The sequence below is a fragment of the Paramormyrops kingsleyae genome, chromosome 12, assembly GCF_048594095.1.
Source record: "Paramormyrops kingsleyae isolate MSU_618 chromosome 12, PKINGS_0.4, whole genome shotgun sequence".
Lineage (NCBI taxonomy): Eukaryota > Metazoa > Chordata > Actinopteri > Osteoglossiformes > Mormyridae > Paramormyrops > Paramormyrops kingsleyae.
In genome coordinates this window covers 7,408,464-7,540,028 of record NC_132808.1, presented here as the reverse complement: position 1 = coordinate 7,540,028, position 131,565 = coordinate 7,408,464, and the positions used below count along the sequence as shown (strand labels likewise).

General features: G+C 45.0%; 1 protein-coding gene across 6 annotated transcripts; it reads right to left on the bottom strand.

Annotated features, from left to right (window-relative positions):
* Positions 1-38,532: 38,532 nt before the first annotated feature.
* LOC111837709 (C-terminal-binding protein 1) lies at positions 38,533-115,683 on the bottom strand. 6 transcript variants are annotated; one of them, XM_023799998.2, is made up of 9 exons: positions 115,611-115,683; positions 62,189-62,343; positions 55,877-56,021; positions 51,704-51,910; positions 48,614-48,828; positions 45,590-45,720; positions 44,332-44,459; positions 40,137-40,251; positions 38,533-39,709 (listed from the first exon to the last, which is right to left on the bottom strand). In XM_023799998.2, the coding sequence occupies exons 1-9, from the start codon at positions 115,615-115,617 to the stop codon at positions 39,523-39,525; spliced, it is 1,290 nt and encodes a 429-aa protein (XP_023655766.1). In that variant the 5' UTR covers positions 115,618-115,683; the 3' UTR covers positions 38,533-39,522. The 6 variants fall into 6 exon arrangements, with proteins under 6 accessions (XP_023655766.1, XP_023655767.1, XP_023655769.1 ...); XM_023799999.2 differs by lacking the exon at positions 115,611-115,683 and adding an exon at positions 114,510-114,591; XM_023800001.2 differs by lacking the exon at positions 115,611-115,683 and adding an exon at positions 105,565-105,704.
* Between the last annotated feature and the right edge of the window lie 15,882 nt (positions 115,684-131,565).

Here is a 131,565-nt window from a genome sequence, read left to right as displayed (position 1 = left end):
CTGCAGCAGACCTAAAACAGTCTCCAAATGATGCATGTTTGAAATTCCCTCCACGCTACAAACACTTGAAAAATGAATGGGGCATCAAAGAAACCGAATGTCTGAGTAATTATTTGGCATTAACTAAATTAGGGATGCAAATGCCTGGCTACAGATGTGGGGGTAAAGGAAAGCAAGTGAAGTCTGGATGCTTACTTAGGGCTCTAATTTCCCCCACTGGTTCAATTCAGTGACTGTAAAACTGCAATCACAAGGTCCCCCATTCAAAACCTTGGTGGGTTTCAAACATCAAGACTGTTCAGCTTTGCACATTGTGTATTTAGCTACTTTGTACAATTTACATTGAGCTATATTTGATCCAGTACTGCTTTTGGGCAGGTGAAGATTGGAATTAAATTGTCTTTTTAAACTGCATCAATCCTATGCCAGACTTTGCTTGTGACTTTGGTGTTACTGGATGTACTGTAACTGGATTATCTGGCATATGTGCATTAAAATCAATGGAGTTTATTAGGAATCTTAGCTCTTCCTAAACTACATCGACACGTCTGTTCTTGTAATAACTACCAATTTCTGGTCTTGCCACAATGGGTTGAGGTCTGGACTTTGACTCAGCTCTCAGAACACAACATTTCTTCCTGCACAATTCAGTTAAGGTCACGGTGATTTGAAAATGTGTACCATTTCAAACACTTTTAAAACTACAGGAAAGTTCTAAAGACAATGTAAATGACTTGATTACTTGATGGCAGCTGTGATCCTGCACAATGAACAATGCAGCTGCAAGGTTGCCATCATTCTTGTGCACTATATTTTTTGCCAAAGGTAATTTATTTGTTGTGATTAAGAAATGACTTCATTCACTTATATTAACCTCAAACACTAAAAGATGTAACAAAACAAATAGATGTGTGTTTTTTTAATGAGAACAGACAGACTGTTCTCCTCATTATCTGAGAAAGCTAAGCTTTTTACAGAAACACACCATCTACGGAATTCTCTGATCACTCAGAGATCAGATTCTCTTAAGACTAATCCAGGTTAAAGACACACTATAAATACTTTAAAAAGCAGCCCTCCTGCTATACATTAGAAATGGTTTTACAAATGCAAAAAATATCATATACATACAAATAATACATATACATACAGTAACAAAGGGCACCTACTTTTCACATCCCAAAGCTGAATAATTAAAATCTTATTGCTACAATTACAGAGGCATAGCTGCTATAATTACCAAAGTTAAAACAGCTATATTCACATTAACCATGATGCTGTACCTGGTCAGTAGTATAGGAGATGGATGGATGGATGGATCCTCACATGTGTCCTATGGGATTAAAACCAAGTGATTTATACAGTAAACTGTGCTGATAAACTGGTCCCAGATGCTTTAAAGGCTATTTGCAAACACAAGTTATTACATTTATACTCCCCACCTTGGTATTTCTGATTGGGGAATTAAGTGGAACAGTTAGGCAATTCTAGGAAAGTACAAATTAGAGGGTGTCGCTCAGAGGGAGACAATTACAGCTGATTCTCACTATAAACCGGGAGCTACAGAAATGGGGGGGTCACTTTCTATGTGCAGCACCCACATCATAATATTTACGGTTTTAATAAGAGGCCAGGAATTTTTATTTTTTGGATGATTTTTAATAGGGGTCTACTGCTATACATACACACACACGTCGGGTAAACATATCCTTATGGGGACCGCTCATTAATTTCTGTGGGAAAAATGCTAACGCTAACCATGACAACTTTAGCCCCCACCCAGCCATAACCATAACCATAAGTAACCAAACAAAATAAAAAAGAGTTTTTGCATTTTTAGTTTTTTCATTGCAGTCACAGATTTTTATTAAATTGAGTTAAAAATTCATCACTTTGTGGGGACATTGTGTCTCCATACAGTAAGGTATACCCGCTCTCTCTCTCTCTCTCTCACACACACACACACACACAATACAAAGGTGTAATTGACCTAACTGTCTTCCAAATATTAATTACATTAGATTGTCAAAATACAATTTTGAAAACCAATAAGCTGTTTTTTTATGCAATGATTTGCAGTTACATTTTACAGTATTTACAAATTTTTAACTCACCCTTTTTTCTTGTATAGTGTCTTGCTTCCACAAGCTTGATTTCTTTTCTGTTGCTAACTGCTTTTCCCCAGCAGAAGTGCGTCGACCACCCTGCACACCCATGTCACACCCATGTTACACCCATGTGCTTATATTTGTGTTTTGCATATGCCCAGTGCACAAAAGTTTAGCTTACATATATACATGTAAACCATAATAATAATATGTTTATTTCAGACCCAAGTAGCATATGCATGTAGGGGGTCACAGGGGAACCATGCATGTTATCATGGGGGCACTGCACCACCCCCTCCCCAATCCATGGATGAGGATACAGAGCCCCCCTCTATGTGCATGGAGTGCTTACATCCTGTGTAGTGTGTCTTTCCTCCAGGCACCTCTACAGTTAGACTAATTGGCACCTCTAATTGTCTAACAAGGCTGTGTGTGTCCCCTCCAGGGTGCTAAGCTGCAGGCCGCCCATGACTCTGACTAGGATCACTGGCTAGAAGACAGATTCTTGCTATTTTAAATTCGCTATTAAACTTTCAGTGGTGCACCCCCTGCTACGGGAGTAAGCCTGTTACCATTTACATGCTCAGTCAAACCCACGGGGTCTCAGGAGGCAGGTAACACTGCGATTCCAAAAACTGGCAAAATTTATGAAGGAAACTAAAAAAAATGTGACACGTGGGATTCAGAAACCAATGGGGACGTATGAGAGGGTGTAAATACTTTCATTTGAAATCAGTCCAAAGTGACATGAGCTAAACCACAAGGCAGTGAAGGCTGCACAGGGACCCCTCAGCACAGGTGCCCTAAACCACAAGGCAGTGAAGGCTGCACGGGGACCCCTCAGCACAGATGCCCTAAACCACAAGGCAGTGAAGGCTGCACAGGGACCCCTCAGCACAGGTGCCCTAAACCACAAGGCAGTGAAGGCTGCACAGGGACCCCTCAGCACAGGTGCCCTAAACCACAAGGCAGTGAAGGCTGCACGGGGACCCCTCAGCACAGGTGCCCTAAACCACAAGGCAGTGAAGGCTGCACGGGGACCCCTCAGCACAGGTGCCCTAAACCACAAGGCAGTGAAGGCTGCACGGGGACCCCTCAGCACAGGTGCCCTAAACCACAAGGCAGTGAAGGCTGCACGGGGACCCCTCAGCACAGGTGCCCTAAACCACAAGGCAGTGAAGGCTGCACGGGGACCCCTCAGCACAGGTGCCCTAAACCACAAGGCAGTGAAGGCTGCACGGGGACCCCTCAGCACAGGTGCCCTAAACCACAAGGCAGTGAAGGCTGCACGGGGACCCCTCAGCACAGGTGCCCTAAACCACAAGGCAGTGAAGGCTGCACGGGGACCCCTCAGCACAGGTGCCCTAAACCACAAGGCAGTGAAGGCTGCACGGGGACCCCTCAGCACAGGTGCCCTAAACCACAAGGCAGTGAAGGCTGCACGGGGACCCCTCAGCACAGGTGCCCTAAACCACAAGGCAGTGAAGGCTGCACGGGGACCCCTCAGCACAGGTGCCCTAAACCACAAGGCAGTGAAGGCTGCACGGGGACCCCTCAGCACAGGTGCCCTAAACCACAAGGCAGTGAAGGCTGCACGGGGACCCCTCAGCACAGGTGCCCTAAACCACAAGGCAGTGAAGGCTGCACGGGGACCCCTCAGCACAGGTGCCCTAAACCACAAGGCAGTGAAGGCTGCACAGGGACCCCTCAGCACAGATGCCCTAAACCACAAGGCAGTGAAGGCTGCACAGGGACCCCTCAGCACAGGTGCCCTAAACCACAAGGCAGTGAAGGCTGCACGGGGACCCCTCAGCACAGGTGCCCTAAACCACAAGGCAGTGAAGGCTGCACAGGGACCCCTCAGCACAGATGCCCTAAACCACAAGGCAGTGAAGGCTGCACAGGGACCCCTCAGCACAGGTGCCCTAAACCACAAGGCAGTGAAGGCTGCACGGGGACCCCTCAGCACAGGTGCCCTAAACCACAAGGCAGTGAAGGCTGCACGGGGACCCCTCAGCACAGGTGCCCTAAACCACAAGGCAGTGAAGGCTGCACGGGGACCCCTCAGCACAGGTGCCCTAAACAACAAGGCAGTGAAGGCTGCACAGGGACCCCTCAGCACAGGTGCCCTAAACCACAAGGCAGTGAAGGCTGCACAGGGACCCCTCAGCACAGGTGCCCTAAACCACAAGGCAGTGAAGGCTGCACAGGGACCCCTCAGCACAGGTGCCTACCTGAATGCACATGGTCCAGGGCTCATACTGATGCCTGGAGAGTCAGCATACCCTGGAATTCAAACTCTGTGTGCGTCACACTTGGCCGAGGCTCGCACAATGACAAATGGCACTTGTCTTCTTTTCAAGACACATGGATGTGATGGAGACAGACTGTGTTGTGTCTGAAAAGCATCGTGACCACGCAAGAAAACATAAAACAGCAAAGACCCTCCATTATGGGTCTCCAGTGAACCCTGTCTGGCAGAATCAGTTGTTGTGGTTTTATCTGGCCCCTGCAGTGGAAGTCATGAGCAAAGGTCAAGGCCAAAAAATACTTGGATAAAGAACTGGAAAAAGTCAGTCTTTTTATGATGGATTTCAGCCTCATGCCATCTAAATTTATTCTGTTGCGTTTCCTTCTCAACCACTCTATTTTTCAAACAATGCAGCTTTCCAGATGTTACTAAATTCTTGGAATCATGTGTCACATTAAATGGCTACATGGATCATGGCTTCTCCATGTGGCCTTGGAAGTGACACTGAGACACCGATTTTCACTTCAGGAGGCTTTGTGTTTGTGTCCAGAACGAGGTTAAAGTCCTAACAGGCATCATTCCATGTGATGTGATGTTGTGTTTTTCCTTCAGGATCATGTGTCGGCCTTAAAAATGCATTTGCATAATTTATGTCAGTAATAAAATATAGTCTTGGCCAATATAATTTTTTTAAATTTAATGATCAGTATAAGGTCCTCACATCTGGACACATTGAACATTTAGCATCTAATGATTGAAAATGTCATCCTGTATGCTATTGAGTTACTGGAGTTTCCTTCAGTTAGCATAAACATAGCAGACTGATCGAAAATCTGCACATAGCAGACTGATACGAAATCTGGTTCAGATCATTCTAGTTCTCATACAAACTTAGCCATACCAACACACTTGGAAAATAATTGTTATGACTGCTAAGGCCCTTGAAATGAAACACTGAAGGACACAGAGATTATCATTAGCATAATCCATTGCGTAGCAATGAAATGTTCTTTAGCGTTGTGTGCAGCATTTTGATATTATTTCTCCTAAATATCATGAGTATAAATATATAGATTTGAGGCAGATTGCACATGTGCATATATAAGTGTTAAGCTAACATGATAGTGTGTGAAAAATAAGGCTTCCTTTTCTAGTTTCCTGTATAACGCTGTTAACTCTGACAGATATAACAATCTTAAAACGGAAAATCCAAATCAAGCAAATGCTGAACCAAAAACATTCTTCTCTTTCACTCATTTCATGTGATGATGATAGCTTATCGATTTTCAGTCTGTGCAGCTGACATCGGACAAACATTAGTTTGGCATTCAAACGTTCCATGAGTAACACAGCCAAAGACCAGACACTGGATCGCTGTTGATTTAAAGCTGATTCCAAATTTAAGGTTGCCAGCACAACCCAGAATACACAAACGTTTCAGAAAGCCTCGTTTGAGAAAGTTTAAAATGTAGCTTTTTCAAGAAACAGGGAACAGTATATCACTGTTTTGTAAGCGGTGATCGGCAGTGTTATATAAATCTTTTTATTGAGTGAAGTTAATGTACACCATTGTGTTTTGGTGAAATATGTGCAGCAGTTATTTGTTATAAACACCAACATCTATAATGATTGTGTTAGTCTACTGATCAGCAGACCACTGACAACTGATCTGTTCTGGTAGTTAACTTTGACTGAATACATCTTTTATTTACAGCATCTGTCTCACAGTCACAGACGTGTCTCCAGCCTGTAATGTCTCTCCCTCATCTTCCTGCATGTCTCCCAGCCTATACAGCATCTGTCTCACAGTCACAGACGTGTCTCCAGCCTGTAATGTCTCTCCCTCATCTTCCTGCATGTCTCCCAGCCGTTACTCTCTTTGTGTCTCTCAGCCTGTCTTTGTGTGTCTTCCAGCCTCACATCTGTCTCTCAGCCATTTTTGCTATTCTAGACTTACTTTATGTTCTAAGTTTACACTCTGGGTCCTCCGGGCTTATAATTCATTTATATTACCCCCTTCTTACTTTCTGCGCCCTCTGGCTTTACCTTGTGTCTGCTCTAGGCCCACTTCCCCTGGCTTTAACTGACACGGCTCTAGGAAGATTCAAGGCCTACTATAACTTTGAGTTACAATACAAAAATAATGTCCACCTTCTGAACCGTACAAGTCAATTTATGCCAATACGGATGTATAACGTAACTCACGAGAGAGGATCCAGTTGCGGAAGCACAAGGTTTATTTGCAAAGTCGTATTAAGGGCAGTGTGTCGTAGGGCAGAAGAGGATAATGCGGGGAGCAACCAAATGTTACTCTGAAATCCATAGGCAAAGCAGAGGCTGTAAATCGCTGGTCCAGGAAGTGCAACATGGTGAAAACACTCCCATCCAGGACACACGAGAAAGAGTAAGAAAAAGATACACAGAACACCATGCAATGACGTGCCTGGAAACAAGGTCCTACTATGCCCTGGAGTTAAATAAGTCCATGTGCCACAGGTGCACTGATACTTCAGTGAGGTCAGAATGGTGGGACTGAAGGACTTGGCTGGAGGAAAATGTGACTGACCAATTACATAGAAATCAGTTAAAACTCAGACACCTTGAGCAGTGTTTCCAATCCTGGTCCTTGGGGACCCACATCCGGTCCACGTTTTTGTTCCCTCCCAGTCCCCAGCCAGACAGTCCACATTTTGTCTAGGTGACCCTGAGGACTGGGTTGAGAAACACTGCCCTAGAAAATACTGAATTATATGGATTTTAAGTGAGATTATAAAAAAAACACTTAAAAGTATCTTTAGAACAGTTTTTTTTTGAGGAAAGTTTACTGATACATCAAGATATAATTTGTTCGGTAACACTTAAGTAACTTATCAACTCGTTAACTACTTAAGAACAAATCATGGACAAATATAGTTACTGCATGAAATACATGAACCATCATGATTGATTAATGATGAACTAACATAGGATTTGTAGGTACTGTAACTAACACTTAGTTTCTGGTGAAATACAGTAGGACATTAAGTAAGAGTGTGCTACTGCATTATTTTTGCCTCCAAGTGTTACCTTTTGTTCCATAGAAACACCCCCCCCCAAAAGAAAGAGAAAAAAAACCCAAAAGGCAATAGGCTGGAAAAACAATATTTATCTAGTCATAGAAAACATTAAAACACGGGGTTTCAAAGCTGCCCATACAAACAAGGTACACATCAGTGGTCCGCCGCCTCTGTGAACCCCTGCCTCTACTTATCAAACACAGTAGATAGCAGCTGTGAAGCAAAATCTGTCGGCCTGATCATTTAACTTCCTGTAACCTAAGGACGATGTGTGTATTCAGTGATGAAAAGCCTGCCCGCCAAGATGGACAGCACTCTCTGATCTTCACAGCAGCCGGAGACAACACTAGGTTTAATGTATGAGTGAGACGATGCATAAATTGGCCATGTGGAATCAATTCCATTACTCAGAGAGTAAATTCCATTAAGCACTACTGTACTCTAACACTCAGGTATAGCATTAGCCTTGCATTCAAATTCTCACAAAGAGGACAGAAGAGAAGCTCTGATTTCAGGGGTTTAGGCAACAGTTACAAGTGACTGCCCCTGTTTGATTAACTCTGTCCTCATTATTTGCCCAGAGCAACAACTCGGTGAGCCAACATACTGCAGCACTGCAAGCATACATGGCTGTTTTGCAGTGTCTATTTGCAAATGTTTCTGGGACTCATTCTAGCCTACTGGTCACTTTCAGCTCTGTCAAAGCCTGCATTTTTTCAGCCGATTCGCGTGCTTGCAAAAAATTACAGAACACCTACAAGCAAAGCAATGACCTTCCTGTTGACATTTCATGGTTTTCTGTATCTGTTACTATTATCAACAGGCTAGTTCACACTTTCCACAAGTTTAAATGTACAATGACCTTCATGCACCATAAAACAGTAATTCAGAAGTGGCGTTTGTAATGATTGCTTAAATTCATTGGAGTGCCTCCCAAATTTTTCTACCTACTAGCTTCCACCTATTTGCAGCTGTCCATGCGCCAAAGCTTTTGTTGAGGCAGTTATTGCTGCTAACTTATACACAGGTCCATCCATTGTCAATAGTCACTTGTATAACTGGGGCTGCTGTAACCCTGAGCTCATTCCATAAATTACACCCTGAATAAAATGCAAGAAGCCTCACCACTAAATCATCATAATGCCCTTAAACCCATTGAGTCACTATTATGACCAGTTTGACAGTCTTAAAATCATAGAGATACTGTGATTAAACTTGAACTTGCTGAACCGTAATGTCCTTAAACCAGCGGTAGAAGAAAGTAAAAATCCAGGCCAAGATTATATTTCGACTAACCAGTTGTGTATAAAGAGTAACAGTCACAGAGTGCTCAACTGCTTGGGTGAAACAAAATCTTGGTCCAGATTTTTACTTTCTTGGCCTGAATGATCCACCTCTGCCTTAACCCCACTAAATGCACTGTGAATGACATCATATTATGCACATGTATGTCAGTGAAACACAACTGCATGGTCTGTGACTTCTGATGAATACACGTTTTTATGCTAAATGGAAAAATCACATTAAATCTATGACTGGCATCCCAGCCAGGGGGTACCCCAGCCTTGATTTCCATGGATAGATAGATAGCAGCAGATATTACCGCCTTTGTCTGTAGGGAGAGGTCCAGTGGAGCACCAAGCTAACTGTATGACTTTGCAATAGAGAGACTGCTGCCAGTAAAATTGAGGGTTCTGGCCTTTTAGCACCACAGAAAGGCTTCATTTTGCTGACTTGCCCAGACGGCGATTTCTTTCCATAACTGTGACATTTAATCATTTCTATTTTATTGTCATTTTTATAAGCTGTCTGGATAGATGGTTAAATGAAGCAGCGCTTTCTTAGAACTTTTAAATATTTCAATGCTTTTAAGTCTGAAGAATATAATTTGAGCTTTCAACACATCTCTATGAGGAAAACTGCAGATCTTATACTAGCACTGGAATTAGTTAACTAGTTACTATAGAAGGGTAGGGTAGCAAAGAGAATGTGGGCAACTGTTATGGATTCACTTTAGTTATATTGTGATCTATGGAATTTCATGTGCATAGCTAAAGGTTAAAACACCAAGGACACCTACCAAATTCTGAAGAGGGGAAACACAGATTTTGCCTCTGAATCAGAGACTCGAGGCTTGAAGCTAACTCCAAAGTTTAACTTAACACTAAATTGACAAATCACTAAAAATAGCATTAAACATACAGTACCTAGAGAGCTAAAATATAAACCTGTTTAACACTGAAGTCCCATCTGTCAAACTAGAAAATTACCAGGGATATTAAGGACTTACCCAATTGTGCATTGATGGATTCTATTGTGTCTCCGCAATAAATCTTAATTTAAGATTTAATTTAATTGTAATTATGTTTCTATTATGTTTGCAAGATGGTAGTATTTCTTGTCAGCAACTGGCCCATGCTGACATTCTGCCCTCAGTGAAGCCGCTTGGAGACTACAAACATGGCGCTGTTTACCCGTAACTAGGAAGGAGGGTCCCAGGTCTTTATTGGTCTATAGCTCTGTCAACCAGAACCTGGAAAATACAATCAGCAGGATTTTGTGCTGAGCCAGATAACTTAAACTAGGGTAACTCAAATCCGATAAATTATCCGGCTAATCCAGAAATCCAACTTTGTGATACAGGCCCTTATTCTCTGCTTAGTTCAGGGTACCCCAGTTTAAATGGACTTTATCATCACTCACTTACAGTACATTTAGCCCAGACTACCTTAAGTCTGACAAGTTATTGACCAATCACGTCTTGTGTTTACACATATTCAACCAACAGCATTCCAGATAGACTGCAGCAGACACGCTCACAACAGACAGGAATAAATATATATAATTTTAGGGTTTACAAATGTTCTTGATGATTAAACTTTAATCAGTTTACCTGCAACAAATGTTAGTGGATTTATAATTAGCAGAACTAAATTTTGCAGAAGCTAAATGGTCCGCTAACAGTTGTCATAGTTCCGCTAATGCAAAGATTAGCTTCACTAATTAGCAGTTATCAGATTAGCAGAACCCTGCCCACCACTGAAAGTGTCATTACATCATTTGCGTTTCTGTCTGATTTAATGGGTTAGTCATATTCCTTATGAATGAAATACACATCCATTACCAGTCAAAAGTTTTTGCACATGACAGGTTTTTACCGCATCCATTTATTTCCTAATCTGCACATTTTTTACATTTTTTCATACTGGATAAGAATTGGAAAGTTGACTGAGCAATTATAAATGAAAATATAAGTCAAATAAAACAAGTTTCCTTGAAAATATGGAAAGAGTATGCAACAGTTCATGTCAGACATCCCATTAATTGCTTGTGTGGCGATTACATAGTCAAATTCTAGGCTGTCCTAGACTTTAACTTTAATTGCAGTAGTTAACTGTTTCATCCCATGTATTTATTGAACCTTGTATATTTTCTTGAATTTTCTCTGCTATTATAACAGCTAGCGGAGGTTACTTTGATGAATCAAAGATGTGACATTTTCTTACTAATAAAGGTACTCAAATGGTGAACATACTGTAAATATGTTTCTTAGCAAAGAATATTGAGTGTATTTTTAATAAATGTGAGTGACATGCAGATGTAGAAAATGTCAGTGTGTGATGTATATTGAGACCTCAGGAAAACACTGCGCTGCCTAATAGTGAGAAAGAAGAAAAACATACTGACAAACAGAGAAGCTTGTACCCACATATACTTTTCCTCACATATAATAAGGTACAATAACCCACATTTTATTTTATTTTATTTAAATTCTTGTTGTTTTGTGAGTATCAATGTTCACAGTCTATAACAACTTTGCCCTGAAAAACAAATAATATTCAAAAATCGTCCCTTAACTTGTTTCCTGAAGTTGTCTAAGCTCTCCATGGTTTGCAGTACAATAGTGATACTTTATTAATTCACATAGGGAAATTCTCCCTTTCACTTTGCCCCATCTTGCTCTCCATACAGGTGAGAGCAAGCTTGGGGGTCACAGTGAAGGGGCAGCCACCTTCCAGCACCCTGGGGGCTGGGGGTTAAGGGGCTGGGCTCCAACCAGCAGCCATTCAGTCACAAGCCCCGAGGCTTAGCCTGCTGAGTCATGGACCAGTCTCTCGAAAAGCATCCATCAGAGTGACGCTGGCACCTGCCGTGATGAGGAATGCTAAGCCCAACTTGGCGTGTAGCTCACAGAAGATGACGTTCAGTTACTGTGGCATGAGGCTGCTTTCCTGACACATCCTAGGACATCACAGGACAAAACATTTTAGGTATATTGCTTAAACTTTTCTGAGCATCAAAATAAAAATGATACCAAAAAGGAGTCTGTCTTCCTTCCGGGCCCAAAACTCAAATTTTAGGTTATTTAGGTTATTTTTTTGGTGTTGAACATCTTATCATAGCACAAGTTTGAAGAGACAATAAAGTTAACAGAGGTTTTTCTGCCATAGTTCCTAAGCTGGCTTGTCTTGGCTGTTCCTCACGGATCACACATATACACAGTTTTAACTATTTATGATTCTTGAAATGCCTTTGCAAGTTGATCTGATTTAATTACATTTTATTGCATACTTGTATGTACTTTATTGCCATTTTTCAGATTTAGCAGTAAATTTTTAAGGAGAGCAACTCAGATTACAGAATTCTGGTACTGCAGTCCATTTAAATGATTTTACATACACCAGTAAAACAGCAAACAATACCCCTTAATAAAACTGAAAGAATCATTGGTTTGCTTGGGCATAAATAAAGGTGCTTAGGGAGAGTCTGAGGTCTTCTTAGTCATTACGACTGAAACCATGACAAAGCATACAGGCTTATCACGGAGGGCAGCAATTAACTGCAAGGTCACTGGAATGACTTAATGAGAAACCTACTAAACTCTATATCGGCACCTATTAATGATGGATAATTCAGAGAGTATAACTCAGTAATATTGCAGCGCATTGTAAGTGAGATGAAGGCAGGGTGCAGTACAGGCATGGTGTCTAGCTCAGTAGGGTCGTGATCTTCCAGGAACGGCACTGGTTCGTATCCTGTGACCACAAAGTGATCATATCTCCACTGCGCCTTAGAGAAAAGCCCTTCGCCACTTCAAGCATGCTACGAACTGCCAATGTATGACTCCAAACAAATTTCAGTTCAAAGTTCAACTGTGATTGACACTAGGCCAAAGTTGAAAAAGACAATATGCATTTTTTTAATTTTTAAAAGTCAGGATAAGTCATAATACAAAAAAAAATCCATCTTCCCCCACCTCCACACACACACAAGCATCAACCTCCAACTATGATCAGATCTCAGCAGTAACTAATATGTCAATAGTCACAGCCATAGATTTAATTTATAAATAAGTAAACAAATCAATTTCACACAAACTGAAAACATTCTGTTAGAAACCTAGGAGGAGTACAAAAAATGAGTAAAACAGCATAACAGTGTTGCGTCAATTGTGGTAGCTGGCATCGGAATGGAGACAAGGACGACAACCTGGCGCTCAGTAAGCAGAGAAACATAAGATGTTTGGCAGTATTTTGGTTTTAAGTCAAATGAGAAGGGCAGCGCTTGTGAAACACTGAGCTATAATAGTGTTAGTTACGAACTGATCCATGATCATTCATCTTCATTCAATTTCTTCCAATGGCAGTTTCTTCCAGTATTTTAACTCTAAAAGAGCTCTAAAAGCTGAAATTACTAATCTGCAGGATAGTAAGGGTCTTATAATTGAAAACGACATTGACATAGTAAATGAATTCAATGATAGTTTTGCACGGGTATTCACTGTTGAGGACACTAGTACTGTAACTTACCAGTTCTTATTACTAATCCAACATCGTCTATAACTAATATATATATAACTGAAGCTGATGTTTTGCAAAGCCTAGCTAAGCTCAAAATAAATAAATCATAGGGCCCTGATGGCATCTTACCTTTAGTGTTAAAAGCGATGAGGGATATTATTTGCCGACCCTTAACATTACTGTTTCAAAAATCCTTATCTGAAGGTGTGGTACCTTCTGATTGGAAGCATGCCCATTTTCAAAAAAGGGGATAGAAGTAATTTGTCAAACTATAGGCCAATCAGTCTAACTTGTATAACTGGTAAAGTTATGGAGGCTATAATCAAAGAGAAAATGGTAGATTACCTGGACTCAAATAACATTTTGAGGGATAGCCAGCATGGATTTAGGAGAGGTAGATCCTGTTTAACAAATCTGTTGGAGTTTTTTGAGGAAGCTACTCAGGAAGTTGATGATAAGAAGGCCTATGATGTCATCTACTTAGATTTCCAAAAGGCTTTTGGTGTTGTTCCCCACAAGAGGCTCTCACTTAAACTCAAAGCGACAGGTATTTTAGGAACTGTAGCGACCTGGATTGATAACTGGTTAACGGATAGGAAGCAGCGAGTAGTTATAAGAGGCTCAATGTCACAGTGGGCCTGCGTTCATAGTGGGGTACCGCAGGGTTCAATTTTAGGACCCCTTTTGTTCCTAATTTACATAAATGATATAGACACCAATATATACAGTAAACTGGTGAAATTTGCAGATGACACCAAGGTGGGTGGTGTGGCAGATACTGAACTAGCGGCTCAGCAGCTACAGCGGGATCTTAATTTAATTAGTGACTGGGCTGACACCTGGCAGATGAAATTTAACATAGACAAATGTAAGGTACTCCATGTAGGGAGCAGAAATATAAAGTACAGGTATTTTATGGGACCTACTGAAATAAAGGTAGCTGATTATGAGAAAGACCTTGGTGTGTATGTTGATGCTTCCATGTCTCATTCTCGCCAGTGCGGGGAAGCAATAAAAAAGGCCAATAGGATGTTGGGGTATATCTCCAGGTGTGTGGAGTTTAAGTCAAGGGAGGTAATGCTAAGATTATACAATTCCTTGGTGAGACCTCACCTAGAATATTGTGTACAGGTTTGGTCACCATATCTTAAAAAGGACATAGCGGCCTTAGAAAAAGTGCAGCGTAGGGCCACAAGAATGATTCCTGGTCTTAGAGGAATGTCATACGAGGAAAGGTTATTTGAGCTAAATCTGTTCAGCCTCAAGCAAAGGAGACTGAGGGGGGACATGATCCAGGTCTATAAGATTCTAACAGGTTTGGATGCTGTTCAACCGAATAGTTACTTCAGCATTAGTTCAAATACAAGAACTCGTGGCCATAGGTGGAAATTAGCGGGAGAACATTTCAAACTGGATTTAAGGAAGCACTTCTTTACACAGTGTGTAGTCAGAGTATGGAATAGTCTTCCTGATAACGTAGTGCAAGCTGAATCCTTGGGTTCCTTTAAATCAGAGCTAGATAAGATTTTAACAACTCTGAGCTATTAGTTAAGTTCTCCCCAAGCGAGCTCGATGGGCCGAATGGCCTCCTCTCGTTTGTATAGTTCCTATGTTCTTATGTTCTTATGTTCAATCATGGCCGTTCATGTAGTTCATGTGGGAACCATATTAGATCATGATTTGGACGTGAATAATAAATGAGTAACTAAGTTATTTGTGCCCCCTCAAGTATAGTGTTACCCCATGTTTTTAAAAACTGTGTCAGAAATGCAGGCTACAAGGGAGAACTGAAACTACTCACTATCTAATCTATCAACAGATTACACACACTTAATTAACACACATTTTCTCAAGAAAACCTTCTAAAGTTTATTTCTCATGTATAAATATTAACATGACTGTGTAGATCTTTCAAGCTGGTATCAGTATATATAACACAATAAGAGCAATGCATGACATCCATGATTGTCTGAAGATTGGCCAGCAGATGTTTTCTCCATCAAGCACCATAGCTGAGCAGCACGTGGAGCGATGTTGATGCTTAAGTTGTTGACTGAACTTCTCTTTCACTTGGACTTGTTTGCTGCATGGTTGGAGGTAGTTTGCACACTCTCAGGCGAGATGATTTGTAACTCTCAAGTCCACTTCATTTGTAACTCTATCTGCAACAACTTGCAAGTGGCTTGCAACATTGACGACAACCCCTGCCAGATCCAGCCCTCGATTAAACGGTTTTGACCACTAATAAATTTCTGGACTTTGTGCACCCTCAGAAGATTTCTGCCTTGCAAGATAAGTATGTTGCATCATGGGCGATTCTAATATTTGACCCTAAGGGGGCTCAGAAATACAGGACACCACTGAGTTGGGGGTGGGGGAATGATTAATTTGGTCGGGGGGTCCCCAAGATAAAGTTATATCCAAATATATAGCCAAATAATTATTTTAGAATTATTATTTTTCAAGGGGGCTGAAACCCTAAATGAGGTCTTGAAACACCTGTTATAGCATCCAAATCCATGTGGTGATGGTAAGGTGATGTTAAGGTTATGGTGTGTGAGTGTGTGGTATGTGAGTGACCGGTGTATGAGTGAGTGGTGTGTGAGTGGTGTGTGAGTGAGTGGTGTGTGTGTGAGTGGTGTATGAGTGAGTGGTGTGTGTGTGAATGGTGTGTGTGTCAGTGGTGTATGAGTGAGTGGTGTGTGTGTGAATGGTGTGTGAGTGAGTGGTGTATGAGTGAGTGGTGTGTGAGTGAGTGGTGTGTCAGAGAGTGTGCTCTGTGATGGGTTGGCACCCATCCTGGATTGTTCCCTACCTTGTGCCCATAGGCTCCTGTTACCTTTAATAGGACAAGCATGTAACAGTAACCAGGTACAGAAAATGGATGGATGGATAGAACATTAATGTAATGTCACTGTGGTTTTATTCAAAGCTTCCAGTGTGGGCAGTGTGTGACTCAATGGGCGAAGCCTCTGTGCATGTGGTCTGAAGGTCACATTTTCAAGTCTGTTCTCAGTACATCTGGTGGCCCTTGAGCAAGGCCCTTAACCCCCAACTCCCTTGGTGATGCTACAGCGGGCTGCCATTTGCTGCCAAGCTTGCTGTCACCTGCAGAGAGCAAAATGGGGGAGGTGAAAAGGGAGCTTGCCCAGGGGGATCAGTAAAGTATAATCATCTTACTATTTCTAACTTAATATTATATGCAACATTTAACTGTGACTGGAAATGTTTAGCCTGAAAAAGTTTTGCTGCATCCGTGACATAATATTTTAAACACAAAATGTTAGTCTTAAACCTTTTTAATTAAATGTATTAGAAGGTATCTTGCATTTTTTTCTCTCTCCAAAGCACTAATTTCCTGCCCAGTATTTTAATAGGCATCCTCTGACCTAATTAACTGCAGAACTACCAGGGAAAGATCATCCAGCAAGTCTCAACCTGTTTCCGTTTCTAGAGATTTCAAATGCCCACGTAAGCCAATGTAAGCAAACGGAAGGAGAAAAACTATAATTAGCTACTAAGTCTGCAGAAATAAATGCAAATATTCCCGCAATCAACTTCTGTAGTGATAACCAGACACATTAAGAGCCTGGGGCTGAAGAGTCGAATGAATTCGGGTGAACCCTGAACGATTGGTTTAGCTCTGATGTTTTAACAGCCATGCTCTCAGTTTGCAAACCCCCAGACAGATCAGGTCTCTAGAATAAGCCCCAGCTGTCGTAAAATCCCAACAACGATCCTGGTAATGGATTCATCTCTTTGGTGCTATTTTCACATTTTTTTAAATTTAAAAACTTAATACTTCCAAAGCCTCGAAAATGTATCCCTGTGTCCTTAAGGTTTTTCCAGTGAGTGGTTCTGCTCACAAGCCAGGATTTCCCCATGAACTTCTAAGCAACTTGCCTTCCAAGTGAGCTCAACAAAAGAGGCCAGCCACCCAAGGCTGATCTTCACAGAGATATCCAGATTTCATAAATAACGTCATGCTCAGGAATGTGAAACCCTGCCGTAATTACTAAACATTTCCATTTCTGCTGGAGTACCAGGTCATCAGCAGGGTAACAGCGTTACATGGAGGTGCAGAGCAGCGCTTCTTCAGGTCTGGTTTCTCGCCTGCCGTTGACCTGTCACACCTGTGCTTTATCCACTTCATTACCTGGCAGCTCGAGGGGGATTATTACCTCTGTACTGCGGGTTGCCTTTCAGATAGAGAAACTGAACTGTCTGTTTGGTGCAGCAATGAATGTTTATGCAGTTCTGAAGGCTGTAGGGTGATTATATTTCTCCATGGTATTTGATGCTCATTGGCATTGACCCTGCAGGATCTGTGCAAATGAGGTGTGTCCTGTATTTCCTCCTCCACGCTGGCCCACCATCCTTCTGCAGGATCCAGAGATGTTATAATCATCAGTTCAGATGCTGCAGAAATCATTTTAGGTCCTGCCAAAGAGAGGAGGGAGCGGGGCAGAGGTCACGGGGCTCGTTCTCCCTCCGCCCCCGCGATGGCACATCCTAATGAGGGGCACGTGCCTGAGCGTGGGACGACTAACAGGAGGGCTGGAATCTTCAGACATGAAGGGCCAATTGCCACCTGGACAGGAATTCAAAATGCCAACTAGAATGGGACACTTGTTTTCACATGCCAGCACATTTTCATTATTGTGTACCTCAGTAAATAACAATTCCGGTAATTTAATTATTAAAGAAATCCAACTGCTGTTAAATTATTGCCATTTTTGTTGCAGAATAACATTGATTTCAGATTACAATTAAATCTATATATTACACCAATTATGCTAATTGAGGTAATGGCTACCCTGCCTGCATAACTAAATGGTGTGCAGTAAACGGGCAGGCACACTTTCTGTGACTCATACTGCACATCCAGTGATGAGTTTATTAACACAGTACTGTGATTGGGTGTAAAATGTCCTGCTTCAAAGTTCAAATGCAATCAATGTCTTATTTGAAAAACATTTGAGAGAAGCATTTATGTTGAAATTTTAAGAGAAAATGTCCATATTTAAAATTATAGTGTGACACACATTTAGACCATACTGCCTAGGTCCAAGATGGTGCCTATGCTCCATGTTTTTTAGTGTGCTGTGCTGTGTAGACTCAAATATTAGTCTAAATTCTGATCTTGACTTGGTCTCGCCCTGCCCTGGTCTTGGTCTTGCCTTGGTCTCACCCTGCCTTGGTCATGGTCTTGTCTCGGTCTCGATACACTCTGGTCTTGGTAATGACTTGGTCTCCGTTTAAGTGGTCTTGACTACATCACTATTGCTAACTACCCCAATGCTTTTGATGTAGCTAATTTTAGGTTTATAATGAAATGATATAGATTTGCCATAAGATTTCTTGTGTGAGTGTGAGAGTCTGAAAGTGTGAGTGTCACACCACTCACACCTGTGAGTTGGCAGCCCTGCATAAAGAAAATCATGTTACTGCAACTGAATACATACAGCATACAGACAGGGTCAAGATGTCCAGTTATTGTTTGGCTAAGCATTCTGTTCTAGGTAAGATGCGTGATTTAAGTGATTCTGACCATGGTGTGGTCAGGTGTGACGGATCCTCCTGTGATCCTCACATACTGCAGAGTTTACATATACAGTAATGGTGCATTAAGCAGTAACATTCAATTAGTGGCAGTATTAGAGCAAAAACACCTTGGTAATGAAGGAGGACAGAGGAGAATGGCCTGATCTAATGAAAGCTAACAGGAAGGCCACAAGTGCAAAAACAACAGCTACATAACGCTGTGGTGAGGCTTCTCTGAATGCACAACTTGTCTATATTTCAATTGGCTGAATTGGAAGCAGAACCTGCCTGGTATTCCTTAGGTACCTAATAAAATGGCCGCTGAGAGTGTGTAAATGAGTCCCTTAACTCATTAATTAAAATGGTATTTTAAATACATTTATTGGCCTATAAATAAATTCATAAATCTCTTAGCAGAGTATTATAGTCTTTAAAATCCTGTCTTGTTGTGGATGATGAAGATAAACGTTACGATTTTATGACATTATTTGAGCATGTTTCCCAGATGGTCCTGTTTATTTGGATGTCATGAAAAACACACGCAAACTTTTCACCTTCTGGATATATGGTATGAAGTCTGCTTTTTTCATTTCCAATTCATCCTGACTGGAGTGGAATGGTTGTGAGCATTCATGAAATGATCGCAAGTAAGAACTCGAATGACTTACAGTATCTTACAGTTCTCCACCGTACCCTTTCATAATGAGGAACTCATTGGAGCCTCTCATAAAATGTAAAGAATCTGGGCCCAAGGGCAGGATATAGCAACAGAATTGACCCTGAAACCTCCCACTGAAGTCGCCCTAACCTGCTTCATGTGGCCATGCTGTTTCTTCCCTGCTTTGGCTGCCTCCGATGCTCGGAGCTCCGCATCCTGGAGACCGGGACGGTTCATGCGGTCAGTGGGGCCGTTTCTCCAACATCAGGATGTGAGTAATCCAACTCTGCTTTAAATCTGTTAAAGAACTTTAGGGGCCTCCTTTATTCAATTACCTGTGCTTTCTCTGGCATGGATTCCCAGCAGTCTAGGGAAGATTAAGAGCTGAGAGCTTCCCTGTAGCATGGAGGAGGCTCCAGTATACTGATAACCTTTTTCATCACTCCCTCTGCTGATCTTTCTCTTACACCTGTCCAGAAATCCCCAGCCCTCTGTGACGATGGCAAGGCTTCGATTATAGCTTAAATACTCATAGGAACATATGACCCTTTTCAATACTTAGGTAGCTAAGAAATATATTCTCATATTTACACATGCTTGTTCAGATGTTTGCCATTTCCCTGTATTCCCTAACTTGTTGGATGGATGGATCAATAATGAGATGACGTTCTTCATGTTTTTACTTAAGTCTGATTGCAAAAGAGCTTAAAAGATCTGCGGTGAATCCAGTCAGATCCCCAAACAAGGTCGAGCTCGCTCTATTGATGCAGTCCCGCTGATTTGATACATCACGTCATGCTGTAAGAAAGTCACATTCAGTTTCCTCAGTAACATCATGTGATTGTCCTACACAGACTACAGTCTCCACGGCAGCTTCTGCCAGATTGTACCATACAAGGATTCTCTTAAAATCATTATTTTTAACTGATACACACAAGTCTATAGATTACCTAACTGGAGGTGTGGTTCTGGATTTTTGCAGACCGACCACCTGGTGTCTGTTTTCTCCTGTAAAATTTTCTATGAACTGATTGCAAAGAAAGACAATATGTTTTTCTTCAGGACACCAGCATCCGGAATGGGGAAGCAGCCCAGGCATTGTAGCTAATGAGTTTCACACGCTTCCACCCTTCCGACTCCCTTCATGTACGGCTTCACTTTAAGCACAGGTATTCTGTTCTCCCAGCAGGAATCGTCAGGACCTGAGAGCATCAGCATATTCTGAACAACGTTTCCTCTCAAACTCTCGAGACCATTCAGAGTTTGCCGTCAAGCTGTCTGTGGGCACTTTGGCAGTGACATAAGTTTGCTTTCATATGTAATTTAAATAAAACCAAATGAAGGAGTGGTAACACAGTTACATTGCCTAGAGCTAAGGTATTAAGTCATTAAGGACTACAGTAGCTTTCGGACTATTTAGTGTTAATATCAGCCATGCAAAAGAACATCAAAACATGTTATCCTCAGTTTGTAGTTCAACTTTTCATCTGTGGTACCTTATTTTAATACTTCCAAATAAATTTCATTTTAAGAGCAGCATCATTTTTAATAAAAACAAAAAGTGTCAATTTTTGTAAATTTACAACCTCATAGCCTCAGTTATATAAAAGTCTGTTGTATTAAAACAGAATGATGTGGCATTATCTGACTAATCGCGAACCAACGCGAAGCGTAGATTTTTCTTCCATAGCAGAGCGGCAATTGAAACATCGCAAGACGTTTCAAATGTGGAATGTTTATATTTGGTGAGATGGACAGTGTCCCTCACCACAAAGGGACGGGCCAAAATGTGACCCAAAAAAACAGAATTGTTCGGAATATAAGGAGAGACCCAGAGTACATGGACACCACTGTATTGTTAACAGACTAAGTCATTCACTAGCTGGTCTTCATTGACTTTGCTAGACTAAGGACAACGTGTTTTGTATCTATGGAGCTGGAAAACCATGGTGACCTAATTAGGCCAAGAAAACAAAGGATTCATTTCTGCCAGTGGAGCTACTCCTCACTCAGGGGGATCACAGCTCCCTGACCTCCCTCCTGTCAGCAGACCACTCTTTGCGGCAGACATGTTGGCCGAGGCATCCAGAAAATGTTTGCTGATCCGGGGGCTGTGCCATGTTGCGTGGATCTGGATGGAGGAGAGACAGGCCGCTTCGAGAAGTCTGGAAATGTTGACTTGGCTTCCAGAACCTCAATCTCTACATCTGTGCTAAGACCACCCCACTCTGCTGTCTACACGGGGAGAGCAGGTACATCAGCGAAGCGAAGAAGAAAGAGGAAGGAAAGTGATAGAGTGACCCCAAGGCTGCAATCAGAAGGTGGCCCGCAGGCTCCTGTGCCCCTGGTGCAAATCACTGGGCTTTCAGTAGCTGTGAGAATGTAAACGCAGACAGGGCCTGTCGTTTCCATGTCCCACGCCAAAACTCAAGCTGCTTTTCGGAGAATAAGGAGGAAACTGAGTGGAAACCAGAGGATTTTTAATGCCCATTAGTCATAAATCATCTTCGAACATTAAGGTCAAGACTTTATGATTTTAGATTCTGATTAAACACAACAGTAGCTAACAATCAGTCAGTGTTTTCTAAGGAGGCCTTGCTCTTGGTCTTTCAAAACTGCTTTTTTGCTCTAAATATTTTGTGTGGTTGCCATTGTATTTGTGGCATGTTTCTACAATTTTCAACATAAAGCTAATTGTGTCATTTGTTAAATACTGTACCAGTGTGTCTGGTGCCGGCCTATATTTTTGGCTACATGGCCTGAATGTCACAGCGGTTCATCCAGGCTGCCTGCCTGTCTTAGGGGAACCATGGGAAGGAGAGCAGGTGCTCTGAGCTAATCAGCACCACGGGAGGCCTGGATGAGGCTCTCCTACCTGGGTGCCACACTGGCCTGTCAGCACAGTCTCCTCAGATCCATGGGAAGCTGGGGCAGGGCGTCCAGAAAAGAAGCCCCTTAACCTGACAGCGAATATCCGACCCCAGCGTTTCCAAGCTGAGACTGGCCCGCCACACGCAGTGCTGTTAAATTACACCAGATGTAGCCCATCCCGTTCACCACAAGGATGAACATCCGGAATTTCATCGTGGTGTCATGCAGCCCGAGGTAAATACTTTCACCTGTATGGTTCTGCACTTACACCTCAGCCTGCAAAGCCTTGAGACTTTGCTTAATTTCTTGCATCTACAGTACAGTACAGAAGTTTGGACACACCTACCCATAGAAAGGTTTATTTGTACTATTTTCGACATTTTAGAATAATAATAAAAACATATATGGAATTGTGCACTGACTAAAAAAGTATTAAAAATAATCTGTGAGTTGGGACTCGGAGGGTTGTTGGTTCAAATCCCGTGGTCAATGCCACCATTGTGCCCTTGAGCAAGGCCCTTAACCCCAGTTGCTCCAGGGACTGTCTGACCCTACTGTCTCCTCTATGCCACTTTCATGAGGTGGCCTCCTGAGATGCTTTTCCAGCTCTCCTGAAGGAGGTCCCACATATATGCTGAGCACTGATTGGCCGCTTTTCCTTCACTCTCTGGTTAAACTCCTCCAAAACCATTTCTGTTGTGTTTAGGTCAGGTGGCCAGGTCATGTGATACTCTATCACTCTCCTTTGTAGGTGGCTTAGCGTGTCCAAACTATTGACTGGTACTGAATTGTTAACACTGGATTATTGGAAATCACAGCTGATGTGCACTTCCTGCAGTGTGACTGAATTTAACTGTTCTTCCCTTATTGCTGTTGACTATTGATGAATGTCCACTGGAGAGGATTCACTCTATGGCGCTAAATCACATTCCCCCAGCCGATGGAGTCTGCCAGCCGTATATTTCTTGCACAAACAGGACTGAAATCTGCCAGCGGCCTCATCAACATGTGGGCTGTGCTCCTGGAAAAGACATCTACCGTGATGTTGTTAATAGAAACGAATGTTTTTTTTTTTTTTTTTTAAAGGAATAAAGTTGCAAGCTGAAATGTTGAAAATCTGCTCTTGGGTCCTATTAGGGTCTCTACAAAAACAACTAAGCTGTAAACAGCTGTATAAAACACAGACCCCCCCTCCTCCCCATCTGTGTGCAGAAAACATGCTCCAAGTATCTCAACTCTGACCGTGTCAGCAAGTTAAAAACAGAGAAAATATTAAAGAGGAGTCAACATAGGTTCTGCTTCACTTTTTGCCAATGCTTTACTGGAGCCTATTACAATTTACTTCTAACACAGTTCCTATGACCCTAACCAAGGTTAGCAGTTATAAAGTGGGTGGATGGATGGATGGATGGATATAATGCAGTTAAAAATTCAATTAAATTTAATTAAATTTTAAATAGCACCTTTCACAACAGAGTCACCGCAAGGTGCTTTATATGGGTATATTGAAATACATCCCTACATCATTTATACAGAATAATAAATGTAAATGGCAAAAGGGAAGACAGAAAGAAAGAATGAAAGGAAGAAAGCCAGATGACAATGGAGGAGAGGAACCTGAAGTAGGCAGAGAAAAACATCTGGGCGTCCAAGCCCCCCCTGGGCATACTAACATTACTGAAAACAGGAATGAGTGCACTTGCTTACTAAAAGCCAGGTATAAGTCCACCAATGAGTGCGTTATCCACATTGGCCTGTGTAGGGTGACCAAAGTCCATCAATAAGTCTGTCCTCCACACTGGCACTGAAGGCTGCACCCACCATGACACAGTTCGTAGGTCCCATTCGCGATGTCCCCCTCCGTAGGACTGAACCAGGACTCCAGTTCAGATGGTGCCCACTCTGGGCACCATCTGGACATGTGGGAAGGATGGCAGAGAGCATGGATGGTCAGAAAATGCATATACACATTGATGGACAAGCACAGTAGATCAAAATGGCATACAGTATATAGCAGCACCAGCAGCCATAGTGTGTTGTGTGTTAAGGTGCGGGTAAGCTAGACTCAAGTAATAGGTCCAATGACAAAGCACAGCAGCAGATTAAAAGCAGGTCTTAATGTACCTAACCATTATGTATCGTTTTTCAGTGAGTGATACTTTATGTAAATAATAGGAAGGTGGGATAGGCACTACCACGTCTCTGCGGAGGCGTTCAGTCTGGCTCGGGGTGTGAGTGGGTTAGTGTGCTCTGTTTGGATTCCCCTGCAGTAATCAGCAATAGTCTTTTGGCTCCGCTGTTGAAAGTGTGATGTGTTATTTGTGTCTGTTATCCCCCAACTGAGACAGCCATTGTATTTGGGATGTGACTTTTCCCTGCTGAGAGGGGTGACATTATCTTACTGCCACCCCTTCGGTGCTGCCATTCTTTGATCCTCATGAACCGTGGGCCTATTGCCCCCCACCTGAGGAAGCCGCACACATGGTGTGGAAACCTGGGACAGTAAATCAGCAGACGCTGTGATCACTGCTGGACTCCATCGTGGAGCAGATGGTGATACAGGAGTTTCTCTTCTGACTCCTGAAACCTATCATGAGCTGCTTTTGGTACCACCACCCTCACTCCCTCTCGCTGGCGGGGGGGGGTACCTGGCCGTCTGCCTCACATATGGCCGTCATTCCCACCCCAGGTTCCCCCTCCCCGTGTCTCGTTCAAAAGCTCCTTTATGCCCAAACCTCTCCCACTCCCAGCTTCCCGGTCGACCCCCCCGAATGCCTTGCAGTGCTCCACAACATCTGCCACTGATGGGCGCTGAGGTCTCCGGCCTTTCAAGCATTTAAGTAGGGCATCCGATAAATGATCAGTAATTCAAAGTAATTCTAATTGTTTTGCTCTGAGAGGTGATCTATTCTTTTTTTGGAGTAAATAGGGGCATATTATACTGGGCACGCTGGGGCATTTGAACAGGATTAGAAACCACCCAATTTTGGGAACAAAAAAGCTATTGAGAAATACTTTTGCAGATGGTTCACCAGGCAAAAAAACATGGCTGGGCAATTAGGAAAGTCAACAACTGTACTCATGTTAATCGTTCGGATCCACTGCAGTGCCCAGATCATTCCCAAACAGATAGCATAGGTCAGATCGATACAATGTCATGTTCTCGATGTGGTCACAGCACACAGCCCACAATGTCCTAATTTAATCATTTTGGGAAGGACCGACAGGTATTAGACATGAGTAAGCAATAAGTGTAGCCTCAAGTTCCAAAACATAATAAGTCTGTTCAGTACGGTGTGTTGTCTGTAGGTAAACAATGTGTAAAAAACTTGCAGTATGCCATATGTTAAATTGATGCGCTGTTGGATGTGATTGGCATTACCTGGAAAGTGGATAGATAGTTTGTGTATTTACTGAGTTAATTTTTTTTTAGCTGGTAGCATGGTAGCATCACACCTGCAGGGCCGAGGGTTCAATCCACACCCCAGCTCAGCGTTTGTGGAGTTTGCACACTCTCCCTGTGTTTGCACAGGATTGTACCTACAGCCCCAAAAATATGCGAGCGAATGTGAGTGGCCTCCCAGCCTTGGTGTCCACTGCCTCATGCCCTCCCAGCCTTGGTGCCCACTGCCTCATGCCCTCCCAGCCTTAGTGTCCACTGCCTCATGGCCTCCCAGCCTTGGTGTCCTATGCCTCAAGCCATCCCAGCCTTGGTGTCCTCTGCCTCATGACCTCCCAGCCTTGGTGCCCACTGCCTCATGCCCTCCCAGCCTTTGTGTCCACTGCATCATGCCCTCCCAGCCTTGGTGCCCACTGCCTCATGGCCTCCCAGCCTTGGTGTCCTCTGCCTCAAGCCATCCCAGCCTTGGTGTCCTCTGGCTCATGACCTCCCAGCCTTGGTGCCCACTGCCTCATGCCCTCCCAGCCTTTGTGTCCACTGCATCATGCCCTCCCAGCCTTGGTGCCCACTGCCTCATGCCCTCCCAGCCTTGGTGTCCACTGCCTCATGGCCTCCCAGCCTTGGTGACCTCTGCCTCAAGCCCTCCCAGCCTTGGTGCCCACTGCCTCATGTCCTCCCAGCCTTGGTGCCCACTGCCTCATGCCCTCCCAGCCTTGGTGTCCACTGCCTCATGCCCTCCCAGCCTTGGTTCCCACTGCCTCATGCACTCCCAGCCTTGGTGCCCACTGCCTCATGGCCTCCCAGGCTTGGTGCCCACTGCCTCATGCCCTCCCAGCCTTGGTGCCCACTGCCTCATGCCCTCCCAGCCTTGGTGCCCACTGCCTCATGCCCTCCCAGCCTTTGTGTCCACTGCCTCATGCCCTCCCAGCCTTGGTGCCCACTGCCTCATGCCCTCCCAGCCTTTGTGTCCACTGCCTCATGCCCTCCCTGCCTTGGTGCCCACTGCCTCATGGCCTCCCAGCCTTGGTGCCCACTGCCTCATGGCCTCCCAGCCTTGATGCCCACTGCCTCATGCCCTCCCAGCCTTTGTGTCCACTGCCTCATGCCCTCCCAGTCTTGGTGCCCACTGCCTCATGGCCTCCCAGCCTTGGTGCCCACTGCCTCATGGCCTCCCAGCCTTGGTGCCCACTGCCTCATGCCCTCCCAGCCTTTGTGCCCACTGTCTCATGCCCTCCCAGCCTTGGTGCCCACTGCCTCATGCCCTCCCAGCCTTGGTGTCCACTGCCTCATGGTCTCCCAGCCTTGGTGTCCACTGCCTCATGGTCTCCCAGCCTTGGTGTCCACTGCCTCATGGCCTCCCAGCCTTGGTTCCCACTGCCTCATGGCCTCCCAGCCTTGGTGTCCACTGCCTCATGCACTCCCAGCCTTGGTGCCCACTACCTCATGGCCTCCCAGCCTTGGTGTCCTCTGCTTCAAGCCCTCCCAGCCTTGGTGCTCACTGCCTCATGCCCTCCCAGCCTTTGTGTCCACTGCCTCATGCCCTCCCAGCCTTGATGTCCTCTGCCTCAAGCCCTCCCAGCCTTGGTGTCCTCTGCCTCATGGCCTCCCAGCCTTGGTATCCTCTGCCTCTAGACAGCACACCATGACCCTACACCACATAAGAGATTATGGAAAATGAATGGATAATAACTTTACAACAGATAAAATGAACAGATCCATGTCATATTAGCGATACAGGGTCTTTATTTGGGTTATGAGGTTTTAAAAAACAGGGAGAGATGAACAAACCAGAACTCAGTCACTTCAGCTTGGGCAAAAAAAGAATCGGTTCTACAGATGGACCAGTGATTTCTAGGAAGGTGGTCTGGGTAAGAGACCAAGGTTAAGGGTTCAAATCTGGCTAAGAGGCCACACATGAGTAGCTTTTATTTGATCAGCAAGGACCTCGAGGCCCCTCCCAGAGAGGCCCTCCACCACTCACTACCTCAGGTTACACTGGACAATTGTCAAGTCCATCCATTCATTTTCTGAAACCACTTGTCCTACAGTTCCTGTTTAGGGCTCGGGGGGTGGAGGGAGGGGGGGGAGACAGAACCTATACCAAAGCTACAGGCACAAGGCAGGAAACAACCCAGGATGGGACACTCACACACACAAACACACACACACACACACACTCACACACACACATGTAGGGTATACATATCCTTATGGGGACTGCTCATTCATTTCAATGGGAAAAATGCTAACGCTACCTATGACAACCTTAACCCCCACCCTGCCCTAACCATAACCATAAGTAACCTAACAAAATACAAGAGTTTTTGCATTTTTAATTTTTTGATAGCAGTCACTGATTTTTATAAAATAGAGTTTTCCCTTATGGGGACCGGTATCCTGGTCCTCTGACCTCTGCCTCAAGCCCTCCCAGCCTTGGAGCCCACTGCCTCATGTCCTCCCAGCCTTGGTGCCCACTGCCTCATGCATTTATAAAATAGAGTTTTCCCTTATGGGGACCAGGATACCGGTCCACATAAGGGAAAAAAATGGACATTTATCACGTTATGGGGACATTATGTCCCCATAAGGATAGGTAAACCCGCTCACACACTCACACACACACACACACACACTCACACAATGTGGTGCCTCCAAGGAAACTTACCAAGTTTTTGGGCTGGGGGGAGGGGATAAATCTCTTAGTGACACAGGACTAAGAATTAATTCACAAATATCAGTGCAAGAATATAAACATGTTTACTTGAATACATCCAGTCTATATGGCACACACGTACCTTGCTTGTCCGTCTTGAGTATCTCTCTTGCTTGTCGTGGTTAATGGACTCACCGTGGGGCCTGAGAGTAACGTAATTTCAGTCCTTTTGTGTGTCCTGTACATATGACAGAATTGACGATAAAGTCTTTTGGACTTTGAAGAAACAAATAATCTTCTGTAGCTGTTCCATCTTGGGTATTCAAGTCAGTGAGGGGGAGATGTTTTTGTATCAATAGGGCCGGGATAAACTAAAAAATTCCATGTGGAGACTCGTGTTATTTTGCACCCAAGCCAATGCTGTTAGCTGGTGGGAGGTAGAGTAACAGCAGAAGGGTGAGTTGTGTTACCATGGTGACACATCAATAATGAAACCAGGTTTTTACTGACTGGACTGACCACTTGTTAGGGTTTAGGGGTATCTAAGGGTATTTGGGGGTGGCGGGGAGTTGGGGTGTCGCTCACCCGAGGACGATGTTTGTGTATTCAGGTTCTTGTGTACATACTGATTTTTGGGCTTGATTTTGTTCATCTGCGATGGGCTGGCACCCTGTCCTGGGTTGTTCCCTGCCTCGTGCCCATAGGTTCCAGGATAGGCTCCAGAAGGATAAATGGGTTGGAAAATGGATGGATGGATGGATTTTGTTTATTTTTGAACATTTGCTGATGTTTTGGTTGATGAAGGGTTCCTGTGCCTATTTGCTTTGCATTGTCTTATGTTTCTGCATTTCAGTCTTTTATATCCTTCAGTTTATCTAGTCCTGCTGTCCTCCATCTTTGCCCACCCTTGGGAGGTGCCCATCCCACAGTCCTCCCCAGTAATAATAACATTCAGTCAGGGGTGGAGGGCCAGCAAACAACAAACGTTTCATTCAGTATTGCTCGGTCGTTAATATTTCACCTTTTATGGCTTATCAAACAATCGAGAGTAACAACTGGTCATAGTTCCTTTGATTCACTTGTGCAATATTATGATACATCAGTTATGCATCAATACTGTTATAAATATTTATGTGTGGTAGCCTGCGTGATCCTCATAGACAGTTAACTTAGCATCACAATGATGAAATACTTTGACTTTTGAATACTATAAGTACTCTGAAAGGTTGGTGAAATTGTGACAAAACGTGAGCTGAGAATTCTGGGAAGATGAGACTGCTGGGGGGTGGAGGTGTAAATTCAGCACAGATGTACGGAAACTCCTCACCCTGTCATGGTGTCACCAATCTGTTATGTACCACAGCTAAAATACTGTAATACTTACTCTTTCTTCACAGGCCTCTTGTGTCTACAGTAAAAGCAGCCTGGTTTCTGTGGTGCAATGCACTAGCATGCTGGACTTTGAATCCAGAAGTTCCTGTATTCCAGCAGAGGTGAGGTTGGTTGTGTGCTTTGGAAAAAGAAGGATTTCAAAGAGCCTTTGACTGTAGAAGTAGAAGTATGCGGTTCCTAGCTTGGTGCCCCTTAAATGGCTTTGCTCAAGCAGTGGGTGGCTTATTGAGATACTGTAGGTGACCAGATAGTCACCAGTTTGAATCCCGCCACTGGTAGAATTGTCATGTTGCTTTTGAGCCCTTCAGCGAACCTCTTCAAATGCCCCAGAAACGCCGGATAAATGGCTGACCCTGCACCCAGACCCCAAGCATCACTCTCACCTGTGTGTGTGTGTGCATGTGCGCGTGTGTGTGTGTCTCAAAGAAGAGGAAGATAAGATGTGTGAAAAGAAGCGTTCCAATGTACCTGTACTCATACTTGTACAAAAGGTGAATAACGTACCATTTTGTTTTCTTTTTTCAAGAAAAGCCAGGTTCCCTCGTGAAGACTACCATAACTGTTTACATTGACAGCACTATGTTGTTTATGGGTTATGTCTACCACTATATTAACAATGAACACTTAGGTGGCAAATATTGACATAAGTTTTAAAAATACAAACAAAAACAGAAAAAGCAACAGCAGAGGCTTAATGTTATGCGTGACTTGTGTTGTCTGCATGTAGACGCTGATGTGCCGAATTACCACATTTACTAATTAAGGCCAGTTGCAGTCTAAGCTGGTTCTCTACCACACCACTATTTCCAGTCTTGGCCAGAGTAGTTGAGATCACTACAAACAGACACACTGGAAAAAGAATCAAGTGTCTGTTATTCTTTAACAGCATTTCTTTCTCAAACCAGCTTTTTTCAGCTAACCACGCTTAGTCAGGAACATATGCTGATGATGGAAGAGCAAAACACTGGCTGTAACTAATGTGTTTTATGTCCATTTCATATTTTATTCTTATAAACAAAAATGCAAACCGTTTATGCGAATAAAGGTTCTCTCTCCATTTGAACTAAATGGCATTTTTAACAACGCAGCCAAGGCAGGCAAATAACTTGAGAAGATGTAATTCAATTGGTAAGAGCACCATTCCCATCCAGGAAATCAATAGTCTGTACAGCTGTACTACATTAGCTTATTGATTATGTTTAAAAGGAAAAATTTATAAAACACAAGTCACAGAGAACAAGTTCGTTTAAAAACCTTAACTGTTGCTCCTAGTTTTTTACTGCATGTTTTAGTTCAGAACTACTGGGGGTATAAAAAAGTAATAGAAACACCCTTCTGAGGATCTGCACTTTGAAGCTGCAGTGCAACTAAAGTCTGTGTTCCAAAGAGTCATTGCTGATGCATCAGTAATAGAAACTGCAAAATGATCTCATGTGTCAATGAAATATCATGACAGCATATGGCAAATGAGGACAAACTGAACCAGCAGCAACGGACACTAGTCAAAGCTCACCGATAGAGATGGATGGACACTTAGCAGGATAATCATAGAAGTGATTCAGCATCTCTAAGGTCCATCATCCATAAAAACTGTAAGTATAAAACCTTCAGGAAACACTTGATTCCAAAGCCAATGAACAAAGGTGAATAACCTGGTGTGAGTACATGTTGTAAGTGTGATTAGAGTGGAACATGAAGACCACAAGTCTTGGACACTGAATGGAAATGCGTCCCACAGCTTTTGTTCCACTGCCCTAGGTGCTGGATAATACCCATCGTCCACATGGGTTTGTAACATCTCACATTTTGATGATGTAATGATGGAGCTGGAGTTCTGTTAAAGAGAGAGATCATTTCAGGGAAGCCTTTCAGAAGATGGAGCTGATGAAGCGGGCAGCACCTCCTCTGCTCTGCTAGACGTCCGGGGCACCAGGGCTAATGGCATCCTGGGTCGGGACTCCCTTGTATGACCATACTGCTGCTGTAAACAAGGCGCTGAAGTCACCACCTTCTGCCATAAGCTTCAATGAAAGTGCGAAAATTAAGATGATGGTCGTCAATGTTTTTGAAAGTCTGGCTGTTGATGGGAACTGGTGACCATTGTCCCTTCCCTACTTTTCAGTTTGGATATTGCCCATTTAGTGGGGTTTCTGTCTTTAGTACGTTATCGGCAGAATTCGCTCACAAAACTCAAGCCATTTTCAGCTGGCATTGCATATTGCAGACCTTACTCATAGGGTGACCTTTGGGCTAGGACAGGATTTGTAAAGTACCATTTCAATTAAAAGAACCTGGATTTCATCTAAGCACCGAGTTCTACGTGTGTGCTGATTGGTCAGTCTCCTATAATCATGCATTTGTCACTAATGTTATTGTGAAACAGCTGGGTGAGTCTTTTAAGCAGCAAACCAGTCAAAGCACAAGAAGAACTGACCTATTTGTCTAAGCACAGGAGCCTTTCAGTTTTAAAGCAGTTTGTAAACTCAAAGTGTCCACCCTGACATGGATTATCTGGTCATCCTGCTCACAGATGAAATGCAAAGGCAGAAAGAAACAAAAACAATGAAATAACCTTCAATCTATCAATATGTTCTGCAGACACATTTACATATTTCTTCCACAACTTACAGCTTGAAACCATTTAAATGTGACCTGCAAGATGTCAGTTTAGATGTGGTTCAACAGCAGCTCCACTCCTGGGATGGTAACATTCCACTGGGTACTTTCTCTAACTTCCTATGGCCACTATGCCTCACTCGTATGTGATTTTCCTGAATGGAAGGCTGACATTAAACACCAGCACTTACTGAATAAGTAAAACTCTGGGATATTTTCGGAATAGAGTGAGGCACATTGGTTACGAATATGGCTTTAACTACAACGTGGAAAGTTGGCGTTAAAATCCCAGGAAAGGTGCTGTTATAGTGTTCGTAGGCCAGCAGAAATGGGCCAGAAATGGGCCAGAACACACTGAGCTATAGAACTATGTCAAAATTGTAGGCTGTTTTTAATCAAAGTGTCAGGCAATCAAATTTAATGAAAGGGTCAAGCAACCAAACAATAACTTCCAAATTAGGATGCATTTATGACACAAAAAGGCCAAAGAAGATGGACACGCTCCACTTTACTTCTGAATATAGGTCACAATGGCGGATGCATTTGTGGTTCTTTATAGCTCTTGTGGTATCATTTGCCCCTGGGATGGTCCGTTACTTTACAAAGATTTTCCCCAGCAGATCAATTTCCGCCTTTTGGCAGCTCGGAGTGCAGGGTGCTGTTTCCACTACTGACATGGTCCAATGTTTGCGTTTGCTTAAAAAATCAGGAGCTTTTACGGGTTTGATAAAACCAGGCGTGCTGGCCCGGCCAAGGAAGTATAGCCAGCGAGGGCGTGAAAGCTGCGACCGCGGTGAAAAACCCGGATTATTCTCTTTAAGCATGAGGCTTTGCACACTCGCGACCTTCCCGAAACATCACTAGTTAAGCGAGTGTGAGCTTCACAGGCTAGCTGGGAGGGTGACCGCGCGTCTTACAGGTGCCTGTGTAAATCTGTCCACTCGGTGAGACACGTGCTTTGGGCCGTTTGGGACCTATTTGCATGCATTCCTCGAAGTATTGCAGCTGATGTCATCGACACAATGTTGTCCTCGTGGGGCCACAGAGGATCCAAGTATGACACTTGGCAACCTCATTGCACCTGTTTCTCTTTAGCAGGGGAGAGGGGGTGGTGGAGGTCACTGAAGTCTAAATTTCTCCTGCAGCCAATCAGACATTTATTAAAATGAAAACAGGAGGTAAGTCAATAATTGATTTAACATGCAGCCATTGGACAATGATATTTCAATTACTGCGATTAATTTGTCTAATGCTGTTACCTAAAATTACTTAGTGTGCTAACGAGGGAGAGACACAAAAAGGGAAAAGAGAACAATGAAAATAAAAATGAAATTATGGCTACAAGGATTCCAACAAAAAAAGAATTAAAATCAATGAGGAACTGCACACTGCACAGTGTGAGGCAAAGAACGTCAAAGGGTCTGACGGTCCACAGAGAGGCGGCGTGAGGCGGGGAACGTCAAAGGGTCTGACGGTCCACAGAGAGGCGGCGTGAGGCGGGGAACGTCAAAGGGTCTGACGGTCCACAGAGAGGCGGCGTGAGGCGGGGAACGTCAAAGGGTCTGACGGTCCACAGAGAGGCGGCGTGAGGCGGGGAACGTCAAAGGGTCTGACGGTCCACAGAGAGGCGGCGTGAGGCGGGGAACGTCAAAGGGTCTGACGGTCCACAGAGAGGCGGCGTGAGGCGGGGAACGTCAAAGGGTCTGACGGTCCACAGAGAGGCGGCGTGAGGCGGGGAACGTCAAAGTGTCTGACGGTCCACAGAGAGGCGGCGTGAGGCGGGGAACGTCAAAGGGTCTGACGGTCCACAGAGAGGCGGCGTGAGGCGGGGAACGTCAAAGGGTCTGACGGTCCATACAGAGGCAGTGTGAGGTGGGGAACGTCAAAGGGTCTGACGGTCCATACAGAGGCAGTGTGAGGAAGGGACTAAGAGGACGAAAAGTGCCAATTTCAAGCCAACAATAAAATCACAGAACCAAATTGTGGGGTCCTGGAGCCAAATGCTGGCACAGAACAGGGTGCCTGGACTGGCGTCTTGGTGGTAATCTCACTGAAAAGAGATTATCAGTGGTTTGGTTTGGGATGATGTGTGGCTCATTAAGTTAGGCGGCTATGGTTGTGATCAGAAAGTTACTGGTTCAAATCTTAGGATTGCAAGGGGATTTTACTGTTGGGCCCTCAAGCAAGGCCCTTAAACCCCTGATCACTCCAGGAACTGTCTGACTTTGCTTTCTCAAAAAAAAAAAGGTAAGTTCCTTTGGATAAAAGTATCACATCCCCATTATGCAATCTGAGACTAAAGGGTAGGGTTCAGATGTAATGTTTCCTCATGCTTGGAAGCTTGGGGTTGGGGGCAAGAGCAGATTCCTGCCATTTCTGTAATAAGATAAGTAACATGCAATGCCAGCATGCATGCACAGAGTTCATGCCAAAGACCAATTTGCCTGCAAGGCCACTCCCACACTTTAATCATTTCATTAAGCCGATTATGTCCTTAAAGCTCTAGCCTTTCATACTATGCTGTTAAACATGGAGTCATATATGGCTCCCAGATGTTAGTCTGACATTTCATAAACAATGAAGAGTGACAAGCATTTATTAGCATATATAATGTATTATAATGTGTGTTGAATCAGTGCCAGTTCAGTGGGGTAAGATTGCTGCACGAAGATCTCCTTGAGCTATACATTTACCACATTTTTATGCAGTATTAAAAACAATAATAATACATTTGGTTAAGGTGCATACAGCAGACCTGTTGTGTTGTAACTGTGGTTGAACATAATGAACAATATACTAAACAGGAGCAGATCCAAAGGGTGCCCAGGGGTGGCCACCCCCCACCCCCCCCAAGTAAATATGTGGCCACCCCTGTTGCCACCCCACCTCAATGTAATAAAAATGAAATTTTCTAAGCAGAGCCATAGAATAGACACAGTGTGAGCACCCCCCCAAAAACAAAACTGGCCCTTGATGGCCAATCAAAATTTTCTGCTGACGCCACTGACAGATAACTCTGATGTTGATGAGTTTGGTTTGCATGAAGGAAGCCCTGTGAATTCTTCTGGACAATTCCTCATTTTCTGAAGACCACCCAGACTGACAGAACATGGATCCTAATTGGACATCTCAACAGTGAATAATATAATGTTATCTGGGGCTCCTCATGAGCCCCCTGGCTGACCATCATTACCACTTGGGGAATGTAGATGATCAGCACGGAGCAAGAGCAGGGCTCCGTGCAGACTTCTCAGTTCCTGTTTGACCTGGCCGTCCTTCACAGCTCTAACTAAATACACAAAGCAGACTCTGGACAGACACTGGATTTTAGCAACTGAAGAGACCGGCCTGGAATGATTTGCCAGCCTTTCCTTTTCTATAGTACAGTGAGTTGATAACTTCACCTGTACAATTCTTATCGTAAAATTAACTGCTTTTCTTTTGTGAAAGCTCACAATATTTCAAGTAATATTTAAAGGGATTGTGCTGCAGTCTTTTTGAATCTGGCTCTATACTGCCACCCAGTGTTAGCTTATATGGTAACAACCCTACAGGACTTGCAGTATTCAATGGGGACAAAGGGCCTTTGCTTTTCCTGGAGAAAATCTGATAATTTGATAGGGCCAAAGTGATTGATGGGCACATGCTTACACAGACAGGACAGACATCTTCAGATAAGCAACACCACTTGGCAATGTAGTGGAATTTGATATCACCTTCAAAAATCCAAAATTTGCAAACAATAACATCACAGGCATCATAGCTTGAAAAAAGGACACGAGAAAGCTAATGACCCTGAATATTCAGACAACAGAATAAGACACATTTACCTTATTTTCACCATTGTCTTTGGGGTGTAAACGTTCCCTGCTCATATCCCATTTCTCTGAATATCTGTGTTTGTATTTGTAATACATATTCAAAATTTGGTGGTACAGTGGTACCTCAGAACTCGAATTTAATCCGTTCAGAACTCCGGATTGAATCCTAAAAAGTTCGAGTTGTGATCGAATTTTCCCCATAAGAAATAATGGAAAACCAATTAATTAGTTCCCGGCCACAAAAAATTGCATCTAAATATGTTTTTTTTTTTTAGCATTTAAACACAAAATGAACCGGATAAAACAAGAAGAGCATATACTGTACTAAACACATCTAAGCACATTTATCAAAACAGTAATTTGTAAAGTAAGAAAATAAACATATCCAAACAATGTGTAAAGTTAAAAAAAAATGTGTCCTGCCCCATCGTCCGCTCCTCCCGTGTGCCACGCCCCCTGTAATTAAACTCTGTATTCCCCTGACGTCTGCGCCTTTGTCTCCGTTCCGTCCCAGCTCGGCATGACAATATTATTATAATTAAATGTATTAATGGTTTATTATTAATATTAAAATAATTAATACGAAATATTTATTTTTAAATGTATTTTATTATATAATAATAATTACTGTCTATCATTGTCTTAATGTATTTTTACTGTCTAAATATATGTATTCAGCTAGTGTAAACATGCACGATGCTATCACAGCGAATGCGAGGCTGAGACTGAAGCTTTGCCCTTTGTTTCCGCTGAGAGACGTGCCGTGTGACTCATTTCCCCGCGTGTACAAGTTATCTTAGGTCAGCGTTCATGGTTTGACTTCTGAGATTCAGATCGAGTTCTAGGTGATTTTTTTTTTCAAACTGGTTGGTTCGACTTTTAAGAAATTTGAGTTCTAATGAGCTTGAGAACTGAGGTACCACTGTATTTTATATAATCATTATGCTAGCATAAATACAGCCCTGTGGAAACTCCAGCCTCCTTCGGAAGGTAAAAAGTGATGAACAGGGATTTATTACCTACAAGTAAAATGCATTCAGAGGTTTTTAACAACACAGACCAGCAGACCAAGTCTTTTTGACCTAAAAAAACAGGCCAGTTCCGGTACCTAAAAACCTAGTTGAGGCAAGTTGGACAATTCCTACCGTTTTCCCCTAAGGGAAAATGACATCCATTTTCCAAGAATAAACCATTGAGCATTTAACAGGGCAATAGCTTATCCATAATTTTTATAGTATATCTATATCCAGTCTGACTACCTCTGGGCAAATCTATATTAGGTTCAACAATATCTATATTTAATTTAACTTCAGATAATGTTAATCCGCACTATACTGGCACTGTATTAATATCAGTTTACACCCATCCTGAGACTCTCTGATTACATTAATCTCTACTTATAAAGACGTTTGGGCCTCATGAGACTCTGATTATAATCACCTCCACCACTAGGACACTCTGAACTCATGTTAGTCCCTTGGCGCTTTTCCACTTGCACACAGGAACCAGGCCGTACCTGAGTCATACTGTAAAGAGAGACCAGTTACTGCATGGTTCCAGCTGGCTTCACTTTTCCACTGCAGAAGGGTCAGTAAAGGTGTTGCTGGGTTTGAAGAGCAACAGTGATGTAAAACTGTGCACCGTACTAACATACTAACACTCTAGACTCATGTTAGTCTACACCCACCCTGAGACTCTGTCAGGGGTGTCAAACTCCTGTCCTGGGGGGCGGAGCCTTGTGTAGCTTAGTTCTTTCCCTGTTCCACCACAAATGATTCAGCTCAAGAGCTGTGTGGTAATTAGCACAAGGAGGTGCAAGGAGTTGAATCAATGAGGGGAATGAGGGGAACAAAGATGTGCAGGGCTCTGCCCCCCAGGACTGGAGTTTGACTGGAGTTTGACACCCACCTATGTTAATCTGCACCATACTAACACTAAGGATTTGTGTTAGTCCACACCCACCCTGAGACTCTATGTTAATCTGCACCATGCTCACAACTAATACACTGAACTACTATAAGCTTGGGCTACTTTTAATACATTTTTCAGAAATCCCAGCTGTCTTGGCTCACCAAACTTTTTCACCTAACCTCCGCTGAACGAGCACCGATTACGCAGCCACATTTTAAGGCCAGTAACCGATCGGCAGATTGGTCAATACGTGAAAATTCCTGCGAGTTTTGCACACATGTAAGCCAACAACAATCTAATAACATTAAACTGTGAACAATGAACATGAAGTCAGTTGACACGCTCGCTTCCCCCACTGAATAGAGTAAATGTACTGCCATTTACTCTGTTCAGTGTGGAGTAGAGTTTGACAAATTGCAAGCGGCTTGGACACACAAGAACACAGACATGGGCCTTTAACTCAGATTTTTATTTCTTTTTAAAATAATTCATACAAATGGATACAGTCACAAACATTTGTTAATTTTTTTTTCTTTGTAGTTCAACCCAAAATATATTGCTAGCCTACTACTTGACCAGGAAGAACCACTGTAGGCAATGAGATGGTGCTACTGGGCCAGTCAGGCTCTGCTTTGCGGACGTATGATCACCAATGAAGTTACAATGAAACGGGCGAATGCAGGCAGCTGGTCGGGCTTGTGTGGGGAACCTTTTGCCTCTGGGAAAAGTCTTGTGTTTTTGGAACCTTAAAACGTTGCCTCTTAAAATCAACTCTTAAAATAATAGTGATTCTTTTTCTGCAGTTTGGTACTAAATTACTCTAAAAAAAGACAAGCGAGTACAAAACAATGCACTATGTGGCTTATAAAGGAAAAGAAGTGGGAAAAAATAATTTCCTGAGAAGGTTTGCCTCAAAACTGCCTCTTTTTTTCGGGCTTGTTTAAATATATAAGAACAAATATATATTTAGTTGTCTTCAGGTGACTGAATGCTTCCCCTTGTATCTGCGTTTTTGTTGTTTTTTTAACTGCTAAACAAACAGACCCTTTAAATGTTCTAAAAACTGTACACAGACAGGTTACATTCATGATATAATTGACTACTCTTGATTAATGAGAAACCCATAAGGACACAGAAACAGTAAAATCAGCCCACTGTACAGGGACAAACTACAATTTATACTCAGGGATTTTTATCTTCTTTTCTTTTAAAATCCATGTTATTCATCTCCTGCACAAATAGTTTAAAAAGAAAAAAAATTGCCACCAATTGTTACTGGACCAGCTTTAGAACTGCAACAGACTCCTGCAAATCCACACTTTTACTGGTGCTTTTGGTAACCCATGACGTCTCCAGCTATGGGCCACAGAAGGGAAGGGGGAGTGTTCCATGATTGGACAAAGGGCCACAGGGGGCGGGGCAAGGCAGAGAGGGGTGGGGCTACAACTGGTCACTGGGATGCTGCTCTCTTTCCACCTCCGGTTTGCCAGTCTGGCCAGGGGAGGGGGCGTGTGGGGGGTGGGCTACGGTGGGGAGGCCGTGGGAAATGGGCATAGCGCTGGGCACGATTCCTTCCACTGCTGGGGGGAGGCCACCAGCGGCCAGGCTCACCACTCCTGGGGGGTACCTGTGAGCAGACAACAGGAGAAAGCAGAACAGACTTACATCTTTCTTTGAAGCTGCTGCTAGCTTTTCTGCATGAACATCAGTCCTAAGCCTGTATGCTATTGTCACCAGCAGAATGCGAGGTCCTAATCGCACCCAATGACCTGCCTGAACTAGGCCTATGGCATAAGGTCAGTGACGGGCAGAATAAATCATGATAGCCATCAATCTGTCTGAGAAGGAGATCCACTTCTGTGCACAACAGAAAAGACCTACTTCGAGATTATTCCACTTTTCAACTTGAACACTTATCAGAAGAGGAAATCAGGAGGTTGTTCAGTGTAACTGAGCTACAATATTTATCAAATAACATCCCATTGGCCATTACTCAATGGACTGGGGAACTTTTATATACACTCTGCATGGGAATAGAGACATGGTCCTGTTACCTGTACGCCCCGTTGAGCTCTGGATGAATAACAGCAGGATCCATGTTGGCCCAGTGTGTAGCCTGGGTTAGGTAGTCTTTGTTGACGCAGTTTTTCAGACTGTCTGGAATGCGCCCTGGATCGGATTGGGAAAACCCGTGTCAAGCCCAAATGACATACCATGAACGTTAGTCACTGTTATTAAAATGCTTCCTAAGACTGAAACCTATCGGACCAGAAAGCAAAGACATCCCTTTACATTTTTCCTCCAGATTGTCAATTAATCAGTACATTATTAATTGGTAACAAGTAATAAGTGTATTTGAAACCTCACTGTATGAGACCACAGATGGAAAATCCCAGCCACGCCTCAGATCATATGCTATGTGTTGCACGCCGCCCAAATCCCCAAAAAGCGCTAATTTATTTGTTCGGCCTAGTGGAAGCTGTTCCTGTGCTGCACCATCTCTCCTGTTTGTCTTCACGCTTCACATTCGCACGTCTTCCATCATCATCAGCAGAAACCACCATTCAAATTTGGGGTAACAGTCGCTGCTAGGCAGAGTTATTTATTATAACCAGTGGAATGTAATGTCTGTGTGTGTGTGTGAGTGTCTGTGTGTGTGTGTACACTGTGTGTGTGTGTGTACACTGTGTGTGTGTGTGTACACTGTGTGTGTGTGTGCATCTGTCTGTACACTTCTGTGTGTGTGTGTGTCTGTGTGTGTGCGTACACTGTGTGTGTGTGTGTCTGTTTGCGCGCGTCTGTGTGCGCGTGCGTCTGTACACTTCTGTGTGTGTGTGTGTGTGTGTGTGTGTACACTGTGTGTGTGCATCTGTGTGCGCATCTGTGTGTGTGTGTGCGTCTGTACACTTCTGTGTGTGTGTGTCTGTTTGCGCGCGTCTGTGTGCGTGTGTGTGTGCGTCTGTACACTTCTGTGTGTGTGTCTGTGTGCGTCTGTGTGTCTTTCTGAGTGTCTGTGTGTGTGTGCGTCTGTACACTGTGTGTGTGTGTTTTTGTGTGGGTGTGCGTCTGTACACTGTGTGTGTGTGCTTCTGTGTGTGTGCGCGCGTCTGTACACTTCTGTGTGTGTGTGTGCGTCTGTACGCTTCTGTATTTGTGTTTGTGTGCGCGTCTGTACACATCTGTGTGTGTGTGTGTGTGTGTGCACGTCTGTACACGTGTGTGTGTGTGTGTGTCTGCATGTGTGTAGAAAAGCACATACAGTGGATGCTTTTCAGAATTAACAGAAAACAGTATCAATACACAGCTGTCTCAATAACAAAAAAAGATGTGGCATCACTCCATTATAACTGATCCATGACACCGGGAATCTTGAAAAAGACGTAAACATGAAGCTATACAGGTGTGTCGATTATGTGACTGATGGCCCTGTGTCCCCCAGGCTCCCGCAGAATTTGCAGCAACTGGCACTGGAAGCTACTTCCAGCTGATGGACACCACTGGCTATGGCTGACCTGTGGAGACCCTTACGCTGCCCAGCTTGATGCTGCCAGCCGTGGGCCTGTGACCACCGTCTGGGCAGTCTGCACCTCCGGGTCAGCGGCTTGGTTAGCAGCCACGTCTGGCTGACCCAAATTTAGGTGGGCTGCACCGACAGCTACCCGGGAAAGAGAGTCTGCAAGGCCGTGGTCCTTTCACTCGACATGCTCAAGGGCCTTAGTCGTTTGTGGCAGTGGGAGTCACTCTGTTTTTTATAACATGATGACCGAGGAAGTTAATCGACAGCAGCCTGAACTGCCAGAGAGCAGAGGGTCTATGATGAGTCTATTTTGGCCGAGGCGCTTGTAAAGCATCTTGTGATGCAAAAGATGTTCGGATCTAGAGAAGCTGGTGATGAGTATTTCATCCGGCGAGAAAAAAAAGGGAAATTGAGGTCCTTTAGGATGGAATCCATTAGCCTCTGAGATCTCCGTGCATCATCCTTGAGGCCAATCGGAATGAGACTCAAACGGGGTGACGGCAGCTGAGGCAGGGATGTCCTTGGGCCAGACGGGAACTTGGTAGTACATGCAGATGAAAACAACGGCCGCTATATGCAAGGAGTGGTGGACTTATTGTATTAATGCTGTCGCTTCCCACAATAAGAGAAGTAGTTTTGTGAGGTAAGGAAACTCCCCAACACAGGAAGGTGAATTGGCAAGCAGTAGCAGTTACAGAGGGTCGTTGTGGGAAGGCCACGGTCAGTCCTGGCACTGAAGTCTCTCATGGTGGGCATCAGTACACAGAAAGTCTTAGAAGGGGCCTGAATGAAATTCCAAGCGAAACGTTGCCCATAACAACATGCCTGTAGGTCTGCATCTACATTGTTGGTACCAGTGTCACAGGGAACAGCCGGACTGGGTTGGAATAGCAGAGCAGCTGTGTGGGAGAGTGACACTTTATTACCGCAACCCTGGGCTCTTCTGACTGCACACCAAGGGCCCTGGGCGTGCAGCAGCTTTCTGACTGGGGCAATGACAGCAAAGGGGCTACGCCACCACTTTAGCTAATTCCCAGAAGTCCTTAAAGTGTGAGCTGGCCCTGGCTTCTGCTGGAGAATGACTTCTTTAAAGACGACGCTGGGCTGACGGCTACCCGACAGTGTCAGCATGAGATCCATCAATCAGAGCGTCTCGCATCACCAGGGCCGGGCAAAGAGAGCAGCTGGCGGTCATTTGGATTCAGTCCCTCCAAAGCTCTCTAACAAGTATGTTCTTAGATTGATGCATTTATTACATTATCATCCAGCAGCTTTTCAAGCAGAACCCTGGAATCGTCTAATACCCTAGGGGTGCACGTGCGTGTGCGTGTGTGTGTGTGTGTGTGAATTAAGTTTATATTACACTGTGGGGACCAAATGTCCCCAACAGTGTGATTAAAAACCTGTTATTTTGACATTGTGGGGACCAATTTCAGGTCCTCAGAAAGATCTGTGAATACAGTCAAAAAACTAAAAATGCCAAAAGTCTTGTATTTTGTTTGGTTACTTATGGCTAAGGTTAGGGCTGGGTAGGGGTTAAGGTTATCATGTTGGGATTTTTCCCTCATGGAAATGAATGAAGGGTCCCCGCAAAGATATAATTACACCTGTGTGTGTGTGTGTGTGTGTGTGTGTGTGTGTGTGTGTGGTGCGGGGGAGGTCATGTATATATTACATTGTGGGCACCACAGAAAAAACTCAAAAACATCAAAAAATAAAACTAGCCACTCTATTCCAGTTAACTGTCCCAGTCTAAAAGTGTGGCATTTGCACCTCATCAGTCCATGACACTGAACACTGAACATGAACACTAACCACACTGGTGCCTGAACTGTATAACTCACACTCATGTGTTCTTCACTACAGGAAGCGTGAATATTCAACTACATTTTGCAATTTCACTGGGCATGAACCTTGGCCTGAACGCAAATACAATTCAGTTCACAGATGAATAATGACTGACATGAAAATAATGAAATGCTGTGACTAAATAATGGTAATCTTCGTAGTCATTTCATTGGTTGATTCCATTCTAAGTAATCTGGGGTAGAAGGATCTGCATGTAATTGGCACGTTATGCATTATAAATTCATTGCTATCTGTCAGATAATATCACTTATAATTCTCTTAAAATAGCAGTTATTAAGAATCCTACTTCCCAAGAATCCTAATCTGGATCTGAACAGCCAGTCTGCCTGTGATCAGCAGGCCGTCAAATGTACTTTAAATTTGATCTGCAAAGCATATATTTAATGACGTCCAGTTTCTCGAGGGCCTTTCTGATAAATGTTTGGGGGTAATTTTGATTTTATTCCCGCACTCCTAAGCCTCTTCCAAGCACTGGATGTACGGAGTTTCCTTGGGAAGGCTAAGCCGTCTCTCTCACGGATCTGCAGATAGGTGTGCTATCTGTCTGGAAGTAAGCGGTGACCCAGCTCATCGGCAGAGCCGGTGTGCGATTGGTGAGACTGATGTGGGGAGTGATTCAGGGACAGGCTCAGGGACGGGGAACGGTGACTGTACCTCTCTCCCGTGCTTCACGGATATCTTACTGATTCTGAAGTGATCCTCACAAGCAGCTGGTTTGCTTCCACTTATCATGCCAGTCGTGCTTATGAAGGTCCTAACAGCACCACAGCTTAATGAGTTAGGGACACAGTTCAGGGAGTCCTCCCCCGACCTGAGCCGAAGGCCCTTCTGTGACCTGAAGGGGGCGCCAGGGTGTCCCTCACCTGTGATTGCCCTGCGGATCTCCCTGGCGGCCTCCTCCCGCATCTCTATGGAGGCCTGCTCGCTGTACCAGGCAGCGTGGGGCGTGCAGATGAGGTTGGGGGCGTCTTTCAGCGGGCCTTGGTTGAAACTGAGAGATGGAACACAGGTTTTCTGTAATATAACTTAACTCTATAACTCTATATGTATACAGCACATTGTATCTTATCTTATAATATGGTAGATATTAAAAAAGAGCAAGATCCCTCACAATCTATGTGATCATGAGTGGTTGATTATATTTATGCTATGAAAAAATGCAAACTGGTTTTAGAAATCAGCTTGACTTCACTGCCACTCGTCGAATGACATTGACAGCTCTTATAATCAATTACAGCAATCATCCACCTAATATACAGTTCATGTGACAAATACAGTGACCGCCTGAAATATCCTGTTTAAACCTAAGGACAAAGTCAGTATGTATCTTTTATAGAGAGCTGGGGAAACTGGGAGGAGGTATATATACCAGTTCAGCCTAAATATGTGACATTGTGCTGGTTCTGACTGGCTGAGAATAGCAAGCGGGCTTCCCCAGTGAGAGAGGAAGGTGTTCAAAATAGGTTCTGTAAAAATGAATTGCCTCCCCCATGTCACATGATCCCGTTCATGGCCCCGCCCATTTTCACTGTCATCAAAGGCTGCTGCAAGAATATCGTCATTCCACCAGTACCGAATCTGACACATTTCATTTGTTATATCAATTTTAAAAAAGGCAACAAAAGCATTGTCACATGCTGAAATAATCTGTTTAGTAGCAGTTACTTACTTCAATGCATATGTGCGCGGCTTCCAAAGCAATTAATTGAATAAACATTTTTCGAGGGACAATGAAACCAAAATGCTAAACAGAGAATGCAACAAAGGCAGCAATTATATAAAACACCCCAGAGAATTCTGCATTGTCTTCCTTGGCCAGAATAATCCTTCCTTTTCCAGGGGGGGGGGGGGCACAACTCCGCGGTACATGGGGAGCAGCTGTCCGCCCATCTGTTAGCGTGAGTGTGCCCGGCCTCTGCCAGGCCGCCACGCGAGAGGTAGCATAAAGGAGGATAGAGGAGTGAGTCTGGGGTTAGGGTTAGGGTTAGGGTTAGGGTTAGGGTTAGGGTTAGGGTTAGGGCATGCCGATTCTGCAGGGCTGCTATCAGCAGCAGGGCACTGCTGCTTGCTGGTGCCAGATACCCCTGAGATGGGCGGCTCAGTGGGAGGGGGGATGCTCACCTGAAAGGCTCCGTTTCGTGTACGTCAAGGGCGGCCCCCCGTATCCTGCCCTCCTTTAAGGCCTGGGCCAGGGCTTTTTCATCCACCAGGCCCCCCCGAGCCGTGTTCACCAGGAAGGCCCCCTGGCGCATCTGCGCAAGACCCCAGGACGAGAAAACCAAAAATAACGTTAAAAGGCAGCCGTGCATCAAAGTGCATTAGCGTACGCTGGGTTGCCAACCGTCACGAATCTGGCGTGACACTCACGCTCACGCAAGAAATCTTACGGCAAATCTGCATTATTCCATTATGAACCTAAAATTAGCTACGTGATAGGTGTTGGGGTAGTTTACAAACCCTACAGACTATATATAATAAAAATTGTTGCTTACATGCAAATGTGTGTGCATGCGTGAGACTTGTCTGAAATTGAAAATCTCACTCCAGCCAGCTGACCCAAGTTGGGTGATTCCTAGTGTAACGGACACTCTTTACACATGTCGCTGTCAGGAAACCAAAAGAACACAGCCTTCGTCGGGTTTTGCCAAGAAAAGAGCAGAGAGTCCAATTTCCTTAGTGAAGTCATTATTAATTTGATAAGTGGGATTGATGTAAAATACAGGAGACACATGCCTTTAGAATTTACCTTTTAATCTTACTCTGAAACAACAAGCTGGCATGAAAAGGAGCTGAGCTGTTTGGAGATGGGTTCACACAGAGCTATCATCTCAAAGTTTGAAGGGCCGCAGTCAGAATGGATTTCTAGAAGTTCTGCTTCAAATTTTCCAACAGAACTCAGAGCCTAAGCCAAGTTTTTCCATGTCACATAATAGACACAATCTCACCTACATCCCCTACTAGATCTGGCACATCAGCAACAGCCATAGTGGCCAGATTGGTGGGTATTCTCTGTACATATACTGACTGAAGTTCTATTCTGTTCTTCCACAGTTTCATCACAGTAGAGTACCACACTGATTACAGCCACGTCCTGTCATCCAGCCATCCAGCCTTTATCACAATGCAACCAGACTGTTGACTCATCTTTGTGAACTGAAACATTTAACATTCATTCATTTAAAATTCAAAGGCATCTAAATGAGAGAAGCTAACCAAAAACAGACTTCAAAAAAATACCACAGTATCATGTATTTGGAGACATGCAAGTTGTATATATTATTATTCAGATCTGTAAACAACAACCAAAATAAATATTTATATTTATATTTAAATATATTAAAATACATTTAAATACATTGTTGCAGATGTACTGTAGCCCTATGAGAAATCAAATGAAACCGTAGTCAGTTTGTATCGACCATATTAAACTGGGCATTGCTAATGCTTTCTCACCTTTCTTAGGAAAACTCGTATTTCATACATATTTTTAATAATTTTCCCGCCATTTCAGCCATCAATAAAGGATTTCCTTTGGGTTGGATTCAGAATTCAAATTACGTTTCTTCGAAGTGGCGATTTTTCGGATCAACACATGAGTAAAAAAAAATTTAAATATCAATTTAAATGTAGGTTATTATAATTATACTGGTCACATAGTTGTTGCTGTTATTATACGTACACAGCTGCACATGGCCCGAATTTGTCCAGGAAGCGACATGCGCTAGTGTGACACAGTGCTGTCCTGAATGACCCTACAGAGACGTTTCCAGCACTGACTCTTCTCCAAACTTTAGCTTCTCCAAAGGAAATGGACAGCAAGACACCAGTATGGATTCACCACACAATACTTAAATATTGTGCTAATACCACTAAATTTTGCATGTTGATCATTTGAAAAACAACTCCAACATTCCTCAGCACTAATAAGAACTTAGGAACATAAGAAATTTACAAAGGAGAGGAGGCCATTCGGCCCATCAAGCTAATTTGGGGAGAACTTAACTAATAGCTCAGATTTAAAGGAACCCAGGGTTTTCTGTAAATACTTCCACTTATTTTAGTTTATTTTTAAAAAACATTTAGTTATAAACATATATAGAAACATTATAATAATTACTGATACTTTTATTGATCCCCGTAGGAAAATTGTCTTTTTACAGCTCCCTCATCTTGCTCTTTGTAGAGTAAGCTGTCCTCTAAGGGCAGCCACCTGGGCACCAGGGAGCTGGGGGTTAAGGGCCTTGCTCAAGGAGCCGCAGACATGCTGAGGCTGGGTTTGAACTGGTGACCTTCTGATTACAGGCACACAGGCTTAGCCCACTGAGCCACACACTGCCAAGTTCACAAATATAATCTCTCAGTTCAGACTCAATTTTTATACCCTGCTTGCCCCCTGTAACAGACACACCGCATACTGTAATGGTGGGCATTCTGCTGTCACTTGTTACATTTTCAGTTCTGATCCCTTAATTGCTAAAACGCTGTAACTGCTGTAGGTACTGGAGTTTGTACGGAACAGTCTTATGTATGCAGGTTTGTATGCAGAGCAGAGCTCAATAAAGGGTCTTAATTGTAAGAAACAATTGTAAGCAGTGTTGGGCATTTCAACTGCAGAAGCTACAAATCCAGACCAACTAGTTCAGCATAAAAAGTCACAGAGAATCAACTGGTTGGCAGAAACAAAATCTTGGTCTGGATTTGTAGCTTCTGGACCTGAAATGCCCAACACTGATTTTAAGTGAGGTTTAACCTTTCTTCAGCAAAATCTTAAAAAAAAAAAAAAAATTGTAATGTCATTTTCCAATTGGTATCTCTGTATTATCGAACCAGAAGGTCTCTGCCAAAGTTTTAGAAGTAAGCAAGGTTTCCTGGGACAGCATGTAGGACAGAGTGGGGCTCTCAATATGCCACACAAGACACATCCCACAGGAAGCCAACTGTACAACTACAAGGACCTATGATGTCACCAGTCCCTCCCACCCTCCCATCTGTAATGGAGACATTATATCAGAGGCCAAAATTAAAGCTGAGCTGCGGGGCTTTAGCCTGGGCTTTGGATGAGTTCCTTCTGGATGCCCATCTGCATATGGCGCACCACAGATGATCAAAGAGCAGGGAGAGAAGGCCACAGGCACGGACCAGCACCTGTTTGATGGTGAAGTCGTTGATAAGGTGATGGTTGTGCTCGTTGAGGCTGCAGTGGAGAGTGACGCAGTCGCTGTGGAAGAGGAGGTCCTGCAGGGTGTTGACACGCTGCAAGCCCAGGGCTCGCTCCATCCCGTCCGACAGGTATGGGTCGTAGAAGATCACGTTGAAGCCGAAAGCTTTGGCCCTCAGAGCCACGGCCTGCCCCACGCGTCCTGGAAGCAGGGGGGGGGGACAGGCGTTAGCATGGGAATTAACCCAGCGTGCATGTAGGGCTCTTCCAGACAAGTGTTAGATAAACTACTGCAGCAACACTGTCCTGGAGACCATAGTACCGCATTAGGAGATCCAGTGATGCATCTCTGACACTCAGTTTTTGTCTGAATGGTAGCTACAGAGCAAGAAGGATTTATATGAAATAGGTCCAAACCAGCATAGTGATTTCTTCTGCAGGACTAAAGTATAGGATATCAGCACTGTAAGGGAGCTCTGAAAAGAATGATTAAGGTATCACTCGCAATATCTGCGATGTCATTTTAGGATGCACATTTTCTACGGACTGTAAGGTTCCACTGCAGTCAGTCATTCATAAAAAAAAAATAATAATAATAAAAACATATATTACTTTAACTCTCATACTGTCCTCTTTGAACATCCTTATTCTGCTCACCTACCCCAGGCACTGTTAGGGGTCAATCCTAGTTTAGCTGTAGACTGGCACCAATGCCTTACAAGCCATCTTTTTTAGACTTTTCTAGAATGCCAACTGTGGCACCATCTGGGGAAAGTCAACAGTCCATATATTTCATCCCGCAGGGCTGACGAGTCTGGGCACCTGCGTCAGATAATCCTGATGATAAATTACTCGTCACAAAATTAAACACGTCGAAGATATATTCAGGCCTTGGTGTCAAACTTAATGCACATTACTCATCTCAAATTAAGTGGGAGTTGTTACCTCATATACCAAAAATAACTGTAAGAGAATGGTGGCGTTGGTCCTGAGGAAAGAGGCTTTCCCTAACTCCATTATAAATATTACAAAATTCTCAAAAGAATACCTAATGCGATGTTTCGGTAGTCATAAGTCAAGAATATGTGAGAATGTTAGATGGTTTCAGAAACCTCCTGCAAGAACAGGCCACCTCAGTCCCCCTACTGCACATCAAAGAAACCAAAAAAGGCTTCACTCTGCTTGTGCCAGCACAGATTACACCCACCACACGCGATTTCAAACGGTGTCCTGTCCAAGCGCTTCTAACGGCCTAAGAATTATGCATCCCCTCTATCTTAAAGGAACACCGCTGCAAAGGCTTTGCTCCCGCAATTCGAACCCAAGGGCCAGTGACCGAACAATCCCCCCTCTATTAATATTTGTCACAATATCTGGTCCAGCAAAATGCCTGACCACCACCTTGCACCGTCCACTGAATATTTCACAGTCACCTACTAAACATACCCATCTTCGGCTGGAGGTCAGGCTCTCTACATGTAAAACTGATGTAAAGAATCCATCAGCAATATGGCGTTTCGCAGTTTACAATAAGAGATGCTGGCAGAGCATATTAAAGGTCCAAAATGAAGGATGCAGCAGGAGACACTGGAAGGAGCTTCCTGGTTTATCTCTGTAGTCCACCCCAGCAGAAGACACTGGAAGGAGCTTCCTGGTTTATCTCTGTAGTCCACCCCAGCAGAAGACACTCGGCCATCTCAATAAATCACCGGCCTCACAACATTCCATCAGGTTAATCCCGACAGACACACAATCTCTCTGATTGTTCACATATACCTCCGGCTAGACCAGCGCTGGATGTTAAGTGGGTGTTTCAAGATGTTGTTTAGACCCTAGATGAGTGCGGTGTACTACAGTATAGGTGTAGTACAGTGGAGGTGTACTACAGTATAGGTGTAGTACAGTGGAGGTGTACTACAGTATAGATGTAGTACAGTGGAGGTGTACTACAGTATAGGTGTAGTACAGTGGAGGTGTACTACAGTATAGATGTAGTACAGTGGAGGTGTACTACAGTATAGGTGTAGTACAGTGGAGGTGTACTACAGTATAGATGTAGTACAGTGGAGGTGTACTACAGTATAGGTGTAGTACAGTGGAGGTGTACTACAGTATAGATGTAGTACAGTGGAGGTGTACTACAGTATAGGTGTAGTACAGTGGAGGTGTACTACAGTATAGGTGTAGTACAGTGCAGGTGTATTACAGTTAGTGATGCACCAATAAGGAAATTTATGGTTGATACCGACAGCCGATTCTTTCAAAACCTGATACCAACACCGACATCGATTGTTTGGCAGAATCTGCTTAAATAAGCACACTGCACCCAAATACATTTTGTTAATAAATTACATTCCAAAAATATGAAAAGGTATTTATTTTTTGGTAAGAAAACACCGATTGGAACATAACTTTTACGGCAGTGCTGCAGGACTTGTGCTTTTCAGAAACTCTTCATGCTATTCCCTGTCTCGGCTTAAACTGAGCAATCTAATTCGCGGAGGTGAAATGTCTATGAACAGATTATGATTATGTCTATGAAGATTAAATCTTATCAGAGCAATGTTTGTAAAATGCATTGCTAACATCATTTTCTCTAATATTAAAATACTTCCACACAGCAGACATTTCTCTAAGTGTTTAATACACGGTATCCAAAGCAATAGGGGTCACCATTCTGAAGGAAACTATCGGCAGTGAATTTCAGCTCATTTTCAACCATCGGCCGATGGCTGATTGGTGCTGTATCAACCAATACCGAAAGCTGGCTGATAGAATTGATCCATCTCTAATTACAGTGCAGGTTTACTACCGTATAGGTATAGTACAATACAGGTGTATTACAGTGCAGGTGTATTATAGAGCAGGTGTACTACAGTATAGGTGTAGTACAATGCATGTGTAGTACAGTGCATATTTAGTATAGTACAGACGTAGTACAATGCAAGTACAGTACGGTATGGGATACCATAGTTTTCTGAGGATATTAATATGATAGATATTTAGAATATCACAGGACACAAACACATTGTAGGACAGGATTAAAGGGCCAGTATATTGAGGGAATTGGCGCTGACCAAGGCCGATGATTCCCAGTGTCTCCCCGCGGATTCGGGCCGCCCCGGAAGCCACCTCGCGGATCTGCTCCACGCTCTGTACTCGCGTGCCCTCCCGCAGCGCCTGGTGCAGCCAGGTGGTCCGTCTGTACAGGTTGAGGATGTGACACATGGTGGAGTCCGCCGTCTCCTCCACTGAGGCCGCTGGCATGTTGCAGACGGCGATCCCTGCAGGGTGGGGGGGGGGGACAGAGAGGTCTGGGTGCTCGTACCGAGGGCAAGCGCCAAGGAAAACAGGTTGACTACGACTAGAATGAATTAAAGCCATAGTTAAGACAAAAAGATTACATAAAAATAAAACTGCTAACTGTTTTAAATATGGCCCATGCCGTACTCTATAAAATTCAGCTGGACTCAAACCGCCTCTGAAAATAATGCAAATGTTATCAGTACTAATTAATCACAGTGACAGATAAAACCATTTATTATCTCAATGAAGTCACTGTATTGCAATTAAAAACAGTGCCCTGGAACATCAGATTTTGTTCCTTTGGGTGTATTGTCTAGACTGGACAATGAGAGAGGAAGCTGGTATCGGGCAGAAAACAAAAAGGTTGTTTCACACATGTATAAACACAAAGACAAGATACACCCATTATCTTAACACAAGACACACCAAAGTAATACTACACATCTATGTACAAGACAGATTTGTTTTCTTTGTGTTTAAAATGGCTATAAATCAAATAATTGTAGGCAAACTTAGCTAAGAAAATGTACTAAAATGTACTTATTCAAACTATATAACCATAAATTAAGTCATGATTTTACTGTCAGAAGAGGCTGCAGGCAGCGCATGGAGACACTGCGGGAGAGAATGAGGAGGAGTGGCGTGACATTCAGAGGCCCGACATAATGACGCACTGGCGTACAGATGGAGCTTTTTCATCCCAGGTAACCATCAGAATCACTCTCTCATGTACCTCCTTATTTCTATTGGATTGCTTACATTACAGGTTTATCACAATATCAGGTTTTGTGGACCTAGATTTATACCACATTTCTGCAGCTTATACCCCATTCCCACAGCCGGCATGCCATTTACACACCTTATACCCCATTCCCAAACCCTGTACCCCATTTATACTCCTTATACCCTATTCTTACAACCTGTACCCCATTTACACACCTTATACCCCATTCCCAAACCCTGTACCCCATTTATACTCCTTATACCCTATTCTTACAACCTGTACCCCATTTACACTCCTTATACCCTTCTCCCATACTCTGTACCCCATTTCCACATCTTATACCCTATTCCCCACAGCCTGTACCCCATTTACACACCTCATGCAATATTCCCTCACCCTGTACCCCATTTACACTCCTTATACCCTATTCCCCACAGCCTGCACCCCATTTCCACATCGTATATCCTATTCCCCACAGCCAGTACCCCATTTACACACCTTATGCACTATTCCCCATAGCCTGTACCCCATTTACACTCCTTATACCCTATTCCCCACAGCCTGCACCCCATTTACACTCCTTATACCCTATTCCCTACAGCCTGTACCCCCTTTACTTTTACTCCTCAGTGTCCACGCATTGTCCTTTTCCCACTACATCATTTGCATATTTTTTATATCAATTTAACCACGGATATTAATTTCTCTTCATATATTGACCCTGACATAAAAAGAAATTGCAAAACCATTCTTACAAAACCAAGATGTAATTACACTGCTTTGTTAGTTAGCTGAGCGATGTTCTTGTCAAAGCTGACATTAAAATGGAGGAAAAAACAAATTATGCTGTTATTGTAAATATAATTGTGCTTTATCAGGGAAGGCAGCTGCAGAAGCCGGACGCTGGTGAACGTTGGGGCCCCTGTTCGATAATTTTTATGTACTCTGCTTAATATGAGGACCAGTGGGTATTTTTTTGCAGTTAATCTCAAAGCTGAACAAATGAAAACGCAGAGCAGATGCTACAAAAAAGACTAGCTCTGTCTGGATGTGTTTGAAACCTCTCGCACGTCTTTCGGTGCTCGAGGGTGACCGGAGGGATCTCAGAGGTGCCTGAAGAACAGATTAAGGATCTGATAGTCCTCTCAAAGTTCTGATTGAGCCAGCTGTCCCCTACATCTCTTTACCTTCTACAGCGACGATGGAGTCTTTGACAATGCACGAGACAACTGGGAAACGTGACACCTGCACAAACACTGCATTCGTGTACAAATCGGCTGGCTTCCATGGTAACGTCATAAAATCCTGCTGCGGATAAAGTGCCGTTCTTAAAACGAAAACAGATGAGCTACATGTGCAAAGATACTGTTTCATCATTGATGCCTCAGTGGGCTGAGCTGCAACCTCACACCCAGTGCTGGGCACTTCAGGCCCAGAAGTTACAAATCCAGACCGACCAGCTGAATACTCTGTGACTGCGACTCTTTATGCTCATCTGTCTGGTAGAAACAAAATCTAGGTCTGGACTTGTGGATTCTGGACCTGAAGTGCCCAACACAGCTCACACCCCTGAGGGTTAGTTCCTGCCCTAACACTGTGTGTGAGGCTAACACAGACCCCCTGTGACTCAGCCCATCACAAGTGGGGTCCATGGATTTGTGCCTCTAAATTGGCCGTGATGTGTGATGGACTAGTATCCTGTGCCTTGGGTTTCTTCGGATAGATGACAGACACTCTGCTAACTCCTACTCAATCTGAGATTCTGGCATAATCAATGGTCACTGCTGTATTTCTAGCCAATCGCCATAAATATGGTTCATGAGAGGTCTGGTCTCTGCCTATGGGACAAACCATCACCGTACTTTAACAACAGAGCACACTCCTTGGGGTACTGGGGTGCCCCACATGTGCTGACACTAACCATCCATATCCCGGTATCCCGGTAAGATGACAGTTGGCGGGCATGGTAATGAAGAAAAGCATGATGGGATTGTTGGAAGACTCGCCTGGTCCAGGTTCGATTTAGGACCATCCTTGCTGCAGTTATCTTGACATTGTTGAAAGTCAACAATGCATTTCACCTCCAGGGGTGGGAGGGTTAAATTAAGAACAGGATAAGAGCAGAAACATGCCCTAAAGCATTACTAATTACAGTCTCTGCTAATTGGCCCTCCCTCAGTGAGACTCAGAATCTGTTGGTTTGTGAGAGTACTGCTTAATTAGGCAAAACAGAAGACAGAGTACTTCATACAACTCCTGATTTTGCTACAGTAAGAATGCAGGATATCCACGGGCGTCCAGCACACAAGGCAAAGTGATGTGCTGTAAAGCCCTACTTTCACTGGTGAAAGGCTATTGCTGTCTTTAATGCTGACTTGCATCTTTCAAATAACAAGGCAGCAGCCAGTTCGGTGCTGCAGAAGTTGGATTGGGAGGTTGCACAGGCATCTACAGGGCGTGGAACAGAGACCAAGAGGAGCAGCCCCGGGCTCCACAGCAGAGGCAGACAGGGGCGGCCCCGGGCTCCACAGCAGAGGCAGAGAGGGGCGGCCCCGGTTTTCAGAATAAAGGCAGAGAGGGGCAGCTCCGGAGCAGAGGCAGACAGGGGCAGCCCCGGGCTCCACAGCAGAGGCAGAGAGGAGTGGCTCCAAGCTCCGGAGCAGAGGCAGAGTGGGACGGCCCCGGGCTCCGAAGCAGAGGCAGAGAGGGGCGGCCCCGGGCTCCGCAGCAGAGGCAGAGAGGGGCGGCCCCGGGCTCCGCAGCAGAGGCAGACAGGGGCAGCCCCGGGCTCCACAGCAGAGGCAGAGAGGAGTGGCTCCAAGCTCCGGAGCAGAGGCAGAGTGGGACGGCCCCGGGCTCCGCAGCAGAGGCAGAGAGGGGCGGCCCCGGGCTCCGCAGCAGAGGCAGAGTGGGGCGGCCCCGGGCTCCGCAGCAGAGGCAGAGTGGGGCGGCCCCGGGCTCCGCAGCAGAGGCAGAGTGGGGCGGTCCCGGGCTCCGCAGCAGAGGCAGACAGGGGCGGCCCCGGGCTCCGCAGCAGAGGCAGACAGGGGCGGCCCCGGGCTCCACAGCAGAGGCAGAGAGGGGCGGCCCCGGGCTCCACAGCAGGGGCAGACAGGGGCAGCCCCGGGCTCCACAGCAGGGGCAGACAGGGGCAGCCCCGGGCTCCACAGCAGAGGCAGAGAGGGGCGACCCAAGGCTCGGGACGGGGCTGAGGACTCACCTAGGTCGCCCGCAGACTTGATGTCGATGTTGTCGAAACCGCTGCCGATTCGGACGATTATTCTAAGTGCTTTGAACTTCTCCAAGTCTTCCCGTGTTAACGTGATGGTGTGATACATGAGAGCCCCCACTGCTTCGTTCAGGACCTGCCAAAATGGGGGGAGGGGGTGGCAGGGGCTTGTCATGGCTGGGTCCTTACACATGCAGCAGCCCTAAGCCATCTGCTTTAAACGCTTTTATTAAAGCACAATATGAATTGTCCATATTTCATATGAAATCTCAAATAATGGTAAAACTAGTAAAAAATAGATTATTCAGCTCTTCTTCACTAAATTTTAACCCTTTAATAAAAACAAGCATGATCCCCCGTGACAGAAATGTCTACCAAGCAACCTGCATACATTTATTTAAATTCCAAATTTTCTAATTCAAATTCAAATTTTATTTGTCACACACCAATAATACACAGTATGACTTGCAGTGAAATGTCATTTCTTGACGCTCCATAACATAAAACACAACAGTGGGATACAGACGTAGCAGAGTTAGACAGGGTTAGATAAACTAAAGTAATCTAAAAAAAAATAAATTAAGATTGAAAAGATTCAACCCCCCCTCCATACAGATGTGGACCACCAGCATAAGCCACTGAGCCAAATTCTGGTTTAATCTGCTTCAGTTATGTTACACCAACACCAATTCACCTCAATGCACATGTTTGGACTATGAGAAACCAGGAAACCAAAGCAGAGAAAACAGTTCATTGGGGTTCTACCTTATAGACAGGGGAGTATGCTTTGTGGCAGAGGGCTTTAGCCACAGGGATTTCATTTGTTGGGTGTAGAAATGCTGGACTGATTTACAAATGCTTTTCTTCAGTTATGGGGTCTAATTGCTAAGTATTACATTCACAGTGCAGGAATTAAACCAGGTACTAGAGACCTGCTTCCCTCAATGTGATTTATGATTTTTCCAAATGGATTTGGGCAGCGGATGATGCCATTTAAAGTCATTTTAAAGGTAAATTCTCTTCCTTTTTAGCTTGAATAAACCTTGTTCACAGTCAATATTCTAGCATGACCTTCACATTCTGCTTTTTTTCAGCCTTGTACGGTCCCTAGGGGGGTATCTGGCCAGGAACCAGTCCTCCACATCCCATAGTATCACCAGAAGACGGTCATGGGCACTTTGCAGCTGCCGGATTCTCCTGCGACCTTCTGACACCATGGCCGACTTCTCAGAGACTGTCCTGCAGGGCTGCAGGGGAACCAGCAGCTAGATGTGATCTACGGATACGGGAGTAGCTACCTAAACCTCCACTTAAGGTACTAGATATATAATGTATTTGGCATTATGGGTAATTGGAGAGGCGGCTCAGTGGTTTATGCTGGTGTCTCACATCTGTAGGGTCGGGGCTTTGGATCTTTTCGACTTGTTTGATGCACAAGGAGTTTGCACGTTCTACTCAACGAGATGTAGGTTTCTCTCAGACCAAAGACATGCAGCTAGGTCACTCACTGACATTAAACTGCCCCTACCCTGTGCCCTGAGATGGTCTGCCATGCTGTGCATTGCGTCCCCCTACCTTGTGCCCTGTGATGGTCTGTCATGCTGTGCATTGCGTCCCCCTACCCTGTGCCCTGTGATGGTCTGTCATGCTGTGCATTGCGTCCCCCTACCTTGTGTCCTGTGATGGTCTGCCATGCTGTGCATTGTGTCCCCCTACCCTGTGCCCTGAGATGGTCTGCCATGCTGTGCATTGCGTCTCCCTACCCTGTGCCCTGTGATGGTCTGTCATGCTGTGCATTGCGTCTCCCTACCCTGTGCCCTGTGATGGTCTGTCATGCTGTGCATTGCGTCTCCCTACCCTGTGTCCTGTGATGGTCTGTCATGCTGTGCATTGTGTCCCCCTACCCTGTGCCCTGTGATGGTCTGTCATGCTGTGCATTGCGTCTCCCTACCCTGTGTCCTGTGATGGTCTGCCATGCTGTGCATTGTGTCCCCCTACCTTGTGCCCTGTGATGGTCTGCCATGCTGTGCATTGTGTCCCCCTACCCTGTGCCCAGTGATGGTCTGTCATGCTGTGCATTGCGTCTCCCTACCCTGTGCCCTGTGATGGTCTGTCATGCTGTGCATTGCGTCTCCCTACCCTGTGCCCTGAGATGGTCTGCCATGCTGTGCATTGCGTCCCCCTACCTTGTGCCCTGTGATGGTCTGCCATGCTGTGCATTGCGTCCCCCTACCCTGTGCCCTGTGATGGTCTGTCATGCTGTGCATTGCGTCCCCCTACCTTGTGTCCTGTGATGGTCTGCCATGCTGTGCATTGTGTCCCCCTACCCTGTGCCCAGTGATGGTCTGTCATGCTGTGCATTGCGTCTCCCTACCCTGTGCCCTGTGATGGTCTGTCATGCTGTGCATTGCGTCTCCCTACCCTGTGCCCTGTGATGGTCTGCCATGCTGTGCATTGCGTCCCCCTACCCTGTGCCCTGTGATGGTCTGTCATGCTGTGCATTGTGTCCCCCTACCCTGTGCCCTGTGATGGTCTGTCATGCTGTGCATTGTGTCCCCCTACCCTGTGCCCTGTGATGGTCTGTCATGCTGTGCATTGCGTCTCCCTACCCTGTGCCCTGTGATGGTCTGTCATGCTGTGCTTTGTGTCCCCCTACCCTGTGCCCTGAGATGGTCTGCCATGCTGTGCATCCCTGTGCTGCCTGAGACAGGCTCCATCCCCCCATGACTTTGACAATAAGTGGTTGGAAAATGAATGAATTTAAATCTAATAGCTCATGAAAATATTAAAATAATATTTGTTGTATTTTGCCCTTTCAGGATGAGTTAAAAGCTTTACAGACTGTTTTTTCATTTATTTCATTTTTAATTGAGTATTGACGTCTCAGTGAATAAATATGCTTTACTTATAAAAACAGTTTATTTGACTGATTTACTGAATGCACACTCTCAAAGCAGGATTCCACAAAACAGACTAATATATTTACAGACTTCATATTCAGAATTTCCCTTTTACACAACCACTGAGTGCTGAGATTAATGAGGACCCTTGCATTTCATAATTAAATGCATTTACAAAGCAGTTAGACCTAAATTAAAAAGCCATTCCTAAGTATAAACTTCTAGACATATACAACATGAAAAGTTTTTGTGTTTTTGTATTTAATGAATTACAAAATATTTCACCAGGGACTATTGATTATAATATTTTCAGCACTGCCAGTGGAGTTGCCCTTACCTGTAAATTCATTCAGCTGTTTCTGCAATTTTTATTCTTAATTCTAACCCCTTGATTTCTGTGATAAATCAATAAACTAACCAGTGGTAAAATTACAGTCAATGCAAAAAAATGTCTTATTTAGACACAGCATTTTACCCAATCTTTATATGTAGAAGAAAATTCTGTTTTCAATGAGCTCTTTTACGATGAAAACAGCCTTTTTGATCCCCTTAAACTTAGCCTTTGGTCAGAACCAGGAGAGCTCCCAGATGGCATTACCCATGATGCACTTTGATTGCCGCTGTGTCCCACCCCTGCCCTCAGGTCAGCCGCATCAAACCTCTCTCCCCTCCGATTAACTGCTTCCTCTTCTCTGTGAAAACCCCTTCCATTTGTTATTATTTTGTGAGAGTGGCCAGATTCCTTAATTAAATCAAAAGCAGAACTATTAATTAGCACAGGAGCATGGCTGCCGCAAGCCCGGCGCCTTAAACGGGCGGGCGGGCGGGGGGGGGGGGTACGGCGCCATCTGCTTCTGAGAACAGAGGAAATGTTCACTCGGATTCGGCCTGGCGATCCGCCGGGATGGTGAACAGCCCAAAAAAAATAAAAAAAACGTGCGCACACACATACACATACACTCACATGCACGCACACACACACTCACATGCACGCACACACACACAGGAAAACACGGCTCGCTGGCAGATCCAGCTGCCCTAACGCTTCTCCTGGGTCGTTGGTCCTGCCTGACCCAAACCCTCCATCCAAGGTGCCGCATCCGGCTCGTGTCAGGGTTACTTATCTTTTCGTTTTTGGCTCGGAAGGGAAGTGAGCAAATAACCATGACAAATGCCACAGAAATATCGCCACGTCAGTTAGCTAATGCTCGGATCTACAGCTATATACCAGACTGTTTCAAAATAATGCAGAATCAGCCCCAGTCTGGACTGGGTTTTCTGCCTGCTTTCAGTGGGCAACAGAGAGATGATGGTTATATGCGATTCTCATCACTCGATCAGGCATTCACCCCAACCGATAGTGACAATTTGGATTTTTAAGCAGCTGAGTTAGTGATGGATCCTAGTTGATTTTTCTGAGTGTTTACGGTCTTAAAAGTTTAAGGTGAATCTGAAATGACAGTACAAGGGAATTCCACACCGTAAACTCATTCCTGACACAGGGGCCTGTTAGGACTCCACTGTTTAGATCTGTACTGTAAAGAAGAGGGACGTTGCTAAATCAATGCTCACAGTATCTGTCACGCTGGATTAGTTAAGTGGTTAATCAGAGTTAGGCCTGTCACGTGTGTAACGGCTGTCAAGTGTCTTTAGAGATATCTGATCTGTGATAGACCTTCACCGAAAGCAAATAAGCCTCCATTCCATTCGTTCACCGGTTTTCTAGATTAAAACAGGCCGTTTGTGTTTGCTGCTTAAGCTAAGATTACGCAGCATGCTCAGCCTAAACAAAATACATCAAACATGCTAACAGTACATGCTTTTACATTCCTTTAACGGCACGCTTAAAAGCAGGAACATGCCACTGAACTCCGTCTGACAAAAAACATCAGAATCAAAATTACTGCAATAACTGCAGCCAGTTTTTTTTGGCCCTATCAGTCCTGATAATGTCCAAATAATAAAAATGAATCTTTAATAATGTATGCATCACAACATTTTGACAAAATTACTACCCAAAAAGTAAATTAGCCTTAATTATAAATGACACTAGATCTGAACCCTAAGGGAGTTCGCATTTCAGTCAAAGTCGGCATTAATGACGCCCAATATTTTAATAGACATTGACAATTTTTTAAGCTTAGGAGTTAAAATATTGTAATTGCTTATTGAGTGTCACCTGCCCCATGCCCTGAGGCAGGCTGCAGGCCCTTGTCCTAAATAAGCTTTTATGTAAAACGGATGGATGGATGGATGGATGGATGGATGGACAGACACTTCTTTGACTTGGTAGCTCTCAGCCATTTGTTTGCAAATTCAAACCGCCTCATTAAAGAACATGAATTCTTTTGTAAGCTTGAATGAACTGACGCGCTCTTAAATCAGACACCTGTCTATGTAAATTATGACGGCTGGAATCAGTCCCATTCATCTGCGTTCACATCAAACGGCCCCCCGCTCACATCCTAAGCTCTTCAAAGCTCACCGAGACACTCAAAGCACAAGCAAGCATCTGAAACCGTCTGCTTGCATTCATTATGCGTCCGGCTTCAGACGAACTTTCTGACAGGTAAAAGACGCCGATCGCTACCGGTAAATAAGCACACGGGGCCTGATGCGGCCGTATGTTTGCTACTTAGCGGCTCCACATGTCTATGACGCACATCTGGACACTTACTTACTCATGTAAGCCTTAACTTACTAAATAAGTAAGTAAGTAGAGCTTAATTGTCATCCCAACAATATACAATAAGTATACAGTGAGAGGAAATATCGTTCTCCATGACCATAAGTGCAACATAAAACACAACAACACAAAAGACAGATCACAATGAGAGAGAGAGGGGTAATAATTTACACAAAGCACAAGCATTTCAATTGCAAAACCCCAAATAGGTTTTACATGGCTTTTCAGCAGCGCATCAGAATGAGGATGGAATGAAATGCATGTGTGGGACCAGGGGGCTTCCTACAGGCTCCAAACCCAACACAAGCAGCATTCAGCCAGCAGAAAACTGGGCTAAAATGCGAGCAGGGCATGGAGGGCCTCGGCCAGACTGACCCGGCTGACCCAAACTGTCTGGCTAATTACCCAGCTGTACAGGGAGGGGACCTTCCCAACTGCGGTAAAAGGGCCCCGCACGCAATGGTAATACACTAAACACTTTATTTTCGAGTTATTTGCCACAGTACAAACTGAAAAAGCAGGAAAATTGAGATTAAACAAGGTTACTGATTTGAATAATCACACTGGTACAAATGTCTGAAAAAAACATTAAATCTTTCTAATGAAAGGAGCAGTTTTGGCTGTCTGTAGGGGGACTCAAAGCGCATTAGCATGAGCAGACCGACAGCAGCCGGTGACGGGCAGACTGACGGGCGCCGGGAGGTCCGTGGTGCCTACCTTCTCATGGATCTCCTGCGTGGACTGAGCGTCACAGAAGGCCACCGTGGCCACGTCCTTCAGGATAGGCATCTCCACTGTGCAGTCACGGCCATCCAACAGGGCCACGAGCGGCCGGGGGTGCATAGGCCCGTTCATGATGGGGGGTCGAATGCCTGCGGGGGAGGAGGTGGTCAGCGGAAGCTTCCAGATCACTTTATAGATACACCCCAACAACCAGAGTGCCAGTGGAAACGGAACCACAGGAAACTCCCAAGGGAAATGTTTTCTCTCAGCCGCAGAAGACCTTTGTTTCCCATAGAATATGTGACAATGACCAGCAAGTGCAGGTAGTTAGAGAGAGCGCAACAATCTATATAACCTGGAAAAATGAAGCAACAAAGCGAAACATCAGGACTAGAAAAAACAGCCAATATTTCACTAAATGATTCTGTACATTTCCCAAATGAATGGTGACATTATATATATATACACAATTATTTTTTGATCCACTAACAGGCAATTAATGATAACGATGGACAACAATTTTTAGCCTCCTGAATTTTTTGTTTCTTGAAGAAAACTGGGAATTACGAAAAACAACTTCAAGCTGAACATGAAAATACTTTCAGATTTGCTATAATCAAGTAGAAGCTGGAGAAACATTAAATGAATTTAAATTTGATTAGATTCAGCATGTCTAATTGCATAATGATGCTGACACATTGCGTTAGTACAACTGAGCTAAAAGTGTCAAATCCACTGATTTTCATTTGTAATCGGCATACGATGCCTCTCGTCTCCATGTCCAACGAGAGTCAGCCAGCACTGACGGCTTCCCTGGGAACACTTTCCCATGGCTGTAGTGTTCTGGTGATACCTTGCACCATGTTTTTCACTGACCGCAACAAGATCAGCAGAAGCTCATGTGAGAATGTAGAAAATGAATTTTCAAAAACGTGTTGCACTACATGGTTTTGCATGCCAGAAGCATGTCATCAATCAGCTGCATATAGTCTGGTGCTTCATAGTTGCCAAGTAAATTCTCAACGACATCCTTGAAGGCCTTTCATGCTATTTTCTTAGGACCCCACCAGCAGATCTTTTAACTAAAACGTTCTTGGTGGCTCGAAAGACAGACATTTTCGTACCTGGTGACAGCAAACGCCATTCCACTTCTGCTTTTGACAAAACTAAGTCCCTGAGCGGGTCATTTAATTCTGGCCGTGTTATCAGGGGACGATAACCAGGCATCATCGCTCGAACACCTTCACCGTCGCTTTCCGTATCTGGTTAGTGCATTGCGGCATCTTCACCTGCCTCGTCGTCTTTCTGACAGCTTCGGTGCTGGCAAACTATTGTCCTGCTGCACTGCTCCCATAGCCGAAGGCAGGTATTTGATTGATTTCTTATTTTTAGCAGAGAAGCAAGATACATTAGTCAGTCCTTCGCCTGATCCTTCTGTTCTCACCATATCGTCAGGCAAATGGCATCGACTCCGGAGTACCTCTGAGCAAAGCTCTCAGGTTGACAGCCCATGTCGCACAGCAGCTAAGACCAGCCCAAGGTTTGTCGTAGTCACCAATTTGACAGCCGTAGTAGAGCTGATAGGCTATTTAATAAGAGCGTCTTTCAGCCTTAAGCGTATACTTGCCACAAATGTCACAGAACGTATCGCGGCTATTGAGACATTGACGAGACAATTCTTCGGTATTGAGTCTTCCTGATGACGGCGCTATTAATGCTATTATAAATGCTATTTTTAAGTAGACTCACTGTGCTATTGCCTGAAGCACACGTTCTTGGACATGCGTTCAGACCGTATCAATGTAATTCACAGCATTTCTATATGCGGGCGGCTTTTATAGCCCGTCCGCCATCGTCTTGCCTGACTAAGCATGACCAGGCATGTCTAAGACAGCATTGCGCTGAGGAAATGCCCAGATGTTCCTGGACTGACCAAAACAGCTTTGGGGACAATATACTAGTAGACTTAAAATATCACAAAGAAAAAAAAAATAGTAAGTGTTAAATTAAGTGAAGATTTAAGGTGATTTTCATAATCAACAGCCTAACAACAATAAAATATACCCAAAAGTGTTCAAAAATCTAAATCTTAATTGTCCAGCTGCATGTGACGTTGATTTATACTGCGATACCTCTTGAAATAACAGGTGCAATGCTGTTTAGGTTAAATGAAATGCTGTCTGGTCTCTCATCTTATATGGGGATGGGGAATTAAAACACTCCCTCTCTATTGTTCTGAATGATGTTAACTGTGTCGCTGTGTACATAATAACAAAATAGCTTGAAGCACTGCAATCAGCCGGGTTGGGATTTAATTGGCAGGAGATTCAGTGTCAGTGGGGGTTACAACCGAGTTAACACTCAACAAGGCGGCAAGAAGCAGCTTTAAATCTTTTGAAGTGTCAAAAATTGTGCATCCTCGTGTTTTGACGTCTACTTTTAATTTAGCTAGCTTTTATGCCAATTACTGTTTGGCATGTTGGTATGAATTAAAATATCGTGTCAGTTCAATGGCAGCAAATGAATGTAACTCAAACCCACACCAAGTGGTCCCTTGGCCCAAAGAATATGTACCGGATTCCTGTCCGGTCTTTGCCAGGAAATGTCCGCCTGAATCATGAAGCTGAACTTGAAAAACAAACTGGGCTGGCGAAAATATTTACAGTTTTTCTCCTTACAACAAAGGTGTCTCCAGAGCATTTCCATCGGAGTCAGAGGGGTGCAAACAATCTAAACTGCAGAGGGCTCTCACCCCCGATTCCAGTATTTTCAGTGCAATTTTCCGTATTAGCAAGGTTCTCAAAAAAGCACGTATGGTTCAATCACCGCGAATCGGAGCAATCAGCACAAAAAAGGGGGCAGAGCGGCAGATCAGTGCAAGCAGAGAAAGCCGTGTCAGAGACTGTGTATTTTCACATGCCGGTATCAGATAGTGATGTTTATGTCCACGCTATCCAAGTAACCATCTTGATATGACTGATCTTTGGAAGGGTGCCTTTCATGGGGAACAGTTCTGTCTCATAGGTAAATTCAGCTGTTACTGTGAGAGAGAGGGCTGTGGAACAAGCCTAGTGAACACAGGAGAATTCAGCCTTGACTGTGAGAGAACAATGTAATGCAAACCTACTGAACACATGAGAATTCAGCCATGACTGTGAGAGAGCGCTGTAATGCAAACCTATTTAACACGGGAAGATTCAGTCGTGTTCCCAAATTGCCGATAGGTGTGCATGAGTGGGTGAGTGTGCCCTGTGATGGGTTGGCGCCCCATCCTGGGTTGTTCCCTGTCTTGTGCCCATAACCTCCAGGATAGGCTCAAGACCCCCCGCGACCCTGCACAGAACAGGTGGTTTTAGAAAATGTATGGATGGATGGATGGATTGATTCAGTCGTGACTGTGAGAGAGCACTGTGGTGCAAACCTACTGAACACAGGAGGATTCAGTCGTGACTGAGAGAGAGCGCTGTGGTGCACACCTACTGAACCCAGGGGGATTCAGTCGTGACTGTGAGAGAGCGCTGTGGTGCACACCTACTGAACCCAGGGGGATTCAGTCGTGACTGTGAGAGAGCGCTGTGGTGCAAACCTACTGAACACAGGAGGATTCAGTCATGACTGTGAGAGAGCGCTGTGGTGCACACCTACTGAACCCAGGGGGATTCAGTCGTGACTGTGAGAGAATAATAATGTACAGAAGTGCATACAAACATTCCCAATAAAGTTACTGCATGCACTCGCATACACATGGCAAGTCAAGACACAGTGCAGAAACGGAGAAACACACACACTTGTCATGGCCCTCCAAAGCTCTTCAAAACCTCCAGAATCCCAGGATCCTTCACTAAACATGGCTGCAAATCGTGCACTTCCAGCTGGGTCTACGTCTGTCTACGTCTGGCAGGGAGCTTGGGAGGCTTTCATTTATCTACGGACAGGTTTTCTCTACAAACAATCTCCACAGGTGTGAACGGAAGATGTTGCGGGCCAGTCAGAAACAAGTACTTCAAGGGAGCGGGACGGGGCCCAGCACAAGTGGAGCAGCGGCCAATCAGGGTCAGATGGAATGAGGAAGACAGTACAGATCACACCGAAGCCCATTCATGAAATCAGCTTCATGGGTGAAGTTTGCAACTGGGTGAAATTCCGTCTGACAAAAATATTGTGCTGTACTGTTTACCACAACAAAATGTGGGTTCCTAAAATGGCCAAAAAAGCTTGCCACAAACTGGCAGATAACGTGGGTATGTCTATGAACTCCTGAGAGCCAAGAGGGAAAGCAAGAAGAACACAACACATGTGACCATGTGGTAAGGCACAGACAGTGATTAAACCCTCCAAAATGAGGACCTCATGCCACTTTAAGGGGTGAGAACAAAGCTTATTTTACAGACAAACCAGTAATGTCACTAATTCTGTACTGGCTTAGATACAAATGGCTCAGATTTCGACACAGTGTGATCGCCAAATCTGTAGAACACGGGCAGTCTGTATCCCTCCGAAGTTTATACACCACAGCCAGTCTCTGTAACCATAATGTCTGTAAAAGACAGCTGGTCACTATCCCTTTAAAGTCTATAGAACATTGCAGGTCGCTATCTCTCGAACATCTGTAGAACATAGCCACTCTTTCTCCCTCTAGTGTCTAGAACACGACCAGTCTCTGTCCCTGTAATGTCTATAGAACACGACCAGTCACTATCCCTCTGATGTCTGTAGAACACGGCCACTCTCTCTCCCTCTAGCCCCTAGAACACGACCGGTCACTGTCCCTCTAATGTCTGTAGAACACGGACAGTTACTGTCCCTCTAACGGTGACTGCCTTTCTAATGTCTGCAGAACACAGCCGGTCTCTGTCCCTCTGACGTCTGTAGAACATGGCTGGTCACCAGCTTTGAACATGCAGTAAAAGACAATGCGTTTGATCTGGGGCACCTGGAACTAATGTATTTTTCTTCATGATAGATGAAAGGCAAAGAAGGTGCTTTTTGATGTACCAGCCTGTGGGAGAACTTCCCTAGGGTGCAGTTTCTGGAAACTTCAGCATGAAAAACCTCAGCATCACATACTTATAATGATACTCTTAAAGTACATTGTAAATATATTTCTGCAGAAAGCTACACCTACAACAGCGGTCCAGTCACTGGCCTCAAAAAACGATGAAGATGACAGGATTAGGCCGACGTTGACCCCTCCCAGACAGCTGAAGTGGAGGTGAGAATTTTTAAGTTTGCTTTGGAAGAGAGAATCAAAAATATGAAGGTGGGGGGAAGAAACTAGTCAAGCAGGATTTGGCAATCAAGCGAGAAGCATGAGCAGCATAAAGGCCGAGCTGTTATCTGAGCTGCTGTGGGTGTGGTTTGCTGCTGCGGCTTCAGGTGCGTCGAGTCGTGTCAGCGCACATCTGTGGGCAAACAGCACGGCTAGGCTGTGGCGACACCGGCGACGCCCCCCGAAGGGCGGGAAGCACTCACCGCGAGCGGAGATGCGGGCTGAACTCAGGTTAACCTTCCATTCTCACCCTATCAGCATGTTTCCTCTGAAAGGAAACCTTCCCTAAGAAATACAAATATTAAAAGCAGAATATGATACCCACTGAAGTGTAGCTAGTGTTTCGGGGGGTGTATGATGCCACCATAGCGGTGATAAATGGACGTGTGTGATTGGCAGAGGACCAGCACGCAAACCCACACACCCTTCGTCTTCACACTCTGGTGAACTTGCTAACTGCTTTAGCGTGTGTCCGTTCTTATAGAGTTCATTGACCCGAACCGTGAGAACCATCAAAAGGGTGTTTTTTCACCATTTTTCCCTGCACAGTGAGCTAGAACTCACTGTTAAACCACCAATTAATTTAATGTTCCGAATAGTGAATTTGCATTCCTTGCATGTCAGCATGAATTCAGTGTTGAAGGGCTATTCTGCCGCTAAATTAAATTAAGTCTCCGAACGGATTCCTCCGAAGGAGCGGGCGGCCCTGCGGGTGATTCTGCGAGGCCTGTTTTCCGGTTTTCCTCACCAGACTGCCAAGCATTGAACATACGCTCTCTACACGACATAAACATCAACAATCTCCACCGTGGGTCAGCTCTCCCTGTCACCACAGCTTTGTGGTGTGTAGCTAAGCGGGCTTAGCCTCTGTGGCTGTGGTCAGAAGGTCGCAAGTTCGTGCCCCAACCCTGGCAGAATAGTCACATGACTAGGACCCCCAAACCAAGGCCCTTAACTCCTAGCTGTATGCCCCCCCCCTGCCTCACTCCCCCATTCCCAAACTTGCTCACACCTGTCTGAGTGTCTCGCAGAGACCAAGATGTTTTAGGTGAAGAGAGAATTTCCCCATTAATATATTGATGAAGTAGCACTACTCCATTCTAGCTTGGACCCCGCATACCTGCCCCAAAGACTCAGGGAGCAGTAATGGACGTGCTCCTCATCTTCTGCTGATTCCATGTGGTCTTCGTGCACCAGCCCAGTTCTGCTGGGGTTACACCCCAGCTAATAAAGCAGTGTTCCTTAAATGGTATGGAATGGTATTGCTGGAGTAATTCCCAGCCGGGTCCCACAGAGGACCTCCGTGCTGCATTCACGCCCTGGACATCTCACAGCAGCAACTGCAGGCTGCTGACATACTTAGCGGGAAGTTTCATCCACACATTATTTATTTGTTTAATTTTTGACAAAGCCGTGTCAGACAGTCCTGGCAGGTGCTGTGGGTTAAGACATTGCTCTGGGGGCCGGCAGTGAATTTTATCTGCACTGCTCTTAACCCACTGAGCCACACCAACCCCCAGAATCACTGCAGTGACTGGTTAACACTTACAGCCCCCGCACATCCTGTTTTACAACCCCTCACAAAAATTCTGTAATAGACACTGTCCCTTTCTATCTAAGATAAGATAAGATTAACTTAATTGATCCCAGGAGGGGGGGGGGGGGCATTCTTGAAATCTTTGGCACTATAATAAGGACTCAGCCCCTGTGGACCACTCCAATAAACATTTTTTCTAACCACTGTAATACAAACTACAGTACACAGCATCCCCCACTGTAACACACTGCAATACACAACTAAAGCGGCTCACCTGAGAATGCACACAAAGTTATGTTACTCCAGTGGTGCATTCTTCTGATGTGAGTGTGAATATGTTTAATAATTCACTTGTAACACATCTGCACAGCCTAATTAAATGGAATCACACACAACCTCTTCCTAATGTAGATGTAAATGGAGTGGATTTCTTCCCTGCGTGATGAACCTCATTTATATACATAAAATGTTCTCCACATACTTCTGCATGTATTGTGGCATTCCACGTTTTAGCCGTCAAACGCATCCACTTTTAAAGCAGCAGTGACCTACAAGGCAACTGAAGCCAAACCACATTATTTATTTACCTGATGCTTTTATTCAAAGCAACACATTTTTAAGTGCTTCACTCAAGGGCCCAACAGTAAAACAATTCCGCCAACAATGGGATTTGAACCAGCGACCTTCTGACTAAAAACACAGTGCCCTGACCTACTGAGCTACAACAGCTGCCAGGGTATGCAGTGCTATGTGCTCATATTGCTGGGTGGCTCAGCAGCTAACAGAGAAGCTCCAGGGCCCAAACAGGGCCGATTCGGGACCCGGGGAGCTGCTGTCTGCTTTGATTACAGCCCAGCCTGGCGAGAAACAGAAAACTACCAAAATACTAGCAGCCTGCCCACGATCTGAAAATCACCCTTAATTTGTACGAGAGAGTGACTGCAGATTATGTTCAACCATGTAGTTATTAATAACTCCTTGCTTTTCGCTACAATGACCGTGATTGGCTACTCAATGAGCCAGTACTGTGGGTCTCTCCGAGATTTCTGAAAAACCCAACTCAGAGCGGTTTTGAACCAGGAGTGCTTTCCATCTCTCACATTCACAGCCTGCTGCCAAGAGCTTGAATACGTCCACAGACACACTCATTGATTCTCCATCCTTCTGAAAACGGACTTAAAAACAAGGACACAGATATACCACTATGCTAGCCTAAGATGATAAACTCAGCTGCACTAGGAAGGTTTATTCTTATTGATATTAATTTTCATTTGTGGAGATTATGGACTTAAAAATTCACAGAGACCAAATGCCCCAACGACGTCAGAAAAACCTGTTATCTTGATGTTGCGAAGGCGATTTTTTTGGTCCCCACAAGGGGAAACTCAATTCTTTAAAAATCTGTGACCACAATCATAGAACTAAAAATGCCAAACGTCTTGTGTTTTGTTTGGTTACTTATGGCTAAGGTTCGGGCTGGGTAGGGGTTACGGTCGTCATTGTTGGGATTAGATTTTTCTCCATAGAAATTTATGGAGAGTCCCCACAAAGATATAATTACAAACCTGTCACTCTGTGTGTGCTGGACACTGTCTTGGGTGTGTGTGTATGCATGGGGGGGTTCTGCTGGGCCCGGCTGCCCCACGCTGCCTCCTGTGAGTGACAGCACATCAGGGTGAATTAAAGCTGCGCTCCCCATCCCTTCATGACAGCTTCTCATTACTGATTTAAATTATATACAAAATGGCCTCCAGATAGCTGTCCTCTCGCACATGATTTATCTGCCCATTAGCAGCACGCGGCTCGGCTTCTCCGATGGAAATTTTAATAAACTACAGCCAGCCGACATTAAAGAGGAAATCCAAGTATTACATGGTGATCTGAAATCTAACGTGATATTTATAAGTTTTTAACAATGGGGGACTTTGCCAAAGATGGACATTTTTATACAGGCATGGGGGTCTTGACTACATTTAAATAAGCAACTAATCATTTAAGTGGTACATTAATGAATCAGGCAGACATCAGCCGACCGGTTCACATTATCACTGAACTGCACTCATCAGAAAACCTGCTTAATGAAGGCGTAATCTTACATAATATTTTAGGCTGGAAGATTATTTCAGTAATAAGCAGATGTCAGGAGGGCGAGACTCCAACCTCTAGGAGATGTGAGCTGACTCTGGGATGTGGCCATTCCCTCATTGGGAGGGGGGGGTGCCATCGCTGACCCCGTCTACTCTCCCCCCCCCCCAGCCAATGGCACGCTTCGCTGCTGGCCAATGAGGCAGCAGACACTGACACCCAGCCAAAATATCCTACTGTCCCTTAAGGATGCAGATGGGGTGTCCTCACAAAAAAGCACGGGTCACCCCCAAAGTGCACAGGTCACCCCAAAAGTGATCCTCCCCCTTACAGCAGCACTGAGCCCGGGGCGACCAGAACCACATGACAAGACACTGACACACTGCTTGTCAACTGAAAATCCGTCACGTACTAAAAGTCCCTAATTAAGAAAATATATTAAACAATATTTCATAAGCATCCACCCATTTTCTATACCTGCTAGTCCTATGCAGGGTCATGGGGCCTAGAACCAATCCTGGACACAATGGGAACAAGGCAGGGAACAACCCAGGATGGGGCTTCACGCCATCACAAGACGCATACAGCATTTACACCAATCCAGGATTCGTAACTCCAATCAGCCTCAGCGTGTTTTTTTGGACTATGGTGTGAAACCAGAGCACCTGGAGGAAATCCCATGACGACACGGGAAGAACATGCAAACTCCACACACTAGCAGCCATGGTGGCGACCCGAACCCTGGCCCCAGAGGTGTGAGGCTACCATGTGACCCCAGTATTAAACAGAACTTAAAATAGCATAAAATAAAACACACACAATGTAAACGACAAAGTCACCAAACACACTGTTATGTCAATTTTAATAAAAGCACAGCATGGAAAAGGTTGGAAGATAAATAGGTGGGTGGATGGATGGATGGATGGATGGAAGATAGATCTGCAAACTTATGCTGTATTGCCTTTTCCTTTAAGATGGAGAGAGCACTCAGTGCCACGACACCGGAGCCCATTGTGACGGGAGGAATGCAAAGAGGACGATATGACTTTAATAAAGAACAGCGTGTAATCGGAGCCCTATGCTTTGTGCTCATATTGCGAAGAGAAAAATGTGTAACAGCCAAAGCAGGGGCGCGTAGCATGACGCGGGAATGCCACGGCTAGCACGATGTGTCCGAACACACGGCCCGCGCTACGGGGGTGGGGTGGGGTGGGGTGGGGGGGGACTGGCCCGCTGGGAAACGCATTAGAGCATCGCTGGGCAGGAGTCGTCCCAGAGGGGATGGATCTTTCGATATTACACGGCTCACAGCCGGGCACTGAGCAAGCTCAGAGTGTAAGGCGCTTAAATCTCCATCCCAAAATAACTGTTTGGCGCTGCGATGTTAAAGTGCAGGATTCCATATGCAGCTAGAATCCAGTTTTTGCTTTAATGATCAGATCAGCGGTTGTGGAAAATGGAAAATGCATGGTTATTGAAAACTGATACAGTGGGTGGGTGGATTTATATTTTATATTCTTGTATGGCCTGGGATTGGATCCAACACCCCCCCCCCCCCCCCACAAACCCTGACCAGGAAAAGAGGTTAAAAGATGGATGGATGGATGGATGGATGGATGGTTTTTATGTTCCAAGAAAAGTAATTAAAGAGAGAGAAGCCACAGCTCCTTTCCAGAGCACTGGGAGATGGGTGGAGTGAGGTTCTGCTGGGGATGGTGACCATTGCTCCCAGTTCTGGAGTAACCCTGAAGTCATCGGGTCATGGGGGGCAACGGGGAATATCTCACGGTTGGGTAAGTTACCCGTAGCGGGAGCTGCAGGGGGTTTACATTTATGCACTTGACTTTCAGGGTATTTAATGACTCTGCTGTCCCTCCGCATTAATAATGGTTAATTTACTCCCAACTCGGACAAGCAGCAGCAAACCAGCAGCAGCTAAAGCGTGAAGAGCAGAAACATCACATCACCCTCTCCCAGCAGCCAATCAGAGCACGCGGCAGTAAACACCTCTATCATAGGTACACCAAGGGCCTCCGACTTCTGCTGAGTGCAGAAACATCACATCACCCTCTCCCAGCAGCCAATCAGAGCACGCGGCAGTAAACACCTCTATCATAGGTACACCAAGGGCCTCCGACTTCTGCTGAGTGCAGAAACATCACATCACCCTCTCCCAGCAGCCAATCACAATCCTCAACTTAATGATGCTAAAAATAAAAGCTTGTTTTACACTTTGACATCAAATATCCTCCTTTAGATACTGTGGTGATTTGAAAGGCAGACGAGCTACAAAAAAATACATTAATTACGTATAAATGCAGACTGCCCTACGCTCCCTACAACCCAAACCAGGATAAGTGGTTAGAAGATGGATGGATGGATGTAGCTATTGGCCAGAGTGAAAATCAAATGGTTAATCGCTGCATGGGTCATCTACAGAAGCAAACACGCACCCCTGATATTACTATTAATTGTTGGTGCAATTATCAGAGAAATGTATGATATTGCTCAAGCCTGCAATATGTTTAAAGCACTAACCCAGCACTCAAAATGAACAAATTAAGAATACATTTTGTACTGTACCTTCCAGAACTACAACCACACAACACATTTCAGCTAATAACCAAACCAGGCAGGAAAAAGACATTTCCCAGCCACTTAACCTCTGAATAATGTCCAGCACAGCTGTCTAAAGAGCATGGGGAAGTCATTGTTCTCATCTCTGGGGGCTTAAGCTGTACTGCGGGTCCTTCCGTTTCAGTCTGGCTCATAGGAGCCCCCCAAACATTAAGAAATGGATTTTTCACACTAGATCGCTACACCAAGTCATGCAACGCGTGACTGAGTGTTAAGACCCATTACCTGCCTACACGGTCTCCAATTGTGTTGGTGTGACAGCCTCCGATTTCAAGGTCATAAAGACCGTTGGGAACACACTGCCCTACTGTCCTTCCTAAGCCAGCATCAATGAGCATGGAAAGACGTGGGAGAGATGGGAAAGCACTTAACGCGGCACGTTAAGGGCAAGCTGAGCGGCCCCACCGTGATCGGCGTGTCGAGCTGGATGGCCCAAAATGCCTAATTACTACTTGCAGAAGTTTTTCGTGGGTGTTGAGACCTCCGAAACAAACAAAGTGATGCATAATTAGCCCCTGGGCTTAGATTGGTGAGAGCTGAAGGGAAATGTTTTAATTTCCAGATGAGGCACAGTCAAAGTGTGGCAACTAAACATCATCTCAGTGCAAACTAGCCTCACAGAGCAAGGCCTGCTAATCGCAAAGCAAGACCCAAGATCCTTATGCAACACAGCTTCACATAAACCTACGACAAAAGTCTGGATGAAATATTACAGTTCTATGAGCATCATTAAGGCAACATCCAACGTAAATATATCATAACGATGTCTTGAAGAGATATCGTGCTTCCATAAGCCTGTAGCAACACTAAGCATGTGCATTACTGATAACCTGTGGATCACACAGTGTGGTGAACCTCTGCTAGTATGTCACACCCTGAAGGACCTGGAGGACAGCAACATGCAGAAAGCCTGACGTGGCACCTAGACAGGAGGTGGCTCTACTGAAGTTTACTAGACTATTTGGGGAAGGAAATGATTTGGGGCATAACGGGAGAAAAGATGCCGTCGCTTCAGCAGACTGCAGTCATGACACGGAGGTCACAGAAGAGCCACCGATAGAGCAATATGAGCTCTTGTGAAACGCGGGAGACGTGCGAAACACATCAATGTGTCAGGACCAGAACCATCTGCAGATCAGTATTACGTGATAAACAGCTGTGGGAAACCGTCACATATTTTATTAGCATCCAGCGTATGCTGCCTTCGGATGCAGATGGAAGTCCATCACAAAGCGGAGCAGAGCTGACCAGCGCAGTCAGCATGCAGCCCTGTCTGCACACTGACACCACTATCTTAGGTTATTACAGTCCGTAGTTTTCAATATTACCCCCCCCCCCCTCGCCCCCATTACATAATTACAGTCTATATGGCTGCAAAATCATTCAAAATACAATATGATGCTTGTGAGAATGAAGCCGTTCATTTTATAATGGCAAATCGATTAAAATGTCAAAAATGTAAAATGGATCAGTAAATGGTTAGTGATTTGTAGAAATGATGATTGTGCTTCCACAATATTATGTGAATTCTGCATATTTTATTTGTTTGTTATTGTCCTACAGGATCATCAGAATAAGTGAGTCGGCCTCGTATTGGCATCTCAGTTACTCCATCGGCACACGAAGTAGCTTTAACAAAAGTAATACCATGTATTAGATCCAACGTAATTAAACGTTACTAAAACAAAAAAAATCTTTTGACATATTTTTCCCGGGTACATTCATTAAGGGTGAAACGTGAAATGTAATGGTTTTGGCGTGAACTTCCACAGTATGGGGGGTAGCGATGTGTGGATTCAGACTTAAAATAAATAATGGACTGGATACATCTAATCCAAATATTAGACATCAGAATTAGAAACAATAGCGCTACTAAGCGCCGAAGGGCGAAAAAAATAGAAAGATCACACATGTCTGTCCTGAGCTCGGAGTCTCCCGCAGCAGACTGTTCTAGAAAGGAGCCGTCTCTGCTTCCCGCACGGCGGAAAAATGGGAAGCGAGTCGCAGAAAAACGCCTGCGTCCCGGTGCGGGTCCGAGCCCGGAGAGAAACGGCCTCCCCGAGCCGTCACTTCGAGGCTGAGGCTGGGGCTGGGGCGGGGGTGCGATCGCTGCAACACCCCGCCTAAAAAAAGCTTTCATCTGGCCCTGCGAGCATTTCGCAAAGCGCCAGTCATCCGCCGTCGTAGGTGACACCCGCCCCGATCCGCGGTCGGCGCTCCGCGACCGGCTGCGACAACGACACACTCCTCCCCCGGCGACACTCTCCGATCGCGGCCGGGAACAATACGGGCTGGGGGAGCAAGCTGCGGCTCAGCCCCAACCCTGACCGGAGCGCTTGAAGTGAAAGACAATAAAGGAGCCAGAGAGCGAGGGGGAGACATATAAAGCGAAGAAGTGAAAGAGGAGGGGGGAGGGGATGCAAGAACACCATACTGTACATACACATATCTGAGTACATGCCTGCGTAACACCACACACTGGATGCGTGCACAAAAGCAAAAGTGCAATTGTTTACCTAAAGGCAAGCCTTTGTTCAGCAAATGAGAGCTTCCCATCTGGATAATCTTCAGTCTCCAACCAGATATGGCACTTCAGTGAGACATCCACAAAAAAATCCTCAGGATATGGCCGCTACTTCAGTTTTTCTGCTTTTTTTCCCCTTAACCTTAAATCGAAGGCACACACATGCCCCCTCTCTCTCTCTCACTCACTCTCGCTTCTGTAACCCCCTCCCTCTCTCTCTCCTAGACCCTCCCTGCTTAACTCTTGCACACACACACACCGAATGCAAGTGTCACCATGTTTATGAGGACGAGGGAGCCAGGGAGAGGGTGTGTGCGTGTGTGTGCCAGGAGGAGCGGGAGGAGGAGACGGACTTCGGAGAGGAAAGGAAGCGGGGGGTGGAGCTTAGGCAACACAAAATTGATCTTTTGTTTTCTGACAGAAGGCGGTCTGAAAGGGCTAGGCGGAAACAGGCAGGATTCATGAGAGGAAGACATTGCTCTTTCCAGACCAGTATGGAAGGAGACCGGAACTAGGCTGGATGAGGGGGGGGGGGGATTGAGGGGCAGATTGCAAATATTGGCGCTAATCTCACACACAAGAAAAGATTTTAATCAAGTATATCCCATCAGAAAAGATTTGCAATTGCATAATTATAGCTAATTTAATACAAGATAAGATTTGTTTGTATTCTGTCTGTCTGCACTTGATTTCTTTACACAGGTGAGCATCTTCTACCTTCCGACGGTTTACACTCGGATAGCCTAAAGCATCATTCGACTTTGGCTCGTTACAGGCAGGAAAAATTACGGTGATTGTAAGGTTCTTTGTTCCGATCGGATTCGTCGGAAGTCCGCTCGGGGCTTTGGCTAGGTGACGCGTTGGTATCATGAATAAACACACCGTAGCGTGAGGTTTATTTAAAAGCCACACCCCAGCCAGCAGTCGGGGGAGGAGCCAACTGGCGTCCGATCTCTCCCCCCCCCAGCAGCAGGGCTGTCTCAGAAGAAGCTCTCAGCCCCACAGCTATACCTGCCCGCCCTGTCTATCAGCTGAACAACAAACACCAGAGGTCTACAGTTTTCTTCCAGATGTACCCAGATCCCTTACAAACTAGGCACAGCAGATCCTTGTAATCCAGGAATGGAAATCTCGGGGATCAGGGGCATTGGAAACACTGGGCAGCCTCCCATCCAAATAATATTCCGAAAACAGCATTTTTATGAGCTGAGGTTATGCGACTCCCCGCTGGGCACCTCTGCCCTAAATAATGAAATATCACGTATCTGGAATGCATGCTCGACTGTATTCAGCGTAAGAGCCGATCCAATTGGGTAATTAATGGTCTAGGTGGAACCAGAAACCAGAATCTCCAGCAAGCCGGGCTGATTCACCGGCTCTTAAACACTCCCTCAAAGAGATCCCTTAATTATGTAGAAGTTATTCTTAAATCTGCTCACAATGCATTCTGTTAGGGACATATTAAATCAGGTTCTCTTAAATTTTTGAAGGTGTACATCAGGGAGAGTCAGCACTTAGTGTGCTAATGTTCTGTATTCAATGACTTTGCTGCCTCACCAGAGCGTCACGCTGCCTGGAATTCCATGTCATAAACATGTTGACTGAAACAGGTCCTTCAAAGCAAGGAAGATCTCAGAAACCTTAGTGGGCAAACCCCCAACATGAAATTAAGGCTCGGTCAACCCTATAGATCAGCTAAAAACAGTTTTTTTTGTCTTAATTTCAAAATGCTTGTATTAATCAACCTGTTGACCATTAGGTGAGCTTTGGCTTTACCTAGTGTAGAAATACTCCAATGTATAAACTACTAAAGTTAAAAAAAAAAAAAACAGCTACCTTAGTATCAGAAATTTTGCAACCAAAAATAATAGCAATGACAGTTGAGTGGATGTTTGTACAGGTAGCAACAATTTGAGGAATTCATCGCCGTGTGATTAGACTTGTCTGAAGAAGTATATTACAAGCAAAGACTAGCAGATATCGTAATGGTTAAATTGTGCTTGCTATTATAGCGGTAGCTTGTGCCTAACAAAAAAGGTACTTAAAGGTTCTTCAACAAACTATTCAATGGTAAAAAAAACAGGCCAATGTAAACACCGTATAAAGTGTCACTGCAGATAAGGAGTATTCACTAAGCAACTAGATAAAAACAAAATGAACCACAGAGTCGTGTCCTCCTCCACCAGACTGGCACAAACAGGACGAATGCCATGACAGGAGATAACGCCAGAACAGAAGGCTTCCAGAACCCCGGATGACATACCATGTTGTATCCTTGCTGAGTCCACTGCACACTGCGCACTGCGTCCAAACGCCCACCAAAGGCACCATTGGTACTTTGCAGTTTCTCATATATTCATTACTCACATATTGTATGGAGTTTGATCTCAGACTCGCTTTCAGAATTAGCCAAATTCACACATAAGTGCCCTAGGATTTCGGATTAGGCGGTGACTCTGTGCTGGATAAGCAGTGGTGGAAGATGGATTATATAAGCTTCTTAAAAAAAAAAAATGGGGGCACTTTTTCAATCAAATGCATCCATCCATACATGTATCCAGCTGAAGTTGAGTTATCCGTCTTTTTTATGACACTGTCCTTTTTAGTCTCAAAAAAATATTCAGTACAGACAGTCCCTTGGACACAAACAAGATCTGTTCCCTGAGTCAGTCTCTAGGTTGAATTTGTAGGTAAGTCAGAACAGGTACATATGATTCTTATTTAGCATCAGTTAGTCAAATGTTTGTCTTAGTTTACAGTATATATTTACTGCACTGCACTGCACTGCACTGTACCTCGAGCTGATGAACCACTGAAGCCACGCAATGCTTTCATGAGCGACACAAAGTAGTGTGTGCATTTCTTAATACAAACCATTATATTTAATTCGCATAATATAATAGGCTTTATGGCAGTCTGTTTCTAAGTACGAGTTGTCCATAAGTCGGACGGTCTTAATCTGGGGACTGCCTGTGTCTTTGAAGAACGTGAACATTAGTGAAGTTGCAGAGAGTCTGAACGCAGGGAGTCTGAACCAAGATGCCTTTCCAACTCTTCTGAACAAGCTGTTTGTAGTGGATGCTGGACACAGGAATCTCCATAGAAACCCGCATCACAATCGCGTCCCTATAATCATCTCCACACATCAGCCTTTTTAGTGAGGAAAGCTTGGGGGGCTCCTTAGAGAGCAGGGGTGAGACAGCAAGCAGCAGCCCTGGGGCTGGCTGGGGTTAAGGGCCTTGTTCATGGGCCCAGTGATAATATGATTAGTCTGCTAGCCAAGGGATCCAAACCAACAACCTTCTGGACACAAAGTAAAACCCGCTGAGGTATGAAACCCTTTGAGAGTCTAAGTGATCCGTACTTGTGGATATTTTCTGGAATCAAAGAAGGGTGTAAAAAACACAACAAGAATGTTGTTTTGGGGAAGAACTGTCATGACATTAATGGCTTAGTTGTATCTTGGGGCACGGGAGGGCCCTTTGCTAGCGGCCCTGGATTAAAAGGTTAATGAAGCTATACACTGTGGGACTAGTGCCGATTTCCATCTCTGGGCAGAACCAACCCAATTTCTCATTGCTAATCCAGACTGTGACACAGTTTGCATGCGAAGAGCAGGCCGCGCCCAATGCAATCACTGGGCGGCCCTCTCTCCCCTATAACCGCCTGCTAATTGGGGTCACAGGGGTCCTGAGCCTATCCCAGAATCAGGGCACCCCCTGGGTGGGATGCCAGTGTATCTCCGGAGGCACATGTCAGGTACACACAGAGTGAAGCGCCCCATGGCAATTCAGACTGAGGGTACTCTAATAGAATACAGAGTATTTTTTGAAGTATTTTGAAGTATTCCAAAATCAACTTGATTTTACTATATAAACGACAATCCCTTTTACCCTGCACTAGATATGTAGTTGGAAGGTGGCTGATTGTGTGTGGTGTCTCTGAATTGCTACTGCTTGTGACGCCTGTGATTCCTGGGATAGCTGACACACTGGACAACATAAGACTTACATGTCAGCTTGTGTCACATGACACCACAAAGGCGTCCCCTTGCCGGTTGCGCTTTCACTCTGGAACGGCCCGGCGGCGCTAGTGAAACACGCTGGTGCACCTCTCAGCTCACTGGAGCGGCAGCCCATCCATCCCATAAGGATCCAGGAGCGTCCATGGAGATCCTGGGTGAAAATCTATCCCCAAGACACGCCAGGAACCTGCAACTTCTAAGCTCTGCATAAATGACATGAAATGTCTTCTCACAAGATATCAGAGTTGACTTCTTGCACCTCTGGTCACTGAATAGTCGGAGTAGCTTCTTGCTTTGTTGGAAGCTGTTCTGTGGCTCTTGTTCCTATACTACACACGCTGGTAACTGTGCATTCAATGGAAACTCAGCCTAGTCACACTTATGCCTAGTTGACTCCTTGACAGCCGTATATTTGCGACGTGCCATTTGCCTCATTTGTAAGTCGCTTCAGACAAAAGCCAAATAAAGTAAATGTAATGCAAATGTCTTAGGAAAGGTGCCCTTTTGCAATGCGGCAGCTCTATAAAATGTGGTCTTGTGATGATCCTCCAAAGCCAACAGCGGCACTCTTCAGTATAGGATTCAGAGGGATCAGACACAGAACACTGATGATCAGTCGGCCCCTGACTCTTATTTTGACATGTATTGTCCAGCTACGGAGTCATTCGTTTTTGTGTAAAAGCTGATTGCAGGTTGTGATTTCAGAGTCACATGGTCCCTATGGAAGTAAATGCACATCTCTAATGCATAATACAGGCCGTATTAAAACCTGACACAATGAACAGTAGTATGTTGTGATTACTTTGAGCTGAAATCATTAAGAGAAAGAAAAATAAATAAAGACAAGGGAAAATATGCATGAGATAGTGAGACAGTAAGAAAGAGAGAAAGACTGAGTAGAGAGAGAGAGAGACAGACAGCGATGGACAGACAGAGACAATCATGATGATTAAACCTTTCTCCATAGTACCTCTTTTACATGCTGCTGCTCTCGGCCAGGAACTAAAATCCTCCATCCTTCTAACGAGGTGACATTTCAGTCTCCAACTGTCACGTCACCCCCTAATCTGCTAGAGACCATCATAACAAGCATGTCACCAAATAAAAACAGATCCCCCGCTCGTGCGTCCATAGGAAAGTCACTTCGATTTCAGCTCAAGCGTGCGATCCTGGTGATTCATTAATGCCCCAAGGCCTTGGAAAATCGCCAGGCTGGCCAACAGAAAACGTACCATGTGAGCTGCATTAAATCCATCAGTGTGACACAGGTTACAAGGGCAAATCTAACTTTCCATACAGACATACATAGTGGTCATAGCATTTAAACCATATCAGTCCATCACCTTCGTTAATAAATCAGATTTACATTCATAGGGGATTCATAAACATATTTTTGCACTTGCTATTGGCATCTTTGGGGAAATCCGGGCAGTTGTAGTATTACTCAGGCTTACTCTCGTTTTCCTTTCGTTCAGCGTCTCTCCCAACGTGAAAAGGTCACGGCACAGCCCTGGCAGCGGGGGAGCGCAGTACGGCGTAGGGCCTGCTACCAAATCTGCTGCTCCGACGGGACTCTACCATGGAAACAGTCTGTTCACTTCAATCCCGGCCAAGAAGTAAAAAACACACTGGAAGACAGTCCGAGCTCTGCAGGGGGGGGGATCTAGTAGAGTTCACTGTGGAGGACACTGGAGGAGGAGTCTATGTGCCTCCCCGCCCCCCCGCCCAACAGCAAAGGGCCCTCCTTCACGTCACATTATGGTCACAAGAAAGGAGATGGCACCCCCTACCCCCACCCATATCGCTGATACACCGCCCCCCCCCCCCCAACTGGCTCCACAGAAGCTGACAATTCTGCCCGTCACAACGACCGACACAATATGTGGGACCACCGTAAAAAAATATAAATGTATGATAATACATCTACCGTGGCGAGAGTAATATTTCTTAAATACAGCTGCGCACTGCAGGCAGAATTTATAGCTGAGGGCTAATGAAGTTCCCACAAGAGGTATGGAAGCTTCTGGGATGGAGCAAACTTGGAATGAATCAGGAGGCGCTTCTTACAACAATAAGAGGAAGAGCTCTTTTTCAGATACTATCAGCTATCTGCTGAAAATAACAAATGTGCTATTTTTCATCCGTTTTTGGATATTTTTATAAGCGGAATCTGCTATCTCGTCTATCTTTTCCATAGTAAGGCTGGATCCGCTGGAGATGGAAAACATTACTCTTTCCTGAAGCTTTTCAGGCGGCAGTAAATGACTCACTGAGTTTTTCACTTGCTGGAGGAGACCTTAAGCCCCCAGACCCCTACATGATCTGCAGATTAGCATGACGTTACTCACCAAATTAACATGCATCTTTGCATCCACACTGTGAAACAAAAATAAGTTCTATAGGAAATTACTCCTCACTGCTCAATGTAAATTGGCTACCGTCACCCAAAAGTAAACTGCTTTGCTCATGTCAAATAAAGTTTTTGGACTAAAGAAGAAGACGTTATACGTTAGATGTTATTTAGGATGGTTTTAAATGTACAATTTAAGGACATTACTAGGGTAAAGTCAGAGATGCTAAGTTGTTAATAATCATTGGCTCAGCCTCTATTGACATATTACTCAGGACGGACTTTGTGTTATGAGGCACGAATCAAATATGCTGTATCTCTCTGCACGCATTAGCTATGTACCTTAATTTTTACTCCCCACATCAGCAGAGAGATGCATTATGGGCCAGAACACAAGCCCTACAGAGATAGTATACCTCACAAGCATCTCCGATGTCTATGAAATGAGAGGCTTCTGCAACTGAATGGGATGTCAGGCGAAGATGCAGGTTTGCATCTAAACCAGCGTTCGGTCAGGACAAACAGCGCCAACTGAAGGGGGCAGGTAGCGAATTCCGGCAGAGGATCAAGCCACCGTAGGTGGAAGGGGAAGGGCCGGATCGAGTCTCAAACCACAGGGCCTCTCCTCTTCAGACTTCAATACCAGCATCAGAGTTTTTAAATTTAATAACAGCAACATAAGACACAGGAAGACCTTAAAATAGACAATAGATATTTTATAATGGATATCATATAGAGGACTTCAGAGGAGGAAATAAATTTAGCTCCTCTTTTCAAACTCTTCTATAGCCTTATCATAGCCCTTTCAGACCAAGCAACAGTCCAGCATCTACAGAATATTGGAGATGCTGAGCTTACATTCACTAGGTCACCATTATCTTGAGAATTACAGTGCAAGATGGTTTTGCTAACAGCGCTTAAGGACAGAGGATGACATATTCCTCTATTTCACCTTCGCTCTGGGCCACAAAGGGGTTATCTGTGTGCCTGGTCTTTGTCCGATCCAATAATCAAGGCGACATGAATGTGTGCTATTGTTCTGACCGTCTCTTTGCACAAAGAGCAAGAAGGAATTACAGGAGCTCTCAAAACTGTCACATGCGAAGGAGAGAGAGACCTCCGCTTGGGCTGCAGATGGCCTGCTTATCTGCTCTGTCCTCAGTCCACAAAGAAGCCTCTTAAAGCCAATAAATGTAGAGACATGGAAATAAAGAAAATGTTGTCATCAAACACTCACGCTACCAGTTCCTGGAGATTCTTGGCCAGCCACTCACGCTCCTTGCCGCTTTCAAAGGACCGCAAAAAACTGCTTTGTCAGGATAATAATCATTTTAGATTAACCCCGCGCAGAAGCATGAGCTCACTTTCAGGTTCAGTCACTTGCGGGAATAATTGTGACCCAACATTAATCCGACACAATCAAACATTCCAGACTAGTTGGTGATGTTTCCTTTTTGGGGCACTGGGTCAGCACCTGCTGAGTTGACAGATTGACTGAAACTCCACAAGGCGGAGAATCACAGGAGAAGTCAGCCCAGTAGCCTTTAAAACGACGCCGGCTATTTTAGGGTGTTTTCACACTCGTAGAGGGTTTTAGAAATGAAAACAGGACCTAATTATGCCCCAAGGTCTCTTCTTTATCCACTGTCCTGAAATATCATTGCCTATTTGGTGAAAAGGGCATGTCCTTTTCGGGGTTTAAAAAGGCAAAGTGGCCAGACTGTACGGCTGCTCTCTTATGTCAGTCCTTATTTATACCACCAGCACTGACACCTGAGGAAGCAGTATGACATCGGTGATTAAAGCCAGAGCCTGACAAGATGCCGCTTCTCTCCTAGACATTAATAAATACACAGCTGCACCTATCATTTGAGCTGTGTGAGCCTGACGCATCTCCTTCTACTGACAGGTGGAGAAGGGCTGAAAAAAAGATGGCTACTCACACTCGGTGATGCATTGACAGTTGTACAACCAGAGACAAATGAAACTGTGAGGTTTGAGGCAGATACAGGGTTGAACAGGCCACTCAGTTCATATACCCAATAGCAGACCTTCAATTGCAGAAGCAAAGAGCCTCCTGATTGGTTGGCGGACCAGACGATCTAGTTACACTTATTCTGTTACTCATCAAAGCACACACGGCACTCTAATGTGTAATTCTGACATCATCACTGCATTGATGTTTTAATAAAAGTTGTCAGTATGTTCCAGATTAAACCCTTTAATATCAATTAGCTCTACTTATAGCAAAGCAATTCAGACAATTTTCAGAAAGGTACAACAAATCATCACCATCTTCTTCATGTCTCGCGATGGCAGACATGGAGTCAATGTTTTTACAGCTACAGGACAGCTTTTGTCTCCAGTGCACACAAATTCTGAGATGTGCAGACTGGAATTATCATGACATTGTCTTATTTACTTAAAGGGTAACTCTATTGTCAATGACGGCAAACATTTTAAAGGCATTTGTAATGAATTATAATTCATCATGAAGCGTTCAGAAGAGATTAGCTTTTTGTTTGTTCGTTTGCTTGCTAGTTTGTTTGTTTTGCACCAACATTAATGGTAGTATAACATCTCAAAATTCATTTAATCTCATCAAGGTTCATGAACTCTTGGCACTATACCAGTTATATCTATAATCAGACACACGTACTTTAGGTTTTCTGTCCCATATGAGTGTCATATTTCTGTGTCTGCATTAGCATTTGGCTTTCCTCTCTCATTAGACCCGCCCCCGGTCTACCTGAATCATTGCCATTGGCCGATTATGACAGGCTGCTCCGTCCATCACAACTAGCTGAAGCAGAGTGAAAGGTTCTTGCTAACAGAGAGTCACTGACACTGACTGACATCATTTCCTAACCAGTGTGTTCTTTCAGCATGTAACCAATCAGTTCCGAGTATCTTGTTATAAAGGATGTACTCACACTCGGTGATCTGTACTGTGCCCGAGCACGTTTGACCCCCAGAGTCCCATTCGTTTGACAAGTGTGATCACTGTGTACCGTGCCTGGGCATCACACACCAAACCTCGGCAAGCGAGCCCAGGCATGTATACCGTGCTTGAGGACAGAACACAGATATGATGTCAGCGATGCAACTAGTGCATGCATGTACACATGTACACTACACATGAACCGAACCTGGACCGAGCGGATGGGGTGGACTATACAGATGGGGTAGAGACAAATATTTAACAAACAAAACCTTGGTCTACGGCAGAGGTGCAGCGTTTGCTTGAAATTTGGACTGACGAGAGTATCCAAGAACAACTGGATATAACAAAAACTCTGAGATATTTGGTACAATATCTTACACATGGAGCACTAATAAATGAAAATTGCTGTGCTGCATACTCACTAAATCTATGAGGGCCATATGTCACCGTGCCCAAAATGACCCCAAATAAACCATAAAATAAGTACATTAATCATGACCGCCATTGTGCCCTGACGGAGCTTTCCTTCAGATGTTTTCTTCAACACAAAAAGTCACATGATGATGAAAGCATGCTGGGACCCAGAATGTTAAAACACAAGTATGAGCGCAGACCAGCGGAGGAGGGCAACCGGGCCTAGTATGAGTAGGCCCTAAGTGTTTAATTACCAAGCATTTAAATTAATGTGTTTATTCTTTGGTTTGTAGACGGCCTGCACATATACACACAAAAGGTACAACTGCAGGCATGAAAGAGCAGACGTGAATGACACAGAAGCACACCCACATAGAGATAATCCCAAACAGCACAAACACACAGCACCTACCACAATCTTATGCAATCTCATGCAACCCACTTAATGGGCTGCAACCGACTCCGTGCCCAAGTCTCACAAAATGACTAAACCAATTCCATGGAACTGTCAGTTCATACACAGCAAAAATTTTACAATTTCTTCTGCTTTCTTTTCTACCAAAACAGTCACTGTTTCCTGAAAAAAGTGCACCTTTTTGGTAAGGTATGCAGCCACCCCACATTATTCCGGCTCATTTCAGGCCCTGTGCGTCCGGTAAATCTGACTCACGCCTCACACGCACACACGCGCAGTAAAACATCTGAATTCTCCACATCTGTTTTGGGTTTTTTTTCCCCCCTACCAGTTATCATCTTTCGTGACAACAGATTCTTCGAGTCTAATTTATTCACGATGAATATGGAAGATTTTAACAGTTGGCTTGTCGGCCGTAACCAAGCAGCATGATGTCGATTCATGACTCACGAGCTCGAGCTATGACATGACTGATGTACCGTGATGACATCATTATTCATATCACACGACCGGACGGCCATTCTAAGCCTGATTACTCACATCACCTTTCTCCTGGGCCTGCCGATGTCATGATTGCGTTTCACACTGATGGGGAGAGGTGAGTTTTTTTGCGTTATTTAACTGTTATACTGAAATATGACACAGCAGGTAAGGTTACAGGTTTGTGTGTGACAGCTGCAGTTTACAACAACGCGGTTCTGTGGGAAGACAGGTGTGCGGTTTAGCTCCCCCACACAGTTTAGGTCCCTTGGAGGAAACACCGCGAAACCATCCCAAAACTTTCCAGACTCAGAGGATTCCGGAACAGCTTCTCTCTCCACTATGGAACATCATGCCTCTATCCGAGTAAAACTTTTGCACTATAAACATGTGCCCTTGGAGATTCATATATCATAAGTGAACACCAAAGAAAGAACTCAGAAAATGTGCAGCTTACACTGCACAGGGATGCTCGCTTGGGGATGCACTGCACAGGCAGCCTTGTTTGCCATGCAGTGTCCACCCCCATTCACACTAAGAGCTGATTTAACCACGCTGATTCTCATTCAGAATCTGTGTTCTGTAAAATGCAATCAGAGGAGACCTATGTGGAGAGGAACTAAAGCAACATCCAGAGACAATGAGCAGCTTTGGGGTGAAAACGTACCCCACCAAGACTCCATCTCGTCTCAGGGAGGCTCGTGGCTCAGTGGGTTAGGATCCAATGCTTGTGATCAGGAGATTGCTGGTTCAGATTCCATGGACATTCCTGCTTTCTCAGTTGCATGTCACTTTGGAAGTAAGTTTCCATAAATGTGTGTACTTCAACATTTCCAGCATTACTTTGGTATCTTACATCTTTATCTCCCCTTCATTTGGTCAATAGTCCAGGCTGCATAAATCTCTCTCGGTCATACTCAACTCAAACCAGGCTGCAATACTACCTCACCTAATGTTTTGCATCTTGAAGTAAATTCCCGAGGTGGATAGCTCCAGTCCAGAATGTAAAAATCCAAACCAAGGTTTTGTTTCAGTACTCTGTGGATCATTATACTCAACTGGTTGGTGGTTGATGGATTTTTACTGTCTGGACCTGAACTATCCACCACTGGTGATTGCTCAGCATGGTTTCAGTGCTTCCTCACCAGTAGAAAGGGGAGCAGAAAATGATGAGCAGATGGGACCCAGAAGAACTTCAGCAGGAGAAAGCATGGCTTTGAATCAGTAAGCGGAAAGCAAAGAAGGCCTCAGTGCTACAGGAAGCACTACATTAGCACACTGTCACTACGCTGCCAGGCAGCACTGGGCACAAGGCTGGGCGACAATCTGGACTGGGTGCCAGTCTGGGGCAGGGCCCACACGCAGTCATAGTCTATGGGAAACCTGGAGACAACAATTAGCCTGACTGCATGCAGAAGGAACCCAGCGCACCACAAGAAAACCTGCAAAAGACATGGAGGGCAGAGTGTGAGGCGACAAACAGGCCACTCAGTGGCTGCCCTCTGATGATGATGATGATGATGATGATGATGATGATGATAATATCACCAGAGAATATACCATCTCCAGAAGAGTCATACAAACATGCCTCAGGTGATTTCTGGGTCATACACTGATTTGTCCAACACTAATAGTACTAAAAGCATCACTCTGCTGTGCAACTTCATATTTAACTTCTCCTGCTGGTGAGAAAGACCATGAAAATCAAGCTGATTCGATGACTTGTATCAGTGATATGTTTTCAGTTCAGGTTCTCTATTTTGAATGCATTGCTTCTGATGTCTTGCATTTGGAAGGTGTTTGTGAAGAATAATGCTTCCCACATTAAAGTTTCCATGGGTTTAATGCAAGAAAAGTATGCATGTATAATTCTTTAACGCCTTCTTTTATGAGCTGACATGATTTCTATGCTGCAGTTTCAAGAATTATAAGGCATACATAAATTTGGGTAAGTGGGCAGTGAATTACTATTTAGACATTTATGAGAACTTACTTTGTAAAAAGATTTAATTAGAGCTTCTGCTGACTAATCAGGATCTCTAACTGTTATCTAGTTAATTACCAGAAAACTTTCACTCTTAGACCAGCTCATCAACATTTCAGTTTATCCACAATCTTAGTTTTAACACCATCTTCTAGGAAAAATTGAAGCACCAATTCCAGGAACAACATTTTAAAATGAGGGAAAAAAAATAGTACCCACAAACATTTCTCTGAATCAAGGAGACAATATTTTCACTGGCAACAGTAACATCTGGCATCATCGGTGAAATATTGTGAAAATCGACTGTGGCCCGTCTTATGCATGCAGGCTGTCTGTTCTGGCCAGATCTCAGCAGAACTGGACACATCAAACAAAACAAGGAAACAGCCCTGTCACCAGATGCCTGCCTAAGCAAACTATGCCAGGGCTCCCCAATTCCGGTCCTGAAGAGTCAGTCTGCTACACAGTTTGCAGATTTCCCTGCTCAGACGCACCTTATTCAGCTCGCCAGCTAATTACCAGGTTTAGTATGTATGTCTGAGCAGGGAAATCTGCAAACTGTGTAGCAGACTGGCCCTCCAGGACCGGAACTGGGGAGCCCTGTACTTTGCTCTGATTTGCTCAGACCAGCCTCTCAGATGGCAGGTGGGTGTGTAAGTTGAAGTTGTTGTCATCATGATCAGCAGGTTATGTTTGCTTCATATGCAAAGCATGACCTTATATCAGTGTCACAGCAATGAGATGTGACTCAACTTGACCATAATTTCAGCTGTCATCTCTGCATTTTCTTATAATTCCACAAACTCCACACATTTTGATCACAATACTAAAAGTTAGAGTAAGGCACACAGCAGCCACTTTTATGCACAGATTCACGTCACATGAGAGTTACGCCTCATAATTAAAGGTGTTAAGAAGGATCAGGGTGTTAAAGTCATAACGTTACAGGAAAAATATGTTTTTCTTACGCCACTGAAACTCTTAATACACTGTCAGAGCATGCAGAACAAAGAATGTAAACGTCTCCTGAAAAGGGTTTTAGGAAAGAAAAACTTTGCAATAGGAGGCATCCATCCATCCATCATATTCATTCCTTCATTCATTCATTCATCAGAACATATTCAAAGCATTTTCCAGGAAGGCACTTGATGAGATCATGAAGCTGTCTACCAGCATCAAAGTCAATTCAATTTAAGCATTTGATCTAATAAAGAGAAAAATGTCAGAAGCATTCCTCCCACCTTGGAGAAGAAACTGTATACGATTTAAATATCATCAAACATCTATTGGCACAGCGTGACAAGACACTTCCTGCCCCTGATTAATGACGAGGCAAAGGGGGGCGGGTTGCTCCATAAACCCAAACATTACGTATTCTTTGATGTAAAATGCAGATGCCTAGTGTCACGCACTGTGAGAAAGAATAACACTGCAAGAGAAAGATGGACAGACTGAAAGTTTATCTCCTGCCTGAAAACTGCAAACGCTCTATAAATTTTAATGTGTTGAAACTGAATACCTGTGATGTAAAGACTACTAACTTACTGAGCAAGAAAAGAATTTACTCATAGCGTTGTCGCGTTCAATACTGGTGTCCCCAGTCTACCTCCAGCTTGCCTTCACTGTTTGTGTGGGTGTTTCGTTGAGTCATACCACACTTTCAGCTAGCTACACTAACGTTTCTGTACTTCCGTCAGAAATATGTTGGCAATACCAGTAAATGCTATATAAACATGCGTCCAACGTACTGGAAACGGGAGGCCATCGGCAAACTAAATGCAGCGTGTTGTGGGGTAGAGGTTTTACACAACACAGGATAAGTTGACCTCATTAAAAACTTTAGTACAGGGGAAACAAACAAAGCCACTTTAAAACTCAAACGAAAACCATCAGAGAAGCCCAAACAAATATGAGCAACAAAACAAAAAACCCCTATCCTCAATAAGTGGGCAGCCATAGTACACCTCACACAGGTCATACTACCCAAGGTCTTCTCTGAAGGCCAGCTAACCTGACTTAAAAGGTAACAAAACCACTCTCCTGATAGGGGCCAGCTGGGATTCATTTGAGGCAGCTGTTGGCCAACGGCTGGTGTTCAGTCACCATGAAGACACAATTATCAGCTCTGTCTCCCAGCAGTTCTCACTACCCCGCAGAATGAAAGCAGAGAAGCAGGGGAGCCATAGAAGCTGTTTAGAGGTATTGAGTAAAGCCAAACTTTAGGATAACCACGTTGTACATATTCATACCAGCATAGTTTGCATCAGTGAGATGGGTGGTCAACAGTAGGATGATGAGTATGGGCCTAGTTATGTTCACTGTGGTACATTTCAGGTTTACTCTACACTTTCCTTAAACAACAGGTTTAATTTTTTTTTACCGAATGACCAGATTAATCTCAAATCACATTACTCTTCACATTGAAGAGTTTGGTCAGAGAAACTCAATGTCCCAGCCCTGGATGAAATTTCATCTTAGTATTTTTTTTTGCCGGATGGACAGATCAAGCATACTACTGCATGAATAAATATTCTTTCAAACAATAAATATTAAATCAAAGAGTATATATGAGACATGGTGCTGCCCCACTTCCATGTGAAGGGTAACCCTTTGACAGACATTATTTTCCATCTCAGAGAGATTTCCTGTTTGAAATGCATGTAATAAATTATGAATCGGTGGGACTGGAACCTTCCACGAAGGCTGCAGAGCTGGGGTGGGGGCAGCTTTCCCCTTTCTGTGTCCCCCGCGACACTCAGAAGATGATGTCCATCAGACATGTAAACCTCCAATACTGGATCCTCAATTAAAATCCCAGTCCCACACATGCAAAGCTGAAACTGTCATGGTCTGATCCGTCCATCAGGAAACAGCCAGAGGTCTGCTCCCCCCTCCTGAAAACGTTCCATGGAACATTCTACACCTCAAGTATTTCACGAGAAATCCAAAAAGTCTACACGCTAAAACAATAAGTTTACTATAGTATGGTTTATGTAACAAAGGTGTTAAGCAGGCATATTATTTCTATAGCAGTCATGATGACACACCCTGGTATTTTCTATCAAACAGTTTTTGGACCATATTCAGTCTTATAAGGTCTTTAGTGCAAACAGTCCCAAGATCAAATTCTAAAGGATTTATGACTGTTTTGTTATCCACTCCATTTCAGGCTTATGTGTTCTGAAATTCACCTTTACGTGAAAGCTCTCTGCAAGGACAGGACAGCCTGTGTGCACACTTGCCTTTGGGGGAGTCTTGCAGCTTCTTCAGCATGTGAGGAATAGCGTTTATTTTTTTTAAAACCCTGACGCGATTGTTTGTCCTAGTTTAAAACCAAGGTCACTTTGACTGAGCGCGGAAAGAGATGACAGTGAACAGAACGACACGTGATGAAAAACACCCAGAACGAAAACAAACATTATTATGATGGACAAAAATGAAAGAAATACTTGTCTCCTGTTAGTAACAGATAAAAGACTGAATGGTTAAAATACTGATATGACATCAGGGAACCTTTAAAAATGAAAGATTTAGAAACAGCTCCTGTGAATTTTCACTGAAGCGACTGCAGAAACAAAAACTGCGCAGCTCATGCAAAGCAGACTGTTTCCATTCGGATAAACGGGAGGCAAAGCTGGTGCTCATTCATCAGCAACCCAAACGAAATCTGCCCAGATCATGCAAAGCAGACGCTCTTTCCACTGCAAACAAACCATTTTCCATCTTGAGTGTTGAAGGTTTTCCGTGTTCTGGTGCCACTGAGGGATCTGAAAGGGCAGACGTCCTTTTGCTGGTGTGTTTGTCTGCACGGACTGAGTTTTCAAATATACCTCCATTAGCACCTTGTGTGTGGTCACAGAATAAATGTATGTATGGCTGCATGTCAGAGTTAGAAAATCCCTGAGTAAGAATTTTAGTGCTGTTGGGAGGGTGTTAACCAAGAACGCCCTTTTCTCAGACAATTCTGCAGTGCATATTTGATTTCCTGAGAACATGGTGTAATCACACATCACCTCCTCAACACATAATATGTTATTAACCCATCCATCCAAGTATTCGAACAGGGTGGTGGGTGTGGCTGGATTTTATCCGAAGCATCACAGGGTACACGGCTGGGATACACCCAGGACGGGATTCCAGTGCGTCACGGGACACACAGCTGGGATACACCCGGGACGGGATTCCAGTGCGTCGCGGGGCACACGGCTGGGGAAACAACCGGGACGGGATTCCAGTGCGTCGCAGGGTACACGGCTGGGATACACCCGGGACGGGATTCCAGTGCGTCACGGGACACACAGCTGGGATACACCCGGGACGGGATTCCAGTGCGTCGCGGGGCACACGGCTGGGGAAACAACCGGGTCGGGATTCCAGTGCGTCGCAGGGTACACGGCTGGGATACACCCGGGACGGGATTCCAGTGAGTCACGGGACACACAGCTGGGATACACCCGGGACGGGATTCCAGTGTGTCGCGGGGCACACGGCTGGTATACACCCGGGAGTGGATTCCAGTGCGTCGCGGGGCACACGGCTGGTATACACCCGGGAGTGGATTCCAGTGCGTCGCGGTGCACACGGCTGGGATACACCCGGGACGGGATTCCAGTGCATCGCAGGGGACGTGGCTGGAATACGCCCGGGACAGGGCACACATTTTTAATAAATGAATTTATTTAACTCACCCAGCACATCCTTCTGCCCCAACCACACTATAAAAAATATCTTTTTACAGAAGCAGTATCCTGCTGATGCACAGAACGGCTGATTCTGCCACCGTGGTCAAGGTGACACTGTTAGTCACACATCCGTACCGGCTGTGCCAGACTCTGCCCCGTGAGATTTTCATTAGATTCACTATCCAGGGTCCCAGCAGCCTGCTGGGCAGTAAAGTAAGATCCAGGCCAGCCTGCAACCCGCAGCCCGCCAGCGTTGAGCCCCCCAGCAGTTTCAGGTCAGCATTCCTGGGTCTGGAGACGCGGCAGGCAGGTCTTTTCGCTCCAGATCCGACAGCATGATGAATGGTGGTCAGAGCCGTATCACACGAGAGCCACTGCTCAACTCTACCAAATCAATAATTTAAACCATGGACCCCCCCCCCCCCCATCATTTCTCATTTGCGGCTCGACTCTGCAAAGCGAGGCTCGGAAATGGATGGTCTTCACCTGCTTCCCCAGCCGAGTGAAAATTAGTTTTTCACCTGCTCTTACCAAAGCCGGATCCTCTGTCAACTTGTCCCCCCCCCCCCCCCCCCACCCACCAGCAGAACATCGTGGCGATAAACTGACAACAGCTTGCAAGACTCACCTAATAGAAGGAAATAGGTTTTCCAGAAGTTACTGTTCATATATTTCATTGCAGCAATCTTACAGAGATGCAAGACCGGCGGTGATTCTGGCTGGGAGATAGATGCAGGCAGACACCTCCAGTAACCCTAAAGAACTTAGATATGAAGTGAAAAAAATACTTGAGTTGGAAGAAAAGGCACCTTTAGCATGTTCCAGAAAATGTGCTTAAAGTATACTGGTGGAAATATGTGCCATACTAGCTCCAGATCACCTGAAATGCAATGTCTCTCCATGGATGGCATGTGCAAGTGGTGCTATGAAGTGGAAGTGGAAGGGGGGGGGGGACGTCTAGGTGCAATTACTGCCGCAAACCACAGCCTGTATAAATGCAGTTTGTAAATGCAAATCAAAGTTGCTAATTTATTGCGACAAATCACTCCCACAAGATCGCAATTTTCATAAATCCAGCTCATACGTGAATGTGGAATTTGCAAACGCAGAACCATCTGCAAATTGATACCAACTTTGCGGATGATAAGATGTGCATGTATTTAAAATATCAAAGCAATGCGACTGCAGTAAATTGCTTGAGAATATCAATTCGGAAAAGAAATTGATGTGAAATTATGCACTCCCATTGTACTTCATTCAGCAGTCTCTTCAACATTCTGCAAAGAGCTTAATTGCTCGTCACCTAACAGGACCTGACTGACATTAACTTAAACTCTGGAGGGCAAACTTTACACCAATCAGGGAATGATCTACCTTCCTACAAATCAATTACGGTCGTTCAATGCTTTTGAGGCCACAGACAGCAGGGAAAACAAATATAGACAGCGCTATTGAGAATGCAGTGAAATGGTTGAAGTTCAGCAAAATCTGAAGTTCAGAGGTTGTGTTTGCACTGTATCGTACTGCTAGCCTTCCAGAGTAGAAGCTCTTGGCCATTTATACGCTTGCCTAAACCAGCCACATGCTCCTCTGACTGTTGTCAGTGGATGCTGGCTGATGCATATTCAGGGCGTGTTATGCATCAGCATGAGCGCGCAAATACGGGCCGTTGTTAAAACAGCATCTCAGCCGATTCACTTACTGCAGCACAAATAACTGGCAGTGACACGAAACGCAGAGACGTTGACTGTGTCTCCGGCAGCCGAGTCCATCTCCCCCCTGTAAGGCAGATCCTGCACACCCCAAAACGAACAAACTGCTCCTGAGCGGAGTGCAGGATGCTGAGCCGTCCCCGCTGCCGCTCCGGCACGCGCCTCCTGTCCTCGAGCTTTGCTGTGACAACCCTCAGTGGAGAGAGAAGGCTTAAGGTAAAAAAAAATAACACAAGCAAGGCTCCGGGATGACGCTCGCAGAAATGCATGAGTCAACAGCAGCTACATCGCAACTCCGCTGCGTGATGAAGGTGCAAGGATGGCAGGGGAATACAGACATGGAGTGAGGGGGTAGGAATCCCCTTTGTGGCTACGGGGTTCCTGGCTACAGTCCCAGGAGGAATCTAGCTTCCCTGAGACGCTTATGAATGATGAATGATGCGGCCATTATTTATATATATAGTTAAGAAATTTGCAGTATCCCCGAGGGACTTTGTCTTGCTCAGAGCGGAAGGTACCCATAATGCAACATCACAAAGGAGAATACGTCAAGCTCAATGTCAGATTCACATCACTACCACAGTGATTTTCGAATCCTCAGGCCTCACAGGAGGGGTTGGGTAACATCTGCTAGGTATTGTTGACTGCATGGCAAACTCAAACACCATAAAACTAGGGCAAGAGCAGAGCGTCTGCAGAAAAACAAGATTCAGCCTTCTGTGACCGGAAAGCTGCACCAGGAGACCAGCACGTGCCTCGGGGGGGAGGGGCACTGTCACCTCACACCTTTGGGGCTCGAATCCCACCTCCTGAATAGTCACCCAAGATTAAATTTCTTCAGCAGTTCAAAAATGTACAGCTAGGCTACCTGACATATCTAAGTTACCCATAGTGGGTGTATGTGCCCTGTGATTGGCTGGCTCCCCATCCAGGGGATACCTTTGCTGGGTGCCCTGTGATTGGCTAGCTCCCCATCCAGGGGATACCTTTGCTGGGTGCCCTGTGACTGGCTGGCTCCCCATCCAGGGGATACCTTTGCTGGGTGCCCTGTGACTGGCTGGCTCCCCATCCAGGGGATACCTTTGCTGTGTGCCCTGTGATTGGCTGGCTCCCCATCCAGGGGATACCTTTGCTGGGTGCCCTGTGATTGGCTGGCTCCCCATCCAGGGGATACCTTTGCTGGGTGCCCTGTGATTGGCTAGCTCCCCATCCAGGGGATACCTTTGCTGGGTGCCCTGTGATTGGCTGGCTCCCCATCTAGGGGATACCTTTGCTGGGTGCCCTGTGATCCCTGAGACAGGCTCTGAGTCAGCCTGACTACAGCATGGATGGAGACTTACTGCTCGTTTTCATCCCTCTCACCAAGGAAGCACATCACTGTGCTTGGAATTAAATATTTATACACTAAGTGTCTCCGTGGAGCTGCAACAAGGACAACCAGCCAGCTGCTTCATGTCACCATTCGTTAATAACCTTGACTGACAAGCAGCTACACTTTGATGTGATTGGCTGTCTCACTACTTGGGAGGTGGGACTAATCACCACGGCGATTTGGTAAAATATTAATATATGATCTGAAAATTAGGCTGCTCTCTCACTTTTCCATTTAACTCCCACACAATTCCAGCATTATTCCATTCTTAGCCTTGGATCTAACCCTAATCTAACGGTCTAATGTGACGCTTGCACTCCTGCGTGTGAGGTTTGCTTTTTAATCACTGACACCCGTCAAATGTCCCTCTCAGCACTGGCACGCTGCTCCTTCTGAAATCTTTCCCTTCTGGCAGATTTCAAGCTTTCAAGCAAAAGAGTCTGGAGTGCCATTTCTAACTGTCCAATATTCAGCTCCAGCACGTAAATGTCAAACGATTGCGGAGGATAGGCAACATCGGCAAACACGAAATTGCACAAAATTGCTTTAGCGAGCGACGCGGTGATTTTGGTGCATCACACAGATTAGCTGGGAATCCGTGGAAGGTACAGCTGGAAATGACTGTGCAGAGCAGGGCATTATGGGGCTGCTTAGCTGCAAAGTTTACATCAAAAAGTAATAATATGTAAATACATACATGCCTTTCCTCATCGACCATGAATAAAAATAAAGGAACGGAACTCATTCTGTGCCCTTCATCAGATTTCAGAAAGATGGTTGACGGCACCATCCATGCAGTGTCGCAACCCAAGGGCGGGACGGACCTGGCCGTAGCCTGGTTTTGCATTTTCTTTATCGGACTGAGTCAGGGCCGCCTGCTTGAAGGTGCTTCACTGAGGCCAAACAAAGCGAAGGGTATCCAGGGCAACACAACGGGAACAAAGACCTTATCCGCGGCCCAGCCAAGGAAAAACGCTTTCTGATGTGTAAATGAAGACCACATACAGCATAATAGATCTGAACTCTTACTGATTGGCTGCGAATGTGGTCTTCCTGACCTATCAGCTAGCAAACCTGCCTCAACCACACCTACCTCAGACTCATTAGCGAAATACTAAGATCCAAGCCATAGGCTACACTGAGAAGAGTTTCTATAAAAGCCTGTCAACTTCAAGAAGTCGGGTGATGACTCATTTCCAAGTAAATCATCAATGTCCGTTGCTAATAATATGTGACCATAGTTTGACAGGCATCAGCTGCTAGGAAAAAAAAAATCACGGTTTCATATCAATCACGTAACAAAGCCCTTTGTGATTTGCCTCATTATAGCACATCAGTCATCTTTGGTATTCTACTAATCGCACTGCCTGGGACCAAACTGTGATTACATCACATTCACCTAGGCAACCGCGTCTGATGTAAGCACTGTACATTCACCTCAGGTCCTGAAGCCATGAGGTTTTGACGAGTCTTTCTGAAGATGTTAATGATGACAGGCTCGGAGGGAAGACTCGCAAAAACACACATTGTGTTAACCAAGAATTTTACTGATAGCGCATTACAAGAATATCGTCGTTCCCAGTATTCCCATAACCTGTATTTTAATGCAAATGCGCTCTTGTAAAATGACAAGCTGACAAGCCAGCGGCACAAATATAAAGGCACTTTGGGCATTTAAATATGCACATATATGTCATTTCAATAGCAATCAAGGACAAGAGTGAGGTTGTTTGTACTTTTCCAGGAGTCTGCTTGAAGAAACGGCTTTGCAATCAGCAAGTTCCCCTCCGCACTCAAACCCCCGGCTCTCTGCGAGGAAAGGCGGACGGCCCCTCTAGCCGCTCGAGAGCTCAGAAAAGGACAGGAGGAAAGCAGAACGGCTTCAGCCAGGGAAAACGGACAAGTGCGGCTGTCCCAGCAACGACGGCCACTCCTGGCAGTGAGATGCACAAATCGAGAAACCAGCAGCAGGACAAACGTAGCTGTGCTGATATCTATCTCTGAGATGGACAATTAATATTGCCATGGAGCACAGAAGTGACGCAGCCAGATAACATGTGCTCATCCTTGGTCATATAATTTCAGCAGTAAATGTTCGTTAATTAAATAAGCAGCTTGGTGGCTTTGTAGGGAGGTAGCCTAATTCCTCCTGGTGTCTTCCTACTCCCATACTGGAGTGCTCCCCGCCTTCTGTGGCTCTCCTCCCATATTCCACACACCCTGGCCATGTGACCTGAGTATCAGATTGGAACCCTGTCCACATCCCCCTTGATCTGATCCAAAAGTATTTGAGACACATAAAAACGTATAAACTTCCCTGAAGTGTATAAACTTCCCTGAAGGTTTCTGACAAATGTAGTTACCTATATACTGAAGACACTCAGGCCAAACCACCTGCTTAGGGTATGACACGACTCCATAGACTGATAGAGGCGTACATTTCAGGTCCAGAAAGTAAATTGTACCACTGGGTAGTTAAGAAGGTCAGTCTGCAGAGGTGGACATTTCTGGTCCAGAAAGTAAAAATCCAAACCAGGATTTTATTTCAAACAACCAGTTGAGTACTATATGACTGCTACTCTTTATACTTAACTGGTTGGTTGAAATAAAATCCTGGTTTGGATTTTTACTTTCTGGATCTGAAATGTCCACCTCTGCAAACTGACCTTCTTAACTACCCAGTGGTACAATCCAGTGGTTTGATTTGATTAAATGCCAGCTCAATCAGATTAAGCAACAAACCTCACTGTCTCATACCTGGCTCTGCCACGCTAAATTCCAGAGCAGCTCAACCTTGATATTAAAATACCAGAGCAGAAATTTGTTTGGAAATTTCTTTAATTTTTCATCTGCCTGTTTTGACAGGACAGTCTTCAGTGGTACCATATCACCGTTGCCTAAAATGTCTCAAATTCCCGCCACAGCAAATCACTGTGTCTGAGGAAATAGTTTTAATGTGATCTCGTAAAAATTCATGCAAACCTAAGCACAGTAGAGGGGGAACGTTCTGTATCTGTGAAATGCTATGGAGCAATGCAATAAATCAGTTTAAAGAAAAAAATAACTGGAAGTGAACTAAAGGAGGTAAGTAAAAGATCGGGTATACCACACTATTATCGTTATATCTGAGCGCTCTAGGAGCAAGAGATCTGAGTTCTCAACAGTCACAATTGTTTTTGATTGAAACCCACAGGCACAGTAAAGTGTGTCAGAAGAGGACTGAACTGATCAATAAGGCATTATGTGCCAGATGGCCAGGAGTTACAGAGCCTAATGAGGAGCTCATGATAAAATAAAGGATCCATTAAACATGTGACTGTGAATACCGTAAATACTGTAGATGTAGATACTGCTGATACTGTAAATACCATGAATATTGTCCCTAGAACCTAGAGTTTTCATAAAGCCAAGCACTAAGTTCAGAAAATCATTAACACGTTTCCAGTTTGCTTCCGGACTGGATGTTGTACCGTCTGTTTACCTCTCTTGATGTTCCATGGAAATTAACTTCATAAGGAATGAAAACCTTGAAGACTTGGAACAGGCCGGAACAAACTGAGCAGGATGCTCTTTGATTTCATCAAAACCCAAAAATAAAAAACCAAAAGAGAGACAGGATGGCTGGCAAGCTCAGCTAAAGAGATACGAACCCCCCCCCCCCCCAACCCCCCCGTGCTTAAACGGATCACAAACAGGTGAGCTGCTCACAAAGACAAAAAGAACAATTTGACATCTAATGATAAAATGCAATAACATTCAAATAAAATTATGTAAATATGCCTCATTAAGATTTCCTAAGGAAGATTACACTGAAGACTAAAGACCTTTAATAGGTGAAAAATATTAATTACGTTCCTTTCATAAAAATGATCCATCCAGCTGTAACTTATCCACCCCTGAGTCCATATCTCAGGAGGCGCCGAGCAGGAGAGGGGGGGGGGGCGCCCAGCCAGGACACACAATGCAGTCTTACTGTATGCATATGAAAACACATCACTGTCCCTTTAAATGAATCCAGAGCAGAGCCACACTGTGACATGTCGGGGCGGCCCCAACACCACAGAATAGAGAAGACAAAGGTAGCTGTGGTGATGAAGGTCGAGCTCAGAGGGACATTAACACGTGTTAATCACAGCATCGCTGCAGGTTGCCAGATACGGCGCTCTCATTCCTTCCATCACCCCGCACAAAAGACACCCAAAATGAGTTGGGGTGTATGGCTGCGTCACACTCGGGAGGACGCACAGGTGCTGGACAGTCTAGGTTACACCAGGCATTGGCACACTCTCATAGCCAGAGCAATTATCTGGCGGGCCGCAGGCCCCCCCCCCCCCCACCATCCCCGGCTGGGACGGCCTATTTTAAGCTCCCCCAGTTGTCAGGGATGCCCTTTCTTCAGAGACTACAGGTGCACGGCCCACAGAGCTGCTCAGTGTTATCTCTGTCACACAGGCGTGTTTGAGCACAGGAATCATTAACTCTGGCCTGATTCCGTAGAGGCCGGTAGACCTCTGAGCAATAATTCATTAGTCTCCTTTATTTAACCCGATTTGTGACACTGCGCAATGTTTAGTTTTGGAATTTGACTTAAAATGACTACGAAATAACACTCATTCTGCAAGCATAAGGCTATTAGTCTGTTTATATTACAATTAAAAGGCTCAGATAAATGTATCTTATTTGAAGACCAAATAGGAAGATGTTTATTCTTGAATCCTCAGGCTATAAAATGTATTTATTTTTTAATCACTGGGCCTCAACAGAACCGAGTCAAAGACGGGTTGTCCGGCAGCCGTCAAATGGCATTCAAACATAGCTTCTGTCTTGTTTTCGAGACGAGACCAAAACGCTGGTTGACCACAGATCTTCTCGTCCCGTATGTGAGCCCTTTACTATCAATCGGCTGGGAGCCACAAGCTCTGAAGAGCAAACCGGACACAGAGAGCTCTCCCAGGGCTTGACTGCAGGGCACAACTGTGGAGTGTCTCCCAGTTAGGGCACGGAGTCTCCCAGTAAGGCTCAGCCGGGCCATCGCACGAAAGGCTAAAGACCAGGTGAGGAAATGACGCCACTCCTGTGACGCTGAACTCCGCTCACCCAGAACAGGCGCTCCAGCTATGTATAGCCCAGTAACACCGCATTGATTTAAATTAGCATGTGTGTGTGTGACAGACGTTGTTGGTGTCAGCAGGTGACCGCATGTCTGACTAAGTGTCGTGACACGTAAGACACTATAACCACGAAACATGAAGCTATGTTTGGTCTTCGTAACACAGCTACTTCGGCACGACTAGGAACAGCCTCCCTGCAGAGCAATCCGGTCCGCGGCGAACCACGTTCTTGTTCCCTCCCAACTCCCGGTCTCATTATAGAAGAGCTTCATAAAGCATTCATAATGCATAATAAACATGGCTGTAATGTGCTATGTTTTTTTATAAATATTTATAGCCGTGTTTATAATGCTTTATGAGGGGAAAAAATGTGGTCTGTCTGGCAGGGAGGTCGGAGGGAGCAAAAACGTGGACCGACTGTGGGTCCAGGAGGACCGGGTTGGGAAACACTGCTGTAGAGGATAAAGCATGCCGACTTTAATTTAATTGACCTATATTAGCTGAAAACTGCCCAAAAATGCTGGAGGCACAGTCAAGCTGTCTGCAAAACTGTGTCAGCCAGGACCATAGATGTCCTTGGTTCGCCTGTTTAAAAACCCAAGCATACGCACAGTCAGAACAGCTATTATCGCCAGACTTGCGAGTTTTTGCTGATGATTTGGGCTTGCTCTTCAGCAAAGTTTTAGAAACTTTTTAAAGTTCCAGCTGCATTTATTGGGAACCAGTCTTTGGTTTGAATGCATATTCATGATATTTCATTTATTTGTTAGGCTTCAAGGTGGCTCAGTGGCCAGTACCGGCCCTAATAGCTCTTGCTAGCACTTCCTGTGCTCTTGTGCACACTTTCTCCCACTGACTGTTCCCAGTGATGGACAGCCATCCTGTCTCAGCTTACTGCTTCTGGGAGCATAGATGGTCTGTTACTAAAGATAAACATTGATTACTACAGACTATAACTTTTCTGGTAACACTTTACTTGAAACTGTAATCTATAATGCATTAAAAGCACAGGAGAGATACAAGTAGGCAGTATAAGAATTAATAAAGCATTACAGCGTCTTCTATTGACAGTCATAATGCATTATAGTGTTGATTATAATACTTCATAAACTCCAGTGGAGCTCTCATCTATAATGCACTATAGATACCTTCATAATGCATTACAATGGTCAGTATAAGAATTAAGGATGATTTGTACTGCAGTATGTAGGTATATCTATAGTGCATTATAGATGAAAGCTTGATGAAGCATTCATAATGCATAATAAACAGTTATAATGTGTTATGCCTTTTCATAAAATTTTATATCCATGTTTATAATGCTTTATGAATGCATTATAAAGTGTAATGAATGTGTTCATAGATTCTTATAGACATGGCATTCATAGAAAGTGTTACCAACCTTCGGAAATATGCTACAGGTTTCCTTATTATTTTAATAAGTTGAGGTTACCTCTGTCTGAGCTGAAAACAGAGTGGTGGAGGTGGTCTGGGCATCTGATAAGGACGCTGCCTGGTGTGGCCCCAAGTGGGGGAGACCCTGGGGAAGACCCCGGATATGCTGAAGCCACCCTGGAAGGAGCTGGGGTCTGTGGACTCGGGGGGGGGGGGGGGGGGGTCTGGCCTGAAGTCTGAGGTGACTCAGAACATGTGCAGTGTGTTTAAATAGCGGGGGGGTTTTCTCTCCTCTGTTTGGGCAGTTAAGTGTCCGTCATGTTGGGTAGTACGGGTCATTTCCTGGTTCTGGCAGGAAGGGTGTACCTGGCACACACACAGCTGCTGTGGTTCTGCGTGTCCAGCAGCCTCACATTCTTTGCACGGTCCTGATGGCCGGTTCTCCTGCCCAAACCCTCCCAGCGCGAGCTGCTCCTCAGCCCAAAGGCATCCGACATGTCAGAACATTAGTTATAGACAGGCAACTGCAAAAGCAGTACGTGCAAGACAGATGCGAGGGCATGAATGAAATGATTCTAATGACAGTGGATATCACTGTTATCCCAGAGATATAAATCTTATTAAAGACATGTATGCGTCTTATAAAAGGCCATGGTGGCATCACATCCAGGGTGTAACCCAGCCTTGTACCAAATGTTCACTGAGATGGACTCCAGGCCCCCACACCTGATTAGGATAAGTGGCTAAAGATGGGTGGATGGATGGATGGAATTCAATATACAACACAACAATAGCTTTGGTTCTGACCCCACGGCAGACCGCTGCAGAATTTCTCATCTGGCAATCGACCCTAACAGCTCCGTGCCACAGAATGACCCAGCGCATAAGACGCCCCTGTTAAAAAGTCTATGCGACTGTTATTCAGAGAATTTATGACTCACACTGATTCCAGCCCCTCCATGTTTATAAATAACGATGATAAACCTTTGCTAATGAGACAGATTTAATAGAAGGCCTCCTGAACGGGGTCACTGCCTTTGACTTTGTGCAGTGAGCATCTGCTGATGACCAGTGAGAATCCCGTCCAGTGCCGAACCCAGTACTGCAGGTGGCAAGAAGATGGAAAGCGATGTTGGCAGGAGGTGAGATTCACACGTCTTTGGGGGGAGGATCGCCAGGCTTATACCTCCCGGGACAAACACCTGGCACATGATCTGTCCGGGCCAATGGCGTCGCGGAGTTTCAATTCAGAGCTTGACCCGTCATCACTGACAGCCATCAGAGAGAGATGGACAGGTAAACGCTGGGGAGAATTTCCTATTTAAATTAATTGTGTACCTTTCCTACCCCCAACCACCCCCCCCACCCCTGGGGGTCCTGGGCCTCTGCTTCCTGATGCATTACCACCCACCTCCCAGCATTTCCAGGGCGGCACTCAGTCATGTCAATATTCTGCGTCCAATCTTGAGCGTCCGCTGGAACAGCTGATCCACACAGACGGCGAGCCGCTCTATTCAATGCACCCCCACCCCACCCCCCCAGCACAAAAACTCTATTCATTGCAGAAGTGAATGAAATTAACCCAGGAACGTTCCCCGAATCCCAACCCCCCCATCCAGCCTGACCTCTGTTTTCCAGCTGCACCACCGTGAAATGAATCCCCCTCGTGGATCGGACCCGAGGGCGACGGGCCGAGCGGCGAGGGTACGAGCTGCCCGGGGTCCCATAAATATACCGGCTGCAAAAATATTCAATCATTTTGATAAATTCAGCAATGAAAACACATGCATTCGAACAATCAAGCGCTGACACTTGGGCATTTCCACATACGGCAGCGGTAAAGTTACCCCTTTCCAGTCTGGATCCCTAACAGAGAGGAAACAGAGACGCTTAGCGGCGCGGCGATTAAAACCGGGAGGGAAAACAGCAAGAAAGGGACGCGGGCCGTCGACGGCTCAGAGAGCCAGAGGTCTGCTGTTCTTTTCAGTGCGAAATGAGCTAAAATTAACTGGTACGACACAGACACAAAAGAGCTTCTTAAATGGAAACGTCTCTGAATGTCGGACACTTGCTTTCTCTTGCTAGTTTGACACAGATATACATCACAGGAATATTGTACTTGTATGCATTAATAATACAAGTAGCTGATCTTCAGCACTGCCATTTCGCCCGGAAAATCTGTGGCACAAGATACCTTCTTATAGTTACCTTCTCATGATAAGACAATTCAGTTATTCTCATTACAAACTGATAGATGGAATGAAGACTCTGATTTCCATAATGAGCATGAAAGCCCTATGAATACACGACTATGAGACTTTACTACTCGCCCAGATCCACTCTGCCACTCGCGACTGGATGGTCTGCCAACGTCCACATTCGGATAGAGCACGGCGAACCGGCCAGCTTCCGGAGGAAAGGAGGCCCTTTCTTACCGTATGATTAAAAAGGTGACTGGTAACCGCGTTTCTTGCAAATGGATCCGGATTTCGGACTGTTTGTTCTGGCTGAACGCTAGGCCACCGGGCCCGGATCCGTCGGAGTGCTCCAGCCGTCCGAGGCAGTGTTTACCCTGGAAGGAAGCGAGCGCTTCCTGGAGAGGAGGTCCGTAACTCCACCCCCACCCCTCACGGCTTGCTGGGATCCCAAACCAGCAAGGGCATGCTGGGAAGGCCATGTCCAGCAAGGGCAGTGTGACCAAGACATGATCCCGAGCCACAGTGGAAATCACTGTGCCGTAGCGAAACGGAGCAAACTGCAAACGCGGCTGTGTTCACTGGGACAAGCCTCCACTGGCGCCGTGCGGAGACGCATCAGAAAACAATTCCGTCCCCCTTGTGGGAGTGAGCCTGCCCAGTAAACCACCTTTATAATGTCACTGAGCCTCACTGAACCCTGTACATCTCTGTCCCTCCATGATAATACATTTGTGGTTCGGCATAAACAGCAATATTAAAAAAGCCCTACAAATTAGGGGCCAGGGTAGCGCGTCTTACGGATTCCAGTGGAAGCCCATATCGGCCGACACGCTGCATGTGTGTCTGATACAACCTAAACATAAAGCGTTTTTCGCAAGTTAGCTTGGAGAGGCAGTGCAGCGACATCAGCTGGCAGACCAGGGCTGATGTCCCCCGGGTCTGGGTGGGTGGCGCCATGGCGACAGGGGTGGAGACCCCCGCCGCTCCGAAGCGCCGGGCTCCGTCCAGATCGGACGCCTCCGATCTCGATGCTGAGTAGCGGGTGTTGCTATGCCAACCATAAGGCCTGCCTGCGACGCAGCACCTGCTCCAGAAGAGCTGCGTCTCTTGTGGCCGCCGGGGGGCCCTCTCCCCAGTCCTAGGGTCCTGTGGTAACGTTCCCAGCCCAGGCTCACCAGCGTGTCCGCCTTCCTGGTGATATCTAGTATGTCACTGGGTGGGATTTCCCCTGTTCCTCCACAGCAGGGAATGGGACTTCCCCATTTACCAGATAGAGGGATGGCATCGGTGCTTAGCAACGAAACACAGGCCTGGGTCATGTGCAGAGGAGGACAGCCCCATACCGGGACATCTACTGGGCCACCTGGGCGGTGGACGCCCCCTAGGGGAGCTCCTCGTAACAGCAGGACCGTCACAGTGCGACGATCCAGCCGCAGTCAACCGACACAGGCGTGCCACATCCAGCCATCGTGATCCAGCTCTGTGCCAGTTGCCATGGCAATGCCCCATCACTAAAGGTGCTACAGTCCCATAAAAAAGCGGCTGGATACCTGCTGCAGCAGTATCCATCTGAGCTGCATTGCCCTCCATCGTGGGGTTGGTGCTCTAAGTATTGCAAACTGGGCCCTGATCGCCTTCCATTTCCACGGGTCTCTCTGTGACCCGATTTACGTTACCAGCCAGCTTCTGCATCCCCCCTGTTTCGGGGGGGAATCCCCAGGACGTCCCCCGTGGCGCCCTGGAAGGATTCCCCTCACAGCTAAACAGGAGCCCACAGAGAACATCTGGGGGAGCCGGAGGGATGAAAGGGGGGCGGCGGATCAGAGGGCTGTGCTCCCGTTCCTAGCGGCACAGCGAGCGCCCGGCGCGGGCTGCCCGCCGAATGACCAGCCGGGAGGCGGAGCCACCAGGAGCAGCAGAAGCCAGAGCCGGCACCTCAGAGCAGGACGCAACAATCCCCCGCTGTTCTGGAACAGACTCTCCGCCCCCCCAGACAAATGGAAGGCAAGTTCCGAAACACCGAGGGCTGCAACCAAACGCTCAGATTCAGAGCAAAACCAAACAGTGTAACCAAAACCCAGCAGGCATCTGCAGAAGGCAAATGCGTGCACTGACACACACACACACACACACACACACACACACACACACACACACACACACACACACGGCATACAAACATACTGTAAAGACACACACAAACACACACGTTTGTATTCATATCTTTGTGGGGACTCTCCATTCATTTCTATGGGCATAACCCTAATCGCAACAATTACAACCTTAACCACTACCCAGCCCTAACCAGTAGCCAAACAAAATACAAGACTTTTAGCATTTTCAGTTCTATGATTGAAATCACAGATCTTATAGTATTAAGTTTCCTCCTGCGGGGACTAAAAAAATCATCTCCACAGCATCAAAAAAACAGATTTTTATCACATTGTGGGAACATTTGTCCCCGTGCTGCTGGGCCTGCGCTCCCTCCCTGTGCTGCTGGGCCTGCGCTCCCTCCCTGTGCTGCTGGGCCTGCGCTCCCTCCCTGTGCTGCTGGGCCTGCGCTCCCTCCCTGTGCTGCTGGGCCTGCGCTCCCTCCCTGTGCTGCTGGGCCAGGATGCCCCTGACGGTTGGAAGAAAAAATAACTGCTAATCGCTAACCATAATATATTAGTACCATTCAACATGGCAGAAGCATTTTCTATTTCTGTGCTCAAATTACCCTAATGTACTTTTTTCAGAGAACAGGAAAAAAATCTGTCACACAAATTATAGAAACTTAAAAAAAACCCAGAGGTTCTGTCATAATAATATTTAACTTAAGTTATCCCCTTTTTCATCATCCAGCTTAAATGTAAACAACAGATAAAAACACGGCATGGCTTGCCATCGCCCTGGCTCCGCCCCCCCATCTGCACCACCCTCAACTACACATCAGACACCCGCCAACCCCACCAGGCCCTTGTCCCTCACGTGGCAGTGAACCCCCACCCCCCACCCAGCTCCCACCACAGACCACAAGGATTCGAATGCCTCAATGTTTCTCCTGCATAATAAAACGGGCTACATAGTTGTGACTTGTTTCATAGTTACGTAAAGAATTACTTGCCGACAAGAACTACAACTCAGTCAATTAGTGTGAGAAAGCGCCGCAGATTGTGCCACTGTGAAGCCAGCAAACATGCCAAACTTTTCCACTTCCTGAAAGCCAGTTTAATTTATTTCTTAAGATTTATAACTTAGTGCACAATTTTTGAGATATGGTTTGAAGTTTTGTTGACTATGCTCTTTAAAAACACATTTTTTTCTGCTAGTGTGCAAAGAAATTCCATCTAAATACCTTAACAAGCGTCACTGGTTTGTCACGGATATGAAACATAGGGCCGAGGGCCCCGTCTGATCATTGGCTGGTCACACCGGCTCACACCTGATCTTTCTGGACCAATCCATGTCGACTAATGCTTTAGATGCTGACAACAGTGAGTAACATGAAGGTGTCAGCCATTCTGGGGATTGTGGAAATCCAGCAAACAAAACAGAAATCTGCATCCCACGCAGTGCTACAAACACAGGCTCACTGTCACACGGGAATCGATCGTCACAGGTTATAATCTGAGTGAGAATAATCATAATAATAATGGCTTATTTTCCATTTGTATGATAGCGATATAAGTACAAAGGAATTATGTCGTTTTTGAATATCCCTCCCGCCTATGAGACACACTTGCACAGGTGAGAGCAAAGCTAGGGCTCTGAGCACAGAATTAGCCTAATTATCCAGCATCGCTAGAGGAGATTTTGGGGTTAAAGGCCTCTATTCAGGGTCCCATCAGTCCCTGTCACGTCAAATGAGTAGGAAAAAAAACTGCAGAATTGGGGAATCCCAACCATGGGATCTGAACCAGCAACCTTTTGGACACGAGCACAGAGTCCTGTCCTGCAGAGTTACCTCTGTACCACAAGCCCGCCAGGGAACAATGAGGCGCCGCCGTCCAAGAGCCTGCAAGCAGAAACCCACAGGCTGAGATGGGCGACCCGGAAAGCACTTTGCCGGAGCGATCGCCTCCCCCTTCGGACGTCTGTCTCACAGGGGCTGCCCGTCCATGCATCCACCCCGTGAGATCCATGCCCACTTTGCACCCCCTACTGGAGAAAGAAGGCTTCTGCAGGGTGTTTGTGTATAACCCGAGCGGGCCCGTGTTTCCGCAGGGAGCTGGGCACGCTAACCACGCGTGATTGGTTATTCCGCATACACACGGACACATCCAGATTCGAGCTGGAAGGGGGGTATTCTTTTGCTGCGCTAAATTAGCAGGATTCCCCAATTCTGCAGTTTTTTTCCTACTCACTTGACGTGACAGGGACTCAGAACGCTCACAAGTTCAGTTTATTTCAGTCTATATCTATGGCACATTTTAAACAACCAAGGTTGACAGAAAGTGCTGAACAAATCATAAAAGCAAAGAGGACAAAAACATACAACATCATGACACTAGACAGCTCCTATACTGAACTAAACGCCACAGGATAAAGATGTTTTTAACAGAGCTTTAAACATGGACAATGTTGGCGTCTGCCTTTAAGGGCCGCTGTGCAATCAATGCAGTGGATGGAAAAACCAGCCTGGATCAAACAACCTGCAGCCAATCAACACGCACCCATGACCCTCAGCCAATCAGCGCACACCTATGACCCTCAGCCAATCAACACGCACCCATGACCCTTAGCCAATCAACTTGTGCCTCTGTTATATCTTCTGTACTAGTCAACCTCCATAGTTGTTACCCCCCAACCCCACACGAGTTCAGGAGTATAGGAATTAATCCATCTGCCCCCCCACGTCAGTACCATGTTGGTTTCCGGTTCTGGTGGTGGAGGGGTTCTCAGAGTGAGCCAAACAGACGGCTTTATTGATAACAAGCACGCCATAGCGGGAGGCTCTCCAGGGGCCGCTCACGTGGCTTTTAACGCCGATCGCTTCCTCGTGTGCACGTATGTCTGGAGAGGCAAATTCCCCGTGTAGCGGTTTGCTGTGGGAGATGGGGTCTAACCCCCCGCGGAGATGAGAAGGTGGGTGGGAACAGCGAGTCTGCCAGTAAATGACAGCGTTCCTGCTATGACTAGAAAGCCACGAGACTGAAAGGCGCAAGAAAAAGAGAGCGGAGATGAAAAATGAAATGGGGGGCTGGACCACAGGCTCACTGCATCCTACAGTGAAGGCTCACTTCATTCTCATTCCTCACTGGGACCTTTGCCTTGAAGGCCACACACACACAAACACACCACACATTTATATTCATATCTTTGTGGGGACTCTCCATTCATTTCTATGGGAAAAGCCCTAATGCCAACAACGACGACCTTAAGCCCAAACAGGCCTAATCCCAACAATAAGTAACCAAACAAAATACAAGAGTTTCTGCATTTTGTTTTATTACAGTCACAGATTTTTATAAATTTCAACTTCCCCTTGTAGGGACAAAAAGATGTTTTTCTTTTTGTCAGTTTACCCATGTAATATATACATTACCCACACACACACACACTTTGATACTGCAAAGTCAGCTCTTTTGATGCATGTTATTCTCATCCCAGGTGCAGACAATCCACGCCTACATCCTTACACATACTCCCTCCATATTATTTTTACATTTCTGTCCGAAATTTATATTAATTTCTATCGAAATTCTTAATACCTTTCCAGCCGGGTACACAAAAATCACACCTCTGAGTGCAGTAGCCTCGAGGTCCCAGATTACAGGACCCACACATGGTTGTCCCTCCTCATGGCATGCGATGCCATATACTACATCGTGTTAACAGGACTCAGATATCACTGCTAGACACAGTTAGTCACTGTGGAAATATGGAAGAAAAACATAAATGTCATCAAATAGCACTTCAAGAACTGAACTTAATGCTTGTACTTAGCAGTGTTCGTCAGTGTAACATACTGGCAGAGTTATAATAGCTTTCTAAAGTTCAACGAGTAAGATGTATTACATCTTGCCATTAGGCGATTGCACAACAACATCAAAATGACAGCGTGTTCTGAACTGCGGAAGAGCAGGCATAGAGAGAGCTTAGCTCTAGCTAGAGGACGGCTCAGAGACCGTACCCTCCACTCTGGGCAGAAAGGAGGTCTGCTGAATTTCTTTAGTTTTATTCAAAGTTAGAACTTTAAAACAAATCAAAATGTAATACAGGCATAACGTGGACTTGTACCCATTTACACAGCAAATGCTTTTATCTAAAGCAGCAGATTGAGAAAGCAGGGCAAAGACACTCCTGGCAACAATTACAAGTTAAAGACCCAATGGTAAACACACCCAGGCCGATGTAGGGATTTCAACAAACAACCTTCTGATCACACACCCCCAGCCCATGGGTCTCGGATGCTGCCCCCACCTCGGTGTGGAAAGTCTGCATGTCCTCCCCACGTTCCTCTATACCAAGTCCCTCCCACAGTCCAGCAACATGCAACAGGGTGAATGAATGAATACATGCCTTGTGATTGGCCGGTATCCTCTGCCAAAGGCTCACCTGCAACCCAGTAGTGGGTAAACAGCTATGGAAGACGGATGGGAAATATAGGCATTCTACTGAATCGGAGCGTGAATAATTGCTGACGGTGAGCCGCACATGTAAGAGCTCTTACGTTTCATTATATGGCCTCCATGTTTGGGAGAACATTCATTGTCAGATAATCTGAATCTGATAGCGAGTCACAGAGAGCTACCATCCACCTGAAGCTGTACATTTACTTCAAGGTTTGCTGACTGATTGTCAGTTTGTGGTTTTCAAGCTGCTTTATTTGCCCTCTCTTTGCCCCCAGACCCGCCCCCCACACCCCTTCCCCGAGGCCCGCCAGTTTCAATCTATGCAGATTTCATATTTGTTGGTATATCCTACCAATGGCCACACCCGGGGGAGGATAGCCGTTACACCGCCTAACCCCTCAAGCCGACCGATGACAGCTTCCCCACCGGGCTTCTCCCCACTAAGCATCCACTCATCCTGAGGTCAATCTAGGCATGCATTCACCCCTTTGTTCCTGGCAGACACAGGGCACTCGTACACCCGGTAGATGCCCGGCATTCTCAGGGCATGCAGAGATCTCCCCCACCAGGTGAGCAATCCCTTCCATCCAGACATCGATCCTCCAGCCGCTTTCCCCAGTCAGGGTCACAGATGCTTCGTTTCCACCAACGCGGTGCTGGTTCCAGTGCCGAACTTTGCCCCAATCCAGAACTAGTTCCGCGCATTTCCAAAAAACTAAATACAGATTAAACTTTACTTTACACTCACTTCCGCCTCCATGACATTTGTTCGGTTCTTTTTTGAAACCGGTGGAAACTTGGCCAGGTTCTCAAAAGGCACCAAGCGAGAACCAGCCAGGCACCAGTACAGGCACCGGCTCCATGTTGGTGGAAACGAGGCAAAAGTGCCCGACAGGCATAAGTCTGACATGCACCCTATCCGAGAAGCGTAAAGCCAGCAAAAATCTAACTAAAGATTTACATAAAATAATATTCATTTCTTTCTGAGAAACGGTCATGTGACTACTTATAAATGACAGGCAAACTGAGAGGGGATATTTAAGAAAAAAACAAGAGTCTTCTATTCCCGAAGGCACGGAGCTAACCAGCACGTCTGTCTTCAAGGTTAAAGGCCCCGTCTGAAGCTTGCCTCATCCATCACTGCCAGGCCAGGTTATCACTGCGAGGACGACAAAGGCCGTCGACAGGCCACACAAGCAGAGCCTTGTTTCACGCCTCACACAACTGCAGCCCCTATTGTCAGCTCATTCTCCGCAGCACACAGGAGACACTGACACTGTCTGCAGCTCCAGTGAACCTGATGTGTATAAGCCCTGCCGACCGCAAGTGTATTTCTTCTGGCATGAGCGAGACACCTCTTTTGTCGGGCTGCCGGTCCTCACCGCGGTTACGCCAGGCACTGGGAGGACGGGCGGCCACTGCGGGTTCCATGGCAACGAGCTCGGTACGAGGTCCCCGGTCACCTGACAGCCCTCGGCACACGGTGAGGTGTGAACGACAGGGCTCCACACTCAGATCACGGACTCTAATAGGCCAGAGCATGATCAACTGATTAAGGGGGTTGATGCGTCTGTCATTCGTCATCAGAAGTAATCAACTCCACCAAAATTTATTCCCATTTCCCATATTTTGGCCACACAAAGAAGCCGTGGCAGAAACCAACCAAACCAGAAATGCAGGAGCCCTGTATGGCTGGGTAATCATTTGCACACTCAAGAGCGAAACAGGCACTAGCTGAACACATTTACCCGGCCTTACATTCAACATTCAGGATCAGCTGTAATAACAGACATTTCCCAGCGCAAAACATGACATCTATTTTCTACCTATTTACTGTATCTATGTGCCTAGCTGTCAAATATAAAAGGAATCCCACTCAGACCCCCCAAAGTCTGGACATATTGATTCTTCCCGAAGATGAGCAATCAAGACGGTTACAAGTAGAATCGCTGGATACAGGGAGTTAAGTTATAACAGTGTGGGTTTAGCCACTACGGATCACTTTTCTGCGTTTCTGAACAGTGAGAGATAGAAGGCATTCCAGCAGAGAGACCTAGCTGTGATATGACAGAGAGACCGTAACAGATTCGAGTCTGAGTCACCACAAGCCCCAGCGCTAGAGAGTGTCAGGCCGGCGGCTGTGCCACTGACTGGCGTCTCATTCCTCCCCAGTGACGCGCGGCAGCTGCCTTCAGCAGCACTGCAGTCCTGCTCGGACATTCAAATGGGCAGCGCGATGTTATTTACAGCCCAAGCAAATAATTATAGTCAATAACTCTTATCATTATTATTATCTTATCATTAAATAATTTGCATTTTTTTTTTATTATTGTTGTTATATTTGCTATAACAATCTACTACACATTCAGCATCGTTGGTAAACGTATTATTATTAATATTAATAATAATGTTGTTCCTAGCTTCCCAGGATCGGCTCAGTACTAAACATGACCATATACTAGTTATAATTATAACTTTCAAAAGCACAACAACAAAGAAATAAGCATACAAGTACAACATGTTACTTCCCCACTTCACGAACAGACGGAAGCTTTAAACCTTGTTAAGCATGTTTATCGCATCTTCAGCCTCATAAAGAAATAAAGTACAGCCAGAACATCAGACCTGCCATCGCCTTTGAATCGTCTGCGCTCGGCCTCCCTGCAACCCCGTCCTACTCACAGCATTCACACAGTTACATACTGGAAAAACAGTTCATGCTTGCGGTTGGACGCATTTATTTTTAAGTTTTACAACATATCGCGAATACTGCAGCACTAACGTGAGAAAGTGGAGACACGCGGTCTTTAAGCCAAAACAATAGCAGCGTTTAGTGTCAGCTGGGACGGCGGCACCCCCCCAGCGAAGGGCACAAAGCTGCTTGGAGATCAGGCTTGTACCCACACAGTAAGTGCACACTGCTTGGCTGTACCCTGCACACCCGGCCGCTTAAAAATAGCAGCCATCCACTGCAAACTGCGCCTATACAATTACAGAAGACAATCAAGAGAGCGGGCTAGACCAGCGCCCCGTGCTGGCGCATGTCTTTGGGGACTCCCATCACACCAAACTGTTGAATTTATTAAATTGTGCCGTGAAACTTATTTCCAAACACAACAGATTCAAGACGGGGGAGCGTTGGTGGGGGGCAAGCCTCTTCAAACGCAGAAAAACACCAAAGAGATCAGGGGTGTCAGATGCTACGCTGCATAAATATACCCCGTTATTTTCCCTTGGCTGCTCTCTGGGGACATAAAGAGCACTAATAAAAACCTAATACCATCCCCCTGAAGGGTCACCCACCACCACCCCTAAAACCCCCCGCGGACCGCTCCGAAGGGGTCCCGCGCCGATCGCACCGAACAGCGGACGGCAGCAGCGGAGCCGTGCTCCACACCTTCCTTCGGAGCTTTCTGTACGGCACTGGATGGCTCCCCCCGCCGCTGTCTGCGCAGCTCCCCGCCGGCGGACGACCCCAACGTGAGCGCCACCCCACCCCACCCCACCCCACCCCAAAGCCCTCTCCACCCCCCACCCCACCTCCCTGCCCTGCGGGGCAAGTCGGGCTCCTCCCTGCCCTGTGAGTACTGCACACACGGACCAGCTGCGCTCCGGCGATCGCGCATACAGACTCACGCACAAACACGCACACATATACATACACAGCAGGCAGGAAGCGGGGGGTCAAAGGAGAGGAGGGGGGGGCGCAAAAAAACGATCACAAACCTTGCATCACCGGCTTCGCTTTTTCAAACCCAGAATGTGCTAGTGTCTGAGTAAAATATGCAGCAGTGGGGCCGCTGACCAATCGGGGCGTGGGCGGGCCGAGTGCCAGCCAATCGCGGGAGGCCGCCTTTGGAAGATGGCCAACCACGTCTCAGCTCATTACACGGGCTGCCTGCGAGAGACGGCCGGGGGGAGGGGACAGGACTGCACAGGAAAACAGAGCAGAAGACGCCCCGGAGTGACAATGAGAGATAGGGGGTCAGGAACACAGGGGACAGTGTGTTATGCAGCATGACTCGGGCTCAGGGTAGGCACTAAGATGCACTAAGATGCCACCTGTCTAGAAATTGTGGACTAAGCTGGTTTTGCAAGGTCAGCCGGTGCCCAGGCCCACAGAGGACAGGCACACCACTGAAGGATACCACGGATTCTAATGCTTTTGTGGCTAAGTTAGTGTGGTCTTTGTGGATTGCGTGTTTCTTACCCAATTTTAATGACAGGGATGTGGGGAAAAAAACAGTACTCCCTGTGGACTGATAATCAGTTAATACATAAATGTATAATTAGAATATTCTGGAAGCAGTGTCATTTTTACCATCAAAACACAGGCATCACTTAAGCTGTTATCTATGTAAGATGCATATGTGATTAGGAGATAAATAAACAGCTTTCCTGTAAGGAGTCTCTTACAGTGAATTACGGGAGATTGGGTTTAATTAGCTTCTGATATACCAGTGAATCCTCTTGTGTTTCCAGCATGGAGTAGTTCAATTACAGATGCTCCTCAGCACACATAATTTAGCTACAATCTAACTAACAAACAAACAAACATTTTAAAAAGTGTGTAGCTTAAAGCTAGTGCTCTACCCCATCCCTCACTGGCTGTGTGGCTAGTGCTCCATCCCTCACTGGCTGTGTAGCTAGTGCTCCATCCCTCACTGGCTGTGTAGCTAGTGCTCCATCCCTCACTGACTGTGTGGCTAGTGCTCCATCCCTCACTGGCTGTGTGGCTAGTGCTCCATCCCTCACTGGCTGTGTGGCTAGTGCTCCATCCCTCACTGGCTGTGTGGCTAGTGCTCCATCCCTCACTGGCTGTGTGGCTAGTGCTCCATCCCTCACTGGCTGTGAATCTTGCTTCCACAGGCTTACTGCCTGTTACAGTGAGATTCTTAACATTAGTAGTACACACCCTTCAGGTGAATCACAGTGAATATGTACATATTTGTTTAAGGTTGTTTTTTAACCTAAATGCTCCTTTGTTTGCTCCTTTGTGTTAAGAGGTATGACAAGATAAGGTCTTAGGTGGAGTCTCTGAGTGGGTGGGGGGTGGTGGGGGGGGTATCCAATCAGAAAGCCTCACAGCTGAAACTCAACCAGATCCTTTGTTTGGACTTACCACATAAATAATGGAGCTGCATATGTGACATGTGGGAGGGGTCTAATAAGCTCCACCCCCTCAAAGCAACTATATGAACAATCTTCCAAGAATTAATGCCACTATTCAAAAAAGAAAAAATATATTGAATAATTTACATGAATGAGGAAGAAGAGCATCACATATAGATAGATAGATAGATGTCTTTATTGTCACTATACAAGTACGGCGAGATAGCGTTGAAGCAAAGAAATATAGTATAGTAAGGAAGCATATTTTTAATAAATGCGTAGTTAAACATACACTACAAAAAAAATCTAATGTTACAGTCTCCTGTAGATATACAAACTATTCAGCATTTTAGAAATGGCATCCTCGTAACTATTCAATGCCACAACCCCCAGCAACTAAAACGCTATAAGAGACAGAATGTTTTTCTGCTCATGGGCACGCAGGTCAGGGCTTGGCTTATGTCATTATTAAGGTACTGGACATACTGTAACATTTAAAGTGTATTCATAAAAACATCAAAATCGTAATGGCTGATATTTAGAACCGCGGAAATACATTTATTTCATATTACTGCATGTCCCTCAAACATTAATCTAAGACAGCTTGTACTAAGCAGCATTCCTCTGCGGTGGCCTCAGTGTCACTTTATTGATTTTTTAATTTTATGGATCATTTAAGCCTAAACCAATATCAAGAGAATGCAGCAAACAGCTAATTAAGTCGATGCTTAGAGCTTTCAATGTGTGCGATTATATTTCAGCTACTCAAAAAGAAAGCACGACGAGATTCCTGATGCCGAAACCTTGACGATTATTATGTTTATTTATGATTGTTATATTTCTGTATAACAAACAAAGTAGATGTAAATCAGCCAGGGCACTGAGAGTGTTCTCTGCTTGTGGCTCACCTGAGCTGCCCCACCATAACTCACGGGGACCTGCAGGGACTGGGTGACCCAGGCAGCTCAGGACAGCAAACGGTGGCGCTGTGGGACCCCTGGACCCCTCCATGACCCAGACAACACCCCTTACTGAGCCCCACCTGTGGCTGTAGCAGTACACTGGTATGCATTCTCAGGTAACCCACCCTATTTTAATTATGTAGCCGTGTGCAGTAGCACGCCTACTGTGGAAATACGCTTCATTCTCTTTGATTGCCTCAGACAACTATTTGCCTTAAGATGCTAATGCCACAGAATCTTGTGCATGGAACAAGTTTCGACTCCCCCCAAATTTAATTACGAATAAAGTCATACTTTGTATTGTATGCATTATATATGTTGCTTGAGGTACACTCTTGCACTTTATATATATAAGGAGGGGGGCTCCCTGGATGGGATGCCATACATCTCAGAGGAAAGGAAAACCGGTGAGAATTAAGCAGGGCTTTGAAAACCCTTAAACTGGAGTTTCCCTCAGAGATACCAAGAAATGTGAGATATCATCATCTTCAAAAGGTTCAAAGGATTTCGTTACTGTATGTATTGTGTTGTGTCATGATGCGGATGTTATTCTTTGTATTTGTATTTATGTGTCTTTCAGCTTGTGGATCTGAATGTACATGGATGTATTGACAATAAAGAAGTATTGAGTCTTATGTTCTGGAAGCTTGCAGGCAGGTTTTTGATAAGATGCTTAGCTCCTGAAGCAATAAACACATCCTCACACTCTGCTACAGACAAAGTGTTCAGAGCAAACAAAAGTAACCTGCCACTCAATCCAACATGATACAGTTCAGAACTGGTTAAGCGTTATGTAAATTCAGAGTTACAAAGCGTGGAAACATAACTGTGATACAGACAAGGAAAGATCTGACTGCGGGGGCGTAGGAACCATCTTCACAGCCTGCACAGGGCTGACATTTATTAAAAGAGCTTTTACGTGCACGTAAAGTCAGATAAATCTTCAGACGGCTCCCGCAGGTTCCCACATAAATCAAAACATCAGAGGCAAATGGAAAATGTGAAAAATAGCCCAAGTAGGAGAAGACAGTTTGTTTCTGCCTGTGCACCTGTCCGGGATTTCTGGCTTTTAGTAAACGGCTCTTTGGGGTCACTGCGTACCCCAGGCACCTTGCTGGTAAAGAGGTGACCTGGCAGGCCTCCATTACCCGGGATCCCGTCGGGTTGGCAGCGCCCTGGGCCGACGCCAGTGGGCGTGTCCGACGTGCAATTTTACGGCGACTGAAAGCGGGAAATCAGCAGTGGACTTGTCAGTGTGGTGGGTGCTCTGGCGGGGAACTGTACCTCAGACGGGTCTATTCACAGCGTCTATTCTGAGACACATCCGGTCCATTCATTCACGGGCCAAACTTCCAAGACCCCAGTTTCTCCAAGACCCCAGATTCCCCTCAGATATAGATGCCTGAAGTCTCAGAGTCAGAAGACAGCTGCTACCTATCGCCATTGCCAGAAGTGTAATATTCTCAGCAAGGTGCATTGTTAAGTAGGGCAGTTGGTTCATCGCATTTCTGTCAGTCATTAAAAGCCATGGCGTTGCTCATTTATCCCAGACATCGACACCATGAGAAAGACTCCAGACGTCACATGGATCCCGTGGAATGTGAAGCTGAAGGCTTTAGCTAGACAGACTTAATTATGCAATTTAACACACACCTGCGCCTCTAGGAACACTGGTCTGGCAACGCTCAGTGGTTCATCCTGCTATACATTCAAATAACACATAAATAACATTGAAAGTGGCACCATATTTGAAACTTGTTTTAATCTCCATCTAATGAACGAACATCTTATGGGGGTATTTAACTAGGACAACAAAGGAAAGTAATCCTGGATATTATAAGTTACACACAGCTAAAGCTGAGGGCGTGCGATTCATACGGAGCTCTGCCGTGCCTCATGCGACCCCATTCAGATCCAGTGATGTCTTACATTCTCCCGTAAATGCAACAATGTCAGATATATGGCAAATAATGTGATATGTAACCAGCACTGCAGGCCAGGTTGTATATGGTGTCGCAATCAGTTTTTAAATAATTCAATAGGTTCCTTTGGAACTTGGCCAGGATTTTTCTGAAGTAATAAAAAAGTGATACATTCCAGAATGATAAATGTAACCTCCGACTGAATAAATCACCCTGTTCGCCTTGACTAACCCACCTACACAGATCCTAAGCAGGCTACCGGTCTCCTCCTTTGTTGTAAAGAGCTTCATGAACCCTTAGATGTAGTTCAGAGGCTGATACTGACCCAGACAGCGATTCAGTCTCAGGGGACTCTCACATACCCTGGGACGGTTTGCTCACAGATTATATACAATTTTTCCTGAGACATTTATTTTGAAACATATTCCTAATTGTCTTTGATCTGGCCAGGGCCACCCTGGGTATTCTGGCACCCTGGCAAGATTCTGCTGAGAGTGCCCCCCCAGCACCAACCCCTAGGACAGCAGAAAACAAATTTTGTTTTTATATTAAAACCATTTCAGTAGCACACTGAATCTGGCTGCTAACTAGCTAGCTGGCATATGTTTCATAAGAAAATTACTGAAATTTTAAAACTAGTGTAACTGTAATGTCACAGAATACAACCAGTGGTATAGTGGCATTTCTTCTGATTTTTTTTCCTCTTCTGCAGCCCCTAATCAAGTGGCGCCCTGGGCCAATGTCACCTATGAGCCGGGCCATGGATCTGGCTATTCTTTTATACAGGCTCAGTATAGTTTTCAATAATGCCTTTGATTTTAGCGATTCTGGACGATCTGAACCACCTTCTGTGAACCAGCAGTGTTTGGAGGAACAGCGTACCATATTCTCCCACCAGAGATCCCATAATTTGGGTGTTTTGTGGCAGAAAATCCTGTCTCAGGCACGGTCCCCAAATTTCCCATGAGCATTCAGCTGGGTTGAGAGGCAGTGACAGGGATGGCCATGGTTTATGCTTTACAGCAGGCTCATGCAGTGACAAGGATGGCCATGGCTTATGCTTTACAGCAGGCTCATGCAGTGACAGGGATGGCCATGGCTTATGCTTTACATCAGGCTCATGCAGTGACAGGGATGGCCATGGCTTATGCTTTACATCAGGCTCATGCAGTGACAGGGATGGCCATGGCTTATGCTTTACAGCAGACTCATGCAGTGACAAGGATGGCCATGGCTTATGCTTTACAGCAGGCTCATGCAGTGACAGGGATGGCCATGGCTTATGCTTTACATCAGGCTCATGCAGTGACAGGGATGGCCATGGCTTATGCTTTACATCAGGCTCATGCAGTGACAGGGATGGCCATGGCTTATGCTTTACATCAGGCTCATGCAGTGACAGGGATGGCCATGGTTTATGCTTTACATCGGGCTCATGCAGTGACAGGGATGGCCATGGTTTATGCTTTACATCAGGCTCATGCTTATAAATCAATAATATTTTCAATAGGAACCAAACCGTATAGTTACCTGTTTCTAGACGTTTGTAGTGTGTTTTTTGAGGAAATAACCTAATTTCTTTTAATATTTCTAAAAATCCCTCTCACTCTTGATATTTAAGCATGTCATATTGGATCAGTCTGACTGAGGACCCCCCCCCCTCCCCGAGTACTAGTACATTTCACATCCTGTTTGCTAACCAGGACACTGTGGCATGTATTCATGCTGTTTATTTTCAGCCCTTTACAACAGTGAGCTTTTTGCCTCGTTCCGGAACCTCGGCGGATGTGAGGGAGGCAGGCCGAGCGAGTCCCCACGAAGGCGTCCACTCCATCGGATGGCACATGGAGGGTCGGGGCAGAACCGGCAGGGATGTGCCGGGAACATTCCCCTTGGGAGGGGTAATCCCTCACCCAGAGGGAGCACCTGGGTCATACTACCCTTCTAGCGATGAGAAAAATGCTGGACGGCAGATTTTCCCTGGAGGAAGCCGTGTGGCATGGAAGGGGAGGAGTCTACCTGTCATTCTGATTAACTCAGGGACCTTTGAAAATACAAAGCGATATATAAGCCAATATGCACAATCAGATGCACTATACACTGATTCATAGCAATATAGGCAGAGAGACATTAACACCCACAATAATGCTAACCAGTCCTCAGCAAACAATTTGCCAACAACATACGCTTATATACTGTCATTTTAAACCAGAAGTGGCTGCATTTAAAAAAATGCATATGGGTGATTCCTGTTTTGGACCACATATTTGACTGTCTGTTTTCTGGATATTGGAATGATTGTATTTTATGGTTTAAACATTTTATCAGGACTATACCATCCTTAGCTATGAGGAATGCATGTTTGCCAAGCTCAGGGGTTGAAAATATTATAATTATGGGATGTTTTTTGTATATATTTCTCGAGACGTTTTCCACCCTGTTATGGACATGTACATGGTAATCACAGAGTTTAAATAATGTACAAGTCAAACAATACTGAACTTTTCTGGGATATAATGTGTCTCTTTTGCTATGATAAAAGTTTCATTCTTGTAGCATTAACAGTTTTAATTTTATAAAGAGTACAATGTCAGAACAATGGAATCTGTGCATTTTTTTGTCCCCATTTTGTTGTCTTGTATAAGAATTTTATTAATTAGAAATAAAAGTGTATGTAGATGCATTATATGCACCTCATTTAACAAAACAATATACAAATATGCCAAATACTTACTGTTGTGATTAGAATATTTTTTTAAATCATTGCCTAACAGGGTGGAATAGAATATAACAGGGTGGAACTGAGTAGGCCTCTTAACAAGTAGATTCAGATTCACAACAAAAATACTACTACTACAACTAATAATAATAATAATAATAATAATAATAATAATAATAATAATAATAATACTTTTTGATTATACCATTATTATTCATTATCATACACAAGAAATACACTCAAATAATAAATCTACAAGTAATTTTAATGAAAATAATAAATATTCTTGTACAATTTCCACTCAGTAGGCTGCATATCCCATACATAGCCTAACAGGGTGGAACCTAACAGGGTGGAACATTTCTAGCTAATTTAGCTCTAGCTCTTTGAGTGAGCAACATTTAGCTAGCACACACTCTACAGCTGATCAGCATTTAAATAGCTATTTTTAACATGTTTTAAAAAATATTTTTTCCAATAAATATTTCCCATAATACATACTAACAGGGTGGAACTGTAAGGGCGCCTCAAACCGGTGTGTAATATAAAATTGAGAAAAATACAGGAGAGAGTGACAGTTAAAGCTTACCTTAGTCTTCTAGTTGAATATCCCCCCAAAAACAAATGATGTCACTTCCTGCAAATGGCTGTATGGATTTGTAATCTTTTTAGGGAGCCGAGAAACTATAGAGGCTCACAGGGTGGGAAACGAATGCGAGGGCATATAATATATTATATAATTACAGAAAACAAAATAAGTTTCACCATATTTGTTTCTTTCTCTAAAGGTAGTATACCCTAGTCTATCAAAATAATAAAAAATAAGTTTTGGTTTTTATAATTTTATAGTTTATATTTACTGAGGAAGTTGAATACATTGCATTTGGGACATGCTAAAATGAGCGCATATTCCAGAGAAATGGTGCTTTAAAGAGATGTAAAAAGATAAAAACAGTCATTTATCTTTGTTAGAGCAATAGAAAACACCTAAACACATAATAAAATAGGTTTGTTACAAAGATTTGTCTAATTTTATAAAAGAATAAGAACCAGTTAAACACGAGGACATGAATATGTGACCCAAAACAGGAATCACGCATATTTATAATAGATATTTATAATAAACTGCTTTCTCATTTCTTTTATATATATAAGTCTGAGTATTTAAGTAAAGTCATTTAGAAATATGATACAGTTCCCAGTTGTAAGCTAGCAAAATAGAAAGTGTATCATTTAAATGAAACTACAAACACAGCTTAGAATTTCTGAAAATAAAAGCGCAGCCGTACCGGAGGTGATCAGCAAAGGCACTGTCAGCTGATCTAATCACACCACAGCCCCCACCTTTAACAGCGATGCTAGCATTTACAGCGGCTACAAACATTATATTCCATCCATCCATCAATCAATCCATCCATCCATCTCCTAACCGCTTATCCTGATGGGGGGGGGGGTCTAAGGCACCATTTTATTTTCATGTTAGGAGGCACTAAATCTGACACCATGAACCGGAGTTTCTGCCAGGACATTAAATCCTGACATTTCATTTTGCTAATACTGGCAAAATGTGAAATGTAATGAAGTCATTAAAAGCACCGCCAGCCTCAGTTTAAATGATAGATTATATCCCATGCGAGAGTAACACTGTTTGCATCTTTACAAAAACACATGCAGCGGATAGTGGATAGCTGGCAAAATACAGGTATAGGGGACTTGCATTAGAGGTTCTCTCTCGTTTGGGAAGGTAAAAGGGGGAAAATGATCTTATTCAGCTGCTTAAAAATAAAAACATAACATATTCTTTGTAAACATGAAACTAGGGGGTGGGGGGAGCCGAGGGATATCTTTCCACGTGAAGTTTAATTAATTTTTTGTCTAATGTTTAATAGGTGATTCATGCGTGAGACCCTGACATGTAACGGTAAAGATAAAAATAAGGGTAGGCAATAGCAACGGAGACAATCATTTTCACGTCTTTGGAGTGTTGTAGTACGAAACATAATAATAATGATCATAGGGCACAGAACAGTTGATAACGAATGAAACATAAAATACAGAACACATCTGTGTTACGTGGTTGACCGTGTTTTAGTTAATGATACCATCTGCCTGAAGGGGGCACTGTTTCTCACTAAGTTTGTTTACATACTGCTAATCATTGAGAAGATAAGGATGTAATGCAGTAAATGACGCAAGACAAAGTAGTCACCATCATTTTTAATGTTTAATTTATCTTTATAGATAATTAATTGTCCTGGAATTTAATTTGAAAAAATCCTTCAAGTTGCATTTTATCAATTAGTCTGACATATTTCATTTCCAGTAATTTTTCTAATGCACAGAATTTTTATTCAGTGGACCTCAGCTTTTCACGCCCTTTGTCTTAATTGCAGCATAGCGTGTAAGCGCAGCTCGACACCGTATCATTTCCGATCTGCAGTATAAACTGGGGCCTGTGTCGTATCTCGCATGCTCAGCGCCATCCTACTCTGTTAACAGCCATCGAACACACGCTCACACCTCCGACTGCTGCTGATGCAAATCTCTGAAAAGCAGCTGATACTTATTCATTAATATTTAACATTTATTAATAGCGAACATCTGGTTAGAAACACAAATGTAAGAAGCTACATAGATGTTTAGCCAGTAGCTTGCAGGAGGACCAACAAAACCAATCAGAATCATGATTGTTTCAGAAATTTTTAGCAGTCAGAAAGGTATAAATAAATAAACGGAGAATTCCTATTCAAACTGTATGTAATGAAACCGTGAAGGAATCGGGTCAATCTGGAAATGTGGAAATTAGGCAATGCCTAAATTCTGTTGAATTAACCAAAATTGGGGAAGAAAAAGCAGAGAGATAATTTCAGGGATTAACAGTAAAAGCCATAATGAAAGTGGTAGTTAATGGCTGGAGTCATTAAGCGTGATAATGATCTCGGCATGTCTGCTTTGCCGCACGCCCACACCCCTGTCCTTGCCGTGACACCTCATGCTCTCACTGCGCTTCTGTGTTTAACCACAGAACTCCATCCTGCATTCGGCGACTCAGCTGAAATCCGTCCGCAGGCATCGTAAGCCTACCACACTCGAGTGCGGGATATTTCGGCCATGTGGCTGAGGACACGGTCCTGTAAACATTAATTCTGCATGAAAATGGAAATTCCTCCCCCTCCCCAAAGATCTACGCATGCTGACAGGAGGTAACATGCAGAGGCCAACAAAAGGGATAAAAAATACCACTGCTGTGATATTCTGATATTTTGATTTGGTGATGCACTGTACAGTGGGGGCAGAACTGTAGCATGTTTTTCTTCTTCTTCTTTTTTACCTGTCATGCAGTACTAAGTAAAGGTCAAACTCTGGGTTGGGCCTCATTCATCACAGGAGAGCAACTGAGTAACCATGGCATTGTGATCAAATCCAGTCCTGTCAGGGCGAAGCCTTTGAGTCCACAGCAGAGTAGGACAGACTGAGAATGTATATAAAAACATGCAGGACCCACAAGGACGCTACCTGCCCTGTAAGCAGCAGCAGAAACCCTGTTAGGTATATGCTGGGCTATTAAAGGTACGAAGGCCTGTAACGGGTAAGCGAATGAGGACGACAGCACCTGTGCCATGTGACGGGGTGAGAGCCCCAGCTCCGGACAGCACCCGTGCCGCGTGACGGGGTGAGAGCCCCAGCTCCGGACAGCACCCGTGCCGCGTGACGGGGTGAGAGCCCCAGCTCCGGACAGCACCCGTGCCGCGTGACGGGGTGAGAGCCCCAGCTCCGGACAGCACCCGTGCCGCGTGACGGGGTGAGAGCCCCAGCTCTGGACGCAGTGCAGCTCAGAGGCAGGTGCTGGCTTGATGCTGATGAAATGGTGTTTGCCTTGTTTCTTTCATTCTTACTGATCTTTCATTGTAGTTGTGATTCCGTTTTGTCGACTCCCCCAGTTTCATTCTTATTTAACTTCACTGGCAGCACATAAATCTCTCTAATTTTCAAACAGTACAAAATGGAGTATAATTATAGACCGTTGCGGTTTGCCTGCATTTCTCTGCACTGTGCCAGGTCACATGTCTGTCAGTTAAGCACTCCATCTGTGGTCCAATCCCTGAGCTGTGCCCTCCCCCTGCCGGCCTCCCATTGGTGATCACATGTCCCCATGAAGGATGTGGATGTCTTTTAACGTGATTTTCGCATGCATGTTGTGTTAGGTAGTTTTAGGTAGATAACCTGATTTGAACCTTGAAATTGAACCCTAGCTAAATGTGCACAGTTTGTTGTTTTGTCTTGGTTTACATCTAAAGGTACTTTTCCGCCTTGCTGTAAATAAATCAGCATCTCCAGTTATATGCACTCACCCATTCTGTCATAACAGGATCAAAAGACTACAGGTCAACCCAAGGCCCATTCAAAGACTTTATTCAATGACTTGAATATTGGGGGGTGGGGTCCTGTTTAACTACACTGACAGACATAGAATGACATGACAGTGATTTAATATTCTCATCTAAACTACTAATTTCATAGAATTTTGTTAATGAATAACAACAAAACATGACTGCTTGCATGTGTTGTATTCTAACAAAAAGCTTTATTTTTATAGACACCCACACATAACCCAAGGATACATTTATTATGAATCAAAACATGAGTATTTATCATAGTTCAGTCTAATACCCCATAATTTTCTCTCATACATTTTTTGATCCAGCTTTTAAGTTTCCTGAGAATAGTCATTTGAAGACTCTGCCACTACATACAATAATTGGCTGCCAGTTTAGTCATTTCATGGCAGTAATACTGAAACGCCTGCAAAGCAAACCACATAATTGTGGTAATCTTGGATAACATGCCACAGCGAACACTTTGTGTCCTTCTATATGCTGCTCTTGGTTATCTTAGTGAGTGTTGGGGGGGGGCATTCAAGGAGGGTTTATAATAATTTTACAGTATATTAAAATCATCTATTAATAGTTCATGGCTGAAATGTCGCCGCCTAGTGGTAGAATAGGTCCTTTGAGGTGGGTCAATTTTCATTACATTTTCTTATACATAATATGTATGCGTTACATATTTAATGTGCATATGTACAGGTGTGTATATTCCACATTTAATACACGATTGAGCCTTGTACTATCGTTCCCTGGAAAGTTCTGCCTTGGTGACATGAGGTAGGGTTAGCAGGTTTATAAATGGGCACGGTGAGGTGTTTACTAACTCGCAATAATACAGGCACAGTTTCACTTCCGCTTCCAAGTTTATGACACTCGTTCCAGTTCAGTTTTTTCTTATCTCAGCCAAGGCAGCCCGGCAACAGAAAGGGCATTGTGTTCCTACCTACTGCCTAGTTCAGTCCTTTGTTTCCCTGCAGGACTTTGGTAGCAAACCTTTGGGCTGTCAGAGCATGGCTCTGGGTCACAGGGGTTGCACTGGCTCTATAACGTCACTCACAGACAAAGGGAATCGTGGCCTGTGACAGCCAGGGAAACACCGCTGTGGCGGTAACCACACAGGAAGAGTAATGATAGCGACTGTTTGGATCCACGTTCAGGATCCCTGCAAAAGAATCCCGCTTCCCGGCTGGGGAACGCTGCCTGTGCTCCAGGAGATTCGGGGAGATTTCCTGCCCCAAACCAAGGTGTAAATATGCAGGTGGAAATCCATTTAAGGACAGAAGAAACAGCATTTATTTTTACTTCAGATTTGACTGGAAGGCAGAGTAGGGAAACTAGCATGGAATGATAAGGAGGGCATTTTATTTGTGGTAAAAAACCTCTTTCAAACTGCTGTTTTTGCCTGAGCCGGAAAGTGCCGGACAAGACAGACCATAACCCTTTGTTATATGTGTCCATAGCCCCTCCAATGACTGTTACTTCTACCTCTTTAATATTCTGTCTCTTTTTCTTTTTCTGACCTCCAGGTTATTACAAGCACATAGTATGACTGGTTAATATTAATCCCAAAAGGGCAATGTGTAGTCATGCTTGTAAAGTTAACCATTACCCCCTGGAGGATGTACTTATCATTAAGGCGTGATCCAGCAGGTTACTCTAACCTTACTGTTGACCTTGCAGGTCAGCAAGTCTTCTATAGAAGCCCTGGAATGAGAGATTACCTTTGCTAATAATAATGACAAGAAAAAAAGAAATGTTCTCTCTGATGAATATGAAGGGGTGTTCCGAACCACGGGGTGCCCTCAGCCGCGGGGGCGATCAGGCGGACGTGGGGGTGCACCGGGCCGCGGGGGCAAACAGGCGGACGTGGGGGTGCACCGGGCCGCGGGGGCGATCAGGCGGACGTGGGGGTGCACCGGGCCGCGGGGGCCATCAGGCGGACGTGGGGGTGCACCGGGCCGCGGGGGCCATCAGGCGGACGTGGGGGTGCACCGGGCCGCGGGGGCCATCAGGCGGACGTGGGGGTGCACCGGGCCGCGGGGGCCATCAGGCGGACGTGGGGGTGCACCGGGCCGCGGGGGCCATCAGGCGGACGTGGGGGTGCCCCACCTTTGTTGGAAAGTTCACTCGGGGCAGATTATCCATATTATCTCACAGACCCCACATTTAACCCCTGACCCTCCACACGACCGTGGAAATGTGATAGTATAGCCTCTAGATTTATCCCCCCAATCCTCCACACTGGCGCGGTTTGATGCTTAACAAGTCATCCCTTACATTCAACAAGAAAAGACCTCCAATTTAGACAAATGCCAACAAACTGGTAGAATTTCTGGGGCAGTATTTGGGTTGTCAAAGGCCAAAGGTGTTGCCTCAGAGGCTGCAGTGAAGGTGGTCAGGTGACCACAGGGGGGAGGCGCCATCGTTCACTGTATCTGATGTCACCACATGTGACCAATGTCACCACAACTGCTCATTTAACTAGTCATTTGCAGAGTGCCACTACATAGGGATTAGCAGACACAATGCAAGACTGAGAGAAACAACCAGCTACAACAAAACCTCTGAACAATGTTTTTTTTTTCCCCCAAAAACCTGTTTCCAGATACTGCTCTGTCCTTCAGGGCTGAGTGGAGAGAGACATAACAGAATGTGAAGCTGCCTTAAAAAAATCCCCTGAATACTGCAGGAAATGAAATAAAAGAAGACAGGTGTGGACAAAGAAGCCAAAAGAAATTAAACGAAAGGTGCAGCAGAATGCAGCCTTTTCAAGAGCAGATTACTTAGTTAGATGAAGCATGACATTTGCCGAAGGGACTTTGCATAAATATGGCTTCCCTTTGCCCACTCTCTTTCTCAGTGGAGGTCACATGATATATCCAGCTGCCTCCACTCATCATGCACCAGTACTGCGAGTGGATGCCCACCTCTGGCTCATAAAGTTCTCTCCCCGGCCTCACAGAGCAGCATTTCCAGTCCTGTAGCCGCCGGGGTCCCCCAGCGCTGACAAGATGTGTAATTAATGGAGCAGAGGGAGTAGAATCATGCTGCTTCCCCAACGAGACGTCAGATTGCCGAGAGCCTGACAAAGTCCAGAGCACATATCTTGTCGAACATAAGACCAATTGATATTCCTTAACTATTATGCAACTCAACAAATTTTAAATTCACTGGAATGCCGTACGATGATTTGGAAATAGCAGTTATAGCAGTGATTGCAGTGAAAGAAGGAGAAAACAGGCAATGAGTCGTGTAGTTATTTGGATTCCGTTGTGATAGAAGGCTGTGATTGCTTGCAGCATTTGCGACCGGTCCATTTATCTCTCTGTGGGGAAGAAGTGCTTGGTAAATTTCCCTGAGAGGAATTTAACTTAGTTCCTATATGAAATAAGTATCTAATTTCGAATACCTTTCTGTGTTTTGAAAAATCATCACTGAAACATCATCATGCATGATTTCCACAAATAATAATAAAAAATAAATAAATAAAAATTATAAATGGGGCAGTGGTGGCTTAATGGTTAGGGAAGCACACTTAATTGAAAGGTTGCTGGTTCAAATCCCTGACCAGCAAGGCAGCACTGAGGTACCCTGAGCAAGGTACCGCCCCCAAGGTACTGCTCCCCGGGTGCTAAATTAGCTGCCCCCTGTTACAGTATGTTACAATGTCACATATGGGTTAAATGCAGAGGACACATTTCATTGTTATGTACTGGGTGCTGTGGTGTGTCAACAATGACCACTGATCACCTAAATCTGAGCTAGCCTGGGAGCAGTTGGGATTGGAACCAAGAGGATATTTTATATAAATGTTGGAGAGCGTTCTGGGCAGGCCTCCTGGGAAGGTCAAGAAGGCACAAACTGTCGATTAAGTCAGCAACAGACAACATACTGCTGATACTTCGATATTAAAAATTCTATACAATCAAGATGGGATGAATGGTCAATACCTGTGGCCTAAACATAATACAATAGCAGCTTTTGGCTGAAATGAATCGCCCATCACTCAGGCTTGTGGGTTTTATCTGAAACAATGACTTCATTCTCTCCTTCAGCCTACACTTCAACCTCCGAAATCCCGGCTGCATTCTTGAGGACTCCTGGCTGCAGAACCCAAACCCTCCTCCCTGTGAGTATTTACATGCACACATTTAATCCATTCCTTTCACTGCAGCAGGACCTTGGGTTTTTACCCTGTTACCCTAAAGCTAATCTTTAACTCTTGTGATTAGCTTTAGGAGGCCGCTATTAGTGCATGATTTGCCTGAGGCCAATTTTCTACATGTTAAATTGGCTTTGCATTATACAGTACTTCCCTATTAGCAATACCCAGATCGGAAACCATAAGACTTACTCCATGGTATATGTCTGCTTCTTAAGGCACTTACAACTTCCTCTGCCTTGTAAAAAGCTTCAGAAAAAAGACAATGGCAAATATATAAGTATAATAACTACAGCTATTATGCCTGTAATTTAAATCATTACTATTTTGCCTGTTATCTAAATCATTAGTAGCTATACCATTAGTATTAGTACAGATATTCAAAGTCAGCAAAGCTGTTTATCTTGTACTGAGGA

Coding starts and splice junctions, on each gene's coding strand:
- LOC111837709 (XM_023799997.2), bottom strand. CDS start 76,278: ATGGGAAGCTCTCATTTGCTGAACAAAGGCTTGCCTTTAG. Junction 56,022..62,188: donor CGCAGGAGATCCATGAGAAG/GTAGGCACCACG, acceptor CCATTTTGGCAG/GTCCTGAACGAAGCAGTGGG. Junction 48,829..51,703: donor ACTGGGAATCATCGGCCTTG/GTCAGCGCCAAT, acceptor CCCTGCTTCCAG/GACGCGTGGGGCAGGCCGTG.